The 105,982-nt window shown below is 38.5% G+C and overlaps 8 protein-coding genes, 1 long non-coding RNA gene and 1 other non-coding gene across 11 annotated transcripts in view; 4 read left to right on the top strand and 6 right to left on the bottom strand.

The window, feature by feature from the left end:
* Positions 1-9,756: 9,756 nt before the first annotated feature.
* LOC126375556 (telomere length and silencing protein 1 homolog) lies at positions 9,757-12,044 on the bottom strand. Its single transcript, XM_050022536.1, has 2 exons — positions 11,431-12,044; positions 9,757-11,140 (listed from the first exon to the last, which is right to left on the bottom strand). Exons 1-2 carry the CDS (start codon positions 11,867-11,869, stop codon positions 10,653-10,655), a joined length of 927 nt encoding a protein of 308 aa, XP_049878493.1. The 5' UTR covers positions 11,870-12,044; the 3' UTR covers positions 9,757-10,652.
* A 1,017-nt stretch (positions 12,045-13,061) lies between these two features.
* On the top strand, positions 13,062-20,747 carry LOC126375486 (malate synthase-like). The gene is made up of 7 exons (XM_050022440.1): positions 13,062-13,479; positions 13,684-13,942; positions 14,815-15,142; positions 16,413-16,587; positions 17,310-17,418; positions 18,957-19,211; positions 20,086-20,747. Exons 1-7 carry the CDS (start codon positions 13,229-13,231, stop codon positions 20,335-20,337), a joined length of 1,629 nt encoding a protein of 542 aa, XP_049878397.1. The 5' UTR covers positions 13,062-13,228; the 3' UTR covers positions 20,338-20,747.
* Positions 18,696-18,769, bottom strand: Trnak-cuu (transfer RNA lysine (anticodon CUU)). Its single transcript has one exon. It is a non-coding gene; the product is annotated as a tRNA-Lys (tRNA).
* A 67-nt stretch (positions 20,748-20,814) lies between the features above and the next one.
* LOC126375575 (AN1-type zinc finger protein 2A-like) lies at positions 20,815-29,026 on the bottom strand. Its single transcript, XM_050022576.1, has 6 exons — positions 28,829-29,026; positions 26,862-26,904; positions 26,193-26,379; positions 25,463-25,617; positions 24,870-24,969; positions 20,815-23,940 (listed from the first exon to the last, which is right to left on the bottom strand). Exons 1-6 carry the CDS (start codon positions 28,881-28,883, stop codon positions 23,800-23,802), a joined length of 681 nt encoding a protein of 226 aa, XP_049878533.1. The 5' UTR covers positions 28,884-29,026; the 3' UTR covers positions 20,815-23,799.
* LOC126375601 (uncharacterized) lies at positions 27,692-28,578 on the bottom strand. The gene is made up of 3 exons (XR_007567613.1): positions 28,485-28,578; positions 28,151-28,206; positions 27,692-28,049 (listed from the first exon to the last, which is right to left on the bottom strand). It is a non-coding gene; the product is annotated as an uncharacterized LOC126375601 (long non-coding RNA).
* Positions 29,027-31,004: 1,978 nt separating the features above from the next.
* Positions 31,005-33,884, top strand: LOC126375772 (probable pyruvate dehydrogenase E1 component subunit alpha, mitochondrial). The gene is made up of 6 exons (XM_050022861.1): positions 31,005-31,104; positions 31,578-31,801; positions 32,056-32,227; positions 32,731-32,880; positions 33,102-33,277; positions 33,702-33,884. Exons 1-6 carry the CDS (start codon positions 31,020-31,022, stop codon positions 33,882-33,884), a joined length of 990 nt encoding a protein of 329 aa, XP_049878818.1. The 5' UTR covers positions 31,005-31,019.
* A 2,760-nt stretch (positions 33,885-36,644) lies between these two features.
* LOC126375521 (probable pyruvate dehydrogenase E1 component subunit alpha, mitochondrial) lies at positions 36,645-45,402 on the top strand. Its single transcript, XM_050022496.1, has 8 exons — positions 36,645-36,873; positions 36,991-37,062; positions 37,712-37,880; positions 39,677-39,900; positions 40,348-40,519; positions 41,458-41,607; positions 42,766-42,941; positions 43,793-45,402. Exons 1-8 carry the CDS (start codon positions 36,820-36,822, stop codon positions 43,970-43,972), a joined length of 1,197 nt encoding a protein of 398 aa, XP_049878453.1. The 5' UTR covers positions 36,645-36,819; the 3' UTR covers positions 43,973-45,402.
* Positions 45,403-51,527: 6,125 nt separating this feature from the next.
* Positions 51,528-95,749, bottom strand: LOC126375619 (multidrug resistance protein homolog 49-like). Its single transcript, XM_050022600.1, has 25 exons — positions 95,433-95,749; positions 79,544-79,726; positions 78,089-78,134; positions 75,728-75,921; positions 73,884-74,028; positions 73,594-73,694; positions 72,597-72,768; positions 70,171-70,295; positions 64,864-65,053; positions 64,218-64,439; positions 63,672-63,913; positions 62,925-63,012; positions 62,241-62,449; positions 61,531-61,721; positions 60,633-60,772; positions 59,932-60,045; positions 59,201-59,352; positions 58,701-58,815; positions 58,119-58,368; positions 57,387-57,582; positions 55,788-55,950; positions 54,149-54,343; positions 53,383-53,592; positions 52,522-52,668; positions 51,528-51,791 (listed from the first exon to the last, which is right to left on the bottom strand). The coding sequence occupies exons 2-25, from the start codon at positions 79,708-79,710 to the stop codon at positions 51,528-51,530; spliced, it is 4,038 nt and encodes a 1,345-aa protein (XP_049878557.1). The 5' UTR covers positions 79,711-79,726; positions 95,433-95,749.
* LOC126375492 (uncharacterized) lies at positions 89,668-94,206 on the top strand. 2 transcript variants are annotated; one of them, XM_050022448.1, is made up of 2 exons: positions 89,668-91,407; positions 91,520-94,206. In XM_050022448.1, the coding sequence occupies exons 1-2, from the start codon at positions 89,845-89,847 to the stop codon at positions 91,565-91,567; spliced, it is 1,611 nt and encodes a 536-aa protein (XP_049878405.1). In that variant the 5' UTR covers positions 89,668-89,844; the 3' UTR covers positions 91,568-94,206. The 2 variants fall into 2 exon arrangements, with proteins under 2 accessions (XP_049878405.1, XP_049878406.1); XM_050022449.1 differs by having other exon boundaries at positions 92,621-94,205.
* Positions 95,750-97,069: 1,320 nt separating the features above from the next.
* The window catches only part of LOC126375621 (NEDD4 family-interacting protein 1-like), a 13,828-nt gene continuing 4,915 nt past the window's right edge, over positions 97,070-105,982 (bottom strand). Inside the window, exons 4-6 of the mRNA XM_050022604.1 lie at positions 105,960-105,982; positions 104,679-104,864; positions 97,070-102,242 (exon numbers count right to left, since the gene is read on the bottom strand). The exon at positions 105,960-105,982 is cut by the window's right edge and continues 113 nt beyond it. Of these exons, the coding sequence (XP_049878561.1) occupies positions 102,139-102,242; positions 104,679-104,864; positions 105,960-105,982 (313 nt within the window). The 3' untranslated portion in view covers positions 97,070-102,138. The remainder of the gene's footprint in view (positions 102,243-104,678; positions 104,865-105,959) is intronic.

Genomic DNA, 105,982 nt, shown 5'->3' with positions numbered 1-105,982 from the left:
ACCCCGAGGCATTTTCGAGAAAAACGAAAATTTTGTATGGCGGCCATCTTGTTTTTCCGCCATTTTGATTTTTTTTCACTGCCAATTGAATTTGACCAAGGTTTAAATATGTCTTGTGAAAACCAAAAAGTTCTAGGTGCTATAGTTTTGCCAGGCCGTAGGGTGTCTCCCTGATGCGGAGCAGTTTTCGAAGATCTAGCAGTATTTCCATACTCAACAAGACGTTCCGATTACACCTCCGTACACAGTTTTTACCCCCAAGACATTTTCTTGAAAAACAAAAATTTGTATGGCGGCCATCTTGTTTTTCCGCCATTTTGATTTTTTTTCACCGACAATAGAATTTGACCAAGATTTAAGTAGGTTTTGTGAAAAAAGAATCGTTCCAGGTGCGATAGTTTCGCCAGGCCGTAGGGTGTCTCCCTGATGCGGAGCAGTTTTCCAAGATCTGGAAGTTTTCCCATACTCACCGGGAGGTCCCGATCACACCCCCCATACATCATTTTCACCCCCCGACACTCCTTCTGGGAGAACAACCCTGTCAGTGAGTCAGTCAGTCAGTGGGTTTGTAGCTATATATAATATAATAACTAGATGTCGCGTGGTTCGCTCGCAGCAAGCTGCTCGCGTGTCTTGTTTTCCCGCCATTTTTTTACCGCGATAGAATTTGACCAAAACTTAAATAGGTCTCGTGAAATCAAAAAAGTTCTAGGTGCTATAGTTTTGCGAGGCCGTGGGGTGTCTCCCTGATGCGGAGCAGTTTTCCAAGATGACGTTCCGATCACACCCCTATACATCATTTTTACACCCGAGACATTTTCTGGAAAAACAAAAAATTATATGGCGGCCATCTTGTTTTTCGGCCATTTTGTTTTTTTTTTTCACCGGCGATAAAATTTGACCAAGATTTAAATAGGTTTCGTGAAAATAAAAAAGTTCCAGGTGCGATAGTTTTGCCAGGCCGTAGGGTGTCTGCCTGATGCGGAGCAGTTTTCCAAGATGACGTTCCGATCATCAATTTTACCTCTGAGACATTTTCTGGAAAAACAAAAATTTGTATGGCGGCCATCTTGTTTTTCGGCCATTTTGTTTTTTTCACCGGTGATAAAATTTGACCAAGAATTAAATAGGTTTCGTGAAAACAAAAAAGGTTCAGATGCGATAGTTTCGCCAGGCCGTGGGGTGCCCCCTGATGCGGAGCAGTTTTCAAAGATCGAGAAGTATTTCCATACTTTCAAAGACGTTTCGATCAAAACCCTCATACATAATTTTTATCCCAGAGGCATTTTCAAGAAAAACTGAAAATTTGTATGGCGGCCATCTTGAATTTCCGCCATTTTGATTTTTTTTCACAGGCAAATGAATTTGATCAAGATTTAAATAGGTATTGTGAAAACTAAAAAGTTCCAGGCGCGATAGGTTTGCCAGGCCGTAGGGTGTCTCCCTGATGCGGAGCAGTTTCTGAAGATCAAGAAGTATTTACATACTCAACATGACCTTCTGATTACGCCACCATACATTGTTTTTGCCCCCGGGACATTTTCTGGAAAAACAAAATTTTGTATGGCGGCCATCTTGTTTTTTTTCACTGGCGATAAAATTTGACCAAGACTTTAATAGGCTTCGTGAAAACAAAACAGTTCCAGGTGCGATAGTTTCGCCAGGCTGTAGGGTGTCTCCCTGATGCGGAGCAGCTTTTGAAGATCGAAAAGTATTTCCATACTCAACATGATGTTTCGATCATATTCCTCATACATCATTTTTACCCCTGAGGCTTTTTTCTGGAAAAACAAAAATTTGTATGGCGGCCATCTTGTTTTTCGGCCATTTTGTTTTTTTTTTCACTGGCGATAAAATTTGACCAAGACTTTAATAGGCTTCGTGAAAACAAAAAAGTTCCAGGTGCGATAGTTTCGCCAGGCTGTAGGGTGTCTCCCTGATGCGGAGCAGCTTTCGAAGATCGAAAAGTATTTCCATACTCAACATGATGTTTCGATCACATTCCTCATACATCATTTTTACCCCCGAGGCATTTTCGGGAAAAACGAAAATTTTGTATGGCGGCCATCTTGTTTTTCCGCCATTTTTTTCAGCGGGGATTGGATTTGACCAAGATTTAAATATGTTTCGCGAAAGAAAAATTGTTCCAGGTTTTATAGTTTTGCCAGGCCGTAGGGTGTCTCCCTGATGCGGAGCAGTTTTTCAAGATCAAGAAAAATTTCCATATAAAACGGGATGTTCCGATTACAACCCCATACACAGTTTTTACCAACGAGACATTTTCTGGAAAAACAATTTTTTGTATGGCGGCCATCTTGTTTTTCGGCCATTTTGATTTTTTTTCACTCACGATAGAATTTGACCAAGATTTAAATAGGTTTTGCGAAAAAAAATTTGATCCAGGTATAATAGTTGCGCCAGGCCGTAGGGTGTCTCCCTGATGCGGAGCAGTTTTCCAAGATCTGGAAGTTTTCCCATACTCACTGGGAGATCTTGATCACACCCCCCATACACCATTTTTACCCCCCGACGCTCCTTCTGGGAGAACAACCCTGTCAGTGAGTCAGTCAGTCAGTCAGTCAGTGGGTTTGTAGCTTTATATAATATAATTATAATATATATATATATATAAGTATAAATAAATAAATAAAACTACGAAGGGGGCAGATGGAACTAACGGCCACCGGGGTGGCAGACGCCACCTACTAGTGCCAACGGTCACCCCGGGTGCCGGACTCAGAGGGGGCCGTTGGGAATAAAGGGTTACTCGTTAGTAGTCATTAAAAATTAGTAGAATATCTATTTAGTGGTTCTATCTAATTATGATTAGCAAGTAAGTATCTAATGCTGGGGCCACACTAACGAGAAATGCCATTAATTATCGCGATAATGGACGTTAACCGTTGGTGTAGCCACAACTTAACGCGATAATTTGATAACGGCGTTAACGTTGCCGTTTGGCATTAGGCGATAGCTCAGGTGGCGGTACATCAAAGAGATTAACGCGAGAATTAATGCGATGAAGCGGCCACATTACGTACTGTCAGTGTGCGTCGAGAGCGCAACGGGAGCGGACGTATTTGTTTTTTTACGACGAATTTGCCTCAAAATCGCACGTTTTTGTCTCGAAATACGTACTATGGCGACGGAGTGGAGTAACGATAAAGTAATTACTTTTCTTGAGATTCTGCAAACAGAACCATGTTTGTGGGATCCGAAACTCAAAAGTTTCAAGAACCGTGGAACGCAAAGTGATGCCTGGCGCCGAATAATGGAAATATTACCTTTTCAAACAACTGATGAAGAAATGAAAAAGAAGAAGGAAAGCCTAATGGGTTATTATAGAACCCATTTGAACAAAATTAAAAATTCGTTGAAGTCCGGAGCTGGCAAAGATGACGTATATACGTAATTGATTATTGATTTGACGTATATATGTACGTAATTGGTTTGCATTCGAAACGATGGATATTTTCCTGCGAGGAGTATGTGATAGTAGTCCCACATTAAATACAGAGGTAAGTAATACAATTACTCAACTAATAACGTTTAATATACAGGACAGATGATAATATACCGTAAAGTATAATTTATCACGACCTCGTACTTGGGATGACAACGAAATGGCAGGGGAAGAATGGTTTCGGATGTTTATGTCAAGAAACCCTCAACTGTCTATTCGCGCAGCGCAAGCTACCAGCCTCTCAAGGGCCACCAGCTTCAATAAGAACAACGTAGATGCCTTCTACGACAATTTAAGCAACGTCATAGATCGGTACAAGTTTGAGCCGCAAGATATTTATAATGCCGATGAGACACGAATAACCACAGTACAAATGCCTGACAGAGTATTGGCTAGACGTGGTGCTCGTCAAGTGGGTTCTGTGACTTCGGCCGAAAGAGGTACTTTGGTATCCTTTAGTAGCCTTTGCGGCAAATGCCATCGGAAATGCACTTCCTTAGTTTTTTGTCTTTCCGCGAGTGCGTTTTCAAGACTATTTCATAAGAGATGGGCTTATAGGCTCTGCTGGAACTGCTAACCGTTTTGGTTGGATGCAGGATCAATCATTTCTGTGCTTCTTGGAACATTTCAAAAAACATACAAATGCCGCTCCCTCACATAAAGTGTTGCTCGTGCTTGATAACCACGCGTCTCACGTTCATATTAACGCACTGGATTTCTGCAAGGATAATGGCATTGTATTATTATCTTTTCCTCCCCATTGTTCTCATAGACACCAGCCGCTTGATCTATTTGTATTCGGCCCTTTCAAGAAAGCTATAAATTCGGCCAGCGAAGCCATCCAGCAAAGACAATGACAATTTATGATATTCCAGGGATTGTTGCGCTTGCTATGCCCCTTGCTTTTAGTCCATCAAATATTAAAGCCGGCTTCCGCGAAACAGGAATCTCTCCATATAATCGGGATCTGTTTAAAGAGCTCGACTTTGCTCCTGCATTTGTCACGGATAGGCCAAACCTCGAAAATACAGCTGAGACTATTATGGATAGATCAAACCCCGAAAATATAACTGAGGATGTTACGGATAGAGCAAATCTTGAAATAATAACAGAGGCAGAGGTTCATATGGAAAGACCGAGCCCTGACAACACACCTGACGCAGAGATATATAATAGGGCCAAATATGCCACGAGGAGATGAAACGCCACCACTATCACCTTCTATATTTGATGAACCGTCACTAGAGACTGGAACAGAAACAAGATATCAGCAATTCACAAATTCTGAGAACTGAAGGGCAACCGAATATTGAAGATCCTGAAACCTCGAATACACCACCCAGACACCCACATCAGACTTCTGCAAATCCCTCAACAAGTGCTCAGCCAGAAACATCTAGTGATCCTATTGATCTCTCTCGAGGAAAGGGAACAGAGGAAAAAGAACCAGAAAGTCTACAATATTACTGATACACCAGAAAAAGAAGAGATAAGAAAAGAACATGAAGCAAGTCTAAAGAGAACCAAAGCTAAGCTAGTTAACCCGGCGGGAGTGTGGTGGGGTGTGACATACCCCAGGTGCAGTTCAAATCGCTATATTATTTTGATTTTAGCGGCTTTGTGTAGCTGGAGGTGAGGGGTTGCGGGAGGGGAAAGTGGCGTGATCGCAGTGTTGCGCCGGCCAGCGCTCGGAATACACGCGTGCAAATGTCTGTGGGGTATGTCACACCCCGCCACATTTTTGGTGTATGCGTTTTGTGACAAATTTATTTTGCGCTTGGTTTAGTTTTATTAGCTAATTATTGCTTTATTTTTAGGTTATAAATAAAAATGTCGGTAGAAAGCGGTGAAAGAAGACTTGCGTCATTGCTAGATGAAGTTTTAGACCATTCTTCAGATGAAGCCAGCTTGTCGGAAGTATCCGATCATTGCAGTGAACATGAACAGGAATCCGATACGCAAGACATACATTTGGAATATGAAGAGAGCAGTGAATGGGATTCGGACGATAATATCCCTCTTTTAGCTCTGAGGACAAGTCGTCGCTCTACAGTAAGCACCCATGCACCTCACTATAAATCTAAAGATGGCCAGAAGTGGTTCAAGCAAGCTCCCCGTACCAATGTACGAATTAGGTCAGAAAACATTCTTGATGAGCACCCTGGAGCCAAAGGTATAGCGAAAGATGCAAAAACTGAAGGTGAGTGCTGGAATATATTCTTTACAGAGGAAATGAAGGGGATTATATTAGTGCACACTAACGAAGAAATCTTGAGACGACAACTACTTTGCAAGGACCCTTCAAGACTATATTTTATGAAAGAAACGACCTCTTCAGAACTCGATGCTTTTATTGGGTTATTATACATCGCTGGTTTAATCAAGTCAAGCCGTCAGAGCCTGAAAGATTTATGGAGGACAGATGGAACAGGAGTCGACATATTTCATACTACCATGTCATTGCAACGATTTTATTTTTTACAAAGTTGTATTCGTTTTGACGATAAATCTACGAGAGAGGCACGAAAAGCGTTAGATAATATGGCTCATATTAGAGAGCTTTTTGATAAATTTGTACAGCGATGCCAAGAAGTCTATGTTCCACATAAGTATATGACCATTGACGAGATGTTATTGGCCTTTCGGGGACGCTGCCCATTTCGAGTGTACATTCCAAGCAAGCCTGCAAAATATGGCATCAAAATTCAAGCACTTGTTGATGCTAAATCTTACTACGTTTTGAATTTAGAGGTATATGCAGGAAGGCAGCCCGTAGGGATGTACAATCAAAGTAACAGCGCTTTTGATGTGGTGGATAGGTTGATTCAACCGATATCGAAGTCAAAACGCAATTTGACGTTTGACAATTGGTTTACCAGTCACGAATTAATGATGCATCTGTTGAAAGAACATAGACTGACTTCCATTGGAACTGTGCGCAAAAACAAGCGATGCATTCCACCAGCTTTTTTGAAGACCGGAAAGCAACCAGGGAGTTCGACGTTTGGTTTCCAGAAAGATATCACTTTAGTCTCCTATTCTCCTAAAAAGAATAAAGTGGTAATTGCAATGTCCACTCTTCACCACGACGGTAAAATTGATGAGAGTACTGGAGATAAGAGAAAACCGGAAATGATTACTTTCTATAACTCAACGAAAGCTGGAGTAGATGTTGTCGATGAACTGAGCGCAACTTACGATGTCTCTCGCAATAGCAAACGCTGGCCAATGACGATCTTCTATGGACTTTTAAATATGGCAGGTATCAATGCTAACATAATATTTCAAGAAAATGCCAACAAAACGACTAAACGTACAGAATTTCTCCGCAATTTGGGATTAAGTTTGGTGTATACGCATTTGCAGTCACGAGGAGATAAAAAAAAATATTCCTGTGTGTATTCGCCAGAAAATTTCTTCTCAAATTAATGTACCGCAGCGCCCAGTAGTCCAAAATGAACCTGGAAAATACACTCGTTGTGTAGATTGCTCACGCAACAAAGATCGCAAAACAAAATACGCATGTACGGGGTGTGGAAAGGCCATATGCCTAGAACATGCAATTTTTCTTGCAAAAAATGTGCTGATTTTGACCAAAATTTCTAAGGTGTTCCTAGCCTATTTTCTAAGGTTTTATATTTTTATTTGGTCTAAGATCTCATGTTCTTTAAGTTTCAAGGTTTTTTTTTTGTTAAAGTAAAACTCGTTTTTTTTGTGATTTTTAAAAGAGGATGATATTTTTGTTACTAAAAACTAGTATTCTCGATCTCATTCGATTAATTAATAAAAATATGTAAAATATACAGAATTTTTCATTTTTATTCCACGCAAATAAATGTAAAATATAATATACACCTCTCATTTCATGTAATTTCATTGAAAAAACTATTTTAAATGCGGATTTGTATTGGGGTATGTCATATCCCGCCACATACCATATGTAAGTTTTCTTCACCACACTCCCGCCGGGTTAAGAAACGTTTGGATGGAGTAAAAATGAAAATAAATACCACAAAAGGAAAGAAAAATACTACAAAAGGGAAAAGAAATAAGACACAGCAGGAATCATTATCATCTGAAGAGGAAAGAGTGCTACTGTATTGTTTGTTTGTCACCGTATTCAGCGAGCAGATCTGGAGAAGTGGGTACAATGTACCACTTGTAAACTTTGGGCTCACAAGGAGTGCACAGAAGGAGGTATTACCTATGTCTGCCCTCATTGTGACTCCGATTAGAATGAGGGTAGTAGAAAATGTTTCTTTTTTGTTTTTAATGTGTTTAGTTTTTAATAATGTGTTTAGTTTTTGTTTGTTTTGTTAAATGACTCTGAGTCATCAAAGTTAAAGAAAAAAGTTGATTTTGTTTGTTTTCGTTAACATTATAAGAAGTACATAGTTTAGTTCATTAAATATTAATAATTATTATTACTTTACGTATTAAAGACTGATACAAGTTTGGAAACAGTGCTATAAAGCATATTAAAATATTATAATTTCTATTATTTGCATGTGTTTCATTTGACCCCACCCATTGTCTTTTTTTTAAATTGTACTACTAAAAATATCACACCGTGTAATAAAATAGCACTGCCCATTTGTAGATCGAAAGACACCTTTTTATTTAAGCCAAATTCGTCATTGCTCGGCTTATAAATGGCAATACTACGGACGATATAAGCAAAATTGTACCCAGTCTCCCCTACAAATGTACCTTATCCTTTGCCGAAGGTTGTCTGGAAGAGTGGAAGAGTGCGCGCTTCTGGCATAATACAAAGACGAAACTTTTTTATCTTCTTTAATATATTAGTCATCGGTACGTCGAAGAGTGTCTCGAGCCTCATGTGATGCCCTATGCACATTTTATTGGCAACGGCTTCATATTCATGCACGACAATGCTAGGGCTCACACCGCGGGCGTCGTACGAGATTATCTTAACGAAGTCGATATCTCTATTATGGAATGGCCAGCAAGAAGCCCGGACATGAATCCCATTGAACATCTGTGGGATGAATTAAAGAGACGAATTCGAGCAAGAGATCCTGCCCCAGAAACACTTAGCCAGCTGCAAGATGCAATCCAAGAGGAATGGGACAATATACCACAGCATGTGATCGTGACTCTCATCCGATCGATGAAGAACCGTATGGAAGCAGTAATTAGAGCTCGGGGAGGGAATACAAGTTATTAAATAAACGTTTTTTAGATTTTTTTTTCATTTACGTGTGTTGTTTTATCCATTTCCTTTATACTCCATACGGAATAAAAATGACTCATTTAACAAAATACGAAACCTATGAAAAATTCATTTAAATTTAGAACATTAACATTAAGATTTGATAAGCTCATATTACTCACTATTAAACGACATTTAACATTTATTCCTAAATGTACACATTTTTCTGATAATCCTGACAAAACGTAAACTTGCAAGGTGTTTCGATTTTTTTGATGAGAAGTGTACTATTACGGGAAAAACGCTGCATGAAATGGTCTGCAGAAGGACCATCGAGAACCATATGCACACCTGCACACAACATCGTGAGTCCAATAGCCACTATTGATTTTCCACCTGATAGTTTACCTTCTCAATTATTTGGTTTGCTGTGGTTGCCGTCACAGGCCCACCAGTGAAACGAGTCACTGAAACGCGCTGGAGCGCTAGACATGTAGCTGTCAAGATGCTTAAAAATAAGTTTGAAGTAGTTCTTGAGGTACTGGAACAATTAACAGATTCATCTCAAACTTCCGAAACAAGATCAGGAGCCATTTAACTTTCAAACTTTTCTTGGCTTTTGGGGTGCAATGCTACCTGAAGTAGATGACGCACAGATTTACCTGCAGCAACGACGACTAAGTGTGGATAAATGTGCTCAGAAACATTGCGCTTTCAAAACCCTCTTAGTGGAAAGTAGAGACCGTTTCGTGCAAGAGGCAATTGACTTTGCTAAGAGTCTCTGCGAAAACCTCGGAATCGAACTCAAAACGAGAAGAATTCGCAGGAAAAAACGCATGCATGGCGATAAATATTCTGCAGATGCAGCTTTGTCTCACGAGAAGGAAATCCGTCGAGAGGTGTTCGCATCATTCAACAAGATCATTCCAGAAATGACGACTCGATTCCAGCAAATTCAACAAATATCGGACAAGTTCGGATTTTTGATGCCAGCGAAACTTTTGGACAGCAAGTTCGAGTATGATCTTTCCCATGTATTAGAAGACATCTACAAGGACGAGTTTCAGATGGAGCGGAAGCGCCTCCAGCAGTTTGTTGCCTGTTCTGAATCAGAGGAAGATATAAGTGGTAAAGGGCCACTGGAGCTCCTCCAGTTCATTCAAAAACTGAATCTCGTAATTTCGGTTCCAATTAAGTCATCTTAATTCGTATATTAGACTTTGGCGATTAGAGTTGCAAGTTATGAGAGATACAAAAATGTTTTTTTCTTAAAGTCAGTTTATCTCTATACGTCGCCAGTTTTTGCGTAGCCAAAATATAAGCTGACATATTAGCCAATGCACACATCAAAACAAATATTTAAATATAATGCTTTAGGGTCATCAGAAAAGAAATTGAATTTTTGTGTATCAAAGTGCCCCCCCACCCCTACTGTTTATTAGGTTTTTAAGATATATTGTAGTATTTTTTTGGTTGATGTGTTTTTCTATTTTATTATTTTCTGAACATATAAATTAGGTGTTCAATTGAAATAGGTACCTATAGTAGGTATTACAATAAAAAAATGGTTTTAAGATTAATTCACCAGTCACGGAGTCAGTTCACAGAGCAATCAACATTTTAGAGACATTTTATATGAAAATAAATATGGTTGCAATACTCCGACAATGTTCCCATAAAGATTCCAATAAAATCAACAACACTAATCTTCATAATCAACAGTAACCAATTACTATATAATTACTTATTATTGTAATAAGAACAATATAGTAATTAAACACTGGACTGTTAATAACTCACAGAACTATGTAAACAAAGACAATGTGACCCACAATATGCAAGCAAACATGGATGATAATTTTCAACTTCTTTTTAGGAATGTAAAAATTCATTTATTATAAATAGGTACCTTTACCTATTAGCTTAATGTAAGAACCAGTGAGGTTAAAGAACAACAATGTGGAAGCAGTTATTTCCTGCTGTAACCAAGTTTGAATTCCTTTTTTTGCTGAACAATTAGTATCTTCTAAACTGTTTCTTGAATTTCTCATAATGGTAATCATCTGTTGCCCGTTCTCCTTTAGCTTTCTTCACAATTTTGTCTATAGTTTCATCAATTGCATTGTTTAACACCTTGGGTGGTTGTTTTTCTATCTTCCGTTTTTTTGAATTATCACCATCAATATTGAACCTATTATGTTGAACAAAGTTAACAGCCATGTTTGTTGGTACAAACTGAGATGGGCCATCTTTTTTGTTTTGTTGCTCCCAAAGAAGTTTCATTTTTGCATCTTCAGTTGCTTCTATATTTTTAATTTTTGCATCTATACCTAAATCGACTTCAGGTATACCACTAAGCATTTGATTGGACAACATTTCTTCAGATCTATGTGTGGAAGATACTCGCAGATGTTCAGGCAGGGATAGTAATGCAGCCTCTTCAGGTGATAGATATTTCAAGTTGTCATTTTGCTCTGAATCTTTCCAGTCTTGCTTTTTTCCTTCTGTAAATAATAATAAATTTTGTTTATTATAATATATTTCACCTCGCACATCATTATAAATAATACATCATTATGTCATCATATAGATTATAAATACAACAACACAATAAACAATCATCAAGCATTCCATTTATATATATAGGTAAGTAATAAGTAAAGAGAAAAATAAAAAGTGAAAGTTTGTACCAATAAGTTTGATTAGAATGTCATCTGCTAGAACAGTTGGGGTGTCTCTAAACCAAATCACTTGTATATCAAATAACTCGAGAATTAATGCAAAACCCTCTTACCTTTTCTTTTGGCCAACTGCTCTTCAATATATTTCATCATCTCTTCATCTTCATCACGTTTATTTGTCTCTGCAGAAAACTGTGTGCCAATACCAGTATCATAAGCGTCGTCTACTTGTTTCACTTTGCCACTCTTCAATGCCTGCATATTCACCATGCCACCCGCTTTCACTTTAAAAGGATCTTTGCATGTAATCTCTTCCTGTAAACTCGCCTTTTCACCTGTCGCTAAAGCAATAATACTGACGCCGTTTGGACGTTCTCGAAGTTTCTGTATTTGTCTTGTTTCTTCCAATTTCGCCAAAATAAGTTCTTCATCTTCAGATTCATCATCTTCTGTCTTTATTCTTTGCCGAAGGCACCTAGGTTTCTTGGGTTTGAATTTTATCTCGACTTCGGACTTTTCTGACACCTCTTCCGACATATTGATTATATTCATAGATGTTAATAATAAATAATAGTAATGAATTAGTAGTTTCAGACGAAGACAAAATAATACAGTATTAATAATGCTTTACTTTGCCTTTAAGTGTATATTTTATAATGGCAAAAGCACAAAAAGACAATCCACGACGCACAAAGCACCACACACACACAAGGCACCAAAGCAAGAATTGACATTACATTACTGAACGAATGAGAACGAAATGACCGCCTAATCATGGTCCAACAATCATGTCATGGCAGTAAACTTTGGTAGAATAGCAAATAAACGGGTATTTTTTCTTGATGATGATGTATTTTTTCTTGAATCAAATTTTAATGATGAAAGGTGATGACGATGAATAAATACCCTAAAGGCAGATTCCCACTCCAAACCCGGAACGAATTAACTCAATTGAGTTATGAAGCGGCTTCTTGGCACGAAACGAAATAATAACACTATCGCAAATGTTTTCCGACTAAATGTGATCATTAACCACAAAAAACCCATTCCTTTTAATTATTTAGTTTATTCAGCAAATACTTGGTCCTTGTTATTCAGTGAAGAAAGCAACCGTCCCGTTCCCGCCAAGACGTCCAACACGCCCGCCACGAACGAATGAACAAAACCATAGACGTTTTTTTTTTTTTTTGTTTTGGTTTTCCCCGAAGGGTAAGGCAAAGGGAACTATGCCCATACAGCCATGTCTGACGTATTTTTTTTCTTGATGATTAATGAAATGATGAAAGGTGATGATGATGAAACCTAAGCCCCCACCCTCGGAGTAGACTCCTACTCCGAACCCCAAACGAATTAACTCAAAAGTCCGCATAAACTTTTGAGTTATGAAGCGGCTTCCCAGCACGAAGCGAAAATAGGCAGATACACTTTGTTTATTGAATACTCCAATATAATAACACTCGCGAATGTCTTCCGACTAACTTAATGCGATCATTAACCACAAAACACCACTTCGTATTAATTATTTAGATTACTCAATGAAGAAAGCAACTGTCCCGTTCCCGTTTCCCGCCGAAAAGCCAAAAAAAAAAAAAAAACCATAGACGATCGTAATTTTTTTAAAGATAGGGATGTTGTGAATCACATAGAGAATCGATCGACTCGGTCGAGTATCGAGAATAGGTCTATTGGCTAAATAAATTAAAATCGATACTTTATTATTATCGATAAATGTCAGGTGGATATGGATAGATAGGTAAGATAACAAAACCCCCGAGCTAGTTCAAACTTCAAGTCTTCCGTGTTTACGATTGATTTGATAGAAGGCATTAAAGGCAGTTGTTAACACGATTCAAGTGCAGTGATCATTGTGTACTTACCTGATTAAATACGACTTTCAGAAAAGAAATTGTAATGGCAGATATAATTCTTTTACAATCTCCACCGCCTAAACTTGAAGAAGTTCAGAAGAACATATTTAGCAAGGCTGCAAAAGACTTTTTAGTGAATTTACATAGAGAATTTGATTCCAAAATCGACCTGCTGTATAAAAATCGTTTAAAACGTTTGGTAGACTTGCAAACTCGACCTACATTAGAGTTCAAAAAGTCAATAGAGAGAAACGATAAAACTTGGAACATTGCTCCATTGCCTACAAGACTGCTGTAAGTACATCTAATCTAGATTATAGATTTCACTACTGGGCAAAGGCCACCTATTCCTTTAAGTTTATAATTAGGTAATTATTATGGTACATAAATAATATACCAAATAAAATGTTTCTTTTCTTAACAGGAAACAATTTAGGTGCCATTAATATATTATTTTGTAAGTAAATGTAATAACTATAATGGTGTTTTTTTTTTCAGTAACCGGCATTTAGATTTGGGTGACGTGTCTGCATCAAACACCGCTCACTTTGTATCAGCATTGAACTCTGACATCCAAGGAATACAAGTAGACTTTGACGATGGACATTGTCCGACATGGAAGAACCAATTGGTGGCTTTTCAAAATATTAACCTGGCTTTGAAAGGAAATCTTCCTGGAGCTCCACTCAGCATCTCTACGTGTCCTGTACTAATGTTACGTCCCAGAGCTTGGAATATGATTGAGCATAACATTTTGGTAAGGCAAAGGTCACAGTAGATTGTGATAGATGCTAACTTAATTTGACAGAACTATAACTAGCTTACAAACATTTGGCAGTAATTATTGTCACTCATAAATTAATACTGTCTTGCTCACACATACGCATTAAGAAGCACATGGTAATTACAAGCATTTTGTATGAAATGTCCAGGGTGTGACTGTGCAAAGGACAGCTATCAAAATAATACATTTTCTTTGTCTATCTCCTTCGCAGTAGGCTGCACTCTTATTTTTCTCTCCTGCAGGGTCTGCACGACAACCGCGACGCGAAATATTTCGAAGGCTTCAACCAATAGATGCAGTGAATCTATGTAATATAGACATTGTACGGCTATAAGTCGAAGCCCTCGATATTATTCGCGATGCGCTCGCCATGTCGCGAGGGCTGCTATCTTATGCATCATTCGAAAGCACACAGACTATTAACAATGAGTTTTATTTCAGTTGATTTTCATATGTCTTGCGATGTATGTACCTCTGACTATCACAATTGGGATATACGGGGTGTTAGTCATCGTAACGAATACTGAGGGGGATGATTCTGACGGAAAATTAATGACTTTTTGTGTAATTAAAGCACATAATAACGGGTTCTTACCGCGTTTAAATGGGGATATGAGACTCCCATATCATATCCCCATTTAAACGCGGTAAGAACCCGTTAGTATGTGCTTTAATTATGATAATAACCGCGTAGACTTTTTGTGTTATTTTCAGCTTTGGTGATGAAAAATTCCACTTGAAATTAACTCAAAATAAAGGTCTGAATCATCCCTCAAAGTTTTTGTTACGATGTCACTAACACCCTGTACAGTCATGAACTTATGTTAGGTTTATTTTCCTTCCAGATTGATGGAAAAGAAGCCATTGGGCCTTTGGTGGACTTTGCTATACTTATGTTCCACAATGGGCAAAGACTGTATGAAGCAAATAGTGGACCATATTTTTATCTGTCAAAACTGGAAGGGGCTTCGGAAGCTTTGCTATGGAATGAAATATTTGTATGGACCCAAAACGAACTTGGTCTGCCCCAAGGAACTATAAAAGCTTGTGTCCTAATAGAGAATATAATATCCACATTTGAGTTGGAAGAGATACTGTATGCTCTCAAAGAACATTCTTTAGGACTCAACTGCGGCATTTGGGATTACTGTGCGTCTGTTATCGCAAAATTTGGTAAAAACAATACTTATTATAAATATTTTGGTGCTTAAAAAATTTTTTACTTATTTATAGGTGTTAGGAAGACTTAGGAAAACTGCGTTGTGGTCTCTGCCTACCCCAACGGGAAATAGGCGTGATGTTCAAAAATTCAAATTCAAAAATATTTATTTTTCAAAATTGGCTTACAAAGTTAGCGCTTTTTGAACGTCAAACATAATTAAATTACATATTATGTAACTAGCTGTAAAACTACTACCACATCGGAATCTGTAACGCTGAGGGAAAGACGTGGCCAGAAAACCTCCCAGCACAGGGCCCTAGTCCTACTGTTTCATGTTTTCCTTTCTTTTCTTTCGTTATGTACGTATGTATAACCAAGAGTTTGTAAATTAATTAGGTACCTGCAGACACATTGCCAATTACAAGTGTCCACTACCAATACTACCTAAGTAGTATTGGTAGTGGCCTAATTTCCCTTTAGAATTATAAATAATAATAATAAAGAAGAAAATTGTACCTACTTAAACTGAATTGGGGGATTAAAAAGGCAACATTGTAGCAATTCACCTCATTGCATTGCTATTTGACATTTGTTGACATCATCACCAGCCCATTAACGTCCCCACTGCTGGGCCACGGGCCTTCCCTATGGATGGATAGGGAGATCGGGCCTTAAACCATCACGCGGGCCCATATTGTTGACATAGTGCACTTTTATATGCGCAAATGTCAAATTGCAAAGTTGCTTTTTAGATGAATTGGTTCTATGACGCCTTTTTTAGAACCCCTGAACTTCTACAACTTCTCACATCGACAATGTACCTATTATGCAATCTAAACTAACTAATGGCCCCGATTCCTGCAGACACCGTCTAATTTTATTTTAAGTTATATCCGTCATTTTCATATCCGTCGAAAAGCAAAAGGGACGGATGATTCACAGCTCAAAATTTTAGGAAGAATGAGTAAATGAATGAATAACCCGGGCGAATCAAAAGGTATGTCGCTGGTATGCAATCCGTTTGACGTGCTGTCTACTTAACTGTGTCGGGTTATTGACTGATGTAAAATTTTTAGACGGTTGTTTTAGATTTGTGCTTAAAATTGACGTGTGTTCCATAAATATGCTTGTCGATTACCCGTCCCTTTCCTTTTCGGCGGATAAGAAAATGACAGATATAACTTAAAATAAAATTAGATGGTATTTACAGGAATTAGCACCATTGACTTGTTAAATAATAATAATTTATTTTGTTTATTAATAACTTATGTCTTTCTAAAGGTGAACGCAAAGAGTTTCTCTTGCCGGACCGCAATAAATACGTGAACATGGACCGTCATTTCTTGGACAGTTACCTACGGTTAGTTGTGGCCACTTGCCACGCTCGGGGGGCCCCAGCTACTGGTGGAATGGCCGCTGCGATGCTCAAACCAGGCGCTGACGTCAACGATAAACAGTAAGAAAAAATCTCAATCACACATAAGTGCTTATTAATAAGCCTGACCACGGTTGATGAGGTTGGTCATCTATGTCACAATCCACACAATAGGAGGTCTTTTAGTTAGTACTTATAATAATCCAGCATGAAGGAGTATATAGTAACTACTTCGTAATCCTTGTGTCGGCTTTTACGACATGCTCAGCCCTCGAAGCACGACAACCCGCACCGCGCGCGGTGCAGGGCAGACCCTGCTGGGTATACTGAGCTTTTGTGTTTTTATACGATCTGAAGTTCTGTGTTGTTATACGATCGTTCGTTTATTTTTTTTTAGGTAATAGCCCCGATTCCTGCAGACACCTCCTAATTTTATTTTAAGTTATACCCGTTATTTTCTTATTCGTCGAAAAGGAAAGAGACGGAAGATTGACTACTGTTAATTTTAAAATGAAAGAACGCGTGCGAATAATATAGGCATCTCGCTCATATGTAGTCCGTTGACGTGTGCTTTCAACTTAATTCTGTCGGTTTCTTGACCAATTTAAAATTTTGGAAGGGTTTTTTAAATTGCTGCCTAAAATTGACATGTGTTCCATAAATTTTATGCCTCTCGATTACGCGTCCCTTTCTATTTCAGTGGATAGGAAAATGACAGGTATAACTGAAAATAAAATTAGATTATATAATATACTTTATATTATATATCTAATCACATAAAAAAATATTTATTTGAATTTCAGTTCGAAAGAAATTATTAACAAAATACTCGATGCGAAACTCAAGGAGATTGAAGCAGGCGTAGACGGATTCATGGTGTACGACTCGAGAGTGGTTCCGTATGTAAATGAAGTAAGTAGTTAGTTTCATTTTATACTTTCATTTCACTTGCCTACCCACCGACTTTGAGGAGCTCGGTGGCGCAGCGGTAAACGCGTTCGATCTGCGATTGTTATAGTTAAGCAACTTTCCACCACAAAAAAAAATGCTTTCACCTCGAGCTCCTCCGTGCTTCGGAAGGCACGTTAAGCCGTTGGTCCCGGCTGCATTAGCAGTCGTTAATAACCATCAATCCGCACTGGGCCCGCGTGATGGTTTAAGGCCCGATCTCCCTATTCATCCATAGGAAAGGCCCGTGCCCAAGCAGTGGGGACCTACCTAAAGTTACTGTTGCCGAACTACCTATAGTTTAATTGTCGATAGTATCGATAGCTCATTAAGACCAATACTATCGATAGTATTACTTCTTACTGTTGCAAGGACTCGATAATCGCGACTCGATACTGTTGTCGCGTAAGAAATTCACATAAAAATGTTTTTTGCTAATTTAACATTTAACTTCCCCATCGAATAGCACAAAAAAGTAAATCATGTTTTTACAGTAACCGGTTTTTTCGGTCACCTATATCGCGGAAGTTTTCCAACAAAAATATAGGCTATCTTTTATACTATTGAACAATACAAATGCTTAACAAAGCAAAGTTGATTGGGACAAAGAAACCTTTGATTTTATAACAATTCAACTAGAGTCGACTACTCAATAGACAGATAGTGTCTATCGTAGACCACCTTTCAAATGTTTTTTTAGCAAATTGCAAACTCTGCACATACTGGCCTCTACTTTTTACCGTCAGTCATTTTAAATTTCGAATTTCTCGTTCCATTTCACAATTCCTTTTATTTTGCTCTGATTCATTACATCCTCGACCTTGATAAGAGTAACATCTATATTGCTTAGCTGTGGCGGTGTCTATTATCTTTAACTGTGATCTACGTGTCCATTGCATCTTATTTTATTTATATTGTATTTTATATACTATTATCGTTCAACTGTTACTTTAAGTTGCTGTTGTTGTGTGAAGTGCCAGTTAATAAACTGGAGGGTTAAAAAGGCCACATCAAAGCAATTCGTCTAATAAAGCAATATTGCTTTTTGACATATTGTTTCCATTGCGCACTTACTTTTATATGCGCAAATGTCAAATTGCATTTTTCCTTTATTAGACGAATTGCTTCGATATGGCCTTTTTACGCTGTTTACTGTTGGACTCCTGTCTTACTACTACTACTCTATTCTGCTGGCACGTCGGAATTGCGGGCCTTCACCTCCGCCCGTCGTGCCGCAGTGGCGCCCAACGTGGGGCTGGAACCCACGACCCTGAGATTAAGAGTCTCATGCTCTACCTACTGAGCTGGGCTGGGCCCACCTCCAGCCCTCGTGCCGCATCTTTACTATATATGGCTCCTCGGTATTGGTGTCTGCGTTTTTACTTTATACTTTTGGTGGCTTTGTTTAAATTTTTCGGAATTCTCTATAAACTTGTCAAATTATATTGTGTTTATTTTTTTAATACTGTACAGTATAATCTAACACGCGATTTACTCCCCAGCTTTGGAAGAAAAACGGTGACACTCCAAACCAGATATTTCGAAAGTTTACAACGAACATAACCTCAGCAGATCTCCTCACTATTCCCAGTGGTGGAGTTACTTTACAAGGGCTTAAACACAATGTCGCAGTGTCTATTATGTTCATATACCACTGGCTGGCTGGAATAGGTCATTTCTTCTACAACGGCTACGTTGAAGATTCAGCGACTGCCGAAATTTCTAGAACGCAAATATGGCAGTGGATCAGGTTTTCGGTAAGTGTAGTTTATTTTTTATACGTTTGCGCATATTTTTTTTTAATAGTATAGGTTCGCGTTTGACCACAAACTCACCTGATGGTAACTGACGATGTGTGATATAAAAGTAAGTGCGGAATGTTGCCAAATGTCAAATAGTAATATTGTTTTTTATATGAATTGCTTCAATGTGGCCTTATTAAAGCGCTTGGTGTCACATAATACGGGATTGCGGCACTAATCTTCCACATTTAAAGTGTTATATTTTGTAATATCCTTATATTTAAGTGTACTGTGGAATAAAACAACATAAATTTTTCTTATAATCTTAAACTTAGATTTATATTTTCCTTAACTTCTATTTACAATTCAATGTAGAGGAAACAAGAGAAGTGAGTCAGTGTCGAAGCAAATGGTATTCATTGGTCTCTGCTTACCCCGGTGGCAAATAGGTGTGAGTTCGTGTATGTGTGTATGTCTATCTATAATTAATTCATAGGTAGATAGTACGATATTCGACGTGTGCGGGCGCCCAACCTTTTTAATCTAAACAATCTCTGTTAACTGGTTACCATTTCAAGTACATTTCCTTTTACTTGTGTATTGTTAATAAACTACATCGCATCACGCCTGTGTCCCCGAAAGGGTAAGCCGAGGTGTGTACAGTCATGAGCAATATAATGTACCCACTTTAGGACTCTGTCGCACTAACATAAATATTTGACATTTAGTGACTCACAGCGCAATTTGTCAAAAAACATTATGTGACATGGTATCAAAGTGTATGCATATTGATGCTCGTGACTGCACTATACCCCTTCCTCGCCAGCTATGTTTATTTTTACGTGTGTATTTTAACTAAAGTAATAAAATAACAAAATAAATCTTCCAGCCCCCTCTAGAAGACGACCCGACTCAGCATGTGACAGCGAAACTGGTGGAGAAGACAGTCGCAAGTTTCGCTGCCCACGCGCACAAGAATTTGTGCAGATCAAATGCGGAGCGTAAGCGTCTCACAGCTGCTAGATATATGAGCACTGAACTATTCCTCTCTAGGAACCCACCTGAATTTATTACCAGCTACCTTAACGACAACCACAAGTTCAGAACTTTGCACAATAAGGCGTTACTGAGTAACTTGTAAAACATGTCTACTATATTTTCCACTATGACTGGTCCATTCTACAAAAAAAAAATAAGGAAAACCTTATAGTAATTAGTTTTCTTTCATACTCATGGGTAAAAAGGACTCTTATCGTATTTTTTTGTGTTCTGTTTACATGTACAAATATAATACATAAATAGCCTATATACACGCCCCAGAATGAAGCATACTCCACCACGCTGCTCCACTGGGGGTGTCAGAAATGTAATATATTTTTCAAATTATATTAAAAATATATTTTTGTATACAAATGTTATATCTACAACATTTTATAATATAATGTTATTGTCATATTATACATATAAACTCATACTACTGTGATCCATTATTTTAAGCTTTAATCATGCCAAATGTAGTCTTAAATCATTATATTTTTCCATTAATAAATAAATATTTGAATAAAAATAAAATCTAGTTTTATTCAATAGGTAAGTACTTGTAAAATTAAACAACTCATTGATTTGTATAATATTATATTTTATTATATTATCTCAAAAATATATTTCATAGGATTCTTAACGATACGCGTGAACACAAGCCTGAGTTAGGTGTTATTATTATGATATTAGTTATTACCAAATAATGAAATATAAATATTATGGATAAATTGGAGTTTAAAGATATTATGTCTTAACATTTTGCAAGAATTGGAAATCGTGGAATGCGAATAATGTACAATACAATGTGTTAGTGACACAGTAACGAAATAAAATTTAGAATGTCTACTTGATTGTGCAAAAAACGATGGTAGGCGGTTTTCTTATAGGAAAGTTTAAATTATAATCAGTTAATGCTGCGCTACGATATAAATCGAGCAACGTGAATATTCCCGTATTCGTAGTCTAGCGACTCTTTTGTCTTTTTCGCACTAACGGTATTTAGCCAAGTACGAAAGAGACAAAAGATATGTCATTTTAATCAAGTTAAGTTTGTTGGACCATGGTAAAGGTGCACATTTACAGCTATCTATCAAAATTAATTATGTTGAACGATGTATGCGACATTACTTACAAACTTTAATAATTAACTGCCAATGACAACGAAATTAACAAGATAATTTATTGAGTCGTGTACTAGGTTCAAGATAAATTATGAAATTCCGATTACTAACTAAAGACACATCTAAAACTAACGAAAAACATTTTCTTTTTTTTGTATTTAACTTATTTATGAATTTTAAACAAGAAATAATATTAATAAGTCCGACATTGGTGCTAATTCCTGTAAATACCATCTAATTTTATTTTAAGTTATATCTGTCATTTTCTTATCCGCCGAAAAGGAAGCATAAAATTTATGGAACACACGTCAATTTTAAGCACAAATCTAAACCAACCGTCTAAAAATTTTACATCCGTCAATAACCCGACACAGTTAAGTAGACAGCACGTCAAACGGATTGCATACCAGCGACGTACCTTTTGATTCTCCCGGGTTATTCATTCATTCACTCATTCTTCCTAAAATTAAGAGCTGTGAATCATCCGTCCCTTTCCTTTTCGACGGATATGAAAATGACGGATATAACTTTAAATAAAATTAGGCGGTGTCTGCAGGAATCGGGGCCATTTTATCATGTTATTCTATGGCGTCAGTGTGCTTTTTCAAACAAATTCCATAGTCATTTCGTGTTTTGACGTTTAATAAAAAGTAACTGATTTGACTAGTTGGAAACTAGCGTATTCCTACATGAGCAGTAAGGCCAATAAACTATATATGGGTAGTTTTTCGATCATTTCCTGCAGACACCAGAAAATAAGTCGAAAAGTAAAATGAGATTGATTTTTAACATCTTACAATGGGTTCTATTTCTAGTTTAGCATTTTATAATTTATCTTTGACCCAGTCAAATAGCCTATTGAAGTCAATATGATTTCCAAACATTTACAGATATGTCTATTCTTCAAACAGCACGGTACATAACTTATAATTGACAATAAAACAATCGGTATAAACTTGTTGGTCAAAAATACTTTCGAATTATTGCTCATTGAAGCTACGTTCAAGATAAGTGCTGAAATATTACAATGCGCACAATATACTAGTCAAATCTTCTTCTATCGTGTGGGTTGTGAGGTGGAATACCAACCTCATCAACCCTGGTGTCAGGGTACTAGTCAAATGTGAACACATAAATGATTACATCATTAAATATGTCTTGAATAGAATGACAGTAGCACAGAAATACAGCTTGGTGTGAAGGAGACGAGAGATATGTCTCTCGCACTATATAACAAAGAATAATAGAATATCACAAAATCTTTTAAGGGGCAATGTATACGTTTTTACTATAAGATTCCCATTGACATTCAGAATTTGCCTTTCAACTGTTTTGTTGTCATGTCAGGGGCCTATGGCGGCTCAGTAATAACCCTGACACCAGGGTGGATGGGGTTGGTAATTCACCTCACAATCCACATGATAGAAGAAGTATCTGCCTCGCTCTCACTTACTAGGTAAGCGGTACACGTTAAGAATGAGATTTTCGTTTCTGTCCGGATGTGTCTGTCTTACTGTGATTCTAATCTAGCTGTATTTAATGAAGCCTAATTCAATAACATTTTTTTTTAATTTTTAAAATATTGAATAAGTGAAACTTAAGAGCAATAGTTCCCGTCGCCTTGTAAATGATCAAAAATGTGTAGTAATAGTAACATGTCATACGATTGTACCCGTTAAACTTACAGTTCGATATTTTCTAGCGTATTTCTAATTCGCATGTGATTTACTTATAAGTTATTCTTACACAGACAAAGATACTGTCATTTAGAAAGTTTCTTAATTTTATGAACTTTGAACATGGTGAGGAGTGGGTATTTGTATATGTTACTGTAAAAGCCTGAAGTATGGTAAATTTTAAGATTTAATCCAACCCAGGACTTCCAGATCGCGAACGCAATATCGTGCAAACTTAAACTTACTCGCCATACAGCCGACCTTTAGGGCTCAAACTGGATGACAGCGGCGCGGCGGCGATAGCGGCGCGGCGGCCGCTGTTCCGTTCTCGATGCCAGCGGCCAGATCGCGCGGTGTTGCGGCGGTATGGAGTTGTGTCTCAAATGAACGCGACGTCGAAACGGCAACAACGCATTTTCGATTATAGTTCTTTTGTTTCGTACGATTTATTATGGGCAAAAGAAGATCTGAATCCCTATAATGAACAAAGGAAACAAAAGGGCGAGTTTCAAACGCAGACACCGCTCGACTAGAGCGCACCGCTCGTACCCCGCTCCCCGCGCCGCTGCCACCGAGAACACTTCAATATAAATCTTAGCATTTGAACGCGCCGCACCCCGCACCGCCGCGCCGCTGCCGCTGTCATCCAGTTTGAGGCCTTAAACATCTCTTCGAAGATTAACCAAGTGCGGGTATAAATCCGAACTGAATTTTATGCTTCGTTTAAATCACATGCGATAGATATAGACGATATACATTCGTATGCTAAGACACGGAACATCGGTTGTTTTGCTCGCCGCCTACCCGCTGCCTCGCCAGAGCGCGGACGAAGCTCGTTTCTCTTGCCTCTAAGCTTTGTTCTTGCAAGGAAAGAGCTAGTGCGTGCGCTAATGCCTCGTCTTCAGTCTGAAAAAAAGCAAGTAAGTCAATATCGGTTGGTCTAACAGCAATTAAAACATAATAACGGGTTGACTGATCATCGTCATTCCGTGATCATGGCACGCATGGCAAAATATCGGGAGTCTCATATACCTAATTTAAACGCGGTAAGAACCCGTTATTATGTGTTTTAATTATTATAATAACCGCGTAAACCTAAAACCAGGTCTCACAGCAAGCTTGGTGAGGCATGAGTTAGTTCATGTTGTGATGGATGTACCTCTGACTACCCCAATTGGGATACAGTCGTAAGCTTTCGTTATGTTGTTTATTGAAGCTACTACACAAAAACAAATTGATAGGTACTCAAATAGATATCGTCGCCTTAATGAGAAAACTTTTTTGTAAAATCACATTCGAATGTGTTATTTGATAACAAAAAACCTCGTAATATACAAGCTAGTAACAATTTATACCTAGAATGTAATTATTTGAAAGAAATCGAGGTTTTGTTCAAAAAAAGCACATCAATGTTGTTTTTTCTAAAAACAAAATTACAATTCATATTGTAACCAAGTTATGTTAACAAAATTAAATAAAGAAATTTTGAATTTGAGTCCATGGCCCCGATTCCTGCAGACACCACCTTATTTTATTTTAAGTTATACCCGTCAAAAGGAAAGGGACGGATGATTGTCAACAAGTTAATTTTAAAATGAATGAATAACCCAGGCGAATAATGCGCTGGTATGCAATCCGTTTGACGTGCTGTTGGCCGATGTAAAATTTTTAGACGGTTGTTTTAGATTTCTGCTTAAAGTTGACGTGTATATTCCATAAATTTTATGCCATTCTTTTTCAGCGAATAAGAAAAAGACAGGTATAACTTAAAATTAAATTAGGTGGCGTCTGCAGGAATTAGCGCCAATGTGTATGTTATTTTATTGAATACATACCATATTTCCCTGCACTTCTGAAAAGGCGTTAACACTCGCTACTGGGGCGGTAGTTCTGGCTGCATTATCCGCTGCCTTTATTCTCGCCATTGCAGCATTACTGAAAAAGATAACAAACAAAAAAAATGTGTTACTTTTTTTATTATAAAATAAGCTTGTGTTTAGAGGGTAGGATGGGATAATTATGTTTTTTAAAACCTGTATCATGGCAATGAAAGTAAAATTGCCAACATTGAATCATATTGGAAGGTTATAAGTATAAGTACATAATAATACATGAATAGTCACTAAGATTGAGAAGGGATTGCCAAGTTGGTTTGGACACATAGATCATATGAGAATGATCATAGGATTACAAAAGCGGTTGTTGGTAGAGCTGGCTGAGGAAGACCTAGAAGGACATACACTGACCAAATTGGAGATGTCCTTAGAACAGGTTTAGTACCAATCTATCCTGAATCGGCCGGCTGTGTGAGACAATTGATGAATGTGGAGGAAGCAAGAGAAGTGTGTCAGGATCGAAGCAAATGGAATTCCATAGTGTCTACTTACCCATTTTTTTGTTAAATTGGCGTGATGTATGTAATACTTACGTAGCCTGTCTTCTTTTAGCTGCAAGTTTTCCTTCGCAGGCATGGTCGACAGCATGCCGATGTCTCAAGCAGAAGTTGAGAGAACATTCCCCACATACCAGCGGCACCATCTCTTTCGTCTTACATCCCTTGAATGAGCACCGGTTTGTGAACACCTGCAATATATTATTTCATTATTATTTTTTGTATGCATGGGGACCTTTCAAAATAGGAGAATGCTAGGGACTTATCCCTAGCCTTGCATTATGATTTATTGTATGTAAACAAAAGAACGTTGAGTGGCAAAAATACTGCGCTGTTGAAATATTAACACTCCACCGAAACAATGTGAAAATCTGAAATACCTTCTGCACACAGATATACTAAAATGTACGACATATAGTCATGCATTGATAACTTCCAAGAGTATAAGAATAATTATTGCCCAATTATTGTTGTTTAATAATGTTAATTGGTTTATGTTTATATCAACGTTGGGCAGAACGCAAGAGGGAAACCACTGCCCTATTTTTCCCTAGAAAGTAGCATGGATAGGAATGCTACAGCGACAAGAGTGTGGCTCTTAAATTACTGATGTGAATAACGTTAATAATTGTAAATTGTTTATAATATGATGAATAGAACATAAGAGATACAATGATTTTTGATGATTTGATGAAATGTCTAGTGTTTATTAGTGTCTAAAAAACTGCGTCTTACAAATTTATAGGTATTTGTTTCTTATCTTTACCTTCTTTCTTCTCTCTCTAGCAGGATCGGAGGTACATTGATTGTCTATGTGAGTACCGACAGCTACATCAGGAGGCTCGCCTCGCCGACCCGGCACTGGGGCCCCACATAACGGGCACTCGGGCACCTGAACGTCACGACCATTTGGTGCAGGACATTCATGTTTCAAGTATGCAAAATGGTCTGAACTGAAATGGGAAATGTTTTGTTATGTATTACTTTAGACAGTTAGGTATTTATAAAGAGAACATCAATATTGTTTTTATTTTATTTTTTCGCCAATTGTAAATATGTGAATATGATAAATAGTAGTAGTATTTTCATTTTCTCAAATGAGAAGGCAATGGAACACAGCCATACAGTCTAATCTGTAGTTTATGGCTAGGATGATAAGCTGCTGAACACACTATGTTTTTTTTAATCCCAATCCAGCAGAGAAAAAAATATGTAGAAGTGGGATGGTACTGTGGAAGATGATTTATTTAATATTTAGTGTGATAAAGGTATAAAAAGCATTGTTCACCTACTTTGGAAATGGAGGATGTTACTCATGCATAACTAAATATTTCACTTCTTTATGCAACATTCAGATGGTGCTCTATTTGAAGAATATTTAATTGTAATTTTAGCATATGAAGGAAGACAATATTTAGGTTAGTTATCTACTTACCAAAAAACTTCTCTGCAAGCATCACATTTCATAGGCAAGAAGTCTGTAACGAAATAACCAGATTACCTGATTGATTACTCATTACTTAAAACGCCCCTAAAAGTCCTAGAAAGTTCCTTATTTCAATGAAAAATTAAAGTAATTATTAGGTATTGTTTATTAACAAATTCTCAGTATATTGTTACTAGTAAAACAGTGTCTAAGGTTTCTACAGCCGTGGGAGTACAGGAAAAAATAACTAGGTACATAACCACTTGACAGTCCAGGCGCACTAGCAAATCTAGCCTCAACAGTCCAGGCATTTCGAACTTGCGCGGCGTTCGGTGGGCGATATCGTGGCGTGTTATAAATAGGCTTGTAACTCAAAAACTACTGTGGCTATAATAAAGAAAATTCAGAAACAGCAAGCCAGATGTGCAATGATTCTAATTAGATAAAAATAAAAAAGATCACATTATAAAATCTATCTCAAATCCAATTAGAATTGACAGAATCCGCTCATTTTTTCAGTTATCCCAGCCATGCCTGTTAATAGCATGTAAAGTATCATGTTCTAGGGACTGTAATAATTTTTATTTGAAAGCGCATTTCTTACACTTTTTACTAGTATTCAAATTATATTTTAATGTTATTTAGTTTAAACACAAGAAATATAAATATAACACCTGGTCACGACTTATTTGTAACACCGTATTCTTACCAAGATGGCCGCCCTCGCTAAGTTTCTGTTCGCACTGAGCGTTTCTGCCTTTTTAAGTCGATGGTAACTATGGTTACCAATAACGGGTAAGATTGACATAGACATTTTGTGTGTGTGATTTCAGGAATTAAAGAAAACCAGTAGAAAAATTAAGGTTTATTAATATGAACTAAAACCAATTTATAATTGAATGCTTGTTTTATTTACATTTTTTACCAAGCACTTAACATTCGGACCTTAAAAATATATATTTTTTATTAGAATTTAAAATTACAGTCTTGCAATACAATATACTTGATTGCACAAAATGACGTACCAAACAAATAAATCGAGACACTAGAGACAAAAGGCGGCCTTATTGCTAAATCTAATTGCGCCTGCCGCTTTCTGTCCGTAAGCTCCTGTCGGACATCTACTGGCAGTTTAGTAATTCGTTTTTTTTTTGTAATTACTCTCTGTGTCCTCTCTATAGCTGAACTATAGCATCTCTGAAAAAAAAGTCATTGTTTAGAACTGAAATTAAAATAACGCTAGCGCTCCGTTTGTACGAACCCTTAAACCCAGATAAGTCGATGGTAGGTTTAGTTACCATGATGAAAGTTGACCAAATTTGGTGTACCCTGCAATCAATATCCTGGGCATCTGCTGAAATAATTGTTTATTTCGGTAAATAATGTGTTTCCACGAGTAACTAATAAGTAACGTGGTATATTTAAAACATTATAAAATATAATGCGTCGTGTAATATTCCGTAATTTGCCTCCATTTTAGTGTCAAGAGACGTTTTTTTTGATACGATATTTTTCTCTTAATGTTTTTGGAACAAAATCATGGCTTAAATGTTCAGGTTTTTGTAGAAAACGGTAGAGGATATATTCAAGATGTATGCTAATCAATAAAAATAATATATTTTATATACTTACGGCATATTTCTTGTCTAAAACACTCAATCGCAAACACAGTAGTTGACAGTAGACTCGACCAACACTCGTCTGACTTCGACAGTTGTTTTTTTAATGTTACCAACTCATAGGGAAGAGATGCAAATACCACCTAGTAAGGATTTTTATAGTACACAATACTAGTATAATTTTATAATCTATACTAGCTTGTAAAACTAGTTAATCCATAAAATTGGTCACCCTAACGGAACCCCGACTATTGGTAAGTATAGCTACCATCGACTCCTGAGGTGAATTTGGAATCGGTAGCTATAATTACCAACGACTGTAGAGTGGATAAGGCATGAAAAATAAATTACACTTACCAAGTTTGTTACAGGATTTGTAAGAGCAGTTTTTTCCAATATGAGGAAATTCCATTTTAATCAACGAAATTACTAAATAAAATAACAATCTCACTGAATAATATCTCACACACAATGACGTTATTTCGTATTTCCCAAGGTTTTTATATCAACAATTGCAAAATAGCACATCATTCGTCATCATTCACAAATCACAATGAAACGACATTTTTATGTTGCGTTTTATTTAAACATTTTTGTTACACATTTAACACAAAAAGACAAAGATAGAAAGCTTCGTATTTGAGAATCAAATTGGAATCAAAACGCTTAATATTTTTGTTTAACATTTTATTTAATACTCAAACTGTGTAAAACAAACGCTACCAATGTTTTTGATTGGTCACTTAGTTGTCACTCAAACATTTCCACTAATTGGTAGCCTTTACTAGTGTTGTATCAGCCTCGGCACCTTTGCTCGGCACTACAAAGAATAATCGATAGATTATTAAATTCTGCAGCGATTATTTATATCGATTCTATTTTTAGGTACAAAACAGTCGATCTTTATATTAGAGTATTGTTGATTATGACATCGTTTAGCCATGAGCGGCCGGCAGATAATGTTGCTGGAAATAATAAAATAAGAAAATGTAATAGAACCCAAGAATAGGACCGAGATACTTTTAAAAAATAACATGACGTTTTTCCTGTCATAAAAAGAAAATCCAAAGTATCCGTTTGACATGAAAAGTAAACGACCCCTCATTTTGAATTACTTTTGATTTATTCATATGTAAATGAAAATTTTGTGATTATAAAAAGCAATTATTGTGTTTTAGAAACTTTTAAACAACATTTCTATCTACCAGGTATTAAACAATGGCCATAATAAAGTTTCATGAGAGTAGTGGGTATATTAGTATGTAAACAAATAATAATGATTATTAAATTGTATTCATACTAGAGTATTTGTTTGAAAATTTTAAATTAGGTACCGAAAGGAATCCAAAAATCTGTGATTTTTCAAAAGTTTTTTATTTTCCGAATAAATAGGACATCTTCAGAATAAGAATTAAAAACTAATAATGTTATGCATGACTATATTCCCAAACCGGGTTGTCAGACGTATACTTGCGTAGTTCATCGTGTGATGAACTAAGTACCCGAGTTTCACCACTTTTTGTGTGATAATTAGATTATCGTATTAATTATTATATGTATATCCATAGAAGTAATTTTGTGAATAGATACTGTTTTTACGGCCGCCAGACCTGGGTTGGGTTGAGGACTGGGGTCTACCTATGCGTAGAAAAAAAAACAGTTTATATAAAAAAAAACGAAGGTTTGGCGGCCGCTGGTTCTTAGGACCCTGTGGTGCCAACTAATATATGCAGTTGTTTAAAGGGAACCTCACGTGGTTGCGCAATCAATATTTTGCCGGCTACCGAATCCCAAATACCTGATTTCCAGCTGATGGTGGGGTTCTAATGAAATATCTACTACTTTCAGACTTTCTCTTATATACTATGCTCATTGTTATAAATGTAATTATTTGCAGTTTACAGGTAGAATTATACTGGCAAATAAATTGATTGATATCTGTTGGAATATATTAATACCTACAGACCTGGCCATCGTAGACGTGATTTATAATATTTTAATAAAAATGAACAAAGTGTTTTTGTCTACTGCTAAGGTTTTTGGCGAATGTGCAGCTCTTGTAAGTTTCCAAAATGTGATGTAATATTTTATATTATTTGTTGTAAAACCTGTGGTCAATCCCTATTATCCCTGTGTTTCAGCATCCTAGTCGAGTCATCTTAGCTGCGCCACCCGCCACGACGACTGTATCAAATGCTAAATTCAGCAGCAAGAAAGAAGCTACATTTGATCTCTCGGTGAATCGCTTGTTTTCACATTATTGTTTTTCTGTATTTTATAATATCGGCTTTGACGAATTTGGCTATGGTTGGCCAAAGCAATAACTCTGACCATGACCTGAGCTTATGCGCAAATGTCTAATTGCAATAAAGCTTTTTAGATGAATTGCTTCAATGTGGCCTTTTTAGACCCCCTGATATTTTCTTTTTTCCTTTCAACAAAATAAGTTCAGCGTGTTTTGCAGCCCTTCAAACTCCACAAGCTGGATAAAGGCCCGCCATCGACAAGTAAACTTACAGCAGACGACGCATTGCATTATTATGAGAAAATGGCATATATACGTCGAATGGAGGCTGCCGCTTCAAATTTATACAAGGCTAGGAAAATCGCAGGATTTTGTCATTTATATACAGGTAGGTACAAGGTAGTTTTAAATATATTTTATCCAAAGCTACGCCATTTCTGATCTCGGTAATTTTTAGCCTTTGTTTTCATGTTCATATCACGGGAGTCAAAAAGGCCACATTGAAGCAATTCACGTAGGTAAAAGTATTTATTTATGGAATTTACTTTTGTATGCGCAAATGTCAAATTTTAGATGCATTGATATGATCTGGCGTTTTTAAACCCCCTGAGTTCCGGTTAACCCTTGTTGTGTAAACTTAGATAATATGTTACTCTGGATATTAAACAGTGACCTTGTCACTTCACCAGGGTAAGTAAGGTCAAATTTTGACTTCACAACCCACAAGATAGAAAAGACAAGTGGTGAATCAGACCACAAATGGGATAATTATGTACGACAGGAAATCGATTAGCTGCAAATTTGTTACAGTTTGAATTGGGAATAATTCTGGATTTACCATTGTGAACTTTTCTCTGTCAGGTCAAGAGGCAGTGGGTACTGGAATTTACGCAGCGATGCGTAAACAGGATTCGGTGATTACGTCTTATCGTTGTCACGCTTGGGTATACCTCATGGGAGATACCGTGTTGTCTGTATTGGCTGAACTGGCAGGCCGGGCGCCAGGAAATGTTCGGGGCAAAGGGGGCTCCATGCATATGTACACACGAAACTTCTACGGTGGCAACGGTATCGTTGGAGCGCAGGTATGATAATTTCATATTTTTTTCACAATCACCTTCTACGCTGGACTGAGAGTCAAACAAAAAACAATGTGCGCCTGTCTGCGCACCTTAATATATCCTGCCTACCTAACCGCTTCCGTTAGATCATCATCATCACATACAGGTTCATATTCACCAATTCTTGGGATAATGACAGTTGTCTTCACCAGCATTTATAAAAGTAAAAGTAAGGATAATGTTTATTTAAAATGTTATCTCACTATTATGGTGTCCAGGCGCCACTAGGTGCGGGGGCAGCGTTTGCGCACAAATATCTCGGTGATGGTGGAGTCAACTTCGCGTTGTATGGAGACGGTGCCGCGAACCAGGGCCAGATCCACGAGGTGTTCAACATAGCCTTCCTGTGGAAACTGCCCATTTGTTTCATGTGCGAGAATAATAAATACGGTTACTATACTTTTATAAGCTGTTAAGTATTTCATTGCATTCTTCCTTAGATAAGCATGTTATTACACGTAAACTTGCATAGACACAATAACATCTGATAAAATTGAGTGTAAGGAAGTTGATCTTGAATCTATGCAATTAAACATGAACAGCCTATAATGTTTCACTGCCAGCCACAGACTCACCGACTTCCCCTCAATCAAGCGGAGTTAATATGGAGCTTTCATCATCACCCTGCAGCTCCATTGCGGGTTCATGGAGAGCTGCTTGGGCTAGTAGTCAACACATCCGGAAGTAATAAAAGTTTCTTTCTTTCATTCTTTCTTTCACATTTGTGACAGTTTCATAAAAAAAAAACCTGCACACATCTACTCCCACACACATACCCGTATACCTGCACAGGTAGACCACTCCAGTAGACCGTAGCGTGTATAACCGGCATTACACTCGAATGCTCCTTGAGCCACTTCTGTGTTTTCTCAGTCACATCTTTCCTTCTACAGGAATGGGAACAAGTATGAATAGATCTTCAGCTAGTACAGAATACTATAAACGTGGTGACTATATTCCTGGAATCTGGGTCAATGGTATGGATCTCCTCACCTGCAGGGAAGCAGCACGCTTCATCATTGACTACTGTACCAGTGGCAAAGGTATTTTATGTAGACCGGTATTTATTCAGTCCGCTTCAATTTGATTGGTTGTAGAAATCGTTTAGTCACTTCTCATAATGCTTCTTGATCGCAGAAGGTCTTGTGTTTCTTTTTCACATATAGATCGTTTTGTGAAAATTTTAATTTTCACTATTTTTTATCAAAAATCCTGTTAAAGGGACTTTTGAATTTTTTTGAGTCGAAGCCACTTTTGCCTTCAGGACCGATTGTATGCGAGATGGAGACGTATCGCTACTTCGGTCACTCGATGTCTGACCCTGGCACATCGTACCGCACTCGTGAAGAAGTACAGAAAGTCCGTCAGACCAGAGACCCGATAAACACTTTCAAGGAAAAGATCTTAAACGCAAAATTGGTAACTGCTGATGAACTTAAGGTATAATAAATATATAATATGCGTTACGTAATAGAGTAGCTTAAAAGGAATATTTTACGCTAAATAATTGTTTAACCACAATATTGCTATTTGATATTTGTTTGTGTTGCGCACTTGATTTTATATGCGCAAATGTCTTCTGAATTGCTTTGATGTGGCCTTTTTAACCCCCCTATACTTCGTTAAATAGCTGCATTCCGTTGACAGCTGCATTTTTTGTGCTAATATAGCTTCATCAATAGGTACATCTATTAATGAAATGCTAAATATAGCATTAAATATAATGTAGTGGGTAAAGCTACTTAGTCAAATGGGTCTTTTGCTATAAAACAATTTTTCTGTTAAAATGGATTAGCGTTCGAATAAAATCTTGAATCTTTATTTTGTAGAATGTGTTATATAGGTACGTATATTTCTTTTGCAGAAGATAGACACTAAAGCGAAGAAAGACGTAGATGCAGCTACGAAGGAGGCGCTTGCTGCACCGGTAATCGGCGTGGAAGAACTCGCAGCCGATATATATTACCACAATATACACCAAGAAATCCGCGGCCTCATTCCTAACACACCACTGAAACATTTAGAAATAACTCCCCGAAAAAAATAATTACTTATTTAATATGCCATAACACTGGAACTGATTCTGGTAGACTGAATTCTTTATTAGCACTACTTACTTTCGTTACTTTCGTTTAAAATCCACTAAAATAGTGCCGTTCTTGATTTATGATGGTGCCACAAAAAGAGAACCATCAAAATAAAATTAAACTTGTGTGAATTCGGCACCACTGTCGTTGGATACGGTTCTTTTTATTTTTAGTACGTAAAGTTTTAATTAGCATGTTATAAATATGATTATCAGAAAAATATTAATTACCCATGTGTAATTAGGATTATAAAATATATGGCATTTTACAGTGGGTGTAACGTTGATAGTTAAAAATATGAATGTTCTAAATTCAAATTTAAAATTAAATAAATTTTGTGTTTTGTTGAACAAAAAGTTGGAAGTGTTCTGATTTTTTGGATGAAAAGTATATTTTAATTTTTACTAAAAAGGGCTTACATTAAACAAGTTAAAGAGAAGGCGAATGTCGAGATTTATAAAGAAGGTCAGAGGGAATGTACTCTTAGTAAAGAAGTCAAAGAATTCGACTTTTATAGACAAGAATGGAAAATGCGTGCACCGACAAGACCGTGGCTCTATGATTACCAGCAAAGAAAATGTATGTATTTAGTACGTTTATTTACCAGACCGAATCCGTTTGAGACAGTAGGTAGGTGCTACAAATATTTTTTTTAAGTTTTAGATTTGTAAGGATGTTTTTTGTTGTGGAAAAAGGTATCATATAAAGGACATTTAGATGAATAATATTTTAATTATGAATGTTTTTTTTTACTTAGACATAATTTAGATAGGTACATAACTTAGTTTTTGAAAGTAAAGTATATTATAACTATCATAGTTATTATTCTTAACAGTTCTTCAGTATTTCGCGCGCTTAACGCTTTTTTTAGGTTTTATATTATAATGCATAATAATCATTTTAAAAATACAGTTTATAAAATGCCGTTATAAATAATGACGGTATATTCAGATTCGGTATAATATAAGTTTAATTTATACAGTTTACTTTTCCAAGAGTTACAAAATAGAGAGGACAAGGGACAAGTTAAAAAAAATAATTAACCGATAGTAAGGTCAGGTAATGTGTGAGTCGTGGCAGTGCGGAGTATTTTACTGTATTATTTCCTAAAATCTGTGTGGTATCAGGTTCTTTTCACTTTTTCAATTAATACATTTTTACCCCACCTATCATGTGAGACTAACAGAAAGTTCCGTGACTACTTATTAAGAAAGTTCTCTGACTTCCCCAGTGAGGGTCTATCCAGGCCACATTTCCTAAAAAAATATAGGTGGCGCTGTAAATTTTTGTCACTGCTCGGGTATATAATTATTCAAAAATGTAATGGCGGCGGCGTACATAAAATAATTGAGGACTTTCCTGGCCACAAGTTCCTTAAAAAAAAATGATGGCGCTTCACAATGTTCAAGGATTTCGGATGTATGCTTTTATTATCATTGTTTTTGGGTATAAATGATAACCCGGAAATTATGACAGTCTTAGAATGTCTGGAAAGTCTTTCATTGGGATATAGTGTCGTGAGCTTATGGCATGATAAGTTGTTCAGTTTTTTTTGTGTTTCATGATAATTTTCACCTATTAATCAAGCCAACTTCTAAAGTTTTTGTTCATAAACATCATAATATGTCGTAATGTTTACAAAGATTATGTTTATCTATATTATTCCTTGATATTTTTTAATTAAATCGAGACTTTTCGTTGTTATTTTACAATCGATAAATAGTGATTTCACAGCATATCGATATGTGGTGGACGCTGTCACCGATTTACCTTTACCCTATGTTTGACCTTTTTTTTTTTTTTTTTGTTTTCGTTTTCCCCGAAGGGTAAGGCAAAGGGAACTATGCCCATACAGCCATGTCTTACGTATTTTTTTCTTGATGATTGATGAAATGATGAAAGATGATGATGATGAAACCTAAGCCCCCACCCTCGGAGTAGACTCCTACTCCGAACCCCAAACGAATTAACTCAAAAGTCCGCATAAACTTTCGAGTTATGAAGCGGCTTCCTGACACGAAGCGAAAATAGGCAGATACACTTTGTTTATTGAATACTCCTATATAATAACACTCGCGAATGTCTTCCGACTAACTTAATGCGATCATTAACCACAAAACACCACTTCGTATTAATTATTTAGATTATTCAATGAAGAAAGCAACTGTCCCGTTCCCGTTTCCCGCCAAAAAGCCCTATGTTTGACCTTCTTCGTCCTACCGTGACTTTGACAGCTGTCAATGTCGCACAGTTAGCGATGGGTCGTTATCGGTTTTTGAGATAACGTAACGTAAGCGTTATGTGATTTCCAATAACTAGTTTCTTAACTAGTGATTTTTATAACTAGTTATTTTCACAACGTTCTGAAGCAAACGTGATAGGCGCGTTTTAGGCGCGTTTTACATTACTCGTTTTACTCCTTTACGTTGTCAAAGCTATGTGTAAGGTGGTCAATGTAAAACGTCGTTTTCATCTTGTCATTACGAATATTGTAAAACCAGTGATTTTGCGTGAGTAGTGAAAGTAGCCAAACATCGACGCTATGCCTTAAACATAAGAGTGAATTCGATTTAACTTTATGGCGTTGTGATTAAAAGAGTTATTGAAGGAAGACTGATGCCTATTTCGATCGTTTAAATGGCGTTATGAATATCACTAGTTTTTGTTGTAGTGGAAAACGAGTGATCACTGTTCGAGCTCGTAACTGCATATATAACGAGTTATGGTTAATAACGCCCATCGCTACGCACAGTCGGCCTGTACCATCGTGTTATTTCCCAAAGGAAACTGGGACGGCTCGTTTTTTATAAAATTATCTATAAATTACTTTAAATAGTGATCCCAATCAAGGATCACTAAACGAACCTGGGATTCATAGAAGAAATTATAACCAAAATGAGTAAGATTATCCCGTCAGCTGCCAAGCTTTTAACGGCAAACACGATCACGGTAAGTTTGATGATTTTATGCTATTTCTTATATGAATATAAGTCTTCAATTAATAATTTAATAGTGAAACGATCGTGTATCGTAAATTACGGTGTGTAATCAGTGATTTTGTTGTAGAAAGGGGCCGCCCCAGTTGTTACGGCTAAAGCGAAATACAGCACCAAAAATGAAGCTACATTTGAAATCAAGGTAAGGTACTACTGCCGCTTTCTTTAGTTTTGGGTAGGGGATGCTCAGAAAACAGTAAGTTTAAAAGGCTGTATGGCTCTTTGAAGAATTTTTTGTGTGATGTATATGGAAAATAGATAATCATTAGTGAATTATGTAACCTAACCTTCAAGGGTATAGCAATGTTGACGTTATCTTATAATCGACAATGTAAACAACATTTTACAATGGTGTGTTTATTCTATGTAACATGAATTTAGTAGAACAATGCTGTGAGATTGATATGTCTTTGTTCTACTTGAAGCTCTCATTATAATGGTCTGACAGATTTTACACAAAAAAATTCTTAAATAACTAAAAAAAAAATACCTGTTGGCTGGTTGGCTTTGTAGTAGACAACATGTCATAAGTAAAACTATTAAATCAAATAGGCACCTTGATGGTTCCCCTCTTGATGACTGTTGTGTAGGTGATTTCTAAGGGATTTAAACACCGACTCTGTTTACCACGTTAAGAATTGTGTGGAGTATCAAGAGTCGCAATAAGTAAAGTTCCCTGCCTTCGCCGGCGGGAAATAGACATATGTATGTATGCATTATCACATAAAATAATTATAATGATGAATTAACCATAATAATAAGTTAGGTAATTCCATAATCTTTTCATGAAGCCATACAAACTCCACAAACTGGACAAGGGTCCAGCAACCACAGCCAAGTTAACTGCCGAGGATGCTTTGAGGATGTACGAGAACCTGGCGATGGTACGACGAATTGAAGTGGCTGCCGGTAACCTGTACAAAGAGAAGATCATTCGTGGTTTCTGTCACTTGTATTCAGGTAAGATGTTATACTATGTTATGTTAGTTGGGTCTATTTTCTGGATTTACTTTGCTTAAAGGCTGGCTAGAAGTGAACAATTGGGACCCTTAGGAACATGGGTGACACTTAAACATTGGTGAAACCCATTTTTTAGTTAGGGACTCCTTGAACTTTGCTAAGGATTCTCTTTTAAGGGATTATTGGTGACAACAGGCATTAGACTGTGACTGACATATATTTTTTAATTTTTGCTAGGCTTTGGACATCCTGGGTGATCATGCCTGCCTCTGGGTTCTAAGTTTAAAATAAAACAGACTAGAGTCGAAAGAGTAAAGTAGATTAAACAGTAGAGTAGAGAATGGACTCTAGTGTAACTGTTGGCTATGTTAGCCAGTAGTTACACTGCACTCTGGCTGCTTCAAAGTTCTATTGTGAATAGATGTTTGTTGAGTGGTAAGTTACTATGAAGAGCTCAAGTTGCAGTTTTATAATGCTGGCATAATCACCCAGGGTGTTCGAAGCCTTGTTAAAAATTTAGAAAAAAGTAGTTGTGGTCTGACTCATCATCATCAGCCCATTAACGTCCCCACTGCTGGGGCACGGGCCTCCCCTATGGATGGATAGGGAGATCGGGCCTTAAACCATCACGCGGGCCCAGTGCGGATTGATGGTTATTAACGACTGCTAATGCAGCCGGGACCAACGGCTTAACGTGCCTTCCGAAGCACGGAGGAGCTCGAGATGAAAACTTTTTTTTTTTGTGGTCACCCATCCTATGACCGGCCTTTGCGAAAGTTGCTTTACTTCAACAATCGCAGACCGAGCGCGTTAACCGCTGCGCCACCGAGCTCCTGGTCTGACTACTCTATGGTTTTTTTATTTGGAATGAAAAGTTCCTAAACGCCATTTCCAAACCGATCTGAATCATACTGCTACTTCTCAATGCTGCGCCATTTCCTGCCCACTTACAGCAGCAAGTGTTTACGTTTTGTGAGCGATAATTCGCACTCTCGCTCCTTTGATTTAAAAAAAAAATGTGGCAGCAGTGCCAAGATGACGGCGGTGTTTACGTCCAAACACACACAGACACACACACACCCACATATATTTTGTTTTGTTTTTTATGCCCAGCAGTGGGCGTCGTACGGCTGATGATGATGATGATGATGAAAAATATATCTTCTTTTAATTTACATTCTTTGTATGCTCATACTTACTCAACATTGTCGCCATAGATTTGTAATATTGACTGCTTGATTACCTGTAGGATGTAAGGGTCGTTTTACATCTGGTAGCTCATGAGCCCATGTAAGCATGCAATCTATTCAGCAAACAAAATGCGATCGCGTGCGTAAGCATGGTATATCTCGCTCTAGCAAATGCCGGTTCGGAGTAACAGAAAAGGAAGGATAGAAGTATAGGAAAGTGTGGTGAGGTGCTGACAGATATGGTTTGACCCTAAGGGATCTCTTCTAATGTTTCGCTTTAATACATACATAAAGATAAACTCATTATTTCCCACCGGGGTAAACAGAGACTATGGAATTCCATTTGCTTTGATCCTGACACGCTTCTCTTGCTACCTCCACGTTCATCAATCGTTCGATACACGCACGCCGGTTCAAAGTAGATCGTACTAAACCTTTTTTAAGGACATCTCCAATTTGGTCAATGAACATCCTTCTAGGTCTTCCTCTGCCAGCTCTACCATTAACCTTTGCTTTATATACAGCTTTCGTAATCCTATTATCCTTCACCTCACCGTAAGTCAAAGTCAAAACTCAGTGTTACCCTGCATTTACTTTATTCTCCAGGACAAGACGCGATCGCCGTCGGTATGCGGGAGGCGATGCGCGACGTCGACTCGGTGATCACGGCGTATCGCTGCCACGGCTGGACGTACCTCATGGGCGCCAGCGTGCTGGGCGTGCTGGCTGAGCTGACGGGGCGCCGCAGCGGCGTGTCGCGCGGCAAAGGCGGCTCCATGCATCTCTACGAGCGGAACTTCTACGGCGGCAACGGCATCGTTGGGGCGCAGGTCGGTTCACACCCAACTAGTTGGCCAGCTAGTTCCGCCCATGACCAACAGATGGCGCGCACAGTATTCAATGCAGTCCTAGAACGCGCTAAAGAAGTTTGCTCAAATATAGAATAAGGAATAATATTACGTATAGTATGTCAACTCTCTCAGTGGCTGACCAAAGTTTAACTCACCCCCCCCTCGGTTTTACAGACACACATGCGTAAAAGTCCTGCGACGTAAAATGTAAAAATTTGCGATTAAAATTGTACCTATGTTACCTACTGAATAAATATATTTTTAAATTTGAATGTCCTAACAAAACCAGAGGTCACAAAGTGATTTTTGTGATATGTCCCCACCGGAATTTCCAACCGCGCAACCACTGGACTACTTATTTTTGTAGAAAGATAGTGATGTAAGTTGATTTTGGTGGATTTTTATAGCTTAATATTTGTGTACCAGGTGCCTTTAGGCGCGGGCGTTGCGTTTGCGCATAAGTACCTCGGCGACGGCGGCGTCAACTTCGCGTTGTACGGCGACGGCGCCGCGAACCAGGGGCAGCTGTACGAGGCGTACAACATAGCCAAACTCTGGGACTTGCCCTGCGTGTTTGTCTGCGAGAACAACGGATATGGTCAGTATCTATACTTTTCTTATACCATGGTTAATATTGTAAATAATAATAATAATAATAAAACACTTTATTGCACACAAATTCACAAAACATTTACAGGATAAACTTATTCCAAGGTGGGCAAAGGCGGCCTTATCGCTAAGAGCGATCTCTTCCAGACAACCGTACACTTGTACAGCTGCTGTATTATATTACCGTGTTCTGTATATCTTTTTTTTATTCGACTTTATGAGTTTGGATTCATGTTTATCATTCGTAGAATATCATAGAATATCATTTGTTGGCCACATCATGATATAGTTTGTAACTAAATGCATGATTACTTCATGATATGGCCAAACATCATGATATGGTGTCGATTATATTTAAAACTAGATTGATATTATAATTGATGATTCAATGTAATTGTACAATTTTTACATATTGAATAGGTACATAATTTTGAACCTAAGAAATTAATCGACTATTCGCATTTTTATTATACCACATAGCATGGACACCGCCTACATTAACGATATGGCCAAACGTTGATTGCTATATCATTAAACATTGACGTTTCAAAGATATGGTCAACTTAAGTTGGCCATTTCATGAAATATGACCATTTATTATTGTTATTACTATTGGAATATGAACAAACCTGATCGATGAACACTGCATAATTGAAACGCAACGCGTTTCGTTCTACGTGCGACCGGCACGCCCCTAGTGACTAAATATTGTACTATCTATCCGTCACTGTCAGCTGATGCTTTTTCTTTTGTTCAGTTGTTCTTGCGCATATATTCGTATTGTAACCGAAAACGTTACTCTCCAAATAAATCTACATATTAACTTTAATACTTAGTTTCATTAGGTTATGGGCCCAGCACGCTTCCACTGCTACTACTACTGCTACTTTTACTATGTGTGTGTTACCTTATAATGTCTATGTACAGGTATGGGCACGAGCGTGGATCGGTCCTCCGCCAGCACGGAATACTACAGCCGCGGTGACTACATCCCCGGCATCTGGGTCGACGGAATGGACGTCGTAGCTGCAAGGGAAGCCACCAGGTTCTGCATCGATTACTGCACCAGTGGGAAAGGTGAACTATGTCTAACATAAACATAACATAAACAGCCTATATACGTCCCACTGCTGGGCACAGGCCGCCCCTCAATCAACCGGAGGGGGTATGGAGCATACTCCACGACGCTGCTCCACTGCGTGTTGGTGGAGCTGTTTTTACGGCTAATAGCCGAGACCAACGGCTAACTATGTCTAAGATAATATAAGATAAATATATACTTTTTTGGCGGCGAGGGTGTGCTGCCGCCAAAGGATGTTTTCGGGGTACCGAACTGAGCATAGTACCCCGCTAGCCACAAGTTGGTAGTGTGACTAGGGATCGACGATCCAACAGTGTTGTGTTGGAAGTTGTATATATGCGTCTTGCTGTGTAAACTTCGATATCGCGTTTCACGACTGCTTGAAGACTACATTATTGAATGTGGCGCCATCTGTTGCATGAGAGCGGAACTAGGTGGCCAACTAGTTGGGTCCGCCACACTTTATTGAGCATAAACAACAAGAGGTACAGAACATAGGAAAAATATAAAAAAATGCCACAACAGACTGCCTTATATTGTTCATGCAGCAATTTCTTCCAGGAAAAATTCAGCTCATCAGTATTCATCAATATCCATTCGCTCGTTCCGTTTTTTTTTTCATTCTTCTTTCTTTTGATATATCTGTATAGGTTTAAAAAAAATGTTACGGAAACTGTTTCTGGATTGGGAAGAATTCGTGAGTTATAAAAATATGTACTAAGTCTTAGTTATAGCTTACCCACTTTTTTATATACTTTTTTTCTACACTATTGCATGCACTGTTTTCTTATAATTAGTTTTAGCTTTTAAGTTTTATTTTAGTACTGAGGAAATGAGTCTTGTAAGACCATATATGGAGACTTATTTTTTAAAGAAACACTATTTAATTTCTTGTAAATATTCCTATAAATAATAAAAATAACATTTAAGTACAATAGACTTATGAATAGTGACTTTTAATTGGAATTATAACAGTTAAAAGAATTTAAAAAAATTTATCTAAAAATAACAATAACCAGCAGCCAGCTTACCAGCTTATTATAAAAAGAATACCTCTTCCAAGTCTCTTTTAAGTTTTGAATTGTAAAATATTATGATGTGTTAGTGTAAGTGACTGTTAGTAAACCAAAATTAAATGAATAAATAAATTCCAGGCCCCCTTGTAATGGAGATGGAGACATACCGGTACTCGGGGCACTCGATGTCGGACCCCGGCACCTCGTACCGCACGCGCGACGAGATCCAGGAGGTGCGCCAGACCCGCGACCCCATCACCTCCTTCAAGGACAAGATCCTCAGCCACGAGCTCGTCACACCTGAGCAACTCAAGGTACACATACATAACATAAACAGCCTATATACGTCCCACTGCTGGGCACAGGCCTCCCCTCAATCAACCGGAGGGGGTATGGAGCATACTCCACCACGCTGCTCCAATGCGGTTTGGTGGAGGTGTTTTTACGGCTAATAGCCGGGACCAACGGCTTAACGTGCCCTCCGAAGCACGGAATCATCTTACTTTTTTGGACAATCAGGTGATTCAAGCCTGAAAAGTCCTTACCAAACAAAGGACAGTCTCACAAAGTGATTTCGACAATGTCCCCATCGGGAATTGAACCCGGACCTCCGGATCGTGAGCCTAACGCTCTAACCACTAGACCACGGAGGCTGTTACACATACATACAGACTATATACTTTCCACTGCTGGGCAACCCCCCTCCCCCCTCATTCAATCGCAAGAAGTATACTCCACCACGCTGCTCCACTGCGGGTCACTCAAGGGGTAACTCGAGGTACATAACCCCCAAACCCATAACACTAATATTATAAATAAAAGTAACTGTCTCTTTGTTACGCTTTCGCGCCAAAACGCTTTCGTACTAAAGAAACAAAGAAAGAGGGAGAGAGAGACAGAGATAGAGATAGATAGAGAGAGAAAGAGAGAGAGAAATAAAGAAAATATTTATACAAAAAAAATATTCATAATTACACATTGTTTAGTGGTAGTAATTAACAATTGTAATATAAATAATGCCGAAACGGCTACAGCTTGGCAAATGCATCTGGCTACAGTTAGGCTATGGCGCTGATTTTCAGCAGTCGTTGCTAAACCGATTTTGATGAAATAGTACAAAAATGTAATTAAATTATTTAAATTTTTCCTTCTTATCTATTCGAAGGAGGTGGACAGCAAAGTGCGCAAAGAGGTGGACGAGGCCACCAAGCAGGCTAAGACAGATCCTGAGATCGGCATGGAGGAGCTCGCGGGCGATATCTACTACAACAACCTTCACGACGAGATCCGCGGCATCCTCCCTGACCAACCGTTGAAACACGTTGAGGTCTCGCCGCGTTCGTAGACCTCCTTGTAAGACCTTCAATCAACACACGACTAGATAACGCAATCAATCAATAATACTTTATTGTTAAACGATATATACAAAGGACATAAACATACGATGTGTGCTTATTTTTATAAGCACAATAGGCGGCCATTTCTGCCAGGCAACCTTTTAGTACGGTATCACGGATTCGAAACCACTTAACTCGACTTTGTGAGTTTGAATTCGCGTGGATCATGGATAATTGATAATTTTGTATCATGTGGTGTCCAGGATTTGTGTCCGGTTTAAGGCAATAGACTTGTCCCTATTACATGGGACTCGAATATAGTTGGCGGAGAGTGGGTGTATACTATACACTGCTTTCCTCTGGAAAGTATTATACAATATAATATAACAAGGGAACGGTGCCACATTTGTGCGATGTTTTCGTTCGTGAGCCGTTATCTAGTTGTTATTGTTGAGCGAAGGTTTTTAGTTAATACGACCTTAGTTTATAATCTGATTCGCCTGTTGTACTAGCAACGCTATTTGATTAACTAGAATCGTTAAAATATCATAACAGTTATATGCAGGGTATTAGTGACATCGTAACGAAAACTTTGAGGGATGATTCAGACCATGATTCAAGTGGATTTTTCCGTTGCAAAAGTTTGGAACTGAAAAAAAAAACACTAAAATTTTCATTTTTCTGACAGGGAATTCCGCGTAATATAAACTCAGAATCATGGTCGGAATCATCCCCTTCGGTATTCGTTACGATGTCACTAACAACCATACGTACTTGTATGGCAACCTGTACGTAATTGTATGTGGTGTAAGTGACATCGTAACAAATACTGAGAGGGATGATTCAGTTCATTATTCTGTTAATATCAAGTTTAATTTTCCATCGCAATAGAGTTCATGATTGAACTTCTGTCCCTATTGAATGATCGGTGTTGCCAGTGTTGATATTATGAAATTTTAGTAGATTTCTAACCGTGACGCGGACTATAACGAAAGGTCGTTTAGATATAATTATGCCTAAACAGAAGTCGTTTCCCTAATATGTTTAAATCGAATAATACGACAGTAATTTCATTTTAATTATAAATCGGTTTAATTTTATTAGCAATTTTGTATTGACAGTTGTTGCAGGGGTCGATTTAGACATATTAGGGTTTTATAGAGATTCATTTGTAGATAAAATGTTTTGGGAATACGTATTCCGAAACGTTGTCGCAAGTGTTAGGTACCTATCACTAGTATGTTGTTTTATTAAGCAATCACTGTGGATCATAAAGATTTTTCTATTCTAATTTGAGAATATTTTGTGATTTTTAGGTGTAAGCTAAAAGTGATACTGCCAACGCGAAATTTTGTATCCATGTTGTTATTTATAGTCATCATCATGCCCTGCACATGTATATTATTTATTTTTAAGAATATATCATTTATTAAAAAGATGGCCGATTTTATTTACTCATATAAAGTACTGCCACATGGCAGAGTTGGGCGTAATCGATTACTTTTGTAATCAGATTAGTAATCTGATTTAATGTAATCATAATTACATCAATCGTGATTACTTTGTATCTTTGACTACTATCAATCTTAATTACATGTAATATTTAATCATGATTACAGTAGTTATTAATCAATGATTACGTGATTTATTAAATATTAAAAATATATTGATAAATATTATTTATTTGCCAATTAAGTAATAATTTTAGTAAAATTCTTACCTATAGCGTGACAGTCTAAAACAATATAGTTGGATATAAACAAAATTTATGTTTATATCCAACTATATGTACCTTTGCCACAGTGCAAAGGTACATATAGTTGGATATAAACATAAATTTCATCATTAATAATTAAATTAAAATTATTAACAATAATAATAATAGTAAAAACACTTTATTGAACACAATATATTTAATTAATTATTTTATTATTATTTTTTTTATTTTTGCGTCTTTCTTTAATTATAATAATCAATGCTAAAGTATGATCTGTGTTTTTGTTCAATTAACATGATTAAGAAAATATGGGATATCAAATAATTATGTTCTTTAATTTGAAACCTAAGTAAAATTATGTAATCAATTAATCTAAATTACAATTTAGATTTATTAATCTGTAATCAATGTCAAGATTAAACTCTTGATTTAATTTCTTATTTTGTAATTATGATTACAGATTATTACGTTTGTAATCTGTAATCATGATTGCAGATTACAAAAAGTAGTCGTAATCAACAATCAATAATCTAAGTAATTACTTTTTGCCCAACACTGCCACATGGTATACATTAAGTATTTACTTACCTCCAATCTTCACTACATAGTATAAAACAAAGTCACTTTTTCTGTCCCTATATCCCTATGTACGCTTAAATCTTTAAAACTGCGCAACGGATTTTGATGCGATTTTTTTAATAGATAGAGTGATTCAAGAGGAAGGTTTATATGTATAATAACATCCATTAAATAGTGGAGGAATACTGTTATTTTTGAGGTTTTTAATGTGATGTCGTAAATAATTTCATGTTTTCCTCAGTTTTGCACCAGAGTGAAGCAAGCGGGTCGCTAGTAAAATTATAAAACGGTCTGATGTAGATAATTAATATTTGCATAACGATGTAGTTAGTTACTAAAAATGTTAAAAAAAGATTTATTTTAGTTGAAATTTGGTAAGAGAAAACCTTTTTAATTTTTGTTTGATTAAAAGATAAAACGTATTACTTTTACTTTTATTTGGCAGGTTGAATAAAATATAACATTGATTTGTTTGATTTTTCAAGCTTCTCGGGAACAACACTATTCTTGGTGATTAATAGTGTATTATATGTCATGCACGGACGCACCGAGCTAGGTCTTCAGTGCATTACATGTAATGCATGGACAGTTAAAGTGTTAAATAGAGAGAGAGAGATCTACAAATCTTTTTATGATGTCACTGTGGTCTGTGGTACACCGGTTTGCTTCTCAAACGGGGAACACTGGTTTAGGCCCCGGTACCGAAGTTAGACCAATGACTAATAATATGTATACACTTTGACACCATGTCACATTAACTTTTCTGACAAATTATACCATAAGTCTCATTAAATATCAAATATGATAGTGCGACAGGGTTCTAAAGTGGGTACATGATGTTACTCATGACTGAACATTCGATATCAGTCATCCGATATATCTAAGCAATAAACTAGTATGATATAAATGGACACGGGGTTTCAATATCAAATAAAACTTATATCATTTGTTTAACAATTTATTACTACAACACTAACCACCGCTATGTCTAAGTATAAATATAAATTACATTTAAATTATGCGAAGATAATCATTAACACAACAGACACATTTTTTACACCTAATGAAGGATTTTCCAGGTTTTCCAGGCTGTCAAGATTTAACGAGATAAATATCTATTTTCTCATTCCAAATGCAAATTCTCAGCAGATGGAATTCTATAGTCTCTGCTTACCCCGGTGGGAAATAGGCGTTAGTTTATGTATGTATGTGTGTGTTTCTCATTCCGCGTACATAATGTTATGGCAGAGGCTTAGGCTTAAAATAATTGTTGCTTGATATTCGGATAGAATTATATTGCTTCTCTTTATGTTGATTAGAATAATAATGCGTGGAAGATGTGTTGTGCCTCAGTGTAATAACAAGGGTCATCAATTATACCTAAGAAAAAAATAAAAGCTGCATTTGTCTGTTATCCATGAAATTAGATCTATTTTTTTGGAGAACGTAGCCTGGAATGACCCTTATTAAGCTAAATAGTTAATGAATATGATTTATTTTCAAACAAATATGTACAAAATTAACTAACAGCCTCTGTGGTCTAGGCTCACGATATCTGGAGGTCCGGGTTCGATTCCCGATGGGGACATTGTCGAAATCACTTATGAGACTGTCCTTTGTTTGGTAAGGACTTTTCAGGCTTGAATCACCTGATTGTCCGAAAAGTAAGATGATTCCGTACTTCGGAGGGCACGTTAAGCCGTTGGTTCTGGCTATTAGCCGTAAAAACACCTCCACCAACCCGCATTGGAGCAGCGTGGTGGAGTATGCTCCATACCCCCTCCGGTTGATTGAGGGGAGGCCTGTGCCCAGCAGTGGGATGTATATAGGCTGTTTATGTATGTATAAGTAAATAAGTATACCTATCCTAGGCGCGGTATCCGTGCCGCGCGGGCTATCCCAACGTACCGGACTATAAAATATCATTATCTCGCGATGACAGAAGTGGTCCTGCAAAATCTTATACCTGCATAGATGAGAGCAGTACGTTCAGTCATGAGCAATATAATGTACCCACTTTAGGACTCTGTCGCACTAACATAATATATTTGACATTTAATGAGACTTACAGTTCAATTTATCAAAAAAGTTAATGTGACATGGTACCAAAGTACATATTAATGCTCGTGACCGTTCATGTGTGCGCGTTCGTTTCGGTTAAGGTGGGTACTGACTGGTGTTACGAGGCGTAACGTAATGTGTTACACAGCGAGCGTTCGTGCTGTCAGTACAGGGAAATAAGGCGCTGGTAGCGAGCATCTACACTGATTTTAAGCACATGTCTAACACTAAGTCGTCTTTTTGTACTCTTTTATCGGCGTGGGTTGAAAATCAGTGTTGCCGATCGATAGGCCACTATCGATTAATAATCGATAGTCTATCGATAGCATGGCGATAGCAAAACTATCGATAGTTCGGCAACACTAGTGTTGCCCTCTGGGTAAATTTTCACTGAACCCTGGCCTTTATGTTTTCCAACTAAATATTAATGTGTGTATATTTTAATGTTGTAAATGTATGTGTGTCGTAGGTTTTACCTAAATAAACTTTTTTATTATTTTTTTTTTCATATGACGAAACATATCATGCTCGCTCCGGTCAGTACCCACCTTTACAAAACACACCGATGCGACGCCGTTACCGCACCGTCAGGACAAGGCTTTAGTTTTGTCAAAATATGAATGATTACTGATTAACTTCGCACCTATTTACATTTAATGTACATACATTTACAGATTTCATATCGTTTTATGTTACATTTGAGCATGTTAGCAGCACAATTACACAACCTACGTCTAGAAATGCTTTGTTATTCAAACTAAAGGGGAGCTTAAGTTAGTAACAAAAGTACAATTTGCCAGATAAATATGTATGTTACATAATTGTTATAGTTCAGCAATTCGGTGGCATATGTACCACTTCGTTTACTGGGGTTGATGTCCTGTGGCTAGGCCACACCCCGGACACTCTATAGAGTCTTGAGTGCGACCAACACACAGACAACGCGCTGTCTCCTTACTTACTTTAGTGTCTTAGAGAGGTATTACATCTATTACCAACCGACGAAGATTAAGACAATAGCGTGTAAAATAAACGCGCCCCCTGTTACTACCGCTCGCCTTAAGTTTTTTGTTGTTCACTGATATTAAAATCTAATCTAGCTTACAAGATCCCACTGCTGGGAAAAGGCCTCCCCTTCCTCTTTCCATTTTTCGCGGTCCTGTGCGTACGTATTTCACTGATATTATCTTACAATATCCTTTATTTTTATACTTAGTTTAATCTTCTTTTGTAAAATAATTAAATATGTAAACAGCGCAAAGTGTTTTTATTTGAAGGCCGGCTATAGACTTTATTATTATTACGTTGTGATTGTTATTTGTAGAGTTGTATGCTGATTGATACCGTCGGCACTAATTGTCTATGGTGTGGTCGTGGTTTTACCACGGTATTCCGTGTCAGCATACGACTCTACAAATAACGATCGCAGTGCTGTAATAATAAGGTAGATCGACCTCCGTGGTCCAGTGGTTGAGCGTTGGGCTCACGATCCGGAGGTCCCGGGTTCGATTCCCGGTGGGGGCATATCACAAAAAATACTTTGTGGTCCCTAGTTTGGTTAGGACATTACTGGCTGATCACCAGATTGTCCGAAAGTAAGACGATCTGTGCTTCGGAAGGCACGTTAAGCCGTTGGTCCCGGTTACTACATACTGATGTAAATAAGTAGTCCTTACCATGAGGCATGTCAGGGGCCTTTGGCGGCTCAATAGTGACCCTGACACCAGGGGATGAGGTTGGTACTCCACCTCACAACCCACACGATAGAAGAAGATAAGGTAGATTTTTGTTTTATTCCTAAACCATGATTGACGAATGTTGGATAGATGTAATATCTCTCTTACTGCCATTTAAGACTAAAGTAGACCCAAAGGGGGTAAGTACGGCGCCCGATACGAATTGGTGCGGGGCGGAGAGTTACCGTCCTATACGGTCACGAGCATTAATATGTATACACTTTGGTACCATGGCACATTAACTTTTTTGACAAATTGAACTGTAAGTCTCACCAAATGTCAAATATGTTAGTGCGACAGAGTCCTAAAGTGGATACATTATATTGCTCATGACTGTACATAGTATTATTCTTTATTCTACGTCTAATATCAATTTAAGACTTACTTAATTATAAAGACTAGGCTTCTATAGTGGATCCTACGTTTATTATTACAAAAATATTTAACATTAACTGTTTTGACCATAATTTCAAGCACCATACGAGCGTTTTCGCACTACATCCGATTCTTGCTTGATCGAAGTCCGAGAATGGACATAAATAGTAGACTCACACGGATAGTAGACAATTACTTACGAGATATTCGATGTATGTAGTAAAGCATAAGCTATTATACAAAAATAGTTCGACGGGCACTCCGGCTCCGTCATTTGACGGACTCGGATCATATGCGAATCGGAATACTACGAAAACGCCATAACATATATGAGCAATATAATGTACCCACTTTAGGACCCTGTCGCACTAACATATTTGACATTTAGTGAGACTTCCAGTTCAGTTTGTCAAAAAAGTTAATGTCACATGGTACCAAAGTGTATACATATTAATGCTCGTGACCGTACATTTAAACGACAAGGCACTGTTCAAAAAGCCAGTTAAGTTACTTGTGTTAGATAGACAGAATCAATCGGCGTAATATCGACTGATACATCACTATGCTAATGAACGTCACATCACTGGCTTCTGTACTTTGACAGATCTATCTGACTCTTAGCGCGCAATGAGGCTATTGATAGAGATTATTTTTATTGAACTATAATCACTAATTGTACTGAACTAGACATTCTGTTTGACATCACGACGACATTCACATTTTATTACAAATGAATACGAAACAACGAAAAAATATTATTATAATTCTTACGACATGATTGATTATAAAAATACTTTATAGACATTTAAAGTAAGTACTTAGTTCAAAACAAGCCTAATTCAAGTGTACTTAAGCCATAACTTATGATGGCTAATTACGCCACTCAGCTAAGCTAAGTTATAGCTAAGCTAAGTGATAATTAAGCTAGGTTATAGCTAAGCTAAGTGATAGCTAAGCTAAGTGATAGCTAAGCTAAGTGATAGCTAAGCTAAGTTATAGCTAAGCTAAGTTATAGCTAAGCTAAATTATAGCTAAGCTAAGTTATAGCTAAGCTAAGTTATAGCTAAGCTAAGTTATAGCTAATCCATCATAGCGTTAGGCGGCAGCTGTATCAGCCGGCGGCGGTGGCACGTCCGGATCCCCACGGTCCTCGTCTTCCTCCATCACGCCGCACTGCAGTTCGTAAAGCCTCGCATATATTCCTTTCAGTTTGATCAACTCTTTATGTGTACCGCTCTCCTTAATGACCCCGCCGTCCAGGACACATATTCTGTCTGCGTTCTGTATGGTGGCGAGCCTGTGGGCGATGATCAGACACGTGCGGCCCTCGCTCGCCCGGTCTAACGCTTCTTGAACTACCTGTGAACGAAGATCACACAATTGGGTAATTTCCTAGAGGGATTAAAATGGCCACATCGAAGCAATTCATCTAAGAAAGCAATACCTATTGCTATTTGTTTGCATTGCGCATTTATTTTTATATGCGCAAATGTCAAATTGCAATATTGCTTTCTTAGATGAATTGCTTCGATGTGGCCATTTTAACCCCCTAGGTCAAAGATAAATTATGAAATCTAAAGGAGACAAAAAGCCTGTGCCCTACATAAATAATTTAGAAGTCCTTCGAGTAGCTCGATGAGGGCAACATAGAAAAAAGGCGGATTTAAAGAATCACTGAAATTATTTTATGCCATACTTACAATAATTTACACTATTTCGTATTGGACTGAGTTTTATTACCAACTAGCGATAGAATATCAAAAAATATATACTTACAGGGTGTTAGTGACATCGTAACGAATACTATTATCATTATTCTTAGTTAATATCAAGTGGAATCTTCCATCGCAAATGTATAGAATTGAAAAACTAAAATAAAACATGAATTTTGCGGCGGAAACCTCAAAGTTTTCGTTACGATGTCACTAACATCCTGTATAGGTAGTATTGCTTTAGCTTAAAAATAAAATATGTGCCCAGCACTATCTGCTGACTGATTTAAGCCTGATTTGTTGGACTAAAAGCTGGGTACAAAATACTAGTTATGTCTCCTAGAATCGGCAGTATTTTATGTGAAAAGATTTCATACCTTTTCACTATGAGTGTCGAGCGCGCTGGTCGCTTCATCCAGTAGCAGTACTCGAGGGTTCCTGACCAACGCTCGAGCGATGGCTATCCGTTGTTTCTGTCCGCCCGACAGTTGGGATGCGCGGGCGCCTATACGCGTCTCGTAACCCTAAAACAGAAATATAACCTCAAGTTGTAGACTGGACGGATTTACTTTCGCCATAGGGGTTTCTGTTTACCATTTTGGTGTGGAACCCTAAACCCTTCTCTTCACAGGTTGGAAGGTCAGACAGCCAGTTGCTTATGTACAACAACGGACCTGTCAAATCTTCAGGTTATGTGAGCGGACCCTGTGAGAAACGGGATAAACCCTAAAAACATACACAAAACCGGTCGCGGCGCGATTTCATCCCGTCTTCCGTCGCGCAACGTCTCTTGTGCGCGGGGAACCTGTTTTCAAGTCGCCACAATAGATTTGCCGCAAATGGCATTAACTACTTGGCCGGAAAAATGGGGAGCGCTGAAGGCTCTCACCCGGTACAACGTTTAAGACAACGGGCCTGAGGGTGCCCAGTTGGGCGCGAACCTCGGCTCAGTACGTCGTTTGAGAGGAAAAATATTTGAACGAATGAATCGACCCTAGTGAGTCGATAGCGATAAGCGCTGATAGAGAGATATGATAGACCACGCCGGCGGGGTCGGTATCGGGGTCCTAAAGTAAACATACACACGGTGTCGCGAGCTGATTGGCTGCCTCTATGGCTAGGGGAACGAACCCTACTGAACATAATAATCTACGAAGCAAAGAGGGATTCAGCGGGCTCGCACCGCTGACATCCCCAAACTATAATAAGTCACATCAAAAAGAAAATGTCATACATACTTCTGGCAACGCAGCAATGAATCCGTGCACATTGGCCGCTTTAGCCGCCGTCACGATTTCTTCAATGGGCACCAACCGCTTGTTGTCACCGTAGGCAATGTTCTCCTTTATACTCCGGTCGAACAGCACCGGCTCCTGCGAGACTATGCCCAGGTTCCCACGCAGGGTGGACAGGCGCATGTCCGACACTATGTTGTATCCGTCCAAGTACTGAAAAAAGATTATGCAAATGGTGTATCAGAAGTATCAGTCATCATCATCAGCCCATAACGTCCCCACTGCTGGGGCACGGGCTCACGTAACGACTACTTACTTACATCAGTAAGTAGTAACCGTACCAACGGCTTAACGTGCCTTCCGAAGCACGAAAAAAAAGAAAAATACTAAAAATAAAGATTTAAAAAAAAAACATCAAAAAACAAAAATGCAAAATGTAAATGTTTGCATTTGAAAAAGTTTATGCAAATGGTGTATCAGAAGTATCACGGCCCTAAACCAATGATTTTCGAAATTGTTTTCGAATGCATATTTGGATCATAAATGATTATCACGTGCTCAGCGGTGAAGAAAAACATCGTGAGGAGACCCACATTCCTGAGGAATGCGTTTCAAAGGTACGTGACATAACCTGTATTGGGCTGGTTTTCCCTTCGCAGGTTGTAACTTGGAAGGTCACACAGGCAGTTGCTTCTGTAAAAAACCCGGTCCTGTCAAATCTTAAGCCTGTGAATACGGGATTTGAGGAGTATGAATTAAGTGAGCATACCACGGAGCCTTCATCAGGGTCATAAAGCCGCTGCAGCAGCTGTATGAGGGTGGACTTGCCGCAGCCGCTGGGCCCCACCAGCGCCACTCGCTGCCCCGTCTCCACGGTCAGGGACAGCCCCGTCAACACCTGCACCGCGCGCCGCGTCGGATAGCGGAACCTTATGTTCTTGTACATTATCTTCCCTGACGCCACCTTGTCAAAGACGAAAACATAACATAAAACGACTATTGGGGGGCAGGAGAGGATCCAGCTTTCATGTGGGGGGGGGGAATCACTAGGTCGCAGACAACCTATCTCCGTAGACTCTACGGCGTAGAGATTTTCTTTTTGTTTTGGTTTTCCCCGAAGGGTAAGGCAAAGGGAACTATGCCCATACAGCCAGTCTTACGTATTTTCTTTCTTGATGATTGATAAAATGTTGAAAGGTGATGATGATGAAACCTAAGCCCCCACCCTCGGAGTAGACTCCTACTCCGAACCCCAAACGAATTAACTCAAAAGTCCGCATAAACTTTCGAGTCATGAAGCGGCTTCTTGGCACGAAGCGAAAATAGGCAGATACACTTTGTTCATTGAATACTCCGATATAATAACACTAGCGAATGTCTTCCGACTAACTTAATGCGATCATTAACCACAAAACACCACTTCGTATTAATTATTTAGATTATTCAATGAAGAAAGCAACTGTCCCGTTCCCGTTTCCCGCTAAAAAGCCGCAGACAACCTATCTCCGTAGAGATTTTCTTTTTGTTTTGGTTTTCCCCGAAGGGTAAGGCAAAGGGAACTATGCCCATACAGCCAGTCTTACGTATTTTCTTTCTTGATGATTGATAAAATGTTGAAAGGTGATGATGATGAAACCTAAGCCCCCACCCTCGGAGTAGACTCCTACTCCGAACCCCAAACGAATTAACTCAAAAGTCCGCATAAACTTTCGAGTCATGAAGCGGCTTCTTGGCACGAAGCGAAAATAGGCAGATACACTTTGTTCATTGAATACTCCGATATAATAACACTAGCGAATGTCTTCCGACTAACTTAATGCGATCATTAACCACAAAACACCACTTCGTATTAATTATTTAGATCATTCAATGAAGAAAGCAACTGTCCCGTTCCCGTTTCCCGTCAAAAAGCCGACCCAAAAACATATAAGGGTTCCGTTTTACCTTTTGAGGTCGGGAACCCTAAAAAATAAAATATAAATATTATGAGAAATGAGTGTGAATGGTATTGGGTGCTTACTATATTTGCTTACCGTTTATACCTGTATGAATTACTATTATAATACTAAAATTAAGTATTTATGTAAGTACTTATACGATTTGTGATAATATTTGTTTATGCACACCTTAGTTTCGTGCCTCACCCAGCAGGGTCCACATAATACCAGCGTCATGGTTCACGCTGCGACTTGTGCTGAGTGAGGCCCTTTTATTTCAGGACGTCCACCACCACCTTATGATCATTCTAATGAACGTCCTCCTATGCTATTTGTAATTGTTTTGTGAAAATTTTTAAGTAGGTAATGTTATTGTCTTGTCTTTCTGTGTGGCGTCCTTTTATAATAAACATTTTTTATTCTATTCTATTTATTCTTTTTGAATGTGTATGTGCTAAAGACATCACTTACATAATTCTCAGCGACGCCTGGTGTTGTCGTGCTCTCGACTTTGGGTTTCCGTTGCAGAAGGGTCAGCACCCTACCGGCTGCTGATATCGCCGCGCCGAAGTTGGGAGCGAAAGCCAGCGCCTGGCCCATCATCCAAGCACCGAAGATCAATGCTTCCGATACTCTAAAGTAGTAACATTTATTAATCAGTTAGGTACGGTCACGAGCATTAATATGTATACACTTTTGTATTGTCTCATTAACTTTTTTGACAAATTGAACTGTAAGTCTCACTAAATTTCAAATATGTTAGTGCGACAGAGTCCTAAAGTGGGTACATTATATTGCTCATGACTATACTAGCGACTCGACCCAACTATTCCAGGGTAATTTCTTTTCCCTATCTTATTATTAGAGAAATGCAGATTTGTATTCAACAAAATATTATTTCTTACTTACTTAATAGACAGACTTTGAAGTCGATTTAATTATTTTAAATTACATACATACATAAACTCACACGTATTTCCCACCGGGGTAAGCGGACCCTAACCAAAAACGAGTTAATATATTATTATTATTTTATTATTGTTTATTTATATGTTGATATTATTATTAATTATTCATAATTTATTAATATTATAATATTACTTATTTATTTTTGAATTTTCTAATGTAGGTAATCTCGAATAGGTAACACTGAAAATATGATTACTTCGGTAACAAATATAAATACAAATATACTTTAACCTACGTTATCAAAAACACTCGAAAGTTAGTTTAATGTCCGACACACCCTTGACCTTTTTCCGATTGTCTTAAATTTACGCCCAAATCGTAACTAATGATACTTTAATGCCTACAACACTGATAAGGGTTTCCTTCATACAAAACACATCAACGAGTCCATTGTCATTGTTTCGTAGTAAGTTTTTTTGACCATAACCACACTCTGGATACTTTATATAAAAAAAATCTAGTTTTACACAGACACTACACATTGACTTTATCGTACACGCGCATCTATATGTGTGACGTCTGACGTCATAAGATGGAAGACTAAAGTAAGACCGAGGGGGAAACCTGGCTCAGCCGCTGGTGGGGAGCGGAGAGTTGTCGTTCTAAGTAAGGAAGTACGTATTTTGATTATGATAACACTTAAATTATTTCCTAAGTTAATCTAATAAAAATCTGGTCTTTTTGAAAATACCCAGTTAGAACTTTCGTAAGTTGGCGACATGCATAAACTGGATATAAGTATGCAAATGACAAACGATTCTAATACGATTCTGATTCTATATTTCGATATTTTTGGGATGACGGTAAGTAATTATATTGACTTGCCTAGTGTTCGAAAAACTACTCCTTCATGTATACAGGGTGTTAGTGACATCGTAACGAATACTGAGGGGGATGAGTCAGACCATGATTCTGAGTTAATATCAAGGGGGATTTCCTGTCGGAAAATTCATGAAATTAGTGATTTTTTAAATTATTTTCAATTCAATAAGTACGTAGTTTTGCGACGGAACATTGCACTTGATATTAATAACTCAATCATTCCTCAAAGTTTTCGTTACGATGTCACTAACACCCTGTATAATAAATATATGTACTTACTTAATAACGTCTTTATAAGGCACCTCTCCGTTCGCGACGAGCACGCCTCCGTACCACAGCGCGAGCGCATACCCAGCGACCGGCGCCGTCTGACCGAACGCAAACACACACCCGCGCCAGCGCAAGTTCTTGCGCGCGATTTTCTTCGCTACCGATCCTGCTTTTGTGTACCTCTCGAGCGCCCCCATTTCACCACCTTAGCAAATAATAGTACTTAAATAAAATAAGTAACTTAAGCTCAACAAAACTCAGAACAACTATCGAGCCAGCCGACGTTGTCACACCTGTAAATTCTGTACAGCGCCATTGTTTTCGAGGAACGTAGCCTGGAAAGTAGCATGGATAATGCTACACCGACAAGAGCGTGGCTCTTAAATTAGTGATGATAAGCCTCGAAAGTCTTTCATTGGGGTATAGTCGTGAGCTTTCATTATAATTATTATGTACTAGCGACCCGCCCTGGCTTCGCTCGGGTGCAATACTGAGGAAAAAATGAAATTATTTACGACATCACATGAAAAACCTCAAAAATAACAGTACTTCTCCATTATTGAATGGATGTTATTATACATATAAACCTTCCTCTTGAATCACTCTATCTATTTAAAAAAAACCGCATCAAAATCCGTTGCGTAGTTTTAAAGATTTAAGCGTACATAGGGATATAGGGACAGAAAAAGCGACTTTGTTTTATACTATGTAGTGAAGATGATCAGTAAAATTTTCACTTACAGAAACTGCTTACAGTCCTTATATTGGTGATAGCTTCAGTGGCGATGGTGTTCGCTCTGTCACTGGCGAGTCTGACGGTCTCCAAGCCACCAGCCAGCACCCGCCCTTCCAGCACCACTGCCCCGATGACCATGGGGACTGATATCAGAGATACCAACGTCATTTGCCACGTGTAGTACATGGAGAGAGTAATGCCAATCAGAATGGTAGCTGTTGCTTGCATCAGAGCTCCGATGCGCGTGCCTGTAGCCTGTAATAAGAATATTTTTTTTGTAATTGATTTGTGATTTAAAGTCTTAATTTATTATCTTGGCTATGTTGGCGAAAAATCCGCTAAACTGAACTGGGAATGGGCGCGACATGTCTGCCGTAAGCATCCGGAAAAGTGGGCCAAAAGCTCTCGCGGCACGACAACAGCGTCGCGCGCGGCACGAATCATATCGAGGGCTTATACCAATAGACGTACGACGTCTATCTACGTAGATAGCATTCGCTGTGCTTATTAGCCAAAACCCTCGATATCATTCATAGCCTGTTGGTATCAGGGTAGTGTTAAATATAGGGTGGAAGTAAATGACATACTCCTTGAACAGCTGCGGCGTCGGCGGCGAGCCGCGAACACAATGCGCCTACGCCGTTGAAAGGATCGTCGAACCATCCTATCTCCTGTTTCAGCATCGCTCGGAAAGCTGCCACCCTGTATAAAATGTTCCATAGTTTTACTATACTACACGGTATTAGTGACACCGTAACGAATACTGAGGGAGATTCAGCTCAAGATTCTGAGTTAATATCAAGTGGAATTAACTACAAAAAACTATTTTAATAATAAAACTCTGAATTATCATCCTTAGATTCCGTTCCAGTGGTCTTTTTTTTGACGTGACTTATTGTAGATTTGCCGCAGATGGCATTAACTACTTGGCCGGACAAATGGGGAACGCTGAAGGCTTTCACCCGGTACAACGTTTAAGACAACAGGCCTGAGGGTGCCCAGTTGGGCGCGAACCTCGGCTCAGGGCGTCGTCGTCGATGTTTTATGTGTGCAATAAGGAATATTTGATTTGATTTAAATTACTTACCTGAGTCTAGCCGTGAGCCTGACACCAGTGAGGTTAAAGATGTAGATTTGCACGAAGATACCTATGCCCGTCAACACGCCGACCAGTAGGAACAGTATCGCGATTATATTCGTCTCAGATCGCACCCAGTTCTCGTCCGAGCTTTCGAATAACTGTGAAATATCAAAAAAGTATCTATGTATATTTGTCTAACCTCCTAAGACCGACTGTTCTTTATAAATCCAAACCACATTGTGTCTGGAAATCTCAATCTTAAGAGGCTAAATAGTCGGCTCGGAACTCTCAGAGAGTTCGGCCCGGAACTCTCAGAGAGTTCTCCCTGAGAGTTCCAGGTCGGGTATTTTTTCTCATTTTTAGAAGATTATAATGTACTTATACATGAATGAAGTGGTCATCGTTGCAGTGTTTATCGAAACAATGTAAGCTCACGACTATAACCCAATTGGGGTAGTCAGAGGTACATCCATTACAAGATAAACTTCATCGAGCTCTCTGTTACCAACGTGGTATTCTTAATTTCCCGGGAATATGAGGGGAATACATAAACTACGCTTATTTCCCATCGGGATAAGCAGAGACTATGGAATTCTATTTGCTTCGATTCTGACACACTTCTTTTGCTTCCTTCATATTCATCAATCGTTCCATACACGCACGCCGGTTCAGAGAGAATAATATGTATACTTACTTAATTATGTAATATGAGAGGGAATACATTAAAATTTACTTACACCATAAGTCTCGCCAAACAAAACAGCGAACATAGGGAATGTGGACCCCACACAGATGGCAGCAATGACTCCAAGAACCATCAACCATTTCTCAGGTTCACACAATTTCATAATCTGACGGAGGGAAATTTAGGTATTTAATAGGTTCTAAACGACATTGGAGTTGATCCAGTCCGCGATAGGCAGATGAGTGTAGTAAGACTCCTCGCCAGCTATGTTTTACCAAACAAAGGACAGTCTCACAAAGTTATAACGACAATGTCCCCATTGGGAAAATAATTACGACTATTAAACTTAAGATTTAACAAATAGACAATAAGTTCACCAAAATCAGATATCAAAATCATCTATTCAACGTAATTATCATGGATAAACTTGTTGAAGGTCAATGTAACATTATTGAATTTACGTCATTTCGCAAGGTGTTATGGCCGAGGAGAAGAAATGACAAGAAACTGCAACAGCAACACTTCTTTTAAATGAATGAGGGTACATTATAAGTTGTTTAATAAGTAGAGGAACACATTCAATAGGTACCAGACATTTTTTATCATTTAGGTAATCATTAATCTTATAATGATATTTTTAATAAATGAAGTAAGCTTTTTTCAGAAATTTTCAGACAAATTTAAAATATTATCTTCTGGTATTTTATTGTAAAAACGTATAACCCCAAAAAAGATGAATTTGTTCTTTCTTACCTGCCATGTAGTCGGTTTGATTACAAACTCTTTGCGCTCTGGTATTTCCATTTCGTCCTCGGATTCAGATTCAGATTCCGCGCTCTTCACTGATTCAACAGATGCCAGTTTTGATAGTGGGGGTCGGTTGAGTCTTAAACCTGTGGAAAGATACAATAATAATAATAATAAAAGAAGTTTATTCAACCACAAATATTTTTACAAAATTGCTCAAACCTAATTACATGTAACACATTATCAGTTGTGGCCGAAAAGGAGGAGCCTCAGCATTGCTGCTGCTTTTCAGTCACCCCCTGTATAACCAACTGAGTCGCTACACTGGACGCCGCGAGAACATTTTACCAAAACAACAACACAATTAAAATTAAAATTTAGACAGAAACATAATAAACCATGATGCAATTTGGTCGACCAACTGGCGAGGAATAAACATTCAACATTCTCACATCGTTCCATGAAAAGGAAGTCTTGGCATTTAAATACTTAAATGAGATGTCTCGGTGAACTCCGTACTATACCAAAGCACATTACCAAACAAGTAACTATTACGAAAGGTTGCCTGGAAGAGATTGCTACTTAGCAATAAGGCCACCTATTGTGCTCTTTTATTTCTCTTTTGTTTGTAATTTTGTATTTCCTTTGTGCGCAATGAAGTATTTGTTAAGTAAGTAATATTAATAACCTAAGTAAGGTTTATGTCCCACTGCTGGGCCTCCTCAATTAACCGGAGGGGGTATGGAGCATACTCCACCACGCCGCACTGCACCACTGCGTCACGTCCAAAAATAATAAAAACATGTATCTTTTTTCTGATTACTCGGTATCATCTCCACCCAATTCCCTGGGCTTCCACTAGCTACTTGTACTTGAAAAACTTCGCTAAAATATAATAACTTACGTTTAGGTTTTGACTCCTTGTTCTCAGTACCAGCAGTGCCTCCTGTTTCGGGGGCTATACTGGGTTCATTTTCCAGCACAAGCTGGTAATACCGACCCTTCTGGTTGATCAGCTCCTCGTGTGTACCCTGTTCTACCACCTCACCTTTGTCTATCAGAACTATACGGTCAGCGTTCAAAACCGTTGCCAATCTGAAAAGGTTTTTGGATCAGTGTCTGCGTAACTGTCACCACTATACCCCAAATGGGTAGTCAGATGTAGATACATCCATCGCAAGATGAACTTAATAATTACCTTACCAAGCTTAGCTATGGCATAAGTACAAAGAAGAAAAAACTGGACTTCTTAGACAATGGTCAGAGAGTATAATCATCATATTTCAAAAGTTTCTCAAGACTTAACCACAGAATGAAATCTCTCAGACACGTCGGAGTCGACGGTTTCCCTCTTTCAGGGCTCCCTCAGCGCTCCCCATTTATCCGGCCAAGTAGTTAATGCCATATGAGGCAAATCTACATAAGTCTACAATACTAAATAAGTGACGCCAAAAAAACTGAATATCGGTCCACTTCTGGTCGCTGATTTTGGCGACCTGAGCCTAGCCTCGGTCTTTTGGCCGAGTAAAATACCAGCTAAGGCCTACCACGTACAATAAAGTCACGTCAAAAATAAAAACTACAGTAGTTATGACAAAAAGAAACCTGAACTACCTGTGGCTCACCATAACGGTGGTCCTGTTCTGGGCTGCAGCGTCCAAAGCCCTTTGGACTTTGGCTTCGCTTTGGGAGTCCAAAGCTGATGTGGCTTCGTCTAGAATCAGGATCTTTGGCTTTCGAACAAGCGCTCGTGCGATGGCTATGCGTTGTTTCTGCCCTCCAGATAGTTGGGCACCGCGCTCGCCTATCATTGTATTGTACTCCTGCGTAAAGAAACATAATCTTTTAAGATTTAGCGGATAGGCACACCCCTGACACTCCATAAAATCTCATTCTTACCTTGCCACGTAACTGTGAGCGAGATAGTCCGCGCGTGCTCTCCCCCTTACTCTACCCCGTTATTTGGACTAAAGTAAGACCCAGAGGGGGAAAGTAGATCTAGCTCGGCGCTAGATACGAATTCATGCTGGGCGGCGAGTTACCGTTCTATACGTAGTATATTCTTTGTTCTGTAATACATTACGTACTGAGGACTACATTTTTTAAAAAGTCCTTACAAACTCCTCATTTCTAAATAAGGGCGAGGTGGGCACGCGCCATATACTATTCTTAATCAAAATGGCTGCCAGTTATCTCTTGATTACTTCTTATGATCTGTGCTTTGGCATTAGGAATCACGGTGTCAGGCAACTTCATAAGTAAACATAACCGTTAGCAATAAAGTGTAATAATACTTACTTCAGGTAGATTTTTAATAAAATTGTGGCAGTACGCCTGTTTTGCTGCTACAATTATTTCCTCGTCTGTACACGAAGGATTACTCATGCTGAAAGAAAAATGAAGCATAAGTATATATTTTAGTTACACAACATAACACATAACATAATCATCCTATATACGTCCCACTGCTGGGCACAGGCCTCCACTGAATCAACCGGAGGGGGTATGGAGCATACTCCACCACGCAGCTCCAATGCGGGTTGGTGAAGAGTTACACAAATCATCTCTTAATTTAATAAGTACATAAACAGTCTATTACGTTCCACTACTTGGCACTAGGCCTCCCAGTAACCTGGAGGGGGCATGGAGGAAACCATTCCAGGATTTGTGGCAATCGGCTCGCCCATTGGGTATTTGACTGGGTCAAAGACAAATTATAAAATGCTAATCTAGAAACAGGAGTCAGTGTAAGATGATCAAAAATCAATCTCATTTTACTTTTCGACTTATTTTCAGATTTTATTTATGAATTAAGTAACAATGAGTACGACGTTTAACCGCTTTTATTGACGACGTCACAAAACTGTATTTCTATACAAACTCCAAAGAAAACTTTCATTTTCGAGGTTGTCAAGTAGCCTATTATATTCCCCCCTATTATATGGGTCTAAAACATACTACTCTACGCCTCTTCCTCTTCGGGGATACAGGCGTGTTATTTATGTTATTCTACGGCATATTGCAAGGCTTTATGGCTTAACTTACCGAATATTATCTTTGATGCTGCCAGCGAATAGCACCGGTTCTTGTCCAACCACGGCAATGTGCTGGCGCCAGTGTCGCACATTCATTGTCTTCAGATCGTGGCCTGATGCCAAGACCTCCCCCTGCTCTGGGTCGTACATTCTTTGCAGGAGCTGGAGTACGGTAGACTTGCCGCATCCACTCGCCCCAACCAGCGCTACTGTTTCGTTGTTCTTTATTTTTAAGTTCAAGCCGTTTAGGACCTGAAAAATAATCTTATGTCAGTAGTAGCACTCCTCGCATGAGAAGGAAACCTACAGAACCATAGTGACTTGCCTTTCGTGAGGATAACGAGGTGTAAATTAAAATAAATGCAGTTGTTTTTTATATATTACGATTATACTACTGAGATTTATATAGGAGGAAGGAAGACAGTAATTAACATTTTATTATTACTTGTCCCCGCGCGAATTTTATCGAGGGCTTCAACCAATGTCCGAACGACATATACGTATTATAATAGACCATTCCAGTAGGATCACTAAGAAATGGGGGAAAATACCAAACCTGAACATCAGGTCTCGCTGGGTATCTAAAGAACACGTCTTTCAGCTCCATGTCTCCATGTAAGACTGGTTTGACGCCTTCATTGGAAAGGCTGTCGATTTCAGGTTTTCTGTCGAGGACGGCAAATATTGAGGCGGCGGAGGCGCGCGCCGCCGTCACTGCTTCTAAGTGAGGTGACGTCAGCCCCACGTTTTGTGCGCCTTGAAGCACACTGAAGAAAACCTGTGGAAGTGATATTTGAATTATACTGTCGAGGTTTTTCTATACCAAACCCACACTGCCCGCACTGGAGCAGCGTGGTGTGTGTTGCATACGTGCTCTGTTTGATTGAGGGCCTGGTACGTAATAAGTTATGTATGGTATGTTTATGTATGTCATCCCAGACGTACGACGCTCACTGCTGGGCATAGGCCTCCCCCAAAGATCTCCACGACGATCGGTCACAGGGTGATTTTATTCAAGCTTATTATTAAATTTTTCTTTATTAAAATTCATAAATAAGTTAAATAGAAAAAGAAAATGTTTTTTCGACATTATTAAGATCTGTCTTGATTTAGTATTAATCCGAATTTCATAATTTATCTTTGACCTAGGAAACTACCCAATTTTATCTTGAAGAACCAGTCTGTCAGAAGTCATAACTCACGATCATAAGGGTAGCCGGCGTATACACTGGGTTCGCTTCATGCCTGCTGTCGAGGATGAGGCTGACTCCGTACCAGAAGGCCAGGGCGTACGTGCAGTAGATGATGAACCACATAAAACCGCTGCCGAACCCTGAGAACATCCCCTTCCGGCTCCCTGTTCTTTTTGCTGGACTCAAGCGTATGCTGTACCTGGGGGGTTAGAAAGGCCACATTGAAGCAATTCACCCACTTAACACTTTCAAGGATAGAACGTCTAATGACGTTCCGATTCCAAGGAGTCATATTACCTATTATGAACCATCAATGACCCATGATCTCTGTCCGTGAAAGGATTAAAAAGCAATATTGCTATTTGACATTTGATGGCATTGCGCACTTACTATTATATTCGCAAATAACAAATTGCGATATTACCTTTTCTATATTACTTCCGTGTGACTTTTTAACCCCCCTAACGTCGTAAATATTTCGGTTTAATATTATAATTACCTTTCACATTACGAATCAATTATTGATTTATCTAAGTGCAGTTTTCACTAACACAGCACGACCATTAGACGGCGATACGGCTCACCTATCTCGGTGGTCTAACAGAAAGCTCGGTGAGGTACGGTGTGGGTACTTAGTTTATCTTGCGATGGATGTACCTCTATCCTCAATGTGATATAGTTGTGAACTTATGTTATGTTATGTCACATCACGAGCTTTTAGCATCTATCAACAAAGAGTGCTCTTTTTAAATTCTTCGGACCATGGTCATAGAATAACGAATAATAATGGTGTACAGTCGGGTCAACTCACACAAATCTGGCCAGCCGTTCTCAAGCGAAAAGGTTACCGAGGAAACTAAAGGTGGTATTAATAAACTAATCTCAATTGAGACTGCCCTCAAGATCATGCTCAAGTCCCTGTTTTTATATAAGGTAAACGCTCCTATTACCGCCAGGTTAAGCTATGCTCTGATTACCCCTCAGAAATTAAGTACTTCTGTATTTGCTAGTGCAGCTTATTTATTTTATTTGTATTGTTATGACTGTCTTCTGCTAAATACATCACGAATTTTTAATTTTGAGTGAATATTTTGGATAAAAAATAATTTTATGTCCGAAAACTCACTTTCCTCTATTACCGCCACATGAATTGCGGTTTTTTCTATTACCGCCTTTGCTGCATCGAATACCGCCAACGAGATATCTAACCAACTATTCAGATACAATAAAATACTTTATTTAAAAAAAGGTTGTTTTAATACCGTATTTTTACCACGGTTAATGTAGTTAATAGATACATAAATTGGGAAGGCACTGTCTCTCAAAATACAGGTTCACCTAGTTTAAAAGACAGCGTTCCAACAAAAACTGTAAACGAACTGTTTTCAATAATCATCATCATCAACAGCCGTATGACGCCCACTGCTGGGCAAAGGCCTCCCCCAAGGATCTCCACAACGATCGGTCCTGCGCTGCCCGCATCCAGCGGCTTCCCGTCACCTTCACCAGATCGTCGGTCCACCTTGTAGCAGGCCTACCCACTGAGCGTCGTCCGACACGTGGTCGCCACTCCAGAACCTTTCCGCCCCAGCGGCCATCGGTTCTCCTCGCTATGTGTCCTGCCCACTGCCACTTCAGTTTTGCAATTCTCCGAGCTATGTCGGTGACTTTAGTTCTCTTGCGGATCTCCTCATTTCTGATTCGATCAAGCAGGGAAATACCGAGCATAGCTCTCTCCATTGCCCGCTGAGCGACACCGAGCCTCCTCACGAGACCCATAGTAAGCGGCCACGTCTCACTGCCGTAGGTCATCACTGGCAACACGCGCTGGTCAAAGACTTTCGTTTTGAGACACTGGTATTTTGGACGAGAAGATATTCCGCAGCTTCCCGAACGCTGCCCATCCGAGTTGGATCCGACGAGAGATCTCTTTCTCGAAGTTGGACTTACCTAACTGGATTATTTGTCCTAGGTAAATGTACTGGTCTACAACTTCGAGTGTAACGTTCCTAACCTGAACTGGAGTGGGTGCGACATGGTCGTTGGACATAATTTTTGTCTTTGCCATGTTCATGCTAAGACCCACTCGTTGGGATGCGTTACTGAGATGCTCGAGCATGGTGTTCAGGTCTTCCAGAGTCTCAGCCATTAGGACTATATCATCGGCAAATCGAAGGTGCGTCAGGTACTCACCGTTGATGTTGATGCCAAATCCTTTCCAGTCCAGAAGCTTAAAAATATCCTCCAATGCAGCAGTGAACAGTTTCGGAGAGATGACATCTCCCTGTCTCACTCCTCGCTGCAGTTGGATCGGATTAGAGCTCTGGTTCTGTACTCGAACTGACATAGTGGCATTTTGGTAGAGGTCCCTTAGCTTTTCGATGTACCTATGGTCCACTTGGCACCTCTGAAGAGACTGCAACACCGCTCAGGTCTCCCTTTCTCATAGTCCACAAACGCCAAGCAAAGTGGCAGATTATACTCTTCGGTCTTCTGTATAACCTGCCGCAGCGTATGGATGTGGTCTATGGTGCTAAAGCCTTTTCGGAAACCGGCTTGTTCGGGGAGGCTGGAAGTCGTCAAACCTGCAAGCGAGACGATTCGTAATGACCCTCGAAAACAACTTGTAGACATGGCTCAGAAGCGAGATAGGTCTGTAGTTCTTCAGTAGGGCTTTATCACCTTTCTTGAAGAACAGGATCACCTCGCTTCCGCTCTATGCCCTCGGCGTTTTGCCCTGAAATATGACGGAATTGAAGAGCCTCAGGAGGGCTTTGAGTATTGGCGTTCCGCCCGCTCTCAGAAGTTCTGCTGTGATTCCGTCATCTCCTGCCGCTTTGCTGTTTTTGAGCTGTTTGAGGGCCATCCTAATCTCGTACAGGCTGACGTCCGGGATATCTTCAGTGTAGTGTCGGGTAAGCTTCGCTCGAGGGTCTCGAGCCATGCTTTCGCCTGATGTTTTCGTGGAATATAGCTGTCTATAGAAACTCTCAATCTCCCTCAGGATTTCGGGAGTTGACGAAATGATTCTGTATGAGGAGTTTTCAATAAACTTTATTATTATTGTTATTTTTTTATTAAATGAATTATGACATAAACTACAGAAAAATCTTTTGGTTTCAGAAATTTATATACATAATTGACGTCTGTCTCTGTCCATCCGTCTGTCTCTGTCCGTCCGTCTGTCCATCCGTCTGTCTCTGTCTATCCGTCTGTCTCTGCCGGTCCGTCTGTCTCTGTCTATCCGTCTGTCTCTGTCCGTCCGTCTGTCCATCCGTCTGTCTCTGTCCGTCCATCTGTCTCTGTCCATCCGTCTGTCTCTGTCTGTCCTTCTGTCTCTGTCCGTCCGTCTGTCTCTGCCTGTCCTTCTGTCTCTGTATGTTCTTCTGTCTCTGTCCGTCCGTCTGTCCCTGTCCGTCCGTCTGTCTCTATCTGTCCGTCCGTTTCGGTCTGTCCGTCCGTCTCTGTCAGTCCGAAGAATAATGCATCACCCTGTCTATACGTAAATCATAAGAGGGAATCTATGGTGGCGGTAATAGAAACATGTATGTAATTTCTGTGTTTCAATTTCCGCCACATAAAAATTAGCCTTAAGAAAACAAATAAATATTCAAAATGAGAGCTACGTATGTAATAACCAGTTTCAAAGCATATTTTAATAAATATATAAAGTATTTAAATTAGAAATTCATAATTACTTCAACTACTTGTTCATACATTTCTTAAAAAAATACATTAACTTATATGCTGCACAGGATACTTGAATTCCACCAAATGTGTGGCGTTAATAGATTTTAATATAGTTCATGAACCATACTATAAAATAAGATGATAACATTATGAATGATTGGGCATGTTACCTTAAATAACTAAAAAATACAAATATCATACAAATATCGATCGCCGCCATAGGTGGCGGTAATAGTAACCAAACTGCAAATGTATGCTTCTATCACCGCCACATTTTAAAACTCAAATTAATCAGTTAAAACTAACACAAATGTCAAATATAGCATGCTTTCTCAGTTCTTAAACGTATTAACAAGTAGTTATAATTACTAAAGTGAAGAAAAATATGTTTCATCGGACACAAAACCTTAAGAAAAAAATGTTGTATGCTTATGCATTTCAGTAGTGGCTTGTATGGAGCGCGTTGCTTGCGCGGACACTGCACACTTACAGACCAATCACAAATTAGACTGTTGTTGCCCACGCTCAGGGGTATGTTCGTTTCATGGTCAATTAATACATGTATCTTTTGACATTTGAATTAATTTTCTATCTCAGACACAATTCAAAATATCCGCAATTTAAAAAAGGTGGCGGTAAACGATGTCGATTTTTGGGTGGCGTTAATAGGAGCGTTTACCTTAAGAACTATCACATTGACATGATCTTGAGGACAGTCTCAAAGCTGAGATTAGTTTATTAATACCACCCTAAGTACGGTCACGAGCATTAATATGTATACACTTTGGTACCATGTCACATTAACTTTTTTGACAAATTGAACTGTAAAATGAATAAATTTTAATAATATTTTATAAATTAAATCATAATAAACATATAAAACAATACTTAAAATATAAGTGCAATAATATTGTTAAAATATAGTAAGTATAATAAATACAAGTTGTATCACTGACTAATAATTAAGTATGTTGTCCTCTCTACCAGTTGCAGTGCCCTTACCGGGTCCATGTTGATACTATAATACTTACTTCTGTATTTTTATAACACCACAATTTGTACGAACACATGGTCGCAATAAAACATTTCTATTTCTATTTCTAAGTCTCACTAAATGTCAAATATGTTAGTGCAACAGAGTCCTAAAGTGGGTACATTATATTGCTCATGACTGTACTTAAGTAAGAGCATTTTTTATTTAAGTAATATTAGATTATCAATGATACACTTGTCAAAGAACAATTTTACTATGATAGTCACAAAATAAACAGATCACTTACTCAATCCTAACTTCTCAATCACTCACTGTAAGGTCGTTGGTTCGAATCCCAGTACAGGCCTAAACCAATGACTCTTGAATTTCTTTTCAAATTCATGTTTGGATCATAGATGATGATCACGTGCTCAGCGGTGAAGGAAAACATCGTGAGGAAACTCACATTCCGAAATGCGATTCAGAGTTGAGCCTATTGTTGGACTGGTTTTTCCTTCGAGGGTTGAACGGTCAGACAGGCAGTCGCTTGTGTAAAAAACCGGACCTGTCAAATCTTCAGGTTAGGTAAGCGGATCCTGTGAAAACGGGGCACCTAACGCTAGGGAGATGGTGAGTCATAAAAAAATAAATACCTTTGTATTTCTTTTTCTTCACCTCCAAAAGCGACCACGGTGCGTATGGATGACAACACTTCCTCCGCCACAACACCAGCTATGCTGTATGCCTTCAGCTCTTGCGTTGTTAACGACGATTGAACCTGAAACAACACAATCTATACTTATAATAAATCTGTAGAGAGGTCAATTCTGTACATTAAATATTTTTTCAAAATAACTATCAGGGGGTGATAAGTGATCGATACTGATGCCAAAAATGCAATCAGTAAAATTTTTGTCTGTCTGTCTGTCTGTCTGTCTGTCTGTCTGTCTGTCTGTCTGTCTGTATGTTCCTTATAGAAACAAAAACTACTGGACGGATTTTAATGAAACTTGGTACAATTATTCTTCACACTCCTGGACAGGTCATAGTATACTTTTCATCACGCTACAATCAAAAGGAGCAGAGTAGTGAAGGGAAATCCTTTTGTATGAAAAATCTAAACCACTCAAGTTAGACTTTTGAAATTTGGCATGCAGGTACCTTAGATAACGTAGAGGTGCACTAAGAAAGGAATTCCCGAAATTCCCACGGGAACGGGAATTAGCGGAAAAATATTTTTGTATGAAAAATCTAAACCATTCAAGTTAGATGTTTGAAATTTGTCATGCAGGTACCTTAGATACCGTAGAGGTGTACTAAGAAAGGAATTCCCGAAATTCCCACGGGAACGGGAATTAGCGGGAAAATCCTTTTGTATGAAAAATCTAAACCATTCAAGTTAGATGTTTGAAATTTGGCACGCAGGTACCTTAGATACCGTAGAGGTGTACTAAGAAAGGAATTCCCGAAATTCCCACGGGAACGGGAATTAGCGGGAAAATCCTTTTGTATGAAAAATCTAAACCACTCAAGTTAGACGTTTGAAATTTGGCATGCAGGTACTTTAGTAAACTTAAAGCTTAGTTGCAACAGGATATTACAAAATTCCCACGGGAACGGTAGTTAGCGGGAAAAAACATTTGTATGAAAAAATCAAATCTAAATAAAAGGAGAAACTGACTGACTCAGTGACTGAATCAACGCATAGCCTGAACGGCTAAATGTAGGCATTTGAAATTTGGAAGGAACATAGCTTAGGTACCGTAGAGGTGCACTAAGAAAGGAATTCCCGGAATTCCTACGGGAACGGAAATTAGCGGGAAAATCCTTTTGTATGAAAAATCTAAACCGCTTAAGTTAGACGCTTGAAATTTGGCATGCAGGTACCTTAGTTAACTTAAAGCTTAGTTGCAACAGGATATTGCAAAATTCCCACGGAAACGGGAGTTAGCGGGAAAAAAACATTTGTATGAAAAAAACGAAACCGCGTAAGATAGATGTTTTCAATTCAATTCAATTAAATTATTTATTGCATTCCATGTAGTACAATGGGGTGTTACATAGGCATAGGAACTAAAACATGGACCCTGTAGGGCACAGCAACGTTGAAGGGAAGAAGTGTGTATTAAAATTAAAACTCAATGAACAATCAATTAAAAAAAAATCAATTCAATCAATTGATTCAATCTAGCATGCATGCATACCTTAGTAAATATAAAGTTTATTTTTGGCTGTATTTTGAAAAATGGGAGTTATTGGGAAAAAAATTGTATGAAAAAATCTAAACTGCATAAGTTAGATGCTTGAAATTTGATATGCACTCCCACACACACAAAGATCTCTCTCTTATATAACACGCCACGCGGACGAAGTCGCGGGCAAAAGCTATCATAAATATCATAATTGTACAAATGACTACATTTACACACTTACACTTCACACTTACACTTCCCACTTACACTTCACACTTACACTTCAGACTTACACTTCACACTTAAACTTCACACTTAAGTACACTTCTTTTCACTTTTATATTTTGGAGTTTTTTAATACCTACATAGACTAATCAATGACACTCACGTGAAGTCGCTGGTTCGAAACCCAGCACCGGCCTAAACAAAGGATTTTCAAATTTTCAAATTCAAGTTTGGAACATAAATGATCATCACGTGCGTATGGGTGAAGGAAAACATCGGGAGGAAATTTCACATTCCCAAAAATGTCTTTCGCAGGTATGTGAACTCTGCTAATCTAGTAATGGGCTGGTTTTCCTTTCGCGGGTTGGAAGGTCGGACAGGCAGCTGTAAAAACCAGAACTGTCAAATGTTCAGGTTAGGTAAGCCCCTGTGCAAAACGGGATAACGCTGGGGAGATGGATGATGATGATTGAATATCTGATCACTTTCTTAGACGAAACGTAACATACATTACACAAAAGTATGGAATTGAAAATAATAAAAACAAAACACAAATAAATCATGAATTTTACGACGATTTCCACTTGATATTAACTCAGAATTATGAGCTGAATCATCCCCCTCAGTATTGGTACGGTGACACTAACATCCTGTATAAATACCTTAGCGACCACGGCCGTAGTAGCTATGATGACTGGAGCACAGGACAGGATAACCAGGGTCAGCTCCCAGCCGTAGATGAACGCGATGATGACTGACGTCACGAATGACATCACCAAGTACACGAGGATCGGCACCTTCTCGCTGATACCCTCGCGGTACTTCTCAACGTCGCTGTTTGAAAAAATAAATACTTCTTCTTCTATCGTGTGAGTTGTGAGGTGAAGTACCAACCTCATCAACCCTGGTGTCAGGGTTACTATTGAGCAGCCAAAGGCCCCTGACATGGCTCATGTAACGACTACTTACTTACATCAGTAAGTAGTAACCGGGACCAACGGCTTAACGTGCCTTCTGGCACCAGGCTCGGACAATCTGGTGATCAGCCAGTAACGTCCTAACCAAACTAGGGACCATAAAGCAATTTTTGTGACATTTCCCCACCGGGAATCGAACCCGGGACCTCCGGATCGTGAACAGAACGAACCACTGGACCACAGAGGACGTCGATAATTACTTACTAACTTATGTGTTTTTAAGGAAGCCCTAGTAACAATATTAAACGTAAGGTACTTATATGTCGTGGGTACAGTTATGTCAGTATTCCAATGGTTTTTTTTTTGACGTGACTTATTGTAGATTTGCCGCAGATGGCATTAACTACTTGGACGGACAAATAGGGAGCGCTGAAGGCTCTCACCCGATACAACGTTTAAGACAACAAGCCTGAGGGTGCCCAGTTGGGCGCGAACCTCGGCTCAGGGCGTCGTCTGAAAGGAAAAATGTTTAAAAGAATTAATCGACCCTAGTGGGTCGATAGCGATAAGCGCTGAATGAGGGAAATCGTCGACCACGCCGGCGGGGTCGGTATCGGAAACGTAACGGAAATTAGCCTATTGCCAGGGTAGTTGGCAATCCACCTCACAGCCCACACGATAGAAGAATCTTAGGTGACGTCTAGAGTCTAGATGCCACCTTAAAGAAAACAACAACTCTTACTCTGAAACTTTGGTGGCAAAGTTCATCGTAGTGTTGAGGTCATACCACGATATGTCCTGCCGCAGCACAGAGCGTAGAAATCTTTCTTTAATCCTGTCAATCTGTAAATAAATAATTTTGAATTTGAATTTTAAATAAAACCTGAGTTTCAATTATTATTCGGTAGGTTAGTAAAAGAGCTTTATTACCTCGCCTTTATCAACAAAGGATCAACAATTTGAAAATAATATGTGTTCTATTGGATTTTTAAGTTGAAAAAAACTGAAAAAAATAATAAAGGCAATAAAAACCTGTTGAAGTGCGGCATAGTTGAATAAATCGACGCTAATCGCAGCGGCAATGAATTGTAGCACAGAAAATATCGTGCATCCGATACCGAATGCTATTGAATCTTCAATCAGCGCTTTCCTGTTCTCTTCTCTCGTTGCGTTGGTCCTAGAAACAAAATAATTACGTCATTGCACACATTACACATAATAAATAGGAGATCGCATACGCATTAACACATAGAGCCGAAACACATAACCGCGTTGCGACGCCGCAACGCTGAAATCGGCAGTTTGCGTTACGGTGTTGCGGCGGCTCGAAAAAGAACGATTTATTGTCGTATGGTACGGTAACCAGTTCCTCGTGATTTTTTATTGTGGATAGATCATCGTAAGAAACTTATTGCTTCATCATCATCATCATCACCAGCCCATTAACGTCCCCACTGCTGGGGCACGGGCCTTCCCTATAGATGGATAGGGAGATCGGGCCTTAAACCTTCACGCGGGCCCAGTGCGGATTGGTGGTTATTAACGACTGCTAATGCAGCCGGGACCAACGGCTTAACGTGCCTTCCGAAGCACGGAGGAGCTCGACCCTATGACCGACCTTTGCGAAAGTTGCTTAACTTCAACAATCGCAGACCGAGCGCGTTTACCGCTGCGCCACCGAGCTACTTATTGCTTATTTGTTATTAAGAAGACATTACACTGTTTTAAATATACGAAGAATATTCTAGATACATCCATTTAATAACGCCACTGCCGATTTTAGCGTTGCGGCGTCGCAACGCGGTTATGTGTTTCGGCTCATAATGGGAAGCGTTGTTCGTGCCTATAGATGTAAACCAACCGATTTAAAACGTTTTAAACCAAATGTTGCCGTTTTAAACCCCAAATAAATCGTTGAAAACTCGCCAACAACAATAAAAGAACTGTGTTTTAAACTTTATTATGGGCAAGTGAGTGAGCTGTGATCAAAAATATTATTTTCGTTGTTTGATAAAAAAAAAAACGTAAAGAAGATTTCTCTTTTTGAGAGTTTGACATCTCTACCGTATGGCGCAGGTTAGCCACAGTTGTAGCTGTTTTCTTTCATATTATATTTTCTAATGACATGTTTTTTAACGTTGATCTAACAGAGATCTCAGTGAGGTATGGATACCTACTTAGTTCATCTTGCGATGGATGGACGTCTGACTACACTTATTGGGATATAGTCGTGAACTTATGTTATGTTTTTTACCTAGGTTAGTCAATAGGGCCCTGACAGAGGGCAGCAGTAACTGTCAATACTATTCAGAGGCGGAGGACAGGAGTTCTAGTACGGCTTTGAAATATCTGGGCGCCATCCCACTCGCGTCAGACAGAGTACTGCGGGGCGGAAGGCAAGACGGAAACCACTGGTCTGTTTTTCCCTAAAAAACTAGCATGGAGAATGCTACACTGACAAGGGCGTGGCTCTTAAATTAGTGATGAGTCAATAGAGGGAAGTATCAATGCTGATACGCTTAATTTGAATGCACGTTGTTAACAAGTGGAGTCAACGTAACGACCTCTGTGGTCCAGTGGTTGAGCGTTAGGCTCATGATCCGGACGTCCGGGTTCGATTCCCGGTTGGGACATATCACAAAACTTACTTTGTGGTCCCTAGTTTGGTTAGGACATTACTGGCTGATCACCAGATTGTCCGAAAGTAAGATGATCCGTGGTTACTACTTACTGATGTAAGTAAGTAGTCGTTACATGAACCATGTCAGGGGCCTTTGGCGGCTCAATAGTGACCCTGACACCAGGGTTGATGAGGTTGGTAATCCATCTGACAACCCACACGATAGAAGAAGAAGTGTAGTCAAAAACGTACTCACAATGACCTGCCGCCACCGAATATCGCAATAGTGATCGTAGGAGTCGAAGTGCCGATCATGACGGTACGATCTATCAGTAGCGATGTAAACTCTCCATAGATGATCACGCCGATCGGCACAAACAGCCCGTTTATAGTGGCCAGCACTAAAGCCAGGATAAGCATCAGCACCTCCCATGACTTCGCGAATCTATACTGTTGGAAGAAAGTTAGTGTGCTTTCATATTCATATTAATTTATTCATTGCAAAGTCACAAGCAGTTAGGTGTTACATATGATATTAGGTACATGTGACGCCCTGCAAGGGCACAGCAACGTCAGAGGTGACAGCAGCTTCATTATTAAGAATATTACTAAGTAACATAGTTAATTATGAATTAAACAAGTTTAAGGTAACAAAATTATTATATACACTTACAAAATTATAACATAATAATATACATCAGAGTCTAAAATATATATATTTTAAAATTCTATTATTTATTAACTTATAATATTTAAAACTATACAAGTTAAATAAAGTACTCAAGCAAATACCCTAAGCACTTTATCCAACAATCTGTTTATCATTAAAAAACTCTTCAATATTATAACTTTTATTTAGTAGGAATAATTTTAATTGTTTTATAAAAGACTTTAAATTTTCTGTTTTTTTTTGGTAGTACTTATTTGGAATGCTGTTGTAGATTTTAATTGTCATACAGAGCATGTACGGTCACGAGTACTAATGTGTACATACACTTTGAAACCATGTCACATTAACTTTTTTGACAAATTAAACCGTAAGTCTCATTAAATATTAGTATATTTTTTTGTAACATCTGTCACACTGCATTTATGGCAAATAAAGAGTCTTATCTTATCTTATCTTATCTAAATGTCAAACATGATAGTGCGACAGGGTTCTAAAGTGGGTACATGATATTGCTCATGACTGTACTTACGATGAGAAAGACTTTGTGATAATATAAGAAGCGAAAATTGTGCCATTGGCCCCGATTCCTGCAGACACCACCTAATTTTATTTTAAGTTACATCCGCCATTTTCTTATCCACCGAAAAGGACGGGGCGGATGACTGACAATTGTTCATTTTAAAATTAATGTATAACCCGGGCGAATAAAATAGACATCTCGATGGTTTGACGTGTGCTGTCAACTTAGTAATTCTGTCGGGATATTGGGCAATATAACAATTTTGAAGAGTTATTTTTAAATTCTGCGTAAAATTGACGTGTGTTCCATAAATTTTGTATGTTGTGTGCAATAAAGTATATTTGATTTGATTTGATTTGAAATTTTATGCGTGTCGGTTACCCGTCCCTTTCCTTTTCGGCGAATAAGAAAATGACAAATAAGATAAAATTTGATGGTGCACACCATCTTGGAATTAGCACCATTATCTATCTATAACATTATAAAATCTATAAATAAATAGATAAAACGGAAAAGCCTGCCAGAAATCAACTATTTAATGAGGGAAACTCTCCTTGTAGAATCACCACTATGATTTGAGCGACATGCGATTTTGAAATGATTTAAAAAGCAATGTGACAAGGAGCGAGAATTAATACAGGGCTAACATGCGCAACGTCATAAAATTATCGATCGATTCAATAATTTGTCGAAATCAAAGTTTGTTATAGTCCCTAACATGCTAGGCCACGTGTTTTTGTTCGGATCGGCACGTCACTACGGTAATAATTAACATGCTCGCCCTGGCTTGGCAAAACCTGCGGGTTCAAGTCCCGTCAGCTTTAAACTTATATCGATTTAAAAAAAATATATACAAAAAATCTCACACGGAAACTACCCCGGAAAGCTCTCGGTATCGGGATACCCACATATACACAGGGGTGTATATTGAGTTTTTATCATGAAACTCTATTTTGTTTTTATAAAAAAGGGTGTTGGTGACATCGTAACGAATACCTACTTACTGAGAGGGATTAATCAGCTCATGATTCTGAGTTGATACCACATGGAATTTCCTGATGGAAAATTCATGAAAAAAATTAGTACTTATTTTTTAAATTAGTTTCCAGTACCATATTTTTTGCGACGGAAAACTCTACTTGATATCAACTCAAGAATCATGATCTGAATCATCCCTCTAAGTATTCGTTACGATGTCACTTACACCCTGTCAATGAATAGGAAAGAAAAATAGATAAAATAGCAAGATACAGAAAAAAATATAAGTAAATAGGTAAGTATAGGTAAATCAAATACCATACACACATCCATGCGATAAGACCTTGTAAAATGCGTTACATATTAGCTGAATGCACATTATGATGTTTACATACACGATACATCAATATTACATACATAATAGACAAAAACTTAATTAAGATACTTACTAATCTATACCAAGAAACAGGGGGTAAAAAGGATTCTTCAGATTCACTGAAATAAAATAAAAAAAACATCTGTCATGAATATGAAAAAAAAAAATGTCTTCCAGTACGCCTGGACGTCACAATATGGGCAATCTGCGAAAATAAAAGCTTATTAGCGACAACTACTAATTCGCAAGTCAAAAGCAAATTCGTCAAAGGGCCGAGCTAAAACGCTTTTGGCTTCCGTCATAGAATACATAACATAAACATAAATAGCCTATATACGTGGGCACAGGCCTCCTCTCAATCAACCGGAGAGGGTATGGAGCATACTCCACCACGCTGCTCTACTGCGGGTTGGTGGAGGTGTTTTTTTACGGCTAATAGCCGGGACCAACGGCTTAACGTGCCCTCCGAAGCACGGAATCAACTTACTTTTTCGGACAATCAGGTGATTCAAGCCTGAAAAGTCCTTACCAAACAAAGGACAGTCTCACAAAGTGATTTCGACAATGTCCCCATCGGGAATCGAACACGGACCTCCAGATCGTGAGCCTAACGCTCTTACCACTAGACCACGGAGGCTGTTAGGCGTCATAGAATAAAGAATAATATTTTGTATAGAACGGCAACTCTCCGCTTCCCACCTGCATCTGAGCTACGTTTACCTCACCCCCCCCTCGAACATAGTTTAAACTTGAATCGTATGGTGTCAGGCGTCACACACACAGATGCGCGAGTACGATAATGTCAATGTGTAGTGTCTGTGTAAAACGAGTTTGTTTGTATGAAGTGTCCAGGGTGTGCTTCCGTTCACAACATACAAATACAAAATTATTTATTTGTGAAACACAGGTAGAGTAGGGTGTTATACCTAATATAAGTTAGTGCGCTGTGATCTGCCAGTCGGCGTACAAATATAAATTAATTAAACATTAATATTATAAAGGAATTAAACATTAGAATTCTCTACTAATTATGCATGCCCTATTATATTTTTACATTATTTTTTATTTTTACATACCTAGAATTTCTACTCTACGAATGGAATTGACATAAACACACCCCGAGCACTCCATACACTGGGTGCGCGACTTTATGTTATGTTACATAAGCCAATTGATTGATCGAAACAGCTTAAAAATCATAACAGTTACGCTTCAGCGTTAGGTAAGTGCTTTTTTGGGTTAAGTAAGCGGATTGCTGCGCGAAGGGTCCGGCAGCCGCTGCTTGATCAGGCGGCGCGTCAGCAGATGGGACTCGACACTTTTTTCTCCCATAAAGCTCAATTTACACTGAGGGTCGGGATTTTTTAATAATCGAGTTTTTACGCCCGCATCACTTAGAAATTCAGCAAAATTCAGCTCGTTTTCATCAAACTCCCGTCCCCCGGGCGCAATGCAACTGTTACCGACTCTACGTGTGGACAGCTGCAGCTCAACTCAATTAATACCTATACTTAAGCGTGATACTTACGCTTCAGCGTTGAGCGCTTTTTCGGTTAAGTAAGCGGATTGTTGTGCAACCGCGGAGATAGTAAGCGAATTTTGCCGCCAACCAAGCGCTAGAGGCAGCCGCTGCTCGCTCAGGCGGCGCGTCTGCTGACGGGACCCGACGCTTTTTGATGAATCATCTCGTTTCATTCTCGGGTCAACCGATCTGAAACGAAAAAATAGAATGTAACATTAACACAACGCATCATCACGGCAGAAGTATATTGTAAGTATATTGTAGTCTTTTGCCATTAACCAGGCACTAATGCAGAAACCACCTGATATCAATTATCTAGTATAAACCAAACATGAATTCAGACTCAAGTCGAATTAAGAGGTTAGACAATTCTTACTCGAGAGGGTGGGTAGGGAAAGTGGGTACAGCTGGCTATACCCTATATATTTTTTATTTCTTTAATTCAAGCAACTAAGGCCTAAACAATATACAGGATGTTAGTGATAACGAATACTAAGGGGGTTGATTCAGGGGATGATTCATTCAAGTGGAATTTTCCATCGCAAAAGTATAGAATTGAAAGTACTTAATTTAAAAAATCTCCAACTCAGAATCATAGTCGAATCATCCCTCAAAGTTTTCATTACGATGTCACTAACACCCTGTACCTATACCCCCCTCTCAAATTCACCGTCTACAGGTAATACAAAATCGTTTCATGCGGAAAGCCACGGGAGCTCCGTGGTTCCTTCGCAATGAAAATCTGCACATTGACCTAGGTCTGCCAACCATTGCCCAATGGCTCAAATTAGCTTCCAAACGTTTTTTCGATTCTGCTCCGCACCACCCAAATCCCCTGGTAGTTGCGGCTTCCGAGTACATTCCGCTTAGGGACGGTACTGAAAAGTATCGGCGTCCGAAGGACGTAATATACGATCCCGACGACCCGATTACTCTAGCCATAGAGGCAGCCAATCAGCTCGCGACACCAAACACTTCAGGTCCCCGATACCGACCCCGCCGGCGTGGTCGACGATTTCCCTCATTCAGCGCTTATCGCTATCGACCCACTAGGGTCGATTAATTCTTTCAAATATTTTTCCTCTCAGACGACGCCCTGAGCCGAGGTTCGCGCCCAACTGGGCACCCTCAGGCCTGTCGTCTTAAACGTTGTACCGGGTGAGAGCCTTCAGCGCTCCCCATTTGTCCGGCCAAGTAGTTAATGCCATCTGCGGCAAATCTACAATAAGTCACGTCAAAAAAAAAAAAAAAAAAAAAAAAAAAAAATGTACCTATACCTTAACATAAGAGTTCTCTAAACTCGCGGGATTGCATGAAGACTTTGATGAGAGTGGAAGAAGCGAAGTGGTGTGTCAGGATCGTAGTAAGAATTCCGTGGCGTCTACGTACCCCAACGAGAATTAGGTGTGGTCTTATGTTATGGGGACAGGGAGGAGTGGAAGAAGGGAAGAGAGGCCTTTGCCTTGCAGTGGGACACTGCGAGCTATTAATAAAAAAAATATGTAGGTATGTGTAAACAAACAGCCTCCGTGGTCTAGTGGTTAAAGCGTTAGGCTTACGATCTGGAGGTCCGGGTTCGATCCCCATGGACATTGTCAAAATCACTTTGTGAGACTGTCCTTCGTTTGGTAAGGACTTCGCAGGCTTGAATCACCTGATTGTCTGAAAAGTAAGATGATTCCGTGTTTCGGAGGGCACGTTAAGCCGTTGGTGCCGGCCGTGAGAACATCACCAACCCGCAGTAGAGTAGGGTCACACCCCGGACGCTTCATACAAACAACCTCGTTTTACACAGACACTACATATCGACGTTATCGTACACAGGCATCTGTGTGTGTGACGTCTGACGCTATACGATTGAAGACTAAACTATGTTGGAGGGGGTGAGGTAAACCTAGCTCAGCCGCTGGTGGGGAGCGGAGAGTTGCCGTTCTATACGTAGTATTATTCCTTATTCTATGGTAGAGGGCGAGGTATGCTCCATACCCCTCCAGTTGAGGGGAGGCCTGTGCCGAGCAGTGGGACGTATAGGCTGTTCTTCTTCTTCTTCTATCGTGTGGATTGTGAGGTTAATTACCAACCCCATCAACCCTGGTGTCAGGGTTATTACTGAGCCGCCATAGGCCCCTGACATGACTCATGTAACGACAACGTGCTTACATCAGTAAGTAATAACCGGGACCAACGGCTTAACGTGCCTTCCGAAGCACGGATCTTTTTACTTTTTAGAGAATCAGGTGATCAGCCTGTAATGTCCTAACCAAACTGAGTGATTGAGTGATTTTTGTGATTTGTCCCCACCGGGATTCGAACCCGGGACCTCCGGATCGTGAGCACAACGCTCAACCACTGGACCACGGAGGCCGTTTAAGACGTTTTAGACTGTTTATGTTTTATGTTATGTGTAAACAAAAAACTACCAGAATTATTCTTGAGACGTACAAGCCTAAGTAGATGCGGCTAATCACTTAAAACATGTTCACTTTTATCTATAATATTTACTATAGATACATAGTTTATTATTGATTCTAACGCCGCAACTCATCCAGCTCAACATTATTTTTTTATTTATGTAATTAACGTGCGTCAAAGTTGATTCTTGTCATTTTACTGTCATCAAAACCGCCATAGAGCTCGATATCAATGTTTTAATTGGCTCCAAAGACAATCCAAACCCGTTTTAAGATCAAAAAGGATTCTTACTAGAAATCTAAGAATAAATAATAAGTCTTATTATTTACGGCTTAACGTGCCTTCCGACGCACGGTTCATCTTACTTTCGGACAATCAAGTGATCTGCCTGTAATGTCCTAACCAAACTAGGGATCACAAAGTAATTTTCGTGATATTACCCCACCGAGATTCGAACTCGGGACCTTCGGATCCAGCCTAACGCTCAACCACTGGACCACGGAGGCCGTTAATACACGAATCGAGTCACGTGTTGTCAGCAGTTATTCACTTTCCCCAGTCTATATTTAAGCGGTAAATATTTAACAAGTAATCATCGGTTATCAGTCAAATGCTATAATCGATAGCAATATAAACACTTAGCGGTGGTTTATCCCAAGAAATCATCGCAGGGGAAAACTATGCACAAAACGTAAACCAAAGTGTTGCTAATGTCCTTTCCATAATGATGGGCTCTCTATTTGGGGGATGGCCATCTTAGGATAGGACTTCATAGACTCTCTAGCGTCATCCCAGTTTTACAGGGTTCGCTTACCTAACCTGAAGATTTGACAGGTCAAGTAAGTATTTTACAGAAGCGACTGCCTGTCTGACCTTCCAACCCGCGAAGGGAAAACCAGTCCAATACAGATTAGGTTACCTCCCACATGTAATTCTCGGATAACGCATTATCCCGGTTTCACGGGGTCTGCTTACCTAACCTGAAGATTTGACAGGTAAAGCATTTTACAAAAGCCACTGTCTGTCTGACCTGTCAGCCCGCGAAGGGAAAACCAGTCCAATACAGATTAGATTACATAGTTCCAAAATGTATTAAAGTAATAATTTATTATCCAAACATATTCGTAATTGGAAAACAAATTCGAATACCATTGGTTTTGGTACGTGATGGATTCAAACCTGCGACCGCACAGTGAGAGCCAAACCACGGCTTTATTCATCTTATGATAACTTGACTTTATCCATCTAACACTATTATTGTGACATAGGTAAGACAGAACTAAAATAGGATCTAGACTTTCAATAAGTAATATAATTCAGTGGTTTCTACATTTACATAGATAAAAACTCACGCCTATTTCCCACCGGGGTAAGCAGAGACTATGGAATTCCATTTGCTTCGATCCTGACACACTTTTCTTGCTTCAACCACATTCATCAAGTAAGTGTTTAATTAAATGTTTTCTAATAGTACAAAATTTTATAGAACGGCAACTCTCCGCCCCCCACCAACGGCTGAGATAGGTCTACCTCACCTCCCTCGGTCTTATTTTAGTCTTCAATCGTAAGGCGTCTGATGTCACACACACAGATGCGCGTGTACAACAACGTCAATGTGTAGTGTCTGTGTAAAACGAAGTATTTTATATAGGTAGTTTTTTTTTTTTTTCTCCGTCATTACCATGTTGCGAAACATTTGATTCGACAGTGACCGAATTACGTGTATGGCAAAATTAATTCTTGGTTGGAAACAGGTATCGCAGAAAGATCACTACACCTCCTTCGTAACCAGTTATGGATGCATCATCAGTCACGAGGATGGCCGAAAACAAAAGTTGTATCTTACGTAAAACCTTCGAGTATAGTGCAGAGTTTAAAAAGAACTGGCGGGTTAAAATGGTCACATCGAAGCAATTCATCTAAAAAAGCAATATTGCAAATTGACATTTGCGCATATAAAAGTAAGTGCGCAATGCATCAAATTTCAAATAGCAATGTTGCTTTCTTAGACGAATTGCTTCGATGTGGCCATTTTAACCCCCCTGAATAAGTACTTAACAAAACATAATTAAATACTATAAACATACACATGGAATACAAAACAAAAGAAAGACAGAAGACTACAACAGGCAACCTTATTGCAAAATTCGACTTTTTGAGTTTGATTTCATGTTTGGATCATGGATAATTGCGGATAACGGCTTTAGTTGTCCAGTGGTTGAACGTTGGGCAATCCCGGTGGGGACATATGACAAAAATTACTTTATGATCCCTAGTTTGGTTGGGACATTACAGACTGATCGCTAGATTGTCCAAAAGTATGATGATCCGTGCTTCGGAAGGCATTACTTTCTGATGTAAGTAAGTAGTCGTTACGTGAGCCATGTCAGAGGCCTTTGGCGGCTCAATAACCCCGACACCAGGGTTGATGAGGTTGGTAATTCACCCCACACACAACCCACCCGATAGAATAAGAAAGAACAAGGTTGTCATGAATTTCTCCATTTGTAACGAACCAAAGAGCATTTTAAATGGTAATGGTAATATTTGAGATGTTTGAGTTGCAGGCACTTATAAGTAATACTTCATGGACTAAAAATATTTCGAGTCTTAACATTGTTTTAAGTTTACGCGGTTCTCATATCCCTATTTCAAACGCGGTAAGAATCCGTTATTATGTTAATTAATTTCACAACCCACACGATAGAAGGAGAAGATGTACTTAGTTTCCGGCTAACTGATCGATCAACACACCGAGCACTACGAAAATCATCCCCTTAAAGGGTTAAAGGTGATGAAAGTTTATATGACCAAGCGGACGAATTCACGAGCGAAAAGCTAGTCTTCAATAAATCATGTCAAAACAAGCATCCCTGTCCGTTAGGAAGCTCCGTACTTCGTCGAGCTTTTTTAGTGGTCCAGTGGTTGAGCGTTGGGCTCACGATCTGGAGATCCTGGGTTCAAATCCTGGGGACATATCACTTTGTGATCCCTAGTTTGATCACCTGATTGTCCGAAAGAAAGATGTTCCGTGCTTCGGAAGGCACGTTAAGCCGTTGGTCCCGGTTACTACTTACTGATGTAAGTTAGTAGTTGTTACATGAGTCATGTCAGGGGCCTTTGGCTCAATAGTAACCCTGACACCAGGGCTGATGGGTTTGGTAATCCACCTCACAACCCACACGATAGAAGAAGAAGAAGACTGTAATTGTTATTTACTTATTTAAGGTACAGGATTTTCAATCAATCAATCAATAATACTTTATTGCACAACGACATATACAAAGGACACAAAACATACGAATAAAAACATAAGCACAATAGGCGGCCTTATTGCTAAACAGCAATTTCTGCCAGGCAACCTTAGGGTGAAAGAAGATTTTTGGATTTTTGTTACATAACATCGTTATCACGTAACTTTATAACGATTTTAGGATGTGACGCAAATAGTTAATTATTTATCACGTTGACTGATTTGATTTAGATCAAGGGCTAGTCTGATCTGAATTGTAACGATTAAAATAGTCTTATTGTCACCAGCCAAGTAGTGTTGCCAGTTCGCTATTATTACAATTCCATTGTACTAATCTCAACCTTATTTATTCGAAGGAACGACGCAGCCCGTCCATTCAGACGGTGCATCGTTGGATTGCACTGTGATATAAAGAAAGTCAGGTGCACTATGCAGATTGCAGCGTCTAATGTGTTTTGTCTGCGACACTGACGCACAATACTAGCAGTGCGCCAACTAGGTACTAGATCTCCTGACATTCCACAAATTAAACTTGATACATTACGTAACATAAATAGCCTATATACGTCTCACTGCTGAGCACAGGCCTCTCCTCAATCAACCGGAGGGGGTATGGAGCATACTCCACTGCGGGTTGGTGGACGTGTTTTTACGGCTAATAGCCGGGACCAACGACTTAACGTGCCCTCTGCAGCACGGAATCAACTGTTTTTCAGACATTCTGGTATTAAACTTGATAATGGTGCTAATTCCTGTGGTGTTTACCATCTAATTTTATTTAAAATTATATCTGTCATCTTCTTATCCGCCGAAAAAGAAAGGGACTAGTAATCGACAAGTATACAATTTCGAATCGTGGAACACACTTCAATTTTAAAACAACCGTCTAAAAATTTTACATTGGCCAATAAACCGACATAATTATGTTGACAGCACACGCCAAACGGTTTGCATCGGGGTAAGCAGAGACCATGGAATTCCATTTGCTTCAATCCTGACACGCTTCTCTTGCGTCTTCTACATTCATCAATCGTTTTCATATACGCACGCCTGTTCAGAGTAGATCGTACTAAATAAGGACATTCCCAATTTGGTCAATGTACCTACGTCCATCTAGGACCTTTGCTCTCCTTCCTTTCTTCCTTGTAATTCTATATTAGTTTGCAGTTAACACATTGTTTGCATTTATGGTGCATCCACCGCTCGCCCGTGACTTTTTGTAAAATGTCTTTAGGTACAGCGGCGAACGCAGATGGTTCGCAGTTCGATGGTCTAGCCAATGTTACGTAACAACTGTTATGACTGTTGCGTAACGTTCAACTTCCGTCATGACGTCATATCTATTACACTACTACTCCGTACAATATACAACCTACCATATTTAAGCTCTAACTTAGAGGGCGGCGCGGAAAAGTTCAGAGCCGATTCTTAGGGTTACGAACCCCAAAAAGAAAAACGGAACCCTTATAGGATCACTTTGTTTGCGTCTATCTGTCTGTCAACCAAGAAGTTTCTACGCAACGCAATCCTAAGAAAAGACGATCACTTCTAGGCTTATTTTGTTAGCAATTTTTTTTTTCTTACTTTGGTAAGTACCTACACGTAGGTACAGGTGTACCTACATTTTGTTGGGGAATCAAATCCTATCTAATCTAATCCAATCCTATCATATCCTATTCTAATCTCATTTAATCTATTCTATGCTGCCAGCGTTTTGGGCGCTCTGCTTCAGTGTGGCGCGCTGGAAGAGGTATTCTACTTATAATAAGCAAAAAAAAATCCTATCTACTTACCATAGACCTAGTCGAAATCGAAATTGAAAATCGTTTGTTGTTCAAAAAGATGTTTTATCTTTTTCCGATAACAAACTTATTTGCAGTTGGTAAAGCAATGGCGACCTATGTCGATGTATCAATACAACATTTTTCAACGACAAAAAAATGATTTTGCTTCGTGATGTTTTATCGTTTTGGAAAACATCGTGAAGAAACCCACATTCGCGAAGAGTTGCCGTTCTATACGTAGTATTATTCCTTTATCTATGATGGAAAGGGCAGATTCCTGTTACAGTTTATCACGATGAACCGCACGTGACGGGTCTAAGAATTTATGATCCAGTCAGTTTATTAATTGAAATTATGACACTATAAAGAGTTACTGAAGTCGAAGGAATTACAGCCATAATCGTAAAATACTGAGACGTCAAGCCAAAGGGGTGACGATTTGACGCGACGCTGGGCGTCTGGGCGTAAGTGACGACTGTCCATACTCACATTACGAATTACTTATGTATTTAATATAACATAGCATCACGCCTGTATCAAATAAAATCAAATCAAATATACTTTACTGCACAGAACTAAATTTAAACAATCAGACATAACACATGAATACAGTACAATTTGGGCGGCCTTATTGCTCTAGAGCAATTTCTTCCATTTTTCCTTTTTTTTTCTTCTTGTATCCCCGAAGGGGTACGCAGACTACGATCTTGAGTGATGTGCCGGCTGCTTTTCTTTATCAAATCGTTCTTTCTTGTACTCTGATCTTATTTGGTTAGGTAATATAATAACTCTCTTTTTACATAACTTTTTCGCCTTTTTACTGCCGGAAACATTCCCAACGGCACATCCCTGATCCTGACACCCTTTCACTTATTACATTCTCATAAAAATACTTCATAGGTACACATATACTCGCCGGTTTAGAGTAAGGTAGACATAAGCACTGGCCTTTGTAATAAAACATTCATCATCATCCCCCTAACATTATAAATCCGATAAATGGTAGATTTCTTTATGAATACTAAAAATGTTTAATCGGCGAGGGTAGTCTATTCATTGCATGGTTTAACCGAATGACGAATAAGACCGAACTAAGATCGGTTGATATCGATAATGCCGGTCAATTATTATTATTTTATCGATTTTATTCTATGACATTGTTTTTCTGTATTGTTTTGTAATGAATGACTTTTTGATTTGGAAATAATAATTGTTATATTCGTTAATTTATTTTAGTTTAATAATTTAATATCTTCTTGTCATTATTATTTGCATGTTATAATTTTCATAACTAAAAATGTTGACCTAATGCTAAATGCTGACCATCTGCAAACTGTACTACTATTTTTAAGGCGAATAAATGAATTATGAAATACGATTCGCCCTTAATGTGCCACCTGATTGGGATGGCGGGCGGATTTAAATCCGAATATCGTCGACCTTATTTTGTAAACTAACTTAGTACTTATGTAAGTTTTTGTTACTAATCCTATGGATCTTACGTTGTCCGAATAAATAATTTTTGATTTTGATTTAATTTTTGATTATGCCGTTTTTCATAGGGTCCGCTTACCTAACCTGAAGATTTGACAGATCCGGTTTTTACAGAAACGACTACCTGTCTGACCTTTTAACCGGCGAAAGGAAAACCAGCCTAATACGAGTTAGGTCACATACCTCTGAAAATAGATTTCTCCGGAATGTGGGTTTCCTCACTATGTTTTCCTTCACCCTGAGCACGTGATAATCGTTTATGATCCAAACATGAATTCGAAAACAAATTCGGCAATTATTGGTTTTGGCCTGTGTTGGATTCGAACTTGCGACCTCAAAGTCTAGCTCCATACGTCCGTGGCCCATACATGGTTCACTAAGAAAAGACCAGGTACTTACGCACTAATTTTGCTCTACTTGGATCCCGGGTAAATTAGTAAAGATTTGTGTTACTGTATGCACTAAGGGCGGGTTCACCATTTATTATTTACGTTGTTAATAGGACGTATAAAATTGAAGTACATAATATGCGGGACTTACAAGGAAGTCAAAACATTTTGTATGGGGACTGTCAACGTGTTAATCCGGGCGTATAACGATTGTAAATATCCATATATTAAAGATATGAATTCCTGATAACGCGTCGCGTCTTCAAACTTCATAAGAATTCTTCATGCAAATTCTTTTAATTTCGTTTCTATTAAGGGAGTAGTAAATGATAGGCGGTAGGCATGGAAGGCATGACGACGGCGTCGCGACGTCGCCTTCGTGCCGAGTAAGTAGTAGTTAGTTGCGAACACGATATTTGCACAGAGGCGGTTTCAGATATATTATCACTGTGGTCTTGTGGTTCACCGGGTTGCTTCTCAAACGAGGAGCGCCGGTTCTAACCCCTGCACTTGCACCAACGAGTTATTGGCTCGACCATTATAGACGGCGATACGGTTTACCACCTATTGCGTTGGTCTAACAGAAAACTCGCTGGTTATCTTCCCGGGCGTGGCGTTAAAACCTATTATCTTCTTCTTCTGTCTGTGGATTGCAAGATCAATGATCAACCTCATCAACCTTGATGTCAGGGTTACTATTGGGCCGCCTGTTGTATACGTCACTATTAGTTACGCACATCACTACAGCTGTCGCTATTGTTTATGTCATTCTCTTTTGGTCGTCTCATTGTACTTACCTTGTGTTGTTTTATATTAATAAAAGATATTAATTACATTGAAGTCGTCGTATGATTTTATAACTAAAAGGACCGGCCAACACGCTACAATACATGGTGTCAGAAGTGTAAGTGAACTGGATTCACATCGTCGTGAAATAAGTAATGTCAACAAGTCGCCGCCTCGCCGCTAACAAACATGTCGGAAGATCAAAAACCCAAGAAATTATCGGGAATGTCATGTCCGCAGCCCATGTTGATGACTGGTAATTTAGCACAACAATGGAAGAAATGGGTGCAATCCTTCAAATTTTACATGCGCGCGTCCGGCATGGATGAAGAAAGCGATGGCAGAAAGGTAGCTTTATTTTTACATGTCATTGGGGAAAAAGGTGTGGATGTATTTAACACGTTCGGAAAAGACGAAGACAAAGTTAAATACGACGAGCTCATCGAGTTGTTTCAAAATCATTTTGCCCCAAAAGCTAACCTAACTTATGAATGTCACAATTTTTTCACATATAAACAAAGTGAAAACGAGTCGCTGGATGATTTTGCATGTGCACTAAAACTAAGGTCTCAAAACTGCGAGCTAGGAAAACTGCAGGAACGTCTTGTCAAAATAATGTTCATATGCAACATGCATCAAAAGTACAACTATATCCGAGAAAGACTTTTGCTTGAAGACAAGTTAGATCTTGACAAGGCCTTAGAAGTGGCAAAAGCCATGCTAGCTTCAAGACATCAGACAGATGCATTGACAGCAGAACAAAGTTCAGTCATGTATAATAAAACTCAGTCAAGGTCTAAGTCAAATATAAGAAATAAAAGTCAACAACAACAGTCAAGAAAGGAAGTCTGTACAAAATGTAATCAAGTCCATCGTCACAAGTGTCCAGCATTGTCTCAAGTCTGCAGAAATTGCAATAAAGTCGGTCATTTTGCAGTATGTTGTCGGTCCAAGTCGAAGTCAGTCAAGTATGTCGAGTCAGATAACAACACCCATCAGGTACAGTCAGAAAAACAAGATTTATTCATTGGTCATATACAGTCGTCATCGTCAAGTGAGTGGACAATAAATATAAACATAAATAAGTCACAAGTGAGTTGTATTATTGATACAGGCAGTGATGTCAACATAATGTCAAAAAATGTCTATGATTCACTTAATATCAAAAAGGTATTGTCTAAAACTGATATTAAAATTAAGTCATACACTGGTAATAGTCTAGAAGTACTAGGTCAACAAAATTTACAATGTAAATTACAATTGAATGGCACCTACATGACAAAACAAATTAATTTTGTTATTGCAAATGTGAATTCTCCAACTGTGTTAGGTAAAATTACTTGCTCAGAAATTGGATTGATAAAAAGAGTTTTTTGTGTCGAGTCTACAAATAGTCACATGTCAGAAAATAATGATAGTCAATTGTCATTTGAAACAAATCAAAACGAGTCAAAGTCATGTCATGTAATTTGTCCTGAAGCCATGAAAAGTCAGTCAGTACAGTCAAGTCAGTCACAGTCAAGTCAGTCACAAGATATAAATTTGTCTAAACTAATTGAATATAATAATTCTGTTTTTACCGGTCTTGGATGTCTTCCTGGTGAGTGTGTCATAAGTACAAATCCTGATGTCAAGCCAAAAGTCGATGCACCAAGGAAGGTACCATTCGCTCTACATCAAAGGCTTCAAGAAGAATTGGAGAAAATGGAAAACATGGATGTCATTGTCAAGGTCACAGAGCCAACTGAGTGGGTGAGTTCTTTGATTTTAGTCGAAAAGAAGAATGGTCAATTACGGGTATGTCTAGACCCCCGTAATCTAAATCAAGCGATTAACAGAACTCATTATCCTATTCCGTCCGTAGACATGGTTCGCGCCAAGGTCGCTGGTGCAAAATTCTACTCAACTTTAGATGCCAGTAGTGGATTTTGGATGTGTAAATTGAGTGAGAAGAGTTCTTACCTCACAACATTTAATACGCCATTTGGTCGTTATCGCTTCAAACGTCTTCCATATGGAGTCAACTGTGCCCCTGAGTACTTTCATAGAATAATGACAGAAATATTTGGTGACATACCAGGAGTGGCAGTATACAGCGATGATATTTTAGTCAGTGGACAAACACTACAAGAGCATAATGAACGCCTTAATATGGTATTCAACAGAGCCAAGGAATACAATGTCAAATTTAATAAAGAAAAATGTTCATTTGCCAAGGAGAGTATTAAATACCTGGGTCATATATTTTCAGCAGTCGGAATCACAGTCGATCCGGATAAAGTCAGAGCAATCCAAGAGATGCCGTCTCCTACTTGTCTAAAAGATTTACAAAGATTTCTAGGCATGCTTAATTACTTAAGTCCTTTTATTAAAAATATGGCATGTGAGACAGAAATTCTACGTCAGTTACTAAAGAAGTCTACTGATTGGCAGTGGAATGCTAATCATGAAGCAACATTTTGTCGTCTAAAACAATTAATATGTCAGGTCCCAGTCTTGTCACATTTTAATGTCAATGATCCTATTGTCATACAAAGTGATGCTAGTAGCTGTGCTGTCGGAGCAGTGTTGTTACAAAATCAACATCCTGTCTATTATGCATCAAAAACCTTAACGGAGTCACAGCAAAGAATGGCTCAAATAGAGAAGGAACTATATGCAATAGTCTTTGCCTGCGTCAAGTTCCACCAATTTATATATGGACAAACTGTAATGGTCGAAACAGATCATGCTCCGTTAATAACATTATTTAAAAAGCCTTTAGTCGAAGTCCCAACACGTCTACAGAGGATGATGTTGAAAATACAGTCATATAGTCTAAATGTAGTCTACAAGAAAGGCAGTCACATGTATATTGCTGATACATTGTCTAGAGCACCACTGTCAGAAACAAGCACAGATGAATTAGATGATGATGTGGTCGTGCACGTCAATTTACTTATTAAGTCATTACCTGTCTCTCCAGAACGTCTACAATGGCTAATCAAAGGCACTAATGAAGATGAAAGTCTACAAATTTTGAAAAAATATTGTAAAGAAGGATGGCCGTCGAGTAAAGCTCAAGTTCACAAAGATGTACAGGAATATTGGCAATATAGATTTGATCTACATACAGAAAATGATCTAATCTTCAGAAGTAACAGTATAGTCATACCTAAAAAATTAAGGCCAGATATCTTGAAAATAATACACAGTGGTCATCTAGGAATTGAAAGGTCTAAAGCGTTTGTCAGAGGTCATGTATTTTGGCCATTCATGTCAACAGATATAAAAAATCTTGTCGAGTCATGTCATACTTGCTTGTCACATAGAAGCTCAAATGCTCCTGAACCGCTTCTCCCACATGATGTCTCATTGCTTCCATGGGAAAAAGTTGGTGTTGATTTCATGGATTATAAGTCTAAAAAATTCATAGTCGTCCAAGATTATTACTCGAATTATATTGAATTGATGTCAGTGGCAAGTACTAACGCCAAAACAGTAATTGTTTGTCTTAAGAGTATCTTCAGTCGACATGGGATACCAGTAGAGTTATTCTCAGACAATGGTCCACCATTTAACTCTGCAGAATTTAAGAATTTTATTTTTGAATGGGGAATACACCATAACACGTCAAGTCCATACATACCAAGGTCAAATGGATTGGTAGAGTCAGCAGTCAAGATATGTAAACGTTTTCTTACTAAGTCAGACGAATCAGGAACAGACCCATATCTTGCTTTACTTCAATTCAGGAATACACCTAGAGGAAATCTACCATCTCCAGCACAACTGTTAATGTCACGTTCGCTGAGAACACAATTGCCTACAGTCACAAATAACTTAAAACCTAAAACAATCAAATTTCAAGATTATGTCAAGACAAAGGAAGAAAATAAGAAGAAAATGAAAGATTATTACGACAGAAAGACTAAAGTATTGCCAGAACTTAAAGAAGGAGATAAAGTCTATTTTAAGAAAATGCCAGATTCGCTATGGACTACAGGCACCGTCAAGTTTAAATGCGATCAGCCTAGGTCCTATACAATTGAAGGGTCTGATGGATTTATAGGAAGAAGAAATAGACAGCATATTTTGAAGCCACCACAGATACCACAAATGGAATTTTCTGAAGGGTCACAAAAGAGTCCAAATGTCAGAACGTCTCCTGTGTCACATACAGTAGCTCCGTCCATTGAAGAGCATACTACCCCGGTTCAAATGCGCACTCGGAGTGGAAGAGTCATAAGACCACCAAGACAGTTAGATTTATAAAAAATATACATATATATATTTGTTATGACTGTGAAGGACTGTCTGTAAATTTAGCTGTCTAGTATTAGTAGTAGTATAGACTAAGTTAAACATATTGTGTCTTAATTGTAATTACAAATTGTCTGTCTTAGCTGGTCAATAAGCTACTGTTAAACTATAGTGTTAAGTCAAGTCAAGCTGTAAAATTGTAATCATTTTACTTCTTTCTGATAAGGGGGATGTTGTATACGTCACTATTAGTTACGCACATCACTACAGCTGTCGCTATTGTTTATGTCATTCTCTTTTGGTCGTCTCATTGTACTTACCTTGTGTTGTTTTATATTAATAAAAGATATTAATTACATTGAAGTCGTCGTATGATTTTATAACTAAAAGGACCGGCCAACACGCTACAATACACCGCCATGGTCCCTGACATGGCCCATATATGTCATCATTATTATCATAAGCCTCGTATGTCTGTTTCAGGCGGTTCATGGCTACCATTGTCGCAGTCATGCACTCTTTTCATGGCTGCGCAAGCCAATTCTGAAGTGGCAATTTCTACCACACACCCTGCAGGAGAAGCCTTCGACAGTTGCAATGTTGTCGGCTTGGTGTCGTTTCATTCTCCTACTCGTACTGAGGTAAATATTATCCGACCCGACTGCTTAACGTGCCCTTCGAAGCACGGATCATCTTACTTTCAGATAATGGGTGATTAGCCTGCAATGTCCAATCCAAACTTTTGATCACAAAGTGATTTTTTGAGATTATTTCCTCACAGGGATTCGAATCGAGGACCTTCCGGTCGAGAGTCTAACGGTTAACCACTCCACCATGGAGGTCGATTATGGATTACCTTACCTTAGGTACCTTTCTTTAAAACATCCTAAACGATTTTCTGATAAAACGAAACTATTAACCCCTTCGTGGTATTATATCCATACAAGCACCTAAGTACCTATCCCTGAGTTTGTATCTGTCCCTGAAAACTTAATAAAGGCTGTTGACCTTCGTCCAATGTGCCTCGCATTGATTGGTTCCATAGTGTAATTTTTTATCGTCGCTGTATAAAAAAAAATGTTGGTAAAATACTTTTGGATGTGATTTTTGTTAACAAAACCTCGCAATAGATAAGTTATAAGTTTTAATTCAGGTAAAAAAATATGGTCTCAATTTATTAAATTAATTAAGTAAGTAATCGAAAGAAATCGAGGTTTGCCAAATGTAATTTTTCAAAAAGGCGCTTATTTCCTTATAGTATAAACCCCGACGTTACACTTTTTATATTTCAGGTTACCAATAGCTACCTTCTGAAGTTCAAGCTAAAGCACGCGGTTACATCACTCCGCAATGTGTTTGGAATTTTGCCAAGTCAGGCTGCAGGCTTTTCATAGACGAAATTTTAAGATGATCTAAATTTTTATTGGGTATTTTGTTAAGTACATTAATAACTTATTCAATTCGAGAATATTTTTTTATATTTAGAGAATATTTTTTTATATTTAAATAATTAAGTTAACAAAACATTTACTTACCTAATATTCTTTAATAATCGCTATAAAAATATTCCAAATACAGTGAGTTCACAAAATAAATCCTCATGGATGTGTTCGGTTTTAACTTCGGAACGCGCCCGCTTTTGGCGGGAAAAGAAAGCGCGGGAAAACCAGTAATGGCGTCGGTACTCCACGGATCTTGGCACCAGACTGGATGGGTTTTGGCACTAGACTGGCAAACTAGACTTCATCAAGTGCATTGCAGCTGCATTTTTAATATTTTAACTTGACGTCGCGTTTATGTGACTTCTATATCGGACTTGCGTGTCACAGGAAATGCGGTAACACTGTTGGTAAAAGAGTTAAATATAGATAGAGGTAGTATTGCTTACTTACTTACAATTACTTTGCGTTAAGTTACGTACCTATAGATTAGGGAAGTCATTTCCTGTCAAGTGCCATCCGAGGCAAATCTACAATAAATCACGTCAAACAAAAAAGGTAAGTAGGTAAGTTATCTTGTTGTTTTTAATTACTAAAAAAAGCGGTAACACTCGCAATCAAGAATCTATCGTAAGTCCTTTTGGATTAATTATTATTCTTCGATAAATTGAATAATCGAAATTGACTTTGGTGAGTTCGGCATTAGTTATTCTATGTACTTAACCAACCATGGCCATACCATGCGTAACCATGTGGTCTGTTATCCATGAAATTAGAAGGTTAAACGATGAAAAATATGTACAGCGTCGATCTATATCGATTTTGAGGATCGTAGCCTGGAAAGTCCCTCAATAATAATGAATTGAATGGAATTTTTAGGAAGCATCCGAGATAATAGGCCGATTTGTTTAATGTATGTGGTGGCATCTTTTTTTTTAATGTGACTTATTGTAGATTTGCCGCAGATGGCATTAACTACTTGGCCGGACAAATGGGGAGCGCTGAAGGCTCTCACCCGGTACAACGTTTAAGACAACAGGCCTGAGGGTGCCCAGTTGGGCGCGAACCTCGGCTCAGGGCGTCGTTTGAGAGGAAAAATATTTGAAAGCATTAATCGACTCTAGTGGGTCGATAGCGATAAGCGCTAATTGAGGGAAATCGTCGACCACGCGCCGGTGGGGTCGGTATCGGGGTCCTGAAGTGTTTGGTGTCGCGAGCTGATTGGCTGCCTCTATGGCTAGAGTAATCGGGTCGTCGGGATGTGGTGGTATCAGATAGGTAGTAAAGATCTCCACACACAGAGTTAGGAGTGTTTGTGACAAGCGGCTTCATACGCTGGAGAAGACCACTGGAGGTCCGTGTTGCTTTATGCTTTCGGAGCATTTGGTATGAAACATCTCCATATCTCGGCGAATTTGTGTGTGACCTCTAACGCTCAAACTTGAATATTACAAAACTCCTTTCGCCTATTTCCGTCAGTCCGCGACAGCGGCGTAGCGTGGGTGTCGGCCGCCCGGGGCGGAAGACAATTTTGCCGCCCTTTTATTTAGATATTTCAATTTACAAATTACCACAGATTTTTTTGTTTTAAATTGAAAGACGTTTATTATTCGTTACGCGCGTAGGAGTTACAGATACGTAGTTTTATTAATTATTCTTTGACGTAAGCTTACAACTATTGGGGTTAGTTTCCATAACATATAATAAAAATCATCACTTTGTCAAATTATTCTTTATTCTTTTCAAAATACGATCCAGTTACAAAACAAAGTATTGCAAATTGTCCTATGCTACAGACATGTAAAACAAATTGACAGATTAAACCATGTTTTATATTTCTATATAACGTGTAGACTCAGATATGACTAGACACGCCTCACTTATCTTAAAAATATTGTAGAAAAGCTATTTTCATTAGACAGAGTCCATTTTAGCACATTATAGCAAGGGTCTTCTGATTACCTTTGCCTCTGCGCAACTTATTAGATCACGGGCATGTACAAAATTTACTGTTAGATATTGCGTTAGAAAACAACATATTTTAATAAGTATGCAATTTAAAAATATAAACTTTTCATAACTACGAAATAAAACTTTTATATAAAAATGCAACCAAATAATTAATTACTTCACAGTATTAAAGTCATAAGTATATGTATAATTATATTACAGCGTAGCAAACGTTTTGTATATAAATATATCATGCCTAGTCATATGTGAGCTTTATAAGCTATGAGTAATTCGTAAATTTGACAAAAATATTGTTCATTTTAACCATTGAAGCGTAAACTACGATATTAAGTAATAAGCACTGTATGGCCCTGAATCCTGCACACACCTCCTAATTTTATTTTAAGTTACACCTGCCATTTTGTTATCCACCGAAAACGAAAGGGACGGATTGACAGCTGTTTATTTAAAAAGTAATAAATTAAATCAAATACGTATCTCACTGATATGTATCCCGTTTGACGTGTGCTGTCATCTTAATTCTACCGGGTTATAGGCCAATCTAAAATAAATTTCCGTCTAAAATTTACGTGTTTTCCGTGAATTTAAAATCTGTCGATTACTCGTCCCTTTCCTTTACGGCGGATAAGAAAATGACAGGTATAACTTAAATTAAATTTAGATAGTGTGTACTGAAATCAGTACCAATAGCGCTATACATTTACTTTAAACTTTACTTAATAAGTTACAACTAGATGTAACAGTAGACAGTAAAATATATTTATAGAGCTCAACGCACACAGAAGCGGTACCGGTAGTTTTCCGGGGCGAATTTTTTTTTTGGGTTTTGATTTTGTAAATGAACCTATCAAATCTTCAAGTAAGCGGACCCCGTGAAAACGAGACATCGCTTTAGAGATACGATGATGAATAAAAAAAATAAAGATGCGCCGGATACAGAATTGAAAACCGAATAGTTCGGGCCGAACTATTCGGTTTTGTGCTACGTCCATGGTAAATCCTCAAAAAGAGCCTAGTTTTACTAAAACCACCCGAGGAAGTAAACATACAAACAATTGTTGGACTATTATTAATGTAACAATCATAAGGGCGAAGTTACAAGAAATTCATTAGTTTATACATACATACATAAACTCACGCCCGTAATCCCTAATGGGGTGGGCAGAGCCACAAGTAATCAAAGACAACTGTCAGTTGACAACTGTGAGTTGTCATTAGTTTATCTTGTTTTCTAAAAAGAAATCAGTTCAATTAATAACTTTAATATACAAACATTGCGTTGGCAATTTCTTTAAAAAGCTTTATTTTCTATCTTATTTGGCTTGAAAATCAAATAAACTCAGGCCTTTACATCTTTGTCAAATGATTTAAGTAACGTTATATGGAATATAATTCAATTATATGGCATCAAAACCGAGTATACCGAATATTCATCGTATCTCTAATAAAAAAAATCACACCCTAGAAACTTGCCGGTACAGCCTCTGTGTGGATTGAGCTTAACTCATCTTCTTTCACTAAAAACCTGAACTAGAAATTATTGCACTAAAAATAATAATAATATTAACAATTACATTAAGGACACGATACATTTTTGGTGCAAATGTTGGTAAAAGCTTTGTCTTAAAACACTCTACTTGTCTTTATTTAATTATGAAAGTTCATTAAGAGAAATATATTATTTAATCACAGAATCAGGCCACGAGATCGAAAGAATGGGTACATTGATTATTTATTATTTGTAAATTATGTGGATGATATAACGTCGCACTATAGTGAAAAACACGTAAGCGGCGCCATTTTGGAAAATCATTAGGGGGTTTAAAATGGCCACATCGAAGCAATTCATCTAAGAAAGCAATAGTGCTATTTGACATTTGTTTGTATTGCGCACTTACTTTATATGCGCAAATGTCAAATTGCAACATTGCTTTCTTGGATGAATATCTTACTAGTGTAGTATACGTGGCGATATAATTAAGGGTTTTTTTTTAAAGAAAATTGTCAAAGGTAGGCTTACATGATTTTCTCTATATGGCGAAGGTAATGTAATAATATCATTGTGTGGATGGGGTGATCTTATGTTTACAAGATTAACAGACATATAATGTGGCTAAAAAACAAGTTATTTTGCTTAAACCCATTCTGTTTATAAAATTGTAATGATTCGTAATTTCAAGGCCAGAAACAACTGCGACATAACACGCGCATTCTGATGCGATAAATATAAGTTCCGACCAGCGTTGCCAGACGTCCCGATTTTTAAATCAAAATTTTAATGTCACGCACAGAACAGGCTCAGTCCCGCTTTTCGGGAATAACTCGACCGTGCGTGCAACGTACTGAGAAAGCGCGGGCGGATGGCACAGATAAGTGTGGACTGGCCGTCTGGCCGGCGGTAGGGTAAATCTGATTGAAAATATCATATTTTTATTAAAATACATTTTCTATAGATATTTTTGCTATCTATTGTCACGTAAACGTAATTTGAACTCAAATTAAAAGATAAATATTCAAAAACTTTTTATTATATACGTTTTTTTCACTATGTCCGGCTTTCGACGAAAGAATCCCGCTTTTTTCATTTAAAAAGTTACAAAATCCCGACTTGGCAAAAAAAATCTGGCAACGCTGGTTCCGACCAATAGTGGTAAGACGTTTATCTATGTAGACAAGATACCACACGCCGGACACTCCATACAAAAATCTCACTCTTACCATTCTAACGCGCTCTCCTTTACTCCTTACCGGACGCAGAGGGAGTGAGGTCGGCGCCCGAAACGAATTGGTGCGGGATGGAGAATTACCATTCTATACGTGGTACTATTCTTTATTCTATGAATATACTGGTTTTATCGGCCGAAGCCTGCGTTGTTTTTCGCTCTTAATTAAGGAATATTACTCTAATATTTTGATAAATTTGCGCTTTTAACCAATTTAACATGTAATTTATAAAACCACAATGGAATGCACACACACACAATGCGTCTCAATCACACGAATTCGAGTCTAAAATATAATAATATAAAAAAAAATAAAGCACCTCGACAGAAATATAAATAACTAAAATAATTTTAGGTAGATATCAATAACTATATTTTTACAATATACATAAGTAGGGACCTATTAATATAAAGTAGACAAATCGGAGCCCATTTTAATAGATACTGCATACAATTATGCCTTGGGTAGTAAATAATTCATTACAAATCTGGAGGTCTAAAAAAGCACTTTGCGCATATAAAAAAACAGTGCGCAATGTCAACAAAATGTCAATTAGCAATGTGGCTTTTTAACCCCATTTAAACTATATTTTTGTATTAAAATACAACTGATTCTTTTTATAGTTCATAACATACCTGTTCCGTATAAAATAACTTTATAAATAAATATTAATTTCTTAGATCTGTAGATATTTACGTCCTTTTTAAAATGATGGACCATTATATGGAAAGTCTGATCAATGATCATCTATCACCAACACTACATTATACATTCATCTTAGGACTTCGTATCAAAAATGTAAAATGGCTGCAAGCAAGGTATCTTCTGATATAGCTCTGTCCACCCCTTTAGTATTTTACCTACATAAATCAACGCTAATGTCTTTTTAAACGCAAATAAATGTAACGGAAGCGGGATCCCTAAATATAAGTCGTACTTCTAAGCTAGGCTTGAAAGCGGTTAAGGTATAAAGTTACGCTACCGGTATGAAATAACGGTACCGATATCCTATTTGATAATCATCATCATCGCCAGCCCATTAACGTCCCCACTGCTGGGGCACAGGCCTTCCCTATGGATGGATAGGGAGATCGGGCCTTAAACCACCACGCGGGCCCAGTGCCGATTGGTGGTTATTAACGACTGCTAATGCAGCCGGGACCAACGGCTTAACGTGTCTTCCGAAGCACGGAGGAGCTCGAGAAGAAAACTTTTTTTTTTGTGGACACCCATCCTATGACTGGCCTTTGCGAAAGTTGCTTAACTTCAACAATCGCAGACCGAGCGCGTTTACCGCTGCACCACCGAGCTCCTCATTCGATAATCAAATAATGTTTTGTTTGTTTTATTTTTTATTTTTCTTATTTGTTTTTTATTGTTGTTTTATTTATAATGTTTTAATAATGTTGACATGATTTTTGATTTTGCACGCCATAAATACATTTTCATATTCATTATGGCTTGATAAAAATGTAATGAAACACTCTTATTATGAGCAAATAAAATATTATCTATCTATCTATCGTAACCTTATACCTTATAATGCCTTATCCAGTATGAAATTACGATACCGATTTTTTTATTGGATATTCAAATCCGTACCACAATTTCATACCGGTAGCATAAACTTATACCTTAATCGCTTCCATGGCCTGCCTTTAAGTAATTAAGTCTGACGACAAGCTGACTGTAACAGTAGAGGTTCGGTTCCCTGTGATTTCTTCGAAGGTTCCAAGATATTCTAGATATCTTCAGACTACAATCAATCAACAGCCACCATAAACACCTCAAAACTCTATTTAAAGCCGACTGCATATCCGCTCTTGTCGCACAACCATGCATGAATTTAATAGTGTGGGAGTAAGACAAAACACAACTTAAAGCCGTCTATACAAACATACATCCGTCCTTGTCGCACAACCATACATGAGTCTGTTACGTGCGAGAGTGAGACAATACTCAAAACTCAATCCTTGTCACCCAACCATGTAAGTGACGATGCGTGTGACAGTGCCACGAGGCAAAACTCAAAGCCGTCTATAGAAACTATCCATCCTTGTCGCACAACCATGCATGAGATGACGTGTGGGAGTGAGACGAAGCTAGTTTAGTAGAAGAAGAGTAGTCGCTCTTGTGCCGTGCCGGAGAGCAGACGCCACCCGCGCTTGATGTTCAGGTACTGGATTATAGCGCGTACGCAGATTAGGATGCCTGGAAAATAATAATAATAATAATGATTTCTTTCAGGCAAGGTAAACAATGACAACCGGAAGTTGTAGTAATTAAAAAAATATATAAAAAAAGTGGTTAAAAAATAATTTACTGAAAACTGAAACCTAGTTAACTACATTATTATTTAACCACCCCGGACACTACCTCCATACAAAAATCTCATTCTTTACTCAAACAATGAATAATAATAATAATAATAACTTTATTTACTTAAAACAGGGTTCAGACATAATTTCTTAGTATAAGTAACGCATTATAAACTTAGTCTAGTGTTCACTAGTATCTGAACTAGGCCGAGCCTGTATCTCAGATACTAGTCCCTTCCTTGTGTACAATATAAATACAATGCGTAACAAACAGAGTGAGTATAAAGCGCAGTATATGGACCAGGAAAACAATAAGCAAGCATCACAAACATAGAGCATAGAGCAACAGGGACCTCCTTGGTTCATCACAAACAATCATCAGACCATTCTTATTTTACTGTCACAAACAAATTTTCAACCTTGTCATAGTTCTGTTGTTTTAGCCAAACTGTCAGTATTTGCTTACACGTGTAATAATTTTGCGGGTAAAATAATAATATTCTATTTAATTTATTGTAGAGCATGGGGGCAAGAAAGCAATTGAATGTATTAATATAGAATGTTTTGAATGTTATCGTGGGACATACTTTATCCTTTCGACGACGCAACTGGTTCCGCTCGACATTAAATGGAAGATTTTTGTGTTGTCGCAGCACAGTATCTCTGATGTACAACTGTCTCACGGATAGAACATCGCATTCCTTATAAAGTTCTTCAGTGGGGTACCTGTAAGACTTGAAATGCATAACCTTTAGTAAGGCTCGCTGTGCTCTTTCAACTTTAAGCATGTGCGTCTTACATGCACCACCCCAAGAAGTTATGCAGTATGACAGCAGAGACTGTGCCATGGCGAAATAAACAGTTTTAATGAGAGCAGGGTCAGCCACATGCCGGAGAGTTTTAAATACATAAATTAGCCTTCTGACTCTCTCTGACAGGGCATTGATATGTGGCTCCCATTTGAGATGTTGGTCTAAAAGAACGCCCAGGTATTTTACAGTTTCAGTTCTTTGTAAGTAGGGACAGAAACAGGACTTATCTTGAAGATGGAAGTTGCTACATGTGTGTGCTCGGATTCCAAATAGATGTTCCGAAGGGATTTGTTTTTTCGTGATGCCGAACGTGATGTAACTGGTTTTATTGATGTTTATAGTAAGTATATTTTTGTTCAGCCACCTCATGACCCTATGTAAACCATCTTCGGCCTTAAGCCCAGCCTCCTCCCAAGTTTTCCCATGGAATATTAGAGCTGTGTCATCAGCAAATGTAAATATTTTACAATTTTCAATTTTTAAGTTGCAGAGTTCATTAATATATATCAGGAAGAGGCTGGGCCCAAGAACACTTCCTTGGGGAACACCGTAAATAATAGAGGCGTCTTCACTCAAGTATTCACCCACCTTGACTCGCTGTACTCTTTGGTGTAAGTAGTCTTTGAATATGTTAAGTGCCATCCCTCGAACACCAATCAGTTCCATTTTATTTAGCAGGATGGGAATAGAGACTGCGTCAAAGGCTTTAGCCAAGTCAAGGAACACCCCCACACATTTATTCCTGTTATCTGTGAGACGAGCTATGTGATTCGTGAGGTCAACCACAGCATCCGCGGTCGATTTCCCAGACCTAAATCCATATTGATGACTGGATATTATGTTTTCCCTTGCTAGAAAAGATAAAAGTCTCTTGTTCAATATCTTTTCAAATACTTTAGATAAAGCTGACAAGACTGATATTGGACGATAGTTACCGACACAGTCTCTGCTTCCGGCCTTATGAATAGGGTGAACAATTGAAATTTTAAATACGTGCGGAAAAACACCATTTTTAATGCACAGATTTATGACGTGTGTGAGGGGAGGCACAATAGTATGTGCAGCCATTTTCAGTAACTTGGTTGTGATGCCATCCCACCCCACAGCACTATCACTTTTTAGGTTCAGAATTATGGTTTCGACTTCAGAGCATGTCGTTTCCAACAATGACATAGAGTTTTGTGGAGAGGAATTGCTATCTGCACTAAGAGTATCATCACCGTGATGAGGAGTCTTGGTGAGAATGTTGTTAGCTAGGACACCGCCCACGTGCCTAATGGTAGGTACTGACATCGAGACAAAAGTTTGTTGTATGGGAGTCCCCGTTAATTTTTATTTTTTTTTGTATTTCTTGTTATAGCGTCAACAGAAATAAATTATCTGTGAAAATTTAACTATCTATCACGGTTCATGAGATATATCCTGGTGACAGGCGGACGGACGAACGGACATCGGAGTCTTAGTAATAGGGTCCTGTTTTACCCTTTGGGTACGGAACCCTAAAAAAGAGTACTCACCGAAAGCCATGATGAGCCACCACAGCCACGAGTTCTCATGTGAAGCGAGCTCGGTGGAATGCTTGACGATGAGCGTCCACTTGGCCAGGGACAAGCCGAACCCCGCCAGCGCGCCGTAGCGGCTCGCCACCGTGTGGCAGAAGCACATCAGCAACAGAAACCCTATCCAGTTGAACAGGAATGCCACTGGAACAACCAAATTACATATGTAAATTACTTATTACACTTGAGCAACGCAGAAAGCGAGGCGATCTTATAGAGACATATAAAATATTACATGACCATTACGATGTGCAACAATTAAAGGATATCTTTAAACTCAGCAAAAATGTGAATCTGAGAGGACATTCATTAAAGCTGTACAAGCCTTTGTGTGCTAGTAACCCAAAACATAATTTCCTGCCAAATCGCGTTGTGGACTCTTGGAATAAGCTCCCAGAATCAATAGTTAGTGCACCATCAGTGAACTCCTTTAAACACAGACTAGATATTTACCACATGAACATTGATAATAGAAAATAACAATCTTAAAAACAAGTGCAGTGAAGTACACGCATCAGCTCTGAGCTGCTAGTGTACATAAACAAATATAATAAATATAATACAAATAATGTATACTATTTAGAAAGACTCATAAACAAATGAGGGGTATAAACAAGGGAGGGGACAAATGAATTCCAGGCAAAATTCCCTAACAAAAATATAGATGGCACTGTCCACCTTAACCCTTTCACGGACAGAGACCATGGGCCATTGATGGTACATAATAGGTAGTATGACACCTTAGAATCGGAACGTTATTAGACGTTCTGTCGTTGAAAGTGTTAACTGCTTGTAACTTTGCAATGAATAAATGAACATGAATAACATCTTCGTTTAACCTTGTAATTTCAAGGATATCAGACAAAAGGCTTGCCATCTATCACGTTGGTCTAACAGAAAGCTTGGTGAGCTCTGCTAAGTTCGTCTTGCGATGGTTGTGCTCTGACTACCCCAATTGGGTTATAGTCGTAAGCATAAAATGTATAAATTAAAAAATGTTTTGTTTATATTTGCTTTGACGTTTTGTCGCGTTTTTCTATGACGTCTCTGGTTGCTTTTTCATACAAATTCCATAGTAATTTCGCGTTTTGACGTTAAGTAAAAAATAACTGATTTGACTAGTTGGAAACTACCCTATTAGATCTGTCAAAGTACGCCAGCTAGTGTTGTGACCATTAGCATAGTGATGTATCATTGGAGATTAGGTCGATCGATTCTTTTCTGTCTAACGTTACTTACCGAAGAATGAAGTGAGGAACATG

Source organism: Pectinophora gossypiella, chromosome 19 (genome assembly GCF_024362695.1).
Source record: "Pectinophora gossypiella chromosome 19, ilPecGoss1.1, whole genome shotgun sequence".
NCBI lineage: Eukaryota > Metazoa > Arthropoda > Insecta > Lepidoptera > Gelechiidae > Pectinophora > Pectinophora gossypiella.
The sequence above is the reverse complement of the archived record's forward strand: the minus strand, read 5'-3'. Positions and strand labels throughout refer to the sequence as shown.

What these genes read in the sequence shown, in the direction of transcription:
- LOC126375521 (XM_050022496.1), top strand. Translation starts at nt 36,820, where the DNA reads ATGAGTAAGATTATCCCGTCAGCTGCCAAGCTTTTAACGGCAAACACG. An exon ending in TTTCTGTCACTTGTATTCAG is followed by an intron (nt 37,881 to 39,676) that starts GTAAGATGTTAT and finishes TTTATTCTCCAG; the next exon opens with GACAAGACGCGATCGCCGTC. An exon ending in TTACTGCACCAGTGGGAAAG is followed by an intron (nt 41,608 to 42,765) that starts GTGAACTATGTC and finishes AATAAATTCCAG; the next exon opens with GCCCCCTTGTAATGGAGATG.
- LOC126375619 (XM_050022600.1), bottom strand. Translation starts at nt 79,710, where the DNA reads ATGAAACGAGATGATTCATCAAAAAGCGTCGGGTCCCGTCAGCAGACG. An exon ending in TTTGCCACCAAAGTTTCAGA is followed by an intron (nt 72,769 to 73,593) that starts GTAAGAGTTGTT and finishes TTTTTCAAACAG; the next exon opens with CGACGTTGAGAAGTACCGCG. An exon ending in TCGACACTCATAGTGAAAAG is followed by an intron (nt 51,792 to 52,521) that starts GTATGAAATCTT and finishes CTTCGTTCACAG; the next exon opens with GTAGTTCAAGAAGCGTTAGA.
- LOC126375772 (XM_050022861.1), top strand. Translation starts at nt 31,020, where the DNA reads ATGGCATATATACGTCGAATGGAGGCTGCCGCTTCAAATTTATACAAG. An exon ending in CTACTGTACCAGTGGCAAAG is followed by an intron (nt 32,881 to 33,101) that starts GTATTTTATGTA and finishes TTTTGCCTTCAG; the next exon opens with GACCGATTGTATGCGAGATG. An exon ending in TAACTGCTGATGAACTTAAG is followed by an intron (nt 33,278 to 33,701) that starts GTATAATAAATA and finishes TTTCTTTTGCAG; the next exon opens with AAGATAGACACTAAAGCGAA.
- LOC126375492 (XM_050022448.1), top strand. Translation starts at nt 89,845, where the DNA reads ATGTCGGAAGATCAAAAACCCAAGAAATTATCGGGAATGTCATGTCCG. An exon ending in TCACAGAGCCAACTGAGTGG is followed by an intron (nt 91,408 to 91,519) that starts GTGAGTTCTTTG and finishes TTCCGTCCGTAG; the next exon opens with ACATGGTTCGCGCCAAGGTC.
- LOC126375486 (XM_050022440.1), top strand. Translation starts at nt 13,229, where the DNA reads ATGGCAGATATAATTCTTTTACAATCTCCACCGCCTAAACTTGAAGAA. An exon ending in GCTGACGTCAACGATAAACA is followed by an intron (nt 16,588 to 17,309) that starts GTAAGAAAAAAT and finishes TTTGAATTTCAG; the next exon opens with TTCGAAAGAAATTATTAACA. An exon ending in GGCAGTGGATCAGGTTTTCG is followed by an intron (nt 19,212 to 20,085) that starts GTAAGTGTAGTT and finishes TAAATCTTCCAG; the next exon opens with CCCCCTCTAGAAGACGACCC.
- LOC126375575 (XM_050022576.1), bottom strand. Translation starts at nt 28,883, where the DNA reads ATGGAATTTCCTCATATTGGAAAAAACTGCTCTTACAAATCCTGTAAC. An exon ending in CAAATCCTGTAACAAACTTG is followed by an intron (nt 26,905 to 28,828) that starts GTAAGTGTAATT and finishes ATTTCGTTACAG; the next exon opens with ACTTCTTGCCTATGAAATGT. An exon ending in GCTTGCAGAGAAGTTTTTTG is followed by an intron (nt 26,380 to 26,861) that starts GTAAGTAGATAA and finishes TTCCCATTTCAG; the next exon opens with TTCAGACCATTTTGCATACT.
- LOC126375556 (XM_050022536.1), bottom strand. Translation starts at nt 11,869, where the DNA reads ATGAATATAATCAATATGTCGGAAGAGGTGTCAGAAAAGTCCGAAGTC. An exon ending in GCAGTTGGCCAAAAGAAAAG is followed by an intron (nt 11,141 to 11,430) that starts GTAAGAGGGTTT and finishes TATTATTTACAG; the next exon opens with AAGGAAAAAAGCAAGACTGG.